Genomic DNA, 144,179 nt, shown 5'->3' on the forward strand with positions numbered 1-144,179 from the left:
ACTCGACCATTCTCTTACACCATACACAAAGATAAACTCAAAATGGATAAAAGACCTCCACTTGAGACAGGAATCCATCAGAGTCCTAGAGGAGAACATAGGCAGTAACCTCTTCGATATCAGCCACAGAAACTTCTTTCAAGATATGTCTCCAAAGGCAAAGGAAACAAAAGCGAAAATGAACTGTTGGGACTTCATCAAGATTGAAAGCTTCTGCTCAGCAAAGGAAACAGTCAACAAAACAAAGAGGCAAGCCACGGAATGGGAGAAGATATTTGCAAATGACAGTACAGACAAAAGGCTGATATCCAGGATCTATAAAGAACTTTTTAAACTCAACACACACAAAACAAATACTCATATCAAAAAATGGGCAGAAGAGATGAACAGACACTTCTCCAATGAAGACATACAAATGGCTATCAGACACATGAAAAAAATGTTCATCATCACTAGCCCTCAGGGAGATTCAAATTTAAAACCACATTGAGATACCACCTTACGCCAGTTAGAATGGCCAAAATTAGCAAGAGAGGAAACAACGTGTGTTGGAGAGGATGTGGAGAAAGGGGAACCCTCTTACACTGTTGATGGGAATGCAAGTTGGTGCAGCTACTTTGGAAAACAGTAGGAGAGTCCTTCAGAAATTAGGATTAGAGCTTCCCTATGACCCTGCCATTGCACTACTGGGTATTTACCCCAAAGATACAGATGTAGTGAAAAGAAGGGCCATCTGTACCCCAATGTTTATAGCAGCAATGGCCACGGTTGCCAAACTGTGGAAAGAACAAAGATGTCCTTCAACAAACAAATGGATAAGGAAGATGTGGTCAATCTGCACTATGGAGTATTATGCCTCCATCAGAAAGGATGAATACCCAACTTTTGTCTCAACATGAATGGGATTAGAGATTATGTTGAGTGAAATAAGTCAAGCAGAGAGAGTCAATTATTATATGGTTTCACTTATTTGTGGAACATAAGGAATAACACGGAGGACATGGGGAGATGGAGAGGAGAAGGGAGTTGAGGGAAATTGGAGGGGGAGATGAACCATGAGAGACTATGGATTCTGAAAAACAGTCTGAGGGTTATGAAGAGGCAGGGGGTGGGAGGTTGGGTGAGCCTGGTGGTGGGTATTATGGAGGGCACATATTGCATGGAGCACTGGGTGTGGTGCATAAACAATGAATTCTGTTACACCGAAAAGAAATAAAATTAAAAAAAAAAAAGAAAAATGTTTATTCTTCTGATCCAAGAGCATGGAATGGTCTTCCATCTTTTTGTGTCTTCTTCAATTTTTTTCATGAGTGTTCTGTAGTTCCTTGAGTCAAGGTCCTTTACCTCTTTGGTTAGGTTTATTCCCAGGTATCTTATGGTTCTTGGTACTATAGTAAATGGAATCGATTCTCTAATTTCCCTTTCTGTATTTTTATTGTTAGTGTATAAGAAAGCCACTGATTTCTGTACATTGACTTTGTATCCTGCCACGTTACTCAATTGCTGTATGAGTTCTAGTAGTTTGGGGGTGGAGTCTTTTGGGTTTTCCATATAAAGAATCATGTCATCTGCGAAGAGAGAGAGTTTGACTTCTTCACTGCCAATTTGGATACCTTTTATTTCTCTTTGTTGTCTGATTGCTGTTGCTAGGACTTCTAATACTATGTTGAACAAGAGTGGTGAGAGTGGGCATCCTTGTCATCTTCTTGAACTCAATGGGAAGGCTGCAAGCTTTTTCCCATTGAGGATGATATTTGCTGTGGTTCTTTCATAGATAGATTTTATGAAGTTCAGGAATGTTCCCTCTATCCCTGTACTTTGAAGCATTTTAATCAGGAACGGATGCTGGATTTTGTCAAATACTTTTTCTGCATCAATTGAGAGGACCAAGAATAAACATTGTTAAAACGTCTATACTGCCTAGAGCAATCTATACTTTTAATGCCATTCCGATCAAAATTCCACCGATATTTTTCAAAGAGCTGGAGCAAATAATCCAAAAATTTGTAGGGAATCAGAAGAGACTCCAAATCGCTAAGGAAATGTTGAAAAACAAAAATAAAACTGGGGGCATCACGTTACCTGATTTCAAGCTTTACTACAAAGCTGTGATCACCAAGACAGCATGGTACTGGCATAAAAACAGACACATAGACCATGGAACAGAGTAGAGAGCCCAGATATGGACCCTGAACTCTATGGCCAAATAATCTTTGACAAAACAGGAAAAAATATACAGTGGAAAAAAGACAGTCTCTTCAATAAATGGTTATGGGAAAATTGGAGAGCTATATGTAGAAGAATGAAACTCGACCATTCTCTTACACTGTACACAAAGATGAACTCAAAATGGATAAAAGACCTCAGTGTGAGACAGGAATCCATCAGAATCCTAGAGGAGAACATAGGCAGTAACCTCTCCGATATCAGCCACAGCAACTTCTTTCAAGATATGTCTCCAAAGGCAAAGGAAACAAAAGCGAAGATGAACTGTTGGGACTTCATCAAGATCAAAAGCTTCTGCACAGCAAAGGAAACAGTCAAGAAAACAAAGAGGCAACCCATGGAATGGGAGAAGATATTTGCAAATGACAGTACAGACAACAGATTGATATCCAGGATCTATAAAGAACTCCTCAAGCTCAACACACACAAAACAGACAATCATATCAAAAAATGGGCAGAAGATATGAACAGACACTTCTCCAATGAAGACATACAAATGGCTATCAGACACGTGAAAAAATGTTCATCATCACTAGCCATCAGGGAGATTCAAATTAAAACCACATTGAGATATCACCTTACACCAGTTAGAATGGCCAAAATTAGCAAGACAGGAAACAACATGTGTTGGAGGGGATGTGGAGAAAGGGGAACCCTCTTACACCGTTGATGGGAATGCAAGTTGGTGCAGCCACTTTGGAGAACAGTGTGGAGAGTCCTCAAGAAATTAAAAATAGAACTTCCCTATGACCCTGCCATTGCACTACTGGGTATTTACCCCAAAGATACAGATGTAGTGAAAAGAAGTACCCCAATGTTTATAGCAGCAATGGCCATGGTCGCCAAACTGTGGAAAGAACCAAGATGCCCTTCAACAGACGAATGGATAAGGAAGATGTGGTCCATATACACTATGGAGTATTATGCCTCCATCAGAAAGGATGAATACCCAACTTTTGTAGCAACATGGACAGGACTGGAAGAGATTATGCTGAGTGAAATAAGTCAATCAGAGAGAGCCAATTATCATATGGTTTCACTTATTTGTGGAGCATAACAAATAGCATGGAGGACAAAGGGAGTTAGAGAGGAGAAGGGAGTTGGGGGAAATTGGAAGGGGAGGTGAACCATGAGAGACTATGGATTCTGAAAAACAATCTTAGGGGTTTGAAATGGTGGGGGGTGGGAGTTTGGGGGAACCAGGTGGTGGGTATTAGAGAGGGCACGAATTGCATGGAGCACTGGGTTTGGTGCAAAAACAATGAATACTGTTATGCTGAAAAAAAAAAAGTTTGGAAGCTTCTCTCTCTCTTGCCACCTCCCTTCCCCCAGTACTCACAAAGCCAAGTGGCATCTTCATTGGTGTGAGTCTGTTTATCCTAGAAGGGGTCTTCATCACCTCACAGATTTGTTACCTCAGGCTAGCCCTAGATCTCCTCCTTGTCTCCCATTCTCAAACCAATTAATGTTTTACAACATGAGTATTTTTACTTAAAAACTTGCAATGTTTTCTCTAATAGGAAGTCTGATCTCCTAGCCTGGTTTTACAGACTTTTTCCAAAATCACTCAGCCTTTCCTTTCAGGTTACTTACTTGATTCAGTCCTGTATTCTTTTCTCCAATCAAGCTGGCCTACTCACTGACCCTGAAGTCCTTGCTTATTCCTGTCTCGAATGCTTTATTCTAGCCATTCCCCCTTCCTAGAATACGATTTTTCTCCATCTTCCTTACACTACTTATTCCTTGAATGGGGTCCAAAGCATCAGGCCTTCCTGGACTATTCTAATTCAGAATGGACTCTCTCCCTTTGAATTCCTGTTTGTAAAACCCCATCATATTGTTGACTTATGTAATTGAATTTTTCCTGAGAGCCTCGCTAGTTACTAGATTGCATACTTCTTAAGGGGTGATGAAATGATCTGTTAAATTATCAGAAAGGAAAAAAAAGTAAGAAAATGAAGGAAGGAGGGAGAGAATGGGAATTCAGGTGGGGTCTGGGGAGAATGGTGAACATTGTTTACAGCACTCACTTGAATATGGAATTTCTATGCTCTGCTTCCTCTAGGACAACAAGTAGTGCTGATATATGTGACCTACTAATGTCCATGGTCTCATTGAAGAACAGATCACCCCCCTCAGTTGGTGATTTATGGTGTATAAGATGGTGATGTTGGATGCTGTTGTGCGAACGGCTGGGTTGAGTGGGGGAGAGTTGGTTGCACTTCATGATCTGTGAAGAGCGAAGAAGCCACATTTGTTAGATTATGGGGTTTGTATTATAGGAGTAAAAATCTCTGTTATTGGCAACTTATCCAAAAAACCCCACATTTTAAATTATTTTTTATTATTTTCAGTTAGCCAACATATAGCCAACATATAGTACCTCATTAGTTTTTGAAGTCATGTTAACAATTCTTTAGTTGTGTATAAAACCTAGTGCTCATCACAACACATGCCCTCTAACATGGCTACCCCATCCACCTATCCCCCTCCCTTCTGTAACCCTCATTTTTTTCTCTGAAGTCCAGAGTCTCTCATGGTTTGTCTCCTTCTCTGATTTCTTCCCATTCAGGTTCCCTTCTCTTCTCCTATGGTCCCCTGCCCTAATCCTTATGTTCCACATATGAGTGAAACTATATGGTAATTGTCTTTTTCTGCTTGAATTATTTTACTTAGCATAATACCCTCCGTTTCCATCCATGTTGATCAAAATGAGAGGTATTCATCCTTTCCGATGGCTGAGTAATATTCCAGTGTATATATGAACCACATCTTCTTTATACCAGTCATCTCTTTTTTTTTAAATTTTCTTTTTTTAAAATTTTATTTATTTATTTGTCAGAGAGAGAGAGAGTGCACAAGTAGGCGAAGTGGTAGGGAGAGGCAGAGAGAGAAGCAGGCTCCCTGCTGAGCAAGGAGCCTGATGTGGGACTCGATCCTAGGACACTAGGATCATGACCTGAGCCGAAGGCAGCGACTTAACCCACTGAGCCACCCAGGTGCCCTATACCAGTCATCTCTTGAAGGACATGTCAGCTCCTTCCACAGTTTGGCTATTGTGGACATTGCCTCTATGAACATTGGGGTGCACATGCCCCTTCTTTTCACTACATCTGTATCCTTGCAGTAAATATCCAGTAGTGCAATTGCTGGGTCATAGGTAGCTCTATTTTTAACATCTTGAGGAACTTCCATACTGTTCCAGGGTAGTTGTACCAGCATGCATTCCCATCAACAGTGTAAGAGGGTTCCCCTTTCTCTACATCCTTGCCAACATTTGTTATTCCCTATCTTATTAATTATGGCCATCCTAACTGGTGTAAGGTGGTATTTCATTGTAGTTTTGACCTGCACTTCCCTGATGTCAAGTGATGTGGAGCATTTTCTCATGTGTCTGTTAGCCATTTGTATATCTTCTTTGGAGAAGTGTCTGTTCATGTCTTCTGCCCATTTATTGACTGGATTATTTGTGGTTTTTTTTGGTGTTCAGTTTGAGAAGATCTTTATAGATCTTGGATACCAGCCTTTATCTGTAATGTCATTTGCAAATATCTTCTCCCATTCCAAGTGTTGCCTTTAGTTTAGTTGAGTATATCCTTTGCTGTGAAGAAGCTTTTTGTCTTGATAAAGTCCTAAAAGTTAACTTTTGCTTTTGTTTCCCTTGACTTTGGGACTTATCTTGCGAAAAGTTGCTGTGACTAATTTCAAAGAGGTTACTGCCTATATTCTCCTCTAGGATTTTGATGGATCCCTGTCACATTGAGGTCTTTCATCCATTTTGAGTTTTCTTTGAGTACGGTGTGAGAGAATGGTCCAATCTCATTCTTCTGCATGTGGCTGTCCAACTTTCCCAACACCATTTGTTGAACAGACTGTCTTTTTTCCTTTGGATATTTTTTCCTGCTTTGTCAAAGATTAGTTGACCATAGAGTCAAAGGTCCATTTCTGGGCTCTCTCTTCTGTTCCAATGATCTATGTGATTGTGTCTGTGGTAGTGCCATGTTGTCTTGATGATCACAGCTTTGTAATATAGCTGGAGGTCAGGCGTTGTGATGCCCCCAGCTTTAGTTTTCTTTTTAAACGTTCCCTTGGCAATTCAGGGTCTTTCCTGGTTCCATACAAACTTTAAGATTGTTTGTTCCAGCATTGTGAAAAATGTCAATAGTATTTTGGTAGGGATTTCATGAATGTTTAGATTGCTGTGGACAGGATAAACATTTTAACAATATTTATTCCTCCAGTCCTTGAGCATGGAATGCTTTTCCATCTCATTGTGTCTTCCTTCATTTCTTTCATAAGTGTTCTGTAGTTTCTAGAGTAGAGATCCTTTACCTCTTTGGTTAGGATTATTCCTATTATCTTTTTTTTATAGTTTCTTTTTTTAAAATCATTTTTAAAATTTATTTTCAGCATAACAGTATTCATTGTTTTTGTACCACACCCAGTGCTCCATGCAATTTGTGCCCTCTCTAATACCCACCACCTGGTTCCCCCAACCTCCCACCCCCCCACCTCTTCAAACCCTTCAGATTGTTTTTCAGAGTCCATAGTCTCTCATTGTTCACCTCCCCTTCCAATTTCCCTCAGCTTCCTTCTCCTAACTCCCCATGTCCTCCATGCTATTTGTTATGCTCCACAAATAGTGAAACCATATGATAATTGACTCTCTCTGCTTGACTTATTTCACTCAGCATAATCTCTTCCAGTCCCGTCCATGTTGCTACAAAAGTTGGGTATTCATCCTTTCTGATGGAGGCATAATACTCCATAGTGTATATGGACCACATCTTCCTTATCCATTCGTCTGTTGAAGGGCATCTTGGTTCTTTCCACAGTTTGGCGACCATGGCCATTGCTGCTATAAACATTGGGGTACTTCTTTTCACTACATCTGTATCTTTGGGGTAAATACCCAGTAGTGCAATGGCAGGGTCATAGGGAAGTTCTATTTTTAATTTCTTGAGGACTCTCCACACTGTTCTCCAAAGTGGCTGCACCAACTTGCATTCCCATCAACAGTGTAAGAGGGTTCCCCTTTCTCCACATCCCCTCCAACACATGTTGTTTCCTGTCTTGCTAATTTTGGCCATTCTAACTGGTGTAAGGTGATATCTCAATGTGGTTTTAATTTGAATCTCCCTGATGGCTAGTGATGATGAACATTTTTTCCTGTGTCTGATAGCCATTTGTATGTCTTCACTGGAGAAGTGTCTGTTCATATCTTCTGCCCATTTTTTGATATGATTGTCTGTTTTGTGTGTGTTGAGTTTGAGGAGTTCTTTATAGATCCTGGATATCAATCTGTTGTCTGTACTGTCATTTGCAAATATCTTCTCCCATTCCATGGGTTGCCTCTTTGTTTTCTTGACTGTTTCCTTTGCTGTGCAGAAGCTTTTGATCTTGATGAAGTCCCAACAGTTCATCTTCGCTTTTGTTTCCTTTGCCTTTGGAGACATATCTTGAAAGAAGTTGCTGTGGCTGATATCGGAGCGGTTACTGCCTATGTTTTCCTCTAGGATTCTGATGGATTCCTGTCTCACGTTGAGGTCTTTTATCCATTTTGAGTTCATCTTTGTGTACGGTGTGAGAGAATGGTCGAGTTTCATTCTTCTACATATAGCTCTCCAATTTTCCCAGCACCATTTATTGAAGAGACTGTCTTTTTTCCACTGTATATTTTCCTATTATCTTATGGGTTTTTTGTGCAAACATAAATGGAACAGATTCCTTAATTTCTCTTTCTTCGGTTACATTGTTAGTGTATAGAAATGCAACTGACTTATCAGAGAAAGACAACTATCATATGATCTCCCTGATATGAGGAAGTTGAGATGCAACATGGGGGGTTAAGCAGCTAGGAGAAGAATAAATGAAACAAGATGGGATTGGGAGGGAGACAAACCATAAATGACTCTTAATCTCACAAAGCAAACTGAGGTTTGCTGGGGGGAGAGGGGTTGGGGGGGTGGGGATATGGACATTGGGGAAGGTATGTGCTATGGTGAGTGCTGTGAAGTGTGTAAACCTGGCAATTCACAGACCTTTACACCTGGGGATAAAAATATATGTTTATAAAAAAAAAAAAGAAGTGCAACTGACTTATTGGCATTGATTTTTGTACCCTGCCACATTGCTGAATTTCTATATGAGTTCAAGCAATTTTGGGATGGAGTCTTTTGAGTTTGCCACATAAAGTATGTTGTTTTCTGCAAAGAGAGAGAGTTTGACTTCTTCATTACCAATTTGAATGCCTTTTATTTCTTTTTGTTGTCTTATTGCTGAGGCTAGGAATTCTAGTACTATGTTGAACAATATGGTGAGAGTGAGCATCCCTGTCATGTTCCTCACCTTAAGGGAAAAGCTTTCAAGTTTTTTCCATTGAGAATGATATTCACTGTGGGCTTTTCATAGTTGGCTTTTATGACATTAAGGTCTGTTCCCTCTGTCCCTGTACTTTGAAGAGTTTTAATCAGGAAAGGATGCTGTATCATGTCAAATGCTTTTTCTGCATCAACTGAGAGAATCATATGGTTTTTGTCTTTTATTAATGTGCTCTATCACATTGATTGATTTCTGAATGTTGAACCATTCTTGCATTCCAGGAAGAAATCCTGCCTGGTCATGGTGGATAATCCTTTTAATGTACTGTTGGATCCTATTGGCTGGGATATTGGTGAGTATTTTGGCACCCATGTTCATCAGGGATATTGGTCTGTAATTCTTCTTTTTGATGGGGTCTTTGTCTGGTTTTGGGATCAGGGTAATGGTGGCCTCATAGAATGAGTTTGGAAGTACCCTCCCATTTCTATTTTTTGAAACAGTAGAGTAGGTATTATTTCTTCTTTAAATGATCGGTAGAATTCCCCTGGGAAGCCATCTGGCCCTGGACTCTTATTTTTGGGGAGGTTTTTGATAGCTGCTTCAATTTCCTTGCTAGTTATTATTTTGTTCACATTGCCTACATCTTCCTTTTTCCATTTTGGTAGTTTATAAGTTTCCAGGAATACATCCATTTCTTCCAGATTGCCTAATTTGTTGACATATAGTTGCTCATAATATGTTCTAAAAATTGTCTGTATTTCTTTGATATTGGCCATGATCGCTCCCCTTTCATTCATAATTTTATTAAATTGGGTCCTTTCCCTTTTTTTCGGATAAGTCTGGTGAGAGGTTTATTGATCTTATTAGTTCTTTCAAAGAATCAGCATCTAGTTTCATTGATTTGTTCTACAATTCTTTTCCTTTCTATTTCATTGATTTCTGCTCTAATCTTCAGGCTTTTTTTTTTTTTTTTTTTTTTTTTTTTTTTTTTTTTTTTTTTTTTGCTGATTTTTTTCCAGATCCCTTAAGTGTAAGGTTAGCTTGTGCATTTGGGACTTTTCAAATTTTTTGAGAGAGGATTGGATGGCTCTATGTATGCTTCCTTTGCAGTACCTCAAAGATTTTGAACCAAAAATATTTTATTTTTAAGTAATCTCTATACCCACTGTCAGACTCAAGCTCCCAACTTGGAGATCAAGGGCCACATGTTCCCTCCACTGAGCCAGCTAGATGCCCCTAAATAGTTTTATTTATTTATTTATTTATTTATTTATTTATTTATTTTTTATTTATTTGACAGAGAGAGATCACAAGTAGGCAGAGAGGTGGGCAGAGAGAGAGGGAAGCAGGCTCCCTGCTGAGCAGAGAGCCTGATGCAGGGCTTGATCCCAGGACCCCGAGATCATGACCTGAGCTGAAGGCAGAGGATTAACCCACGGAGCCACCCAGGCACCCCGCCCCTAAATAGTTTTTTATCTTCTTTTTTCTTCTTCTTTTTTTTAAGATTTTACTTAATTTTTTTGACACAGAGAGAGAGAGACAGTGAGAGAAGAAATACAAGTAGGAGGAGTGAGAGAGGGAGAAGCAGGCTTCCCGCTGAGCAGGGCCTGTTGCGGGGCTCAGTCCACGGACCCTGTATCATGACCTGAGCCAAAGGCAGACACTTAATGACTGAGCCACCCAGGTATCCCTTGATCTTGTTTTTCTTAAAGAAAGAACTGTGAAAAAATGCTCAAGGAGTATTTAATCGGATGACCACTATGTGACTTGACAACTTCATCAGGAATCTCTGGTATCTCTCTAGATAAGCAGCATGGGCACCCATACAAATTCATAACTGCAAATAATTTTTCTGTGACCTGTTCAAGGTTTCAGAGTTAATAAATGGTGGAATCAGAGCTGCAAGCCTCCTCTTTTTACATCTGGCCTAGAGCTTATTCTTCTTTCCTATCTAACTCTGCAAATGCTCTGATTTCATACACCTTTCTTTGTAGGTACATAGGGAAAGGTGTTTGGGTGATTCAGGGACAATCACAGGTGGCATTGGGGTAGAGGGTATGTGAAGTTGGGATCTGGAGCTGGAGAATCAGGGAGCATATGGAGAGGCTGCGACTTCTCACCTGCGGTTTCACTGGCCATGAGCTTGTCATTCAGGAGCTTCTGGGCCTCCACGTTATAGGCTTTGGCCAGGTTCATGGCAATCAGGATGCTGGGATTTGGGTGGGTTGAACTGGTCACAGACTTTTCCATGAGCACTTGTATGCCATTAACCAAGGGCTGCTGTGCCGGGGGAATAGTTGAGAGGAGAAAAACCATTTACTAAACCCTTAATCCTCTCTCTCATCTCAGAAACATGTTTCCTGAGTGTCCCTCTGTTAGAAGACAGGATTAGTTATCATTAGTATTCTCAGGGACACCTTCTGTGGGGGTGATTATTTTTGGGGGGGTGATTATTAAAAAGAAATGGAGAAAACATTGAGATTTTCTTTTGATGCCAATTAGACCCAACATCTCAAACAACCCTTATATTTTACAAAGTGATTTCTCATTTAGGAAGTTCAAGTAATATGGCTCATGGCCATTACATATTATTTTTAGCAGATTCCTAGAGATCATTGATTTGCTTGGATTTTTTTCTCACTCTTTTTTAATTTAAATTCAATTAGCCAGTATAGAGTACAAAATTAATTTCAGATGTAAGGTTCAATAATTAATTAGTTGTATATAACACCCAGTGGTTATCACACTCTTTATTATTTTTTATTTTTGTTTTTGTTTTTTTAAAGATTTATTTATTTATTTATTTGAAAAAGAGAGAATGAGAGGGAGGGAGAGAGAGTATGAGAAGGGAAGGGTTGGAAGGAGAAGCAGACTCCCCACCGAGCAAGGAGCCTGATGTGGGACTTGATCTCAGAACTCCAGGATCATGACCTGACCTGAAGGCAGTCGCTTAACCAACTGAGCCACCAGGCGTCCTTATTTTTTATTTTTAATTAATTAATATATATATTTGTATATATGTGTATATATACATATATATATATATATATATATATATATATATATATATATATAGTATATTTTAGAATTACAGGCTTTACAGAGAGAAAGTCTGAGTCTCCCATTTGGTTCTCTGTTCCATATGCTATTTTGATTAAAGAGTATGTAGAAAACCTAGTTTCTCACAAGTATGTAGTTGGAAAAGAGAGGGATATTATAATAGCCTTTCAGTATTCTCTGATACTACACCAAAAGTTGAAAGGTATTGTTTGTTTGTTTGTTTTTAAGTTGCAACATGGATCTAAAACTATAACACAATTTTGTTACATTAAAATTAATTGGTGTATCTTGCACTTTGGATGGATTTTTTTTGTCCATGACTAATTTTGTAATATCCTAGATTAGTAATTTGAAAATAATTTGAATCAGGCCGATTTCCCAAATATTGATTCTTTTTTTAAATTAATTTTTAAAAAATATTTTATTTATTTATTTGACAGAGAGAGACAGATAGTGAGAGGGGGAACACAAGAGGGGGAGTGGGAGCGAGAGGAGCAGGCTTCCTGCTGAGCAGGGCCTGATGCGGGGCTCAATCCCAGGACCCTAGATCATGACCTGAGCCAAAGGTAGATGACTAACAGACTGAGCCACCCAGGTGCCCTATCTTTTTTATTTTTTAAGTTATTGTTTTCTGGGTTGCCTGGGTGGTATAGTTGGTTAAACTTTGGACTCTTGGTTTTGGCTCAGGTCATGATCTCAGGGTCTTGGGATTGAGCCCTACGTCCAGCTCTGTGCTCAGCATGGAGTCCATTTGTGATTCTCTCTCTCTCTCTCCCTCTGCCCTTTCCCCACTCTTTCTCCCTAAAATACATAAGTCTTAAAAAAAAAGCTATTTCTTTTTTGTGTTTTAGGATTTTATCTATTTATTAGAGAGAGAGAATGTGCATGAGTAGGGAGAACAGCAGAGGGACAGGGACAAGCAGACTCCCTGCTGAGTAGAGAGCCCTATATGGGGCTCTATCCATAACACTGAGATCGTGACCTGAGCTGAAATCAAGAGTCAGACATTAAACCCACTGAGCCACTGAGGTACCAACTACTTTTTTTTTTTTTTTAAGATTTTATTTATTTATTTGACAGACAGAGATCACAAGCAGGCAGAGAGGCAGGCAGAGAGAGAGAGAGAGAGGAGGAAGCAGGCTCCCTGCGGAGCAGAGAGCCCGATGCGGGGCTTGATCCCAGGACCCTGGGATCATGACCTGAGCCGAAGGCAGAGGCTTTAACCCACTGAGCCACCCAGGCGCCCCCCAACTACTTTTTTAAAGATTTTATTTTGGGGGCGCCTGGGTGTCTCAGTGGGTTAAAGCCTCTGCCTTCAGGTCTGATCCCAGGGTCCTGGGATCAAGTCCCGCATAGCGCTCTCTGCTCAGTGGGGAGCCTGCTTCCTCCTCTCTCTCTGCCTGCCTCTCTGCCAGCTTGTGATCTCTGTCTGTCAAATAAATAAATAAAATCTTTTAAAAAAATGATTTTATTTTTATGTCATCTCTATACCCTGCATGGGCTCAAACTCACAACCTTGAGATCAAGAGTTGCATGCTTCTCAACTAAGCCAGCCCGGCACCTCCTTTTTTTCTCAGTCTTACATGGAAAGTATGGAGGACTTGGGATACCAGCTGTCCTCAGTGAGTTCCAACATCCCCCAGCAGTGGCACTTGGTCAGAACAGCTCTGAGCATCTCTCTCTGTGCCACCAGCCATTGTTCCTGCACCACGATTTCAACCTCTTCTAAGGTAAAATGTAAAACTTGCCTCTCCAAGCACTTATAGGGTTCAGTCAGGAAAGATGCAGCACACACTCATCCTGACTCGCCCACTTGGAACTCCTACAGTGATTGCTGTTTTCAATCACTTTCTCCTCAGCAGACCTCTGTGTATGAGGTTTCCCCCTGTGCCCAAGGGGAACTGCTCCCCTGATCTCTCTGGAAAAACCACCATACTCACAGCATGAACTTCGGATCCAGGTGCTGGTCCCAGCTGCAGCCCAGAGAAGGTTCAGGAGGGGGAGGGTGAACCAGGTCATCCCACTCTCTCTTGTTTAGTTTACGGGTCCCGTGCACAGATCCCCATGTTTGAAAGCAGGGTGTTTCTCTATTTTCTCTTATATGTGCTTCTTTTTGTCAAACAGTCTGGCGTCCTCCCCGTTCTGGCTACTCCTAACCATTTAAGCTGACCCCTCCTTCTCTGATAGAACTAATTTCCACATGCTTATCTAAGTTCCCGCCTATCCATCCTCCCAGGTGTGTGGAGGTGACTTCTAGGTGGCACAGTCGTAGGAGGCACTTGGGGCTGAGTGTGCAGTGATGGCCATGACAGAGTGTCCTTCCCCACAATTCTGGGTCATCACATCAGGAGTGTGGCTGGTGTGTGAGTGAGTGTAAACCCGCCTTCCTCCTGGGCCTTTACACACCTGCCCAGACAACCTCCTGGGTGTTGGCCAGCAGCCACTTCACCAAAGGTTAGGCAGTTCTTAAGGCACCACCTTGCTTTTGGTTCGAGGCACTTGCTTTGTGAAGTTGGCCTTTATGCAGTTAATAAGTTGCTGTGACCTGAGTCCCAGCCTAGGCCCTTTAAGGTTGTTTAGCTTCAGGCGAGCAATGGACCCAAGCTTCCCAGAATTTTTTTTTTTTTTTAAGTGAAGTTGCACCTGGGCTGTGCATGGAGCCCAATGCAAGGCTCTAACTCGGGACCCTGAGATCAAGACCTGAGCTAAGATCAAGAGTGGATGATTAATGGACCTGAACCACCCAGGCACCCTGCCCAGAAATTGTTTCGTTTGATTTTTATCTGGGGACAAAGCTATTTCAAACACCCAGGGCTTTCAGATACTATCACTTAAAGTAAATAACTAGAAAATGTGTATCAATGAACTGTATTAAATATTAAGTATATATATATTTTTTTTTCAGAAATACAACGATATTAGCGCAAAGTATACTCCCTATAACATACAACTAGACATAATATTTGAGATTAGGATGAGAGGAGCTAATTTTTTTCGTAATTACTGGAATTTAAGCAGCTTCTTTTGGGGGGGCCATTCTTTTTTTTTGTTTCTTTTTTTTTTTTTTTTTTAGATTGTATTTATTTATTTGAGACAGAGAGAGATCACAAGTAGGCAGAGAGGCAGACAGAGAGGGGGAAACAGGCTCCCTGTTGAGCAGAGAGCCCAACACAGGGCTCGGACCCTGAGATCATGACCTGACCCGAAGGCAGAGGTTTTAACCCACTGAGCCACTCAGGCACCCCTGGGGGAGCCATTCTTTAGTGGCTCTCATCTTAGAATAAAATTCAAAGTCATTTTTAATGACAGGACCCTGTCAATTCTGGCTCCTGGTTGCCTTTGGATATCCCCTGTGACTGCCTTCTCCCTAACTCCTCTGCTCCAGCGGCACTGAGCTTCTTCTTGTTCCCTGAACCCATCACCAGCTTTTGGATTTGCTGTCCACACTGCCCGGGACACTCCTCCTCCAAATATTCTCACTGTGGCTCTCACACTTCCTTCATGTCTTTGCTCAAAGGCCGGTTCTCAAAGAGGTCTTCCCAGACCATCTCTCTTATGTAGAAGACAGTGTTACCCCCATGAACACCCACTATGCCTCTTCTCCGTTATGACTCCTCACCCTCTGTCACACTGTGTGTGTGGTTTGTTTACTGTCTGTCTCCCTTTCCACTGGAATGTCCACTCCAAGGGGGAAGGGACCTTATCTCTTGTTCACTGTTCTATCTCCAGCCCTTGAGCTACTGTACCACCTAGTTCACGGTCGGAACAGAATAAAGAATTTTTGGATGAGGAAATTAATGAACAAATACAGGACTTTTTTCTTTCTTTCTTAGGGGGTGTTGGTGGTTTTGTGAGATGAAAGCACAGGATATATATTGGAGTGCATTCGACAGCTTCTAACATGGCCCCGTGTTCCCACATCCTGATATCCATGCCCTTATGAAATCCCCTTTTCCAGAGTGTGGGCTGGCCTCACTTCTCGTGAATATAATGCAGGAAAAGTTATATGATGAGGAGACAAAGGTTCAACTTCCCTCTTGCTTGCAGTCTCTCTCTGGCTCTTCTTGCTTCTTGCTCTGAGAAAGCCAGCTGCCATGTTCTGAGCTGCCTGATAGAGAAGCCTCTATGGAAGGAACTGGGGGTAGCTTCCAGTCAACAGCCAGGGAAGCAGAAATCCTGCCAACAACCATGTGAATGATCTTGAAAGCTGATTCTTCCCCAGTTGAGCTTTCAGATGAAGCTTCATTCGACATCTTGATTGTAGCCTCATTGAGAGACCCTGACCCACAGAAACTGTGAGATAATACAAATTGTTGTTTTAAGGCATTAAATTTTGGGGTGACTTGTATTATTAATGAATGCATGGTGTATGGTGGGAGATGAGGCCAGAAAGACAGTTTAAGGGCTTTGCATGTCATGTGAAGGAGTGATAGGCATAATAATGCCCTCTCTGCTTCCCACCCCCAACATGGCCACCTCCTAATCCCTAGAACTTGTGACTATGTTTGGTCACATGGCAGGGGGAGACTAAGTTTGCTAATGAGCTGACTTTAACATAGGAAGATTATTTTGGATTATTGGGGTGGACCCACTGTGATCAGAGGTCCATATATGTAGAAGAGGGAGGCAGGAGAGTGAATCAGAGAAGGGGATGTGGTTATGGGAACAGAGGTCAGAATGACACAACTCTTGGTTTTGAAGGTGGAGATTAGTGGGCCTCCCCCAGAAGCTGGAAAAGGCAAGGAAATGATTCTCCCCTAGAACCTCTAGAAGGAACTCAGCGCTTTCAACACCTTGATTTGATCCCAATGAGATCCCTCTCTGACTTCTGACCTCCAGAATCATACAATATGTTTGTCTTAGGCCGGTAAATTAGTGGTAATTTGTTGCAGCAACAATTATAATTTTTTTTCTAATACAGGATTAGGATTCCAGTACACCACTAAGGTTGGGTTCCAGAACCTGCTAGTGACCATCCTGAGATCACCGACACCCCCTTAGTGTGCCTGCTCTTTATTTTTTTATTTTTTATATTTTTATGATTCATCATTGTTTTATTTGTTCTTCTTAACACAATCTTGAAATGTTTCTTTAACTCATTTGTATTTTAGAATCAACCATATTATTTCTATAGCCCAGAATGAAAAACAATAAATATCTTGATAAAGTTTAATGTTCTTGATAAAGATTAATATTCAAAGAATTTACATAAATTTTCCTCTTTTTTCTTTTTTTATATATTATATTAGTTACCATACAGTACACTAGTTTTTGATATATTGTTCCATGATTCATTATTTGTGTATAATACCCAGTGCCTGCTCTTTAAACATACACTTTCTTATAAATTGCCACTTACAGCCATGGTTGCTGCAAGACCAATTATGATACAGTTGTCTCAGCTAGCAAATAACTTCCAGAACAGAAGCCACACAGGCCATACATATTTTAACTCATGTATTTTGATAGTCATTGGCTATTGACTGATTTTTTTTTTTTTTTTTTGAGAAATAGTGGGGGGTGAGGACAAGGAGAGACAGAGGGAGAGAGAGAGAGAGAGAATATTAAGCAGGCTCCACACTCAGCACAGAACCCATCCTGGGGATCAATATCAGGACTCTGAGATAGTGACTTGAACATAAATCTAGAGTCATGTGCTCAACCAACTGAGTCACCCAGGCACCCCTTGACTGAAACTTATTTTTTTTTTAAGATTTTATTTATTTATTTGACAGAGAGAGATCACAAGCAGGCAGAGAGGCAGGCAAAGAGAGAGGAGGAAGCAGGCTTCCCGCTGAGCAGAGAGCCCGATGCGGAGCTCGATCCCAGGACTCCAAGATCAGGACCTGAGCCGAAGACAGCGGCTTAACCCACTGAGCCACCCAGGCGCCCCCTGAAACTTATTTTTTATTTGCCTATTTTTTCCAGTGCCTCATTTTCTGGCATCCAAGCACCCAGACTCTCAATGGACATCTGAGAGGTTTATTTGTGTTGATTATTCTCTGCTGTGGCAGCAGAGGGAAGTTTCTCCCCTCAGACTCTCTCGGTTCTATCGTAGTGTTAAGCCTTAGAGCTTCTCATAAGGCAAGTGTGGCTGAGATAGGATTCCATGGGCAATGTCTGTAGAATGCAAAGGGAATGTTACTCCATTTCTCTCCATGTCTGTCTCTGTGATTAAAGGCATTCCTATCAGATAGCAATGTTACTATATTCTACTATGGGACCAATGGTTGGGAGAAACTGAGCTCTGTCTGCTAAGAGTGGAGGCTCATGGTGCTACAGGGAAGTGTTAGAAACACAGTGGCATAAACAGATTTTATGTTTGATCCAATGAGAGGAATTAAATGAGAATTGCCAAGGAAATGATTTTTTCATGCTGTGATTACATGTCATTTGATTCCGTGTCAGTATGCCAATTAGAATATCCTTATACCACATTTGGGAGAATACGTCTAATATAAATTGTGTGCTTTACTGATGTTGAGTGGTTATTATTGAAAGTGACCTAGAATCTTTGTGCGAGAGTCTGCAATCTCAAAAGGACCTATTCCAATTTCGTTATCTTGAGATTCAGTTTCATTGGTCCATTGCAGGGTCAGTACTTCCTGTTATTTTTTCCTTGAGCATCATTATTTTTCCTGATGGACAAAACCAACCGTATGTACTGTCCCCCTCCGCCCCCCGGCCAGGATATTACCAGTTTCTAATCTGTCTTTTTGAGTGTAATTGTTAACAGTGTTTGCTTTCACTCTTTACAGTGTTGTGGTTGGATGATAAATTGTACGGTCACACTGTGTATCATAGTCAGGAATAGCAATTATATAATATTTTGCATATTTATCACCATAAGACATTACCCCTCAATTTCACATAACTCGTAGAGTTTAGAAACAGATCTGACAGCTGTGGCACCATGTGAACAGCACCACGGAGGTCTGATGTCTCTAAATGAGCTTTCAAGATGAGACCCAGACTCAAGGGGATAGAATCCATTGCTGTCTAGTTATGAGGTCATCTGTCATATCAAGTTAATGAAGAATAGGTGGAGTTGATCCTGAGGGTTGAGGATCAGTACCAGAAAACAATGTTCAAATCCTAACTATGAAGCAGGGCTGCTGGTGGAGGGGAGGAAGCTAAGAGTATCATGAAGGGAACACAGGAGGAAAGAGGGAGACATTGATAATATAATTCTGTCTGAAGATATCTTTCTTTTGGGGTCTGCTTTATATAAAGATTTTATTTGTTTATTTATTTGAAAGAGAGAGAGAGAAGTACGGAGCAGAGGGAGAGGGAAGAGGGGAAGAATCTCAAGCAGTGTTGGTGCTCAGCATGAAGCTCATTGCAGGGCTCAATCTCACTGAAATCATGACCTGAGCTGAAATCAAGAGTGGGATATTCAACTGACTGAGCCACCCAGTCATCCCTGATTTATTTTTATTTTTAGATTTATTAATTTATTTTAGAGAATCAGAGAAGGAGAGAGATAGTGGTAGCTGGGGGAGGGGCAGTGGGAGAGAGAGAAAGAGAATCTCCAAACAGACTGCCCTCTGAGCAGTGAGCCTAACACTGCTGATGCAAGAATACTAAGATCAATGGCCTGAGCCAAAACCAAGAGTCAGCCACTTAATTGACTGAGCCACCCAGGCACCCCTTGGTGCCCCTGATTTTTTTTAAATGTGAATTCTACTGAAATGAACATCAAAGGTGATTTTTTTACATGTGTATTTTGATGATATGACTATCAGAGTGATTTTTATGGGGCAATAAAAGGAAAATACATGTGGGAGAATAAATGGGACCTGAGGGGGATAGCTGGTGGAGGGGATAATATTATTCCTGAGACTTTATGGACTGGTCTTTTATGTAGAAGTCTCACCTTTCCCTCTTTCTTCAGAGCAGTATTTTTCTCTCTACTTACTGCCTTTCCGAGGTCAATATGTCCACTCGGTTTGTCCCTTAAATCTGGGTTTTGGAGAGCTATCTCTGTATGGATTTTCTACCTGATCTCATTGGCTGCTGTTTCAACTTTAGATCTAGAACCTTGTCTCCATTCCCACCCACTGTCCAAACTCACTGACACAGTTAGCAGTGGGACCTTGAGTAGAATTCAATTTAGAGATGTGGTCTAATCTCTTTTCCCTTTCCTCTTCCTGTGGTAGTCTTACCTCGATCAATAATCCCCCTTTAAAATGAAATGATTAGAAAATGCTCTTTTTGTATTGCTGTTGACCTTTAATTGGACACACAAATAGAAGGAGGTTACTGACCCTCCTATTGAAATTGAGATGAGTGAAAAGGAAGGCATGAGGCCAGTGTCTGTGGGCAAGTCTAGTGCAAAAGGATTCAATCCAGCTAAAGAAGGTTTGAATTTATTAGTAGGTGCTCCAACGAACCTCCAAATCATCTCCTGCATGAACAATGTAACTACCAGGTCCTAAAAGGAAGAATAAGAAGTGGATCAAATGATTTTATGTATTTATGTATTTATTTATTTAAGTTCAATTAACCAACATATACTACATCATTAGTTTTTGATATAGTGTTCAGTGATTCATTAGTTGCATATAACACTCAGTACTTATCATACCATGTGTGCTCCTTAATACATATCACCTGTTGTTTTTTTTTTTAAGTTTATTTATTTTAGAGAGAAAGATAGCACAAGCAGGGGGAGGGGCAGAAGGAGAGGACAAGAATCTCAAACAGACTCCCCACTGAGTATGGAGCCCTACTCAGGGCTTGATCTCACAACCCTGAGATCATGGTCTGAACTTAAAACAAGAGATGGACACATAACTGACTGAGTCATCCAGGTGCCCAATGGCTCAAATGATTTAATGACCAAATCACCAAATAATGGATCTTACTTTCCCAACACCTCAGCACATTCCCCACCAAAGCTTACACACTCACATCGGGGTGTTTGGGGCATTGTCACTCTGTGGGGCTTTTTAGCACTCTCTCCCTTACCTTGGCTCAGGGGTTCACCATTGCTCAGGAGCTCCCAGTAGGTCCTGTCATTAGGGTCGGCCTTTATGCCCCGAACACTGATGATGTAGGGGCCCCATGAGGTCTCCTCTGATTTGAACCTTTGGGGACAATAAATGGGTTTCAGGAACTTAGAACTTTCAAGGGCAACCTTAATGAGCATTTCTCAAACTTCAGTTGACCTAAGAATCATATGAAGCCATTATCAAGAAAAGCAAATTTCCCGGCTCTATCCTCAGATACTTTGATTCTGTAGGTAAATAGGTGGTGACTAGGAATCTGCATGTGTCATAAATACTCCAGGTGGTTTGGATGCAGGCATCATACAATCTCTGCTGAATTAGAGGAATGAAGCCTGTTTCTGCCTCTGCCTCCTTTCATGGTGGACACTAGGGACTAGTGTCTACACTAATAGACAGTTGTTGTTGACAACTGCTAATCTTCTGCCCCAAGGAATAAAGGTTGAAGAGACAAAAGCAGCAGAAGAAAATGTTAACCTCACATCCTAGAGGCATCATAAGTAAGTAGGTTTTCTCTTAGGAAAGAAGAACAGGAAAGAGCAACTTAATATTTCATGTTCTGTTTATTAAAAAGTGACTTGGCCAGTATCTGTTTCACATTACCTGGCCATATTTCTCTGACTTCTTGGGAGCCCTTGAAAGCAACCTTTATAATAGTTACATTCCATATATATAATATTTACATTACTTACTAAATATATGTATAAATATAATTTTCTCTATGGCATCTTACCTCATGTGACTAGAAAGTAAATGCTGATTAGATTTAGGGAGTCAAGTGAACCATACCTTTCAGAGGCAAAGTCAATATTTTGAATATTTTGAATATTTTGAAATATTTGACCTTCTTAGGCCAGGGAACCTTACTCTAGGGGTCCATGAATCTGAAAGTTGGGGAGCATGGAGAGACCCAGGGTATTTGTGAAACCTCTGATTTAAAGGGCAAGTTTTGTGTGTATGTTTATTTGTCTGGGATCAGCAGCCACTGCACTCATCTGATTTTTATTTATTTATTAATTTTATTTTTAAATTTTTTATTATGTTCAGTTAGCCAGCATATAGTACATCATAAGTTTTTGTTGTAGTGCTCAATAATGAATTGTTGAACAGTCATCTGATTTTTAAAGGGGTCAATGATTCAAAAATAATGACCCAGTGTTCTAAACACAGAATGACTGAGCTAAGGTTCTATTTGTTGAAGGAATTTTGCTGAGAGAAGAGAGATCCCTGGGCCTTATTTACCCATTAAGTGAACATTAATTTAATATCTACGATGTGCTAGAAGATGGAAAGTCTCACCTTTTTTTTTTTTTTAAATCCCTGCCATGAGATATAGATGGCCAGCAAGGTACAGATAAAGAAGTATTTTGAATGTAGTTTGTATTCAGGTGCTTATGTGTTCTTACTGAGTCTTTCAAAATCACCAAATAGCTTCACCTTAGGTTGCATAAAGACATACCAAAATAGAGTTGGATTTTTCTTCTCAGCTTGTTCCATCACATCTAGGAAGACAGAACCATTTGCCACAGAGACAGTGATGTTATCTGCTTGGTTATCGATTACCACAGAGTAATTTACTTGGATTTGTGAGGGTGAGACAGAAGGTGTCACTGGTGTAGATTCCTGAGTGGTGATGTTGAAGGGATCTGGCAAAGGGAAAAGAAAGAGAAGAATTAGTATTCAGAATAATAAAAAAAGGTGTTAGAATTTACATACCTGTCCACTACCTCCCGCAGGACTCCTTTCCTTTAGGGACATAGAGGAGGATTTGCTACAAGGAGCAAGAATCATCAACCAAGGGGCAGATCTCTTCTATGATTAAACCAGATAGGCACCAGTTTGTCAGTGCATGTGTTTGGCCCCACTCCCAGCTGTTTTAGCAATTCAGTTGCCCTATTTTCTCCTGTTTCTCACAGAGGCTCCTGAGTTTTAGGGATTTTGTTGCTGCTTGTTTTTGTTTTGCTTTGGTACAGCATACAATAATGCTTCCCTCCCTTTTTGGATGCTTTTTTATCTCTTAATGTTTATTAAAAACATATTAAACGCCAGTTGCTGTACTGATGATTTTACTTGGTTTATCTTATTCAGTCCTTACAAAACCCCACATTAGATACGTTATCATTGCATTTTTTATATTAGTAAACTGAAGTTTGATATTAAACATTTTGTCTGAGGTCCCTAAACCTACCTATAAATGTCTGACCCAGAAGTGGTCAGAGATAAGGTCAAGTCTTTTATCCTTTGTTGAACAATCTGTTGTTTGAATATATAATTCATGCTGTAATTTTCTTATACTACTGCCATATTCCCCCCATATTCCTCTGAGCTCCCTGAGGGCTCACTCATTGTGCATAACAGAGAGTCAGACAGCATTCTTTGTTTAGAATGGGAATGATGCTCAGAATATCTCTCTAACCATCAGAAAATATCTCTTGGGAGATAGACATCATTGAATCAAATCTACCTTGTTTATCAGTATTAGAACCAAGAACAACATCTACTACACTGTTAAGAACAAATCCTTAGTGGGTGCCTGGGGGGCTCAGTGGGTTAAAGCCTCTGTCTTCAGCTCAGGTCATGATCCCAGGGTCCTGGGATCGAGCCCCATATCAGCTCTCTGCTCAGCAGGGAGCCTGCTTCTCCCTCTCTTTCTGCCTGCCTCTCTGCCTACTTGTGATCTCTCTCTGTCAAATAAATAAATAAAATCTTTGAAAAAAAAAAGAACAAATGCTCAGGTGGTTATAATCACTGGTGACACATGGAGGACCACATTCTATCTGGGAACTGTTATGCTTTAGTGGTTTATCTGGTCACTTTTGGTCCCTAAGGACATCTTAGTCTCACATTCTTTGGGTATTCTGCTCTTTAGTACTCTACCTGAGCCATAGACACAAGAAGAGTCTTTGTTAACATCCAAGTAGGTCTTTCCCATCAGGGCCGGTAAGATTTGAGCTGCAGCAGTTGACATACGGAATGCTCCTCGAGAAATTTCTGTGAGCACTGTGTCCCGTGTTTTTTGACAAACCCATTGACTTTCATTGTAATAGTTGGATGAAACAAAGAGAGCCTAATGTATGAGAGAAAGAATGAGAGGGAATGAGAATGAATGAGAGAAACGTCAAATAAGGGGAAAGCCTACATCTAATGAATTCAGTAAATATTTACTGGACATTGACCACAAGGGGAAGCACCTTGGACAACTAGGATACCTTTCCTGACACCAAGAAATTTAAAAACTAGTTGGAGGGGAGGTGGGGAATTGCTTAATAACACAACCTGTAATGGCATCAATAAGAACAGACTTTCTCTAATGGTAGAGAAATACTCAATCCTGTATTAATATTCACTCTTTAGCCTTGATATGGAACAATCAATACCTGTCACATAGGAGATACTTGATAAATGCTGTTAACAGACTAATCATGAAGGAGTTCCTAAGGTGAATGCCTTAAGAGAATCATCTAGTGCCAGGGCTTTTCAGAAGAAGAAGGGCACATAAACATTTTGTGACCCCGAGGAAAGGCTTGGTGGAGAAGGCAGTACTTGAGGTAGACCTTGATGGTATGAAAGCATTTCAGTAGGAGATAGGAGAGGAGCACTATACCCAGAGGGAATAGCATGATCAAGGATGCTAGAGTAGGGGAGGCCAGGGCATGGCCTGTCTCTGATGACACTGTCTGCAAAACCCCCAGGGAATTCCTCATGGCCTGGGAGGACTGGTGTACAGGGGAGACTCAGGGTGATTGTGGAAGAACAGGCTAGAGAATGAGGTTGGGGCCACATTGGTGGATCCCGGAGCTTCAGAGTGAGGTGTCTGACATTATTTTCCTTAACAGTGTGGAGTCAAGTAGATTCTTGAATAGAAACTATAGAAGCAGCAAATGTAAACTGGAGGGGACAGCATGATGGGGTAGGAAAATTTAGGAAGGTATCAGAGTGAGTAAGACAAGGACAAAACAGGTTGGTCCTGCAGACGTCACTCTGTAGTTTCTAAGGGAAGGACGGTTCCTCTTTCCATTTTCTCCTGAAGACCCTTTAAGTTATCCAAGAAGTCAACAAGCATTTGTGGGATATTTTTAAAAAAGGATTATATTTCATTTCATCTTCAAAACTGTCTTGTAGGCAAGCAGCTCTCAAGTCTGCTGTGAATAAACATCACCTGTAGGATTTTAAAACCAGACCAATGCACATGCTCCATCTCCAAGTTTCTGTGTTAACTGGCTGGTGTGGAGCCTAAATATTAGTGTTTTCTGAAAGCTCTTTCAGGTGATTCAAATGTGCAGCCAGAATGGGCAACCACTGTTTTATGAAGTGCAAACTCAGCAAGATAGACAACAGCCTCAACAGCACCAAAAACCTGTGTGATTGGACCCCTGTTACACCCCTAGCTTCTTCTTGTGTTTTTTTCCCAAGGACCCTCACTGGCCATACTGAACACCTTGATCTTCCCAAAATACCTTATGTTCTTCTGTGCCTCTGATCTTTGTCCTTGCTGATCTCTCTCCCTTGGAAAGCCCTCTCATCCTGGGGTGGCCTGGCAGACCCCTACTCATACTACTGGGTGAAATTTTTTTTTTTGTAAATCTCCCTTCATCTCTTCTTGTATCTACTGCTTAGAGTCATGTAAATCAGTGAGTGAAGCCTCAGACTTCAAGAAACATATACAGGGCAGAGTAGGTGCCGAGTATGAGTTTTGAAACCAACTGTTTAGGTTCCCTCTCCATGTGAATCACTTTTTGGCCTTGTAATGTTAGGCAAGTTACTGATATTCCATGACTCATGCTCTTATTCTGGGAAGTGGAACTAATAATATTTTCCTCACTGGGCTGTTGTGTGCATTAATGAGCATGCCAATAAGTACTAGCTGGTATTACTGGCACTGCCTCTTATCACTTGGACAACCATAATCTAATTTGGGAGAGAAGAGGCAAGCACCAAACACTGGTATATGGCATATGGTGAAATTGCATTTGATAGAACAACATAGGAGGTTGGAGTAGACTCTAAAATTAGAAAAAAGTTGTAGTCAGGAAAAGCTTCATGGAAGCACTGGACATGGAAATGTAAGGATCTAAGGTGAGGAGAATACATTTCCATCAGGGGAGAAGAATCACATAAAATCTGTCCATATAGGAAACAGAGTGGATAATATCTTCTGAGACCAGGAAGAAAGGATACAGATATTTCTTTCCTTCATGACTCTCTTCTCTGTGTCCTATTTTACCCTCTGACTTACCTGCATAGCTTCTCCTGTACTATATATGTTTCCAAGAAGACCATTTTCTGTTTTCTGAGACAGAATCTTGTTTACCAGTGACTCTGTATGTTTATCAATATTCTCTATATCCTTTCTATCTATTTGTTTCTGCCCTCTTGTTATTTTCCCCTTCACACAGGTCAGAGCCAGGACAGCCATCGCACCAGTATCTGCCAGGAAACAAAACATTGGTGATAAGGTGACCAATCATTCTAGTTTGCCTTGGACTGAGGGGTCTCCTGGTATGTAGGATTTTCATTGCTCAAAGAGGCACAGATCTGGGCAAACAGGGAAGATTGGTCATGCTAATTGATGATGGGCGAGGAGGATTTGAAGAGATAGCAATCATCCCTCCAGCACTAAACACTTAAATATTTCAAGATCCCTTCCTTATGTTGAGTAACTCTGTACCTTTTACTCAATAACTCACCTGTTGGTCATAGAAACATATATGGATTTGCAGGTTCATACACATGAACAGACTCACTTCTATATCTCGGTTGTTCTTTTTTTTTTTTTTTTTTCACCTCAGCCATATTGGTAAAGGAATTGAGAGAACTCAGGATGAAATCCCAAGTAAAACATGTCTTTGTAATGTTCCAATGTTTCCATTAGGCTGATTAGAAAATAGAACTTAAGAGAATTGTTTTCTATTAAATCTTAAATGGGCCAAGAGTTTGCAAGCAAGGGGGAAAATGTCTTCTTCTGGCTTGTTATTTAGTTCCCCCTGTACATTCCCTCTCCCATAGAAAAGAGAATATGAAAAATTTCACATTCTCCTTATTATCTAGAGATATTGAGTGGTGATTTTCTTTGGGTTCCCTGGAGAAAGATAAGCTGTGTTTGGATCCATAAGGGCTGAGCAACAATACTAGCTATTTTTGAATGTGTAAATTGACCCAGGGGAAAATTTCTGGTCCTTCTCTGTTAGGGATACAGAATTTATTGATCAAAATATTGGACCTTGTCCCTGGAGAGGTTGTGTTGTACAAGAAAGTGCACACATCCAAATGGTCCCAGTAAATTACAGAGGTAAATTTAAGATAAGTGAATTCTACTATTCTCTTTTCTCTAATACTTATACTTCCTAAAATGTCTTATATAAAGATTCTTGCAATATATCCTTATTTTACAGATGGGAAAATTAAGATCAAGAGTTAATATCCATTGGTTATATAATTCAAAGAAGGGGTAGGCTAGGAACTGGATCTTTCTACTATAGTACACATCTGGAAAGATGCTTAAATGCACCTCCCACCCCAATGTCCATTCATCTCAAAAAGAAAATTCTCTCCCCTGATCAGCAGGGCAAAGAGGATTAAAGAAAATCCAGGTACTTACTGGTAGAAAAACTCAAAGGAAAAGACTTACCAGTGATTGTGTCCTCCATCCCAGGGGAAATGGGTGTAATGACTCACCTACTGAGAACTGTCCATGAAAATAGTAATTTTTATTTTCAGGATTGAAGAGTTTAGCAACTTCTCTGACTGAGTAATTCCCACTGAACAGACACAAGGCCAAAATGTCCAGGCTGAGCTGGTAGTAGTTAGTCAGTGGATTACCACTATGATCTTCTGTCGGAGAGGAAAGAAATACCTTACTCATGGCAATAATACTGGAGTAATACATTTTTAATCTATTCCTACTGGCCTTATTAGAATTTCTTTATATTTAAGAAAAGGTGAGTAATAGAGGGAGAAAGATCACTCATAGAATCAGCAAACCTGAGAAATGTAAAGGCTGTTAAGAGCCACCAAATTCAACTCAATTCCTTTCCTTTGTAACTGAGGAGACTCAGCACTTAATAGATGAAAATACCATCCTGATACTTAGGTGGTTACAGAAGTAGGACTAGAATATAGATTTCCCACCACTAAGCTTCTTGCACTTTGAATGGAAATGTGTCCAAACTATAAGTAGAAGAAGCAGAGGCCATCTCACAAGAAGATGGGACCAGAGTGAGGCTTAATGAGTAATAGGATAAATACTGGGTGGGTGTTGAAATAAAATCAATGCACTTCACTAACAGCTGTCATGGTCGGCCTATTCTTCCCAGTGATAAAGCACTTTTGGCCATCTTTATCTCTTCTACTAATATCAGATGCTTGGGTACTTCTGACATAGTGTCCTATGTTGCTCAGCTATTATTGGTGTATTTCATTATTTGTCTAAAAGCCAAGCTTCTGGAGAACAAGAGAACTGTGTTCTATAAGAGTGTGTGTGTGTGTTCATCATATGTAAGGTTGATGTAGAGTCAATACTCATTTGAAACTATTTGAAAAGAAAAGTTAAGATGCATGTTGAAAGAGGGAAGAAGGGAAAGTGATTTGCAGACGGATGTGGGATGAATAGAATGAAGAGAAGAAAGAAAGACTGAGGGGAAACTGTTCAGTTCTGAACCAGTGAAGGAGAAGACAAGGTTGTCCAGAGTCTCTGAACATTTGATTCTCACCCATATTTTTAATTTCTGCTCGGAATTTATTTTCTAGATCTTTGACCAGTTCAGAATAATTTATAGACATTCCAGTAGGTCCTTTACATGCTCCTAAAGCCAGTATAGCCAAGGCAAGCTGTCCTGAGGTTAAAGATGGCTCTGAAAAGAAAAGTATTCGAGTTTAACAAGGTACATGCTTGTGATTTTTTTTTTTTTGGCATCCTGTCTTTCTTGACTTACATCACCTGTCAATTCTCTCTTTTTTTCCACTCTATATAAATACTTTAATGTTGTCTTATTTATTCCCAAAGCAGAGACTTTTCTAGCAGTGCTGTATAAATGCCAACTAGATCATAGTCTTCCCCATGAAATCATGAGGTGTTTTGGGAATGCTGCAATCTTTATACAAATTTTAAAAGGAAAAGAATAGATAATAAAACTTTGGGATTTACTCTCTTTGTGGGTGCCATCTTGCCAAGATAGTAATAATTGACTTGGATGTTCTGCCTTGTAGAGTATCAAAATTCTCAGGTTTCTTGTAATTCTTAGAATAATATTGTGAGGTAGGTAGGGGTGGCTTCATTTCTCCCTTATCTCAATTAGAAAGCTAAGGCTCTGTATTGACATGAAGGGCTCAGCATCTAGCCTGCATTCAACCCCAGTCCTCATCTGGGGTGCCTGGGTGGTTCAGTTGGTTAAGCATCTGACTCTTGATTTTGGCTCAGTTCATGGTCTCAGGGTTGTGGGATTGAGCTCAGTGCTGAGCATGGAGTCTGCTTAAGATTCTCTTTCTTCCCTCTCTCTCTGTACCTCCCCCCTCTCTCTAAACAAGATGAATCAAAAACAAAACAAAGCAAAAAAACAAATAACAAAACCCAAAAAAACAAAAACCCAAAAGACCCAGTCCTCATCTCTATTTCCCTGCGGTTTCCTTGCTATTGTCCGGTTTCTTACCTGTGGGCCATATCCCTCCTGGTTGTGAACTCAGGTAACTTATAGAACAGTATTAGTGGATAAGAGCCTTTAATTTATTTTGCTTTTCCTTGTGACTCTTTGAAGGAAAATGTTTTATAGCACACAAACAAGTAAGGCCTAGCTGTAAATAGCAGAGGATTGGTGTTTTGAGGTACCCTTCTGCCGCCTCAACTTTTATATAGCTAGGAAAGATGTAGCAGGGAGACTTTGGACACACAATTTTGTTAAAAGATCTGTTGCTGGACATAATCTTTATGGATATGTAAGTCTTCTCCTAAATCTTCCAGGAATATAGGTACTCACCTGTACTTCTTGTAGTGAGATTGATTTTTTCAACCAGCTGTTGTTCTTGGATTTGGTTCAGGATCCCAGAAAGTCTGAGGGATAGCAGTACATTGGCAGCTTGGATTCCTTTGCTATATTTTGAATCAATCATTGTGCTTATCAGAGGGTTTATAGCAGTGTAGTTTTCTTTGCTTACCTCTGTGGCAGAGGAGGGAGGAAATAAGAATACACACTAAGAAAATATTAAGGAATGGGAATCCTAAGAAGAGGGTTGGTGTCAAAATGTTTAGTAACAGATATGACACAGATAGTACAATCCAGTGGTCACTAGCTATGTTGCTGGAAAAGTATAAAATTGGGTCTGGAGTCTCTGCTACATCAGGTATTACTTCCTTGCTAACCAGCGTCAAAGTGTTACCATGTTTTAACAGCTGTTTCAGCCTTACTATTGACTGGCAGAATATCAGTCCTGCCTGGGACATCTGGTATCATTCCCTAATTTTGAGGATGAGACCTGACCAGGATGGTCAGGGAGACTAGAATACATGTCTTCTGACTCCCAAACTGTAGTTCTGTCTGCTTGCCAGATTGAATTCTTTCCCATATCCATTTCTTGTAACTCTGGTTAATATAGAGGGAAAAAAGGCAACACTTCTATGTTATGGTGATGATTGACCCCAGAGCTGAATTGTCTGGTTACCCATCTGACCTAACATCAAGATCATTATTCAGCAGCATGTACCTTGCAGAAAACCCTCTAGTTTCAGCCCGCAACATGCCAAATCTCAGGTGGAAGGTAGAGGGCAGTAAAAAGAGAGTCCAGAGATCCCAAGAACGAAAGGAAAATTAGAAGAGTTAGTTACTACTTAAAACATTTTTAGATGTACTTTGTTCAGGGGTGCCTGGTGGCTCAGTTGGTTAAGTGGCTGACTCTTGAATTCAGCTCAGATCATGATCTTAGGGTGGTGGGATCGAGCCCCAGGGCAGGCTCTGCACTCAGCATGGAGTCTACTTGCAATTCTCTCTCTCCTTCTCCTTCTGCCCCTCCACCTCATGGACTATTTCTCTCTCTCTTTAAAATAAATAAATTAAAATTTAAAAAAATGAACTTTGTTGATACTCCCAAGAAAAATCATACCCATCTCCCAGTTACCTCTTGGGTTAGTGGGATGCTGAGCTCTTTTTTCAGCTAGACTTTGGCTGGATTCTCTGACCCTTAACTTGTAACTATGGGTGACTTATATAACTTCCTTGACCTTCAGTTCCTCATTTTAAAATTATGGATATTAACCTTTATTTTATAGATATTGGACAAAAAATCACTTAATAAACTGTAAAATACACACATGTTATCACTTTTAGCTCAACTGTAGTTTCTATCACTATATTTAGAGAACCAAGGCAATGTGAGTTCTCTACACTCAATGTGGGGATCAGAATCTCCACCCCGAGATCAAGAATCATATGCTCTACTGACTGAGCCAGCCAGGCACCCCTCCATATTTCTTCTCTCTAAAAGAGAGTCAGGGAGATCTGGTCCAGTGGTTGTAGAAAAGTACCTCTTTGTTAGAAGAATAATTGGACAGTTGTTGAGTCATGGCTGAGATTATATGGAAACATCCAGTTCAGCAGATTTTCTGGCACTGAAACAGACTTTTCAGTTCCTGAAACTGGTTCAGGTTCCTTGACCACTTAAGACAGTTAATTATTCTGTACAATAGATTGAACTTTTAAAACCTCCACAGAGACCCCCTATTCTTAGAATACAACAAAAGAAATGACAGGCCAGGAAGAAAAACTAGAGTTGGCAGCATTTCTGCTTTAGCTTGTGTGAACACAAGTCTCTCTGCTGTGGTGTTGACCTCTTCTTGTAGGCTCCAGAACACCAGGAGCATGTAGCCACTGATGGCACCACATAGTCATCTTTGGACTGGGTTTAAGCACAATTCCAGGGTAAAGACTTACAAAAAAGAAACCATGCAGCTGAGAGCTATACCAAGCTTCATAACATCACTTGTTCCAACCCTTTCCCCAATTATCCTCAATTTATGGATGAAACTAAAAATATTCAGAAACATTGGATCATTCAGCTAGTAAGGGGTCAGACTATACCTGAACCAGTTTTTCTTTTTCCTACTTAGTAGTTTTTAATAGAATCACACAATCTTGGGATCCTATACCCAAAGGTACATACATGGGCTTGTACCCATGTCCTGTGGGGGTGAGTAGGAGGGAGGGGGATGTGTACCTTGGAACATCTAAACTCAATAATGACAAGAGAGAAGTCTTTGTTATTTGAAAGGGATGATTAACATTACTTTTTTCTGTGTAGTTATAACCCAAAACCCTTGAGTTGAACTTCAAAAAAATAGACTGCATCTCAAATTCAGAATAAAACTTTCTACAATCTTGAAAAATTTCTGGTATCCTGAATAGTCTATCCTTGAATATGAAGAAGAATAGACAGTTTCTTGGTAGGGTTGCTATGGTGAGAAAATCTGAATATACGAAGAACAGTTAGTCAAGTTAGCATTGAATCTACAACCCCTCTTTTTAAAAAAATTATTTATATTAACATATTATGTACTATTTGCCCCAGAGGTACAGGTCTGTGAATCATCAGTCTTACACATTTCACAGCACTCACCATAGCCTATACCCTCCCCAACATCCATAATCCAACCACCCTATCCCTACCCTCCCACCCCCCATACCCTCTCAGTTTGTTTTGTGAGATTTAGAGTCTCTTATGGTTTGTCTTCCTCCCTCTACAACCCTTCTTAAAACAACATACATTATGGCAATTTCCTCACCTTGTCCTGCCACTTTTTACATTACTCAGAGTACCATCACATATAGAGGTGGAATAGGGTCTTCTCTCAAGTCACTCTAAACAAGTCTCCTGCCAGTGGAATTTAGAAAACTATCACACAAGGAGTAATTTTAGCTCAATGAATACTCACCACAGATCTCACATTGTTGTCTTGGAATAAGAGAAAACAATAAGAGCCCCAGTAGGGGCAGCTGGTGAGATTGTCTCATCTTTCCAAGTGTTCAGGAATGGTGAGGGCTTGTCTGGCTATTTATTGGGTGATGGCAGAGGGTAACGAGAGCTCCTCCTTTAGCTTGCCTCAGCCTCTTTCACTTAAGCAAATATTGAGCAATGTCAGGGGGGTGTGGTGTGGTGAAGTGTATTTTTCCAAGAATTGTGATAAACCAGGAAGAAGACTTGAAAGGTATGGTCAGGGAGGAAGAGGAAATAGTGTTCTTTGTTTCCTATCCCAAACTTCAGGATTCACATTCCTTACTTTCCTTCAGCCCAATGAGAATAAATTAAAATTCCCTCTTTTCCACTCCACTTTGGTTGTGTTTTATTCATGTCTCTTGAAACATTAGATTTGTTGGGGGCAAAGGCTTAACACATAAAAATGGAAGTAGAAGTTGTAAGACTGAAATTGACCAGGCAAGTTGTGGGAGCCTGGCCCTTGAGGATCTTTGGCATAGGGGTTTCTGATGCACGATTTTCTTCTATGATAGATGCCCTGTGAGTTTCATAGCCCAGGAGGAACACCACAGAGATACACATCAAATGTGGATTTTTACTGTGCCAAGAAAGATGCTACAAGCTCCATGTAAGATGTGTTGTCTATCATAGGTCTTCCAAGAATTATTAGAGAATACTATCAGTTTGGCCTTAAAATGTTTGTTATGGGTCAGCAAGATGGTGGAATAGGGGGTCCTCCGCTCATATCCTCCCACAGCAACAATCATTTTAGCAGCCATCCATGGACACAAGTTTCTATGTGGGAGCTTTGTGTTCCAAGTAAGAGGTCCAGAAACGTTATTGGAGCCGCTGAGGAGAGTTGTATTGAAAGGACATACCGAAGAAGAAAGACTTGCTTTCACAAAGATAAAGCACAGAATTTGCCTGCTCTAATTTTTCTTCCAGGCCTGTCTTTTTCCCTGTTGCACTCTGAAGAGCCAGGCTCACTGACCATGGTCCTGGATACTAACCAGAAAACAGCCTCATCCCCTTGGATGAGGGGACTTGGCTCTGTCACTATTTGGCACTGGTTCTGTGAATAACACCATCAGCCAAGGGACCTGGAAGGAATCATGCCCACCTGAGCCTTGGGTGATAGGACTGCTGACCTTGGTTAGGGCTGAAGAGCCTGAAGCGCTGTGACCTGGGTACAGCATGAGCCATGGTCTGGGAGCACTCTTGCCCACCCAGGGGCCTAGCAGAAGACACACCCTTCAGTGCCTAGGAGGCAGACTGGCTGACTATGGTTCAGCTATGGATCCTGAATGGACCCTGTGACCTGGCTCAATCCCCTCTCAGCTGTGGTTCAGGGATAGTCCTGCCCATATAGGAACCTGCCCAGTGACCCAGCAGGAGCCAGGACTGTCATGTACCTGATAATAGACTTGTGGTGTGCAGACCCAACTGAGGAGTCAGCAGCAGCAAGGTGACCCAGTTTCATCCAGCCTTGGAGACTATGATTCCAGAGATAATCCCATCAGCCCAGGGGCCTGACAGGAGAAAGTCTTCACCTGTCAAAAACAGGCTGTAAAGATGGAGAGGTGTTTGCTCCTTCAAACACACAGACACAAATGTAAGGCCAGACAGATCACAAAGCAGGCGAATATGATGCCACTAAAGAAATAATAAGTAGACCTAACAGACATGTTGGAAAAAAAACAAAGCAACAAGGCCCCTTGACATTGTTCTTGGCAATGGTTTTTTTTTTTATCTGGCTCCAAAAGGACAAACAATAAAAGCAAAAATTAACAAATAGGACTACTTCAAACTGGAAAGCTTTTGCGTAGCAAAGAAACAATAAACAGCATCAAGAGGCAACCTATAGAATGTCAAAAATTATTTATCAGATACCATATATTTAATAAGGTATTCATATTGAAAATATATAAGGAGCTCCTACAACTTAACCATAACCCCCCCCCACCACCAAAATAATCCCAATGGGTTTATTGATCCCTTGCAATGGGCAAAGGACCTGAATAGACATTTTTCCATAGAAGACAGACCAATGGCCAACAGATACATTAAAAGTTGCTCAACACCACTAATCATCAGGCAAATGCAAAGCAAAACCACAGTGAGATATCACCACCCCACCTGTTGGAATGGGTGGTATTAAAGAAATGACAAACGTTGGCATGGATATGGAGAGAAGGGAAAACTTGTGCAATGTTGGTGGGAATATAAATTGATATGGTCATTATGGAAAACAGTATGGAGGTTCCTCAAAAATTAAAAATGGAACTAGGATCCAGTAATCCTGCATATATACCCAAATAGATAAATGCACTCTCATGTTCTCTACAGTTCTTTTCACAATAGACAAGATAAAGAATCAACCTAAGTATTTGTCAGCTGATGAATGGATAAGGAAAATGTGATATATATATATATGGTGCAGTATTATTCAGCCATGAGAAAGAAGGAAATCCTATCATTTTCCACAACATGGATGGACTTCGAACATCTTATGCTAAATGAAATAAATCAGACAAAGACAAATACCATATGATATCACTTGTATGTGGCATCTTAAAAAAAGTCAGTCAATAGAAGCAGATGGTAGAATGGTGGTTGCAAGGGGATATGGACTGGAGGAATCGGGGAGATGTTGGCTAAAGAACAAACTCTGAGCTATGGTGTGAACAAATTCTGGGGATCTAATATACAGCATCATAGTTATGTTTTATTTGTCTTCTGACAATTAGATTTGATGGAGCAAAACCTTAAAAGGCATAAAAATGGGGTCAGTGGCTCAGTGGGTTAAAGCCTCTGCCTTTGCCTCAGGTCTTGGTCCCAGGGTCCTGGGATCGAGCCCTGCATCGGGCTCTCCCAGCGAGGAGCCTGCTTCCTCCTCTCTCTGCCTGCCTCTCTGCCTACTTGTGATCTCTGCTTGTTAAATAAATAAAAATAATAAAAAAAGACATAAAAATGGAAATAGAAGTTGTAAGTCTGAAATTGGACTCCTCCACTAAAACTGATCTTATCAGGATCACAAGTCACTTCCACACTGCTGCTTTCTATGTTGTTTTAAAATTCACATTTATCTCACCTGATATTGACTACTCTTTTCTCCTTACTTACTTTACGTAGCTAGAACTTCATCCTTCTGTGGAGTTTTTTCCTCTTTCTTTCTACTGTCCTGATGGATTCTTTTTGATGTTCTCTTTTTTTTTTTTAAGATTTTATTTATTTATTTGACAGAGAGATCACAAGTAGGCAGAGAGTCAGGCAGAGAGAGAGGGAGAAGCAGGCTCTCCGCTCAGCAGGGATGCTGAGGCGGATGTGGGGCTCGATCCCAGGACCCTGAGACCATGACCCGAGCCGAAGGCAGAGGCTTAATCCACTGAGCCACCCAGGTGCCCCTTTTTGATGTTCTCTTGATGGTTCTTCCTAATGCACCTAAATTTTCTAAAACTTGTAATAATGTAAGATTCAATTTCTAAAACTCTTCTCTCTCAAGGCTTTAAATGATACCAACATGGTAATGTTTTTAAAATTTATATCTCCATACAGGATACAGCTTTTAGACTTGAATTTGGCTTTGGTCATGTGACTTACTTGGGCCAATAGAAGTTAGTAAATATGATGGAAGAGGAAGTTGGAAAATTGTTTTTTCATTGAATTCTGTGGTTTGAAACCTGAGACCTATGTAATGTGTGAACAAGAGCTAGCCAGCAGGAAATGCCACATAAGAGAACTGAAGCATTCCATATTCAGCCTGCCAACTGCCTGATGTGTGAGGAGATTTTCAGATCTTTTAGCATTGATTGAGCCACCAGATGAGTAAAATAATGTGAATAACTCTGGTCAAGGTTAATGGAGTATCTGGCTAAACCTAGCTCAAATTGCTGATCTGTTGGTTGTGAGAAAATGATTATGTAAAGATACTAGGTTTCAGAGTGGTGAGTTTTGCAGCATTAGATAAATGATATGTGATATTTAAAATTTTTTCCAGTTATATAGCTCAAGCAATACTTTAGTAAGCTGACCATCTATTTCATTCCTAGGTACCTCCTGATTCATTAGCTGATGTCATGGATATCTCTGTGAGTTAAAATATTCCTATTGTTAATCTTGTTCTGTTGCCTATTACAGTAATTGTTCCAACCTTGTGTTGGATGATTATTACTTGGGTTATACTGGGTCACGCTTGGGTCACACTGGGTTCTGACAATAGTGATAGTTCTCCAGGAAATGAGTGGTCATATGCACAGGCTTTAAGGATGATTATTACTGTCATCTAATCTGGCTAATTTAGGATGACATTATACCAGCTGAGATCATTGGAATGGACAAATCTCTCACTATTATTCCCAAACATATCCTCTTGCTAATTCATTCCATAATGTCATCATGAAGAGAGTATTCTCTGGACTCTCCGCCAAGGAAGAGTCGAGGTGAATGGGTTGCCCATCATAATATCCTCTTCAATATTGCCATCTCTTTAAGCTTTTGATGGTGCATTTTAGGCATCACATTCTTACTAATGAAGGTCATTATTGTGTCCAGCTTCCATACTAACAATCAAGAAAAATGGTGGAGCCACTTGCTGTTGTTCAAGTGCTGACACTTCATATTCTCTGGTAACTGCATCTATATTGGTAAGTTTGGCATTATCCAACATTATATTCTGTTTTCTTTGGTCTAACACATCAAGAGTCCAATTCCACACATTTTTTTAAAGTTTATGCAAATGTTAATAGGAAGATCTTGTAATTAGTTTTGTGTTTAAACTATCTTCTCTTGGGTATAACTTTGCCGCTGTCTTCCTGGGTCACACTGGGATCTGACAATAGTGATGGCTCTCCAGGCAATGAATAATCACAGGTACAGGCTTTAAGGAGAACAGGCATGTCCTTGCAAGAAAAACTGCATCAAACAAGATTATTATAGGGCCTCCAAGCAAAAGAAGGCTAATTATTTCAGTTGTGATAGGAAAAGCTAATTCTGTGAAAAAGGAAGTTTCAAAGTAATTGGGTGATTGAAGATTCTCAGATTCTTTGAAATATATTCAAAACACTCACTTTGAGTCTCAGAGTCCCACTCCTCCCTAGTCAGTGTCCAAATATTTTCATGGAGACTTTGATGGGCAATATGCTTAACTTTCATTCTGTAAGCTGTACATTTAGATTGTGGCTTTAATTCTCCAAGTCCTCTCTCCTGTGGGTATAATAAATAAATCTTGTCAGTCTCCCATGGAAGTTGTCTGGCTTTCTAACCGTACATTGAATAGAGAGGTTAAGATACTGAATTTATAATTTCGTTCCTGTAAGCGGACTCATGATGTCAGAAGCATCATCTCACCACATAGCCCCTTAATCATGATTACTGAAATCACAGGCAACTGCTTCTCCAAAAATCTAGCCTTCAACAATAGGCCCATCACCCTAAGAAACACTAGGTGACCGATAAACCAGTGTGATGCCACCATATGACACAGGTTATTTTTTAAAATATTTAATTTATTTATTTGAGAGAGGGAGAGCATGAGTTGGGGGGCAGAGGGAGAGTGAGAAGCAGACGCCCCACTGAGCATAGGCTGGATCCCAAGACACCAGGGTCATGACCTGAGTGGAGAGCAGATGCTTAACTAACTGACCCACACAGGCACCCCTCCCACGGGTTTTAAAATGTCATTTTCTACTAACAATGAGGTGATACTGCATTCCTACCAAAATAAATAAGCGTTCAATCCCCAAATTGTAACTTAAGGCTGTATTTTGTAAGACCGCTCCTGCTTTGAACTATTCTGTTCAGGGTCTGGTTAGGAAAGCAGAAAACACACCAGGTAGTTCAATAGAGTACTTTAATATGGGGGTTATATATTTGAGGTTTGTGAGAGCTGAAAGAGGAAATAGGAGAACATGAGGCAACTCAATCTAACAACTACAGAGAGACACCATCCCAGCCCTGGAGGGGCTGATGGATGCAAGGGACCCATGGAAAGGAGGGCTGCCTGGCAGGAGGTAGACCCACTATAGATGTCTCAGGATTAAGAGATTCAGGGGAGAAACACCATAGACCCTCCTCTTCTCTCACCCTCTAGTCTCCTGGCACTGCCTTGGCACTGTCTCCTCTGTTCTTCCAGCAGAAGTGAGGTTAGATGCAAATTCACAATCCAACTCATGAGGCACAATAGGCTTCACCCTGGCTCAAGTTTGCTTAGCTATAAGGAAAGCTTCAAGACATGAAACTACTCTGCATGCTCAGTATCAACACGGAGGAGATGTTATGCTCCCAGGCACAGCTTCTGATGTTCTAGTCAGTCTACTCTTGAGATGGGCATGGCCTTGAGACACGAGGCTTGAGCGTAGGTGGACAACCTTAGCCTAAGGGAACCATCAGTGCTGGGGTCTCTTCAACTTTTATACCTACCTATTTAGTTACACAGGCCCTCAGGTATCTGTGACTAGCTTCCATTCTCTGGGGGTAGCAGCAATGAAACAGTAAATAGTCTTCTTTTAGATTGTCACTTATTGTGCATCTCCTGTAAGTATTCATAACAATTATCTGAGTTAATGTTAGGAGAGTTAACCAAGGGTCAAACACCCAGGCATCCTTGGAGGGTAGACAGCAGCCCTGGAACCAGCTGTAAATCCCTACCGTCCAGCCTCCTGTCGATTACTTCTAAAAAGGAGACAGTTAGTAGAGGGATCTGGGGAAGAAGTTTGCTGGGATTGGTCCTCTGACTCAGAGCTGAGCAGAGGAAGGTAGGGTTAAAGGGTTAAAGGGTTGGCAGACACCTGAAATGTCTTCAGTTGTCCTCTGCCTCCACCATTGTATCAAACTCCTCAGATGATGTTGCCAACAAGCTGTTCCCAAAAGTAATAGACAGCTCACCTTCACTTTTAAAGAAACAGCTTTTGTGAGTAATAATTCACATCCTATATAATTTAGCTGTAGAAGGTGGTTTCTGTTTCCATGGACTTTTGTGTGTTCACAGATATGTCCAACCATCACCACAGTCAGTTATGGCACATTTTCATCACTCCAGAAAGTTGATTTGCCAGTTTTTAAACTGGGTTATTTCTTTTTTATTATTGAGTTGTAAGAGCTCTTTTTATATTCTGGAGACAAGTCCCTTATTAGAGAGGTGATTTGCAAATATATTCTCCATTCTATGGTTTGTCTTTTCTACCTGAATTCTTAAGAGCACTGAATGTAGTAGATTCTCTAATTTGAGATACATTTTCCCCTTTTATGACAGTGACCTCAAATTTCTCCCCTGATTGTCTTCCCAGATTTTTTGACTGCTCCTTTGTATTCACTACCAATATTTTGTTTAAACTTTGATTGTTATTATGTCTTCAGGACTTTGTATTAATCTGTTCTTGTTTCTCATGCTACACACTCAGAGGCTCTCACATCTAGTTTGAAGCCTACAAATATACTAACATTTCCCACATTTTAATTTCTATTTTGGATTCCCTTCTGAGTCCAAGCTATGGCCAAAGACTTTCTCTGCATTTCTACTTGGATGTCTCATAGGAATCTCAAAGCTAGCATATCCTAAATTCAAAGCTTTTTCATCATTGCTAACTTGCTTTTTCATTGGTGATTCTTTGCTTTTTAAGAGCCATGTGACCTTAGGTAAGTCTCTTAGGTAACCTCTCCAAAGCTTAGTTTATCAGTAAAATGTAGACATTAGTTTCGTGAGAGTTTGATGAGTACCACAGAATTGCTGAGAATATTACCTAGTCCGTAACAGGCAGTACATAATTTTTAGCTCTTATTATCTCACTAATAACCATCAATTCAGTTGATTGCACCTAAAGTCTGGTTGTCAAGCATGATACCTCTGTCTCCCCATAAAATGATCTAATCAATCACCAGGGTCAAACGTTCTACCTTCTGGAACTGCCACTTCCCTGATGGCCCAGGGGAGAAGAATGAGGCACAAACAAGTCAGCTTCAAGAGAATGGGAGCAAGGGTTGGCCGCTAAAAGGACTATTGTCTTGAACAACTCCTCAGTCCCTTATTTATTAGATACAAGATAATGATCAACAAAGGAGTCAAAGGAGATTATAGATAAGCAAGAAGAAAAGTAAGATATGCCTGATCAAGCAGTATAGGATTTTGTGGTTGAGTAAACACATTTAAAGGGATCTAATTTGTTGTTGATTCTCCAGTTCTTTAAGGTGTAAAGACAGCTGGTGTATTCTGGATTTTTCCATTTTTTTTTGAGGGAGGCTTGAATGGCTATGTATTTCCTCCTTAGGACCGCCTTTGCTGTATCTCATAGGTTTTGGACCAAAGTGTCTTCGTTCTCATTGCTTTCCATGAATTGTTCGACATAGTGTTAGAAGTCCTAGCAACAGCAATTAGAAAACAAAGAGAAATAAAAGGTATTCAAACTGGCAAAGAAGAAGTCAAACTCTCTCATTTTGCAGATGACATGATACTTTATATGGAAAACCCAAAAGACTCCACCCCAAAACTACTAGAACTCATACAGCAATTCAGCAACGTGGCAGGATACAAAGTCAACGTACAGAAATCAATTGCTTTCTTATACACTAACAATGAAAATACAGAAAGGGAAATTAGAGAATTGATTCCATTTACTATAGCATCAAGAACCATAAGATACCTGGGAATAAACCTAACCAAAGAGGTAAAAGATCTATACTCAAGGAACTACAGAACACTCATGAAAGAAATTGAAGAAGACATGAAAAGATAGAAGACCATTCCATGCTCATGGATCAGAAGAATAAACATTGTTAAAATGTCTATACTGCCTAGAGCAATCTATACTTTCAAGGCCATTCTTCATTTTTCAAAGAGCTGGAGCAAACAATCCTAAAATTTGTATGAAATCAGAAGAGACCCCAAATTGCTAAGGAAATGTTGAAAAAGAAAAACAAAACTGGGCTCATCATGTTGCCTGATTTCAAGCTTTACTACAAAGCTGTGATCACCAAGACAGCATGGTACACAGGTACATAGACCAGTGGAACAGAGTAGAGAGCCCAGATATGGACCCTCAACTTTACAGTCAAATAATTTTTGACAAAGCAGGAAAAAATATGCAGTGGAAAAAAGACAGTCTCTTCAATAAATGGTGCTGGTAAAATTGGACAGCTATGTGTAGAAGAATGAAACTCAACCATTTTTTTACAACATACACAAAGGTAAAGTTGGATAAAAGACCTCAACGTGAGGCAGGAATCCATCAAGATCCTAGAGAACATTGGCAGTAACCTCTTCGACATCAGCCACAGCAACTTCTTTCAAGATATGTCTCCAAAGGCAAAGGAAACAAAAGCGAAAATGAACTGTTGGTACTTCATCAAGATCAAAAGCTTCTGCACAGCAAAGGAAACAGTCAAGAAAACAAAGAGGCAACCCACAGAATGGGAGAAGATATTTGCAAATGACAGTACAGACAAAAGGCTGATATCCAGGATCTATGGAGAACTCCTGAAACTCAACACACACAAAACAGACAATCATATAAAAAAATGGGCAGAAGATATGAACAGACACTTCTCCAGTGAAGACATACAAATGGCTATCAGACACAGGAAAAAATGTTCATCATCACTAGCCATCAGGGAGATTCAAATTAAAACCACATTGAGATATCACCTTACACCAGTTAGAATGGCCAAAATTAGCAAGAGAGGAAACAACGTGTGTTGGAGAGGATGTGGAGAAAGGGTAACCCTCTTACACTGTTGGTGGGAATGCAAGTTGGTGCAGCCACTTTGGAGAACAGTGTGGAGAGTCCTCAAGAAATTAAAAATAGAGCTTCCCTATGACCCTGCCATTGCACTACTGGGTATTTACCCCAAAGATACAGATGTAGTGAAAAGAAGGGCCATCTGTACCCCAATGTTTATAGCAGCAATGGCCACAGTCACCAAACTGTGGAAAGAACCAAGATGCCCTTCAACAGATGAATGGATAAAGAAGATGTTGTCCATACATACTATGGAGTATTATACCTTCATCAGAAAGGATGAATACCCAACTTTTGTAGCAACATGGATGGGACTGGAAGAGATTATGCTAAGTTAAATAAGTCAAGCAGAGAGAGTCAATTATCATATGGTTTCGCTTATTTGTGGAGCATAAGGAATAACATGGAGGATATGGGGAGATGGAGAGAAGGGAGTTGGGGGGAATTGGCAGGGGAGATGAACCATGAGAGACTGTGGACTCTAAGGAACTAACTGAGGATTTTGTTGGTGGGGGGAGTGGGAGGTTGGGTGAGCCTGGTGGTGGGTATTGTGGAGGGCACATATTGCATGGAGCACTGGGTGTGATGCATAAACAATGAATTCTGGAACACTGAAAAGAAATTAAAAATAAATAAAAATTTTAAAAAAATAAAGGGATCATCTAATTAATTACAGGCGATCTCTAGAGAAGGGGAGATAACAGCAAAAAGAGGCAGGCAGCATCCCACCCTGAGCGGGCCGGGCATTCCCAGCTGCTCAGCTTTAGGGATGTATATCATCCTCTCCCCCAGAGACCTATTGCCAGTACATGTTTAAGCATGTTTGGTGACTAGTATAATCAAGAAGTACATTGTTGTGAGGGACAGTTACATGGAACCAATCTGCTTTTTTTCTGCCTCTATTGCTACTACTCTGGTCTAGATTACCAGGGGTTCTGTACCTCAGCCATAACTTCCAAAATTTTGTCTTAGCTGCTTGTACTTCTTCCATGACATTCTCCATGCAACTCCTAGAGTGGCATATCTCAAATGTGGTTAATACATAATCCCTATTTAAAGAAAAGAAATTCTCCAGCAACACAGTTTGACTACCTATGACTACCCTAGGACTTTTAATCTATTAAAATGTCAGTTTGCATTTTTCTTGCAGATAAGGTATTTTACTGTTACCCTGGCAATGTTTGTCAAAAGCTATTGAAATCATCACAGAATTGAAGATATGTCTGTGACTCTTTGGGCTCTGAGTATTCACTTTCACTCTTATAATGATCTTCAAAAACACACTTCTGATTATTTGCTTCCTAGTCAAAAACCTTGAAAACTTCCATTGCACTTTGAGGGAGACTCCATATTTTAATGTACTTTTTTTTTCAAAGGTTTTTTTTTTTTAATTTCACAGACAGAGATCACAAGTAGGCAGAGAGGCAGGCAGAGAGAGAGGGGGAATCAGGCTCCCCGCTGAGCAGAGAGCCCAGTGCGGGGCTCAATCCCAGAACCCTGGGATCATGACCCGAGTGGAAGGCAGAGGCTTTAACCCACTGAGCCACCCAGGTGCCCCGAGACTCCATATTTTAAATGTGAATCTTTCAGAACCTATGCCTTTTGACCATACCTCTGTGTCCAGCATCAACCTCATTATCTTGTCGGCTATGCTATAGCCTCACTCATTCCTGTTCTTCCATTGTGCCAGGTGAATTCCCTCCTCAAGTCTCATTTGCCCTTATGGTTTTCCTCTTGAAGTCTTGCTTTTAGGTGGTGCTGCTTCATGTCCCTCAGCTTAAGTACTACTTCCTCAGGGACGCTCTGTCTGCACCCCGAGACCAGGTTCTATTCCCTGTTATCTACTCTCTCGGCACTCCATACTTTCCCTTGTAACACTTGTGAAAATTCCCATCAGTCTCTTGCAGAATTATTTCTTATCTGTGTTTGTTTAATGTGCTTGTCCTTGCCAGCTTGTGAGTTCCTCAAAGGTAAAGATAACTCTTTCAAGTTCACTGTTGTATTTCCAGCTGTATCCTGGGGTCATCAAATATTTGCTGAAAGGAAACACCTATGATCTCCAAGGCAAATGATAAGTTAGGAATATGTGTTGGTAGATAATCTCAGAATAAATATTAGACATTTATACAGGAGAAAACTAGAAAATAAAAGTAAATGATTGGTGTGGCTTCCATCAGGATTGAGAATGAATCCAAGCCTCCCTCAAAAAAACTGAAAAATCCAGAATACACCAGCTGTCTCTACACCTTAAAGAACTAGAGAATTAACAAATTGTAACAAATTAACAAATCACACCAACTCCACACATAAGAAGGGAAATCATCAAGATTAGAGCAGAGATCAATGAGGTAGAAACCAGAGATACAGTAGAACTTATCAATGAAACTAGAAGCTGGTTTTTTGAAAGAACCAATAAGATCGATAAAACATTGGCCACACTAATCCAAAAGAAAAGAGAGAAAGCCCAAATTCATAAAATTATGAATGAAAAGGGACATGTCACAACTAACACCAAGGAAGTAGAAACAATCATCAGAAGTTATTATCAACAGTTATATGCCAATAAGCTAAGCAACCTAGATGAAATGGATGCATTCCTGGAAAACTATAAACTCCCAAAATTGAACCAGGAAGAAATTGACAACCTGAATAGATCGATATTTAGTAACGAGATTGAAACAGTGATCAAAAACATCCCAAACAACAATAGCCCAAGACCTGATGGATTCCCTGGGGAATTCTACCAAACTTTCAAAGAAGAAATAACACCTATTCTCCTGAAGGTGTTTCAAAAAATTGAAGCAGAAGGAAAACTTCCAGACTCTTTCTATAAAGCCAGCATTACCCTGATCCTCAAACCAGGCAAAGACCCTACCAGAAAGGAGAATTTCAGACTAATATCACTGATGAATATGGATGCTAAGATTCTCAACAAGATCCTAGCATTCAGGATCCAACAGCACATTAAAAAGGTTATCCACCATGACCAGGTGTGATTCATCCCTTGTCTACAAGGATGATTAAACATTCGCAAATCAATCGATGTGATAGAACAAATAAATGAGAAGAGAGAAGAACCACATGGTCCTCTCAATTGATGCAGAAAAAGCATTTGACAAAATCCAGCATCCGTTCCTGATTAAAACGCTTCAAAGTATAGGGATAGAGGGAACATTCCTGAACGTCATAAAATCTATCTATGAAAGACCCACAGCAAATATCATCCTCAATGGGAAAAAGCTCGCAGCCTTCCCATTGAGACCAGGAACACGACAAGGATGCCCACTCTCACCACTCTTGTTCAACATAGTATTAGAAGTCCTAGCAACAGCAATCAGACAACAAAGAGAAATAAAAGGTATCCAAATTGGCAATGAAGAAGTCAAACTCTCTCTCTTCACAGATGACATGATTCTTTATATGGAAAACCCAAAAGACTCCACCCCCAAACTACTAGAACTCATACAGCAATTCAGCAACGTGGCAGGATACAAAGTCAACGTACAGATATCAGTGGCTTTCTTATACACTAACAATGAAAATACAGAAAGGGAGATTAGAGAATTGATTCCATTTTCTATAGCACCAAGAACCATAAGATACCTGGGAATAAACCTAACCAAAGAGGTAAAGGATCTGTACTCGAGGAACTACAGAACACTCATGAAAGAAATTGAAGAAGACACAAAAAGATGGAAGACCATCCATGCTCTTGGATCGGAATAATAAACATTGTTAAAATGTCTATACTGCCTAGAGCAATCTATACTTTTAATGCCATTCTGATCAAAGTTCCACTGGTATTTTTCAAAGAGCTGGAGCAAATAATCCAAAAATTTGTATGGAATCAGAAGAGACCCTGAATTGCTAAGGAAATGTTGAAAAAGAAAAATAAAACTGGCGGCATCATGTTACCTGATTTCAAGCTTTACTACAAAGCTGTGATCACCAAGACAGCATGGTACTGGCATAAAAACAGACACATAGACCAGTGGAACAGAGTAGAGAGTCCAGATATGGACCCTCAACTCTATGGTCAAATAATCTTCGACAAAACAGGAAAAAATATACAGTGGAAAAAAGACAGTCTCTTCAATAAATGGTGCTGAGAAAACTGGACAGCTATATGTAGAAGAATGAAACTCGACCATTCTCTTACACCGTACACAAAGATAAACTCAAAATGGATAAAAGACCTCCACTTGAGACAGGAATCCATCAGAGTCCTAGAGGAGAACATAGGCAGTAACTTCTTCGATATCATCCACAGCAACTTCTTTCAAGATATGTCTCCAAGGGCAAAGGAAACAAAAGCGAAGATGAACTTTTGGGACTTCATCAAGATCAAAAGCTTCTGCACAGCAAAGGAAATAGTCAAGAAAACAAAGAGGCAACCCACGGACTGGGAGAAGATATTTGCAAATGACAGTACAGACAAAAGGTTGATATCCAGGATCTATGGAGAACTCCTGAAACTCAACACACACAAAACAGACAATCATATCAAAAAATGGGCAGAAGATATGAACAGACACTTCTCCAATGAAGACATACAAATGGCTATCAGACACAGGAAAAAATGTTCATCATCACTAGCCATCAGGGAGATTCAAATTAAAACCACATTGAGATACCACCTTATACCAGTTAGAATGGCCAAAATCAGCAAGAGAGGAAACAACATGTGTTAGAGAGGATGTGGAGAAAGGGGAACTCTCTTACACTGTTGGTGGGAATGCAAGTTGGTGCAGCCACTTTGGAGAACAGTGTGGAGAGTCTTCAAGAAATTAAAAATAGAGCTTCCCTATGACCCTGCCATTGCACTACTGGGTATTAAAAGATACAGATGTATTGAAAAGAAGGGCCATCTGTACCCCAATGTTTATAGCAGCAATGGCCACAGTCGCCAAACTGTTGAAAGATTCAAGATGCCCTTCAACTGACGAATGGATAAGGAAGATGTGGTCCATACACTATGGAGTATTATGCCTCCATCAGAAAGGCTGAATACCCAACTTTTGTAGCAACATGGACAGGACTGGAAGAGATTATGCTGAGCGAAATAAGTCAAGCAGAGAGAGTCAGTTATCATATGGTTTCACTTATTTGTGGAGCATAACAAATAGCATGGAGAACAAGGGGAGATGGAGAGGAGAAGGGAGTTGAGGGAAATTGGAAGGGGAGGTGAACCATGAGAGACTGTGGACTCTGAAAAGCAGTCTGAGGATTTTGAGGGGGTGGGGGGTGGGAGGTGGGGAGAGCCAGGTGGTGGGTGTTAGGGCACCAGTTGCATGGAGCACTGGGTGTGATGCATAAACAACGAATACTGTTATGCTGAAAAGAAAAAAAAAAAAGATCACAGGGACTTCAGGCCTTTAATCCCAAGAAATGAACTGAATTCAGCCAACAATCTGAGTGAACTTGGAATCAGTTTCTTCTCTAGAGCCTGCAGGTAAGGGCCCAGCCTGGCTGACATCTTGATGTTGGCCTGATGGGACCCTCAGCAGACAACCCAGTTGAGTTTGTGTGAACTTCTGATGTACAGAACTGTAACATAATAAGTAGTATTGCTTTAAGTGACCAAATCTGTAGTGATTTGTTATGCAGCAATAGAAAACCATACAAATAATGTTTGGAGTGATTGAGAAAATTAGGTCAGAGTTGCTGGAGCCTAGTGAGGCAGGAAAGAACAGTACAGAACACAATCCAAGTGAAGAGGAGTAAATTAGATTTCACTTAGAAACATGGAGTTAGCTCAAACACAGAAAGGTGAATGAACAATGCAAGGAAAAAACCTAGAATGTATAGCACCAAACTATTTATAAACACGCATTAATATAGATTTTTCACATTTGTACATATATGTAACACAACACTGGGAAAATAGTGTGGAAGGATATACATTAAATACCTTTTAAAAAAAATAATAGCAATGCCAGAATTTTATTTATTTATATGAGAGAAAGACAGTGAGAACTGGAGGAGGGGGGAGGGGGGAAAAGGGAGAGGGAGATGGAGATTCCCTGCCAAGAACAGAGCCAGATAGATGTGGGGCTCAGTCCCAGGACCCTGAGATCATGACCCAAACCAAAGTCAGATGGTTAACCAACTGAGCCAATCATGCATCCCAACTTTAAAAACTTTAAAGTGTAGCCATTTAAGAGCAGGACGTGGACTTAAGGAAAAAATAAAACAAGTCTTTCCATAGATCAGTAATGCTAGCTAGCTAACTATGCTAGCATATGATCAAACAAGCTCTGGCTCCTGAGAGTCACAATTACAAAACATCCTAAGACAAAATAATAAGCAAGAAAAAAAAAACAGGAATAATTTCAGTTATGATTGTGGCTAACATTTGTTAAGAATTTACCATGTGCCAAGCACTTCTCAAAACATGTAGTTGTATTAACACATTTAGTTCTCCCAGTGGGCCTGTGGGGTTGTACTATTATATTTCCATTTTACAGATAAAGACACTGACATTCAGGCAGTTTAGGGAGCCTACATAAATATCATGTAGATATTAAGAGTCCATAAAAATGAAAATCCAATCAGTCTGTCTCCAGAATCTATTTTCTCATATCTGTGCTAAGGTAGGTCATAAAGTTTTATTTCCATCGACAGATTTCATCTAGGCCAGTGGTCTTCATATTGGAATATTTATACTCTTGAAAGTACACAAAGACTTTCCAGAGGGAGTTCATGCATTGATAATTTAATGCATTTAACTTCCAGAGACTCAGCTTCCGTGGGTACACTTTCTAAATACCGATCTGCCAGAGATTAAACATGAGTGCCCAGTGTCCTTTATTTATTTTATTTTTTTTTTAAAGATTTTATTTATTTATTTGACAGACAGAGATCACAAGCAGGCAGAGAGGCAGGCAGAGAGAGAGAGAGGAGGAAGCAGACTCCCTGCTGAGGAGAAAGCCTGATGCGGGGCTCGATCCCAGGACCCTGGGATCATGACCTGAGCTGAAGGCAGAGGCTTTAACCCACTGAGCCACCCAGGCGCCCCCCCCAGTGTCCTTTAAAAAAAAAAATTTCAATTCAATTAATTAACATATAGTGTATTATTAGTTTCAGAGGTAGAGTTTAGTGATTCATCAGTTGAAAACTATAAAACACTTATGAAAGAAATTGAGGAAGACACAAAGAAATGGAAAAATCTTCCATGCTCATGGTTAGAAGAAAAGATAGTGTTAAAATGTCTATGCTACCTAGACCAATCTGCACACCCAGTGTCCTTTTATTTTACAAAAATGTAGGCATATTTCTCCCCATCCCAAGTGAGACTAGATGATGCCATGGGTAATAAAAACCAAAATGTCAAATAAAATAATACCTTGAAATACTGGTTTAGCAGTGCTTCCTTAATGAAGACCAAGGGTCAGCCAACTTTCAAGAAAGAGCCAGCTAGTAAATATTTTGTGCCTTGTGGTTTCTTTTGCAGCTCAAGTGTGCTATTACACACAAAAGCATAAGGAAACGAATGGGCAGGGCTGTGTTTGATAAAACTTTACTTATGGGCTGTAGTTTGCCAACCCCTGATTTCTGTCTTTCTTTATTGTATGCATATTTCTGTTAAGGATGAAGCTTGGCATCTCAAAGGGAGAAATTAGGCCAAGATAGAATGCTCTGGATTCAGAAGTCAAAGAAGTATTGGTTCCTAGTGCTGATTATTTTTATTTAATGTTTAAACTGCAAATCTCTAAAAAATGTTTTAGAGAATTAAATTCTCAAGACACACATATTTTTATATAAAATCCAATGAATTATGGCCTTGTTGATGCTGTGGGACTAGTAGTCGACAACCTAGCCAATACCTCCTGCATTGGTAGTGTAGGGCTAAACCTCTCTCCATGTCGGCCACCAGTAGTGCCATTAGTAAAATGAGAACTTTTACAAGTGTCTTTCCTCTTTGGAACTGAGTCATGTGACCTGAAATAAGCAACTTAAAACACACAACGCTAACTTCATTTGTTTCCTGCAGTTTTTCAATTTCCTCTGGCCAGTTCCAAACAGATTGGCTGAAATTCTAGGCTGTATTATTCAGCATAACCAGCCTTAACCTTTGACTATAGGCACTGAACAACCAATGAAAACATAAGCTTGCATATAACAGGTTTTACATATGATGAAGTACCATAGCACTGCAACTTAAGAAATCATACATAACCCATTAAAAGAGAACACATTTTATAATTCCTTATGAACTTAATAAAACAGAGGCAGACCCTTCTAAATAAGGGATCATGAAAAAACAATGGGCCATTCCATAAAAAAACAGGCTTCTAAAACATTTAAAAATGTAAGGTAACACACAGGATCCTCTGACAGTATTCCCACTACCAACATCCAGTTCACCTATCACAACTATAGGGGTTTATATCCACCTTCCAAATTCTCAGGTGGAGAAAGATGAGCCATGTGATTTCTTAAGTAACAAAACTATGCATTAACATAGTTGTTCTCCAAAGAGAGAAGGAACCAGAATCCGCTCCAGAGCTGTTCTCTACTGTTTGCCTCCGAAAGCCTACTATTCCCCAAGTCACAGGGAGGGACAGTGAGGATGGAAAGAAAAGAGGTAATGTTCTGGGTCATGTCCAGAAAAATTAATATAGGAGTTATATATGTCTAAGGGTATAAGTATTTTTGCTTCTTTTAACCTTGACTATTTCAGAGATATGTAATATGTATCTTTTTAAAAATAGCATCTGTCACATATCTCAAATTTTAAAAAGTGCTTACCGTCTCCAGCTTACAGCTCTTTCTGTTCAGGGAGAGTAATATCCCAGTGTGTAACACATATAATTGTGTATACTCAGAATTTCCTTCTTAGCTACCTGGGAAGGGAAATCCATATAATTTAGGATATGTACTCCCTGACAGGCATTTAATCCTCTCAAGACTGAGTCTGAGTTTAAGATATTTCTGAGTGCACATTCTCATTATTATATACCTTATCAAAGTCTACATTCTGTGATCTTAGTATTAATTTTAACACATTTATATTTAATATTCTATTGATATTGATTTTGGTAAGAATATGCCACCTAGTGCCTCATCCTCCAGGGTTCCTGAAGGACAATCCGAGTCATGTGGTTAATATGCCAGTTCACGCAGGACAGACACAGGGCTACCAGAAAGATTGACATCTCTAGTAAGAGAGCATTAACCAGCCTTTCCTGAATTAGAAGTGATGAAGTTTTAGAATATAAGTGAGGTTTTGTGGGGTGAGGTCTGGAGCCAATGACCAAGAAAGAATTCTTGAGACATCTTTGGTGCAAAATGGTGGTTTAGTAAAGTATGGGGACAGGATCTGTGGGCAGAAAGAGCTGCTGCCCCGGGGTTGTGAGGAGTGGTCCATTATATACTTGCAAGATGAGAGGGGGTTAGAATTAGTGTAAGTCTCTAAGGAATTTTGGAAGCAAGGTTTCCAGGACCTTGAGGTGCTAGTTGTTGTTGGGAAAAGGTCATTTATTACTGTCTAATAAAACCTTAGTCATGAGACCCTTCAGATATATATCGGTGGGCCATATACTTGGGGATGATTGCCAACACATATCTTGAAGGGTTTAGAGATAAAGGAAGTTTCTAAAGGAATTTTTATATGTTAAAGTAGACCCACAGGATCCTGGGTTGGGTGGGGAGGTGGTGGTCTGGCTAAGATTGCCTTTTGCCCTTAGCAGAGCTTTAAGGTGGAGGCAGTTGAGTCCCTAGAGTAATGTCACTCTGCCTATTTCAAGGGCTTATCAGTGAGTAAGGAAATTTAATAACTTTTCTTCTGCCTCTGTTTCCCACATCATTAGCACAGGCATTTATATAATTTCCCTGTAAAAATCTTATTGTTTGCCATTACAAAATATCCATGAATGGCATTAACCTATGTACTTTCAGTGATGTCACCTTCTCTTTCATGTTGACAGTTTTTCCAATGTATTTGCTATTCCTGGGCTTCTCTTGAGGCCACCTTGTTTATTTTCATCATTTCCTGTGGTTACTCTTATAAGAGCTGGATGCCTACAGAAGGGAGAATCAGATAAAGAGAGAGGAATGGAATTAAGATCCATGTGAGTCGTGATGATTGAGGTTCAGAACCTGAAATCAAGCCCTTGACCCTTACTTTTCCCGCTTTGGCATCAGTGGTTTACACTGGTGGGAGAAACAGTATGAAATATTGTCATCCTGTCCTCCTTTTAAAAAATGGGTTGTTAGTTTAAGAACTGGACCTTGTAAATGTTATGCAAAAGAAGGCCCTCCCAAGTATACCACCAGATTTGCTATTAATTAGTGAGAAGTCAGTATGACCTTAGATCATCTGTAAAAAGTAGACTCTAAACAAGCTAATGGGAGTCCTATCCCATGGGTAAAAGACAGTTAAAATATTTAACATTAAACTGTTTAAAACTAGGATTCTACTAAGCTTCTCTTTTCTCCCCAACCCACAAATTCACAGTAGTGTAGTCTGTGCACAGTACTCCCATCCCCTGTAGGTGAATCAGGACCTCTAATATTTTCAGTTGGTCTTGGCTAAGAGTCAGGTGGACAGTAAGTATAATTAGAACAAACAAATTTCTCAGTCTAAGAGCTTCTGGGTAGGTGGTGTAGTCAGACTTGTCATCCTATATGCAGCTCTATACACATTTAAGAGAATGGACTGCAGCAGTGCTGACAGTAGCCACTTGTAAGCAAGAGCTGTTTCAATCTCTTGATGTACACCATCTCATTTAATTCTCACTACAAATCTGTGAAATTCACACTATTATCTTCACTTTTAAGTTGGGCAGGCTGAGGCACAGAATTATGAAGTAACTTCCCCAATGTCACAGTGGTAGTAAGTAGCAGAGCTGTGAGACCAAGAACACAGAACAATAGGGCATCAAGGAGGTAAGAGTCTCAGGAGGGTCTGGTCTACCCTGTCTTAATCATGTAGCCTCCTGGCCTCAGTGCTCCCCACCTCCCGAAATCAGTTAAAGGCAGTTGAGAGAACATGAAACTGCTTGAGTGTTCTAGACTCACCAGGGCACAACACAGGCTACAGATATGGAAGCTTCAAGATCTGAGAATTTTGAGATAAAGATAATTTCACATACAAAAAGGAAGACATGAGGAAACAGAGAGTGTAAGTTGGCTTAAGGATTTTGTTAGGAATTAGTGGTTCAGTCAACAGTTCTCAAAAGCAGGCACATGTTCACTGAAATCTGTCTTCCCACTGAAATCTGTCTTCCCCAAAGAGGGCCTTTTTCCAGTGGCCAGAAGAGGTAACACCTGTATAGGGTTTGGCTCATAGGAGGTGGGAGCACCTGCCACTTGAATTTGAACCATATTTCCTCAAAGCTATTACTTATCATTATCAAGAAAGGGTTTATATCCTTTTTTTAAAAAAGATTTTATTTATTTATTTGATTGAGAGAAAGAGATCACAAGTAGGCAGAACAGCAGACAGAGAGAGGGAAGCAGGCTCCCTGCTGAGCAGAGAGCCTGATGTGGGGCTCGATGCCAGGACGCTGAGATCATGACCTGAGCAGAAGACAGAGGTTTAACCCACTGAGCCACCCAGGTGCTCCAGGGTTTATAACCTTTTCTTGAGAAAATTTTCTCTGGATTCTAGGAGGCTTTGAGTTGCTGAACATGACCTTTGAATAGTAGATGAGTAAGAGATACATGTAGTTATAAAGAATACTTCAAATAGGTTTATATGTTTTTGAGAAATAAATTCTTCTTTTTAAAAGTATTTATTTATTTATTTATTTATTTATTTATTTATTTATCAGAGAGAGAGAGCGGGAGCACAGAGAGCACAGGCAGAAATGGCAGAGCAGGCAAAGGGAGAAGCAGTCTCCCTGCTGAGCAAGGAGCACAATGTGGGACTTGATCCCAAGACCCTGGGATCATGACCTGAACCAAAGGCAGATGCTTCCAAAGGTAGATGCTTAAACAACTGAGCCACCCAGGTGTCCTGAGAAATAACTTTTTCTTAAAAGAACATGTGAAAAATGCAGTACGAATAATATGAAGATTTAATCTCATCATTTGGGGACTGCCACAGTGAGTATTTGTGCATTTAAAAAAATATATTCTCAATATTCACTTAACATAATTGAAACTCCGCCATTAGCTTACCTCCTGCCCTCACTCTGATCGGCATCCTTATATTTTTTAGGAGAATGAACATAATGTCTAAGCATGCTTTAAAAAGATACTAAGTCTTTGTTTCTTGGTTTTTGAATGGAGAAAAAAAAGGAAAGGACCTTCCCTCAGATTTTCTTATGGAGGTTGGGTGGAATGAGATGGGTTATGTGGGAAGGCAAGGTATCAAAGCTTCCTGTGAGAGTTTCCAACCATCTACAACTCTCCTCATACTGATGCCCTTATTCTACCATCTACCACCTCCCCAACTCAGGGAGGGGCACCAGATTCATTGGGAGGAGCTGAGAGGTCAGGAGGTGGTTTGGGCAGTCATTTTAAGGTTAAAGGTGTCAATCACTCACACTCTTCCTGTTTGCCTAAGCCAGGAAGGACTGTCTGCTTCTTCAGGCTATAAAAATTTAGAGGGATATGAGTCTTTTTTTAAAAAAAATTATGTTATATTATCATTATACAGTACATCATTAGTTTTTGATGTAGTGTTCCAAGATTCATTGTTTGCGTATAACACCCAGTCCTCCATGCAATACATGCCCTCTTCAATACCTAACACTGAGCTAACCCATCCCCCCACCCCCTCCCCTCTAAAATCCTCAGTTTGTTTCCCGGAGTCTATAGTCTATATATATTTCAAGCTATATTACAATGCTGTGATCACCAAGATATCATGGTTCTGGTGCAAAAGCAGACACATAGACCAGTGGAACAGAATAGAGAGCCCAAATATGGACCCTCAACTTTATGGTCAAATAACCTTCAACAAAGCATGAAAAAATATCCAATAGAGAAAAGACAGTCCTTCAATAAATGGTGCTGGGAAAATTGAACAGCTATATACAGAAGAATGAAACGTGACCATTCACTTATACCATACACAAAGATAAACTCTAAATGGATGAAAGACCTCAGTGTGAGACAGGAATCCATCAAAATCCTAGAGGAGAACATAGCCAGTAACCTCTTCAAAGTCAGCACGCAACCTCTTGCAAGACACGTCTCCTAAGGCATGGGAAACAAAAGTGAAAATGAGGGGCACCTGGGTGGCTCAGTGGTTAGGACTCTGCCTTCGGCTCAGGTCATGATCTCAGGGTCCTGGGATCGAGTCCCATATCGGGCTTTCCCCTCTGCAGGGAGCCTGCTTCCTCCTCTCTCTCTCTGCTTGCCTCTCTGCCTGCTTGTGATCTCTCTCTGTCGAATAAATAAAATCTTTAAAAAAAAAAAAAAAGTGAAAATGAACTTTGGGGACTTCATCAAGATAAAAAGCTTCTGCACAGCAAAGAAACAATCAACAAAACAAAGAGGCAACCCACAGAATGGGAGAAGATATTTGCAAATGACACTACAGATAAAGGGCTTGTATCCAAGACATGGATAAGAACTTCTCAGACTCAACACCCCCCTACCAAAGAAAGTGAAAAAATGGGCAGAAGACACAGACACTTCTACAAAGAAGACATATGAATGGTTAACAGACACATGAAAAAATGTTCAACATCATTAGCCACCAGGGGAATTCAAATCAAAACCCCATTGAGATACCACCTTATGCCATTTAGAATGGCAAAAATTGACAAGGCAACAAATAACAAATGTTGGAGAGGCTGTGGAGAAAGGGAACCCTCTTATACTGCTTGTGGGAATGCAAGTTGGTACAGCCACTTTGGAAAACAGCATGGAGATTCCTCGAAAAAGTAGAAATAGAGCTACCTATGACCCAGCAATTGCACTACTGGGTATTTACCCCAAAGATACAGATGTAGTGAAAAGAAGGACCACATATACCCCAATGTTCATAACAGCAAAGCCCACAATGACCAAACTGTGGAAGGAGCCGAGATGCCCTTCAACAGATGAATGGATAAAGATGTGGTTCATATATACAATAAAGAAAAATCTTACAAAATAGCTTTAGAAATAGATTTTCTACAAAGAAAGCTGTTGTGTGGGGGAAATATCAGAATAATACCTATTGCTCAATCTCTCCCACAGGTATGGAAAAAACCCAGAGGACAATGTTCAAATCACACAGTATATATGATCTACTTAATATTTACAGCAAAAAGCAAGGGTCATGGTCAAAACAGCCCTTATAGTGGCTCCCGCATTCCTTTCTCAAAGTGTTCTGAGCTGTATTCCTTTCTCAAGGTGTCCCATCTTTGACATGAGTGAGTTGACTTTCAGGAAGGCATTTTACTCCTGTGATGTTAGGTTCCAGCTACAGAAATGGGTCCAGATTAATAAGGTTGGGATACTTTTGGTACCAAAAACATCCATGGTTAGAGAAATGTCTGTTTGTGGTATTCAGTGGTATAGCAATTGGATGCATATTTGTGGGATTGAAGAGTAGGTGATATATCTAATAGTTTATCAAATTCAGGGAAGTAGCAGCTTCCCAAGACTGGCATACTATTGACATCAGCAAGGCAAGAGTCACATGGCCTACCCTGCAGGAGAGAGAAGACAGGTTAGATCCCTGCCCCCTCTCATCCCTGAAGCCATGTTCTCAGACCCAAAGGAGGTCATGTCTTATCCATTGAGGGAATTCCTCCCCATTGACTGAAAAAGATAGTTTATCCTGTACCACAGTCAAGGATAATGCTCTTGATCCCACACTCAGAGTGGTGAACGCAAATTTTCTGGGTTGGATACTTTTGTGGCTTAATAGAGATTTCTATTTACTATATTGATATCCAGATTATGGGGATACAAAGGCAAAGTGGCAGGGCTATATTAACGAAAATATGGAACTTCAGACCTTCAACTGATGGCCACTATTTTTGAGGTCCTTGTAGGCAAAAATGCATGATCTGTACCAGGACGATAAATGGAAAATAAGGTAGTGTCTCCTTGCCCACTGTTGTTTAATAGGCATCCTGATCTGCCACTGATTTGAATTTTCAGGAAAGGATTAGAAGAGATGGAAGTGCCTTGTGCACTCCCCACCCTCCCCATGCCAGACTGAGGTGTAAATGATTGTAAACAGTGGTTTACAATTGAAGGAAGGAGATGAATAGCCTAGTCAAACATGTAGTACAAATGAATACTACCCTTTTTGGGAATTGCTGTATCAAGACCCCACACTACTTACCTGAGACTGTAGTAGAGACTTATCTTGTGTCTTCCCATCAGCCACTTAAGCCTGTTTTTACACTGCCAGTTAAAATGCTCAACCATCCCTGGGCCTTAGAGGTCATATGGAATATGGAGAGCCCATCAGATGCTCTGTTACTGGGTCTATTGATGTTTAGCTTGGAGTACAAATTTGGACTGCATCCGTTATCAGATGCAATATGCTTGGGGAAATAAATAGCAAACAAATGTTGACTCGCAGGGCCTGGATAGTGTGGCCAAAGTCAATGCAATGTATAGGGATGATTAGGCCAAATGTGGAGAAAATGTCAATGTAGTCAGGATCCAGCCAAATGCTCTGGGCGGGACTAGAGGCCCAGCAGGGTCTATTTGTTAAGAACATCCTGGCCATTGGCTGCAGGCATTTGTCCCTGAACAGTATTTTTAGCTTTGGTTGGAATCTTGCAGGCAGAACTGCTTTTCCATGTCCTTTTGGCAACTTCCATGAGAGTGGCAGTCCATGCATGTAGTTCCAGTCCACAATGGTGTCTGAATTTTCATAAGCCACCCTCTTGTGGATCCAGGAATCACTTGGTTGCACATCTACTTGCTCTGAAATAGAGAATAATTTGGTCTCTGCATTTACTTATTGATTGTGTTCCCTTTTGCTAATGTAGAGACCTTTTAGTGAGCATCTACATGGATAACAAAAAGCATACTAGCAGCAGAGTCCATTTTTATCTGACTATCTCATCCCCAGAGGAGGGCTTATTTTATACACCAGTCTGAGCCTTGCTACTGGCCTGACCAAGCAACCAGGCCATTAGCCACAGCCCATTAGTTGGTGAAAATACAGCATGTCTCATTGGCTGAGGTTGCCCTGATAGCCATCCATATTGCAGGAAGCTCTGCCCATTGTGCCACACATGTTCTTTACCAGAGTAGGTAAGGGAGAGGTCCCTTTTAGGTTGGAATGTAGCCTCTCTCCTGTGCATCCTTATAGAAGGTAACTAGAGGAGTCATCCGTGAACCAGGCCCATGCATCATCTAGGAGGTCTCTTTATCTGGGTCCTCATTAGGCCAGTAGAGTCAATGGCTCTAACAGTGATATGTCTGGGAGACAGAGAGGCACTTCTGAGATATTTTCAAGTTGGAAGACCTGTATTTACCATTTTTGTTTCACTACAGAGGATTTCTGAGCCACCCGAACTTGGTAACTTGGGGCCTCTGTTCAGATCCATAACATGATTGGGACTTCTGGTCCTAAGACTATTTTATAGCCATAGGTCACATGCTCAGTGTCTGCCAAGAACCTAATATGGGCTAATATTTTTCTACTAAATGTTTAAGAAGAAAATAATTCAATCTTGAATAAATTATTTGAGAGAATTGATAAATTGGTAATAATTTCCACCTCATTTTATGAAACTAAAATAATCTTGGAAGAAAACCTGACAAGGGTAATAAAATGAGAAAATAATAGGTCATCACTCTTGCTGATATTACACAAGTATAAAAATTCTAAAAAAAAGTTAGAAAAACCAAGTCCAGAATTACACAAATAAAGACACTGCTAATTGAGTTTGCATCAATAATGAAATCTAGACTTATGTTCTAGAAAATTATCCATGTGTTTTACCACAATAGCAGATTAATGGACGATATAGTCATCTCAATAGATGAGTAAAAATATTTGGTAGAATCAATCAACTATAGGTGATTAAAGAGCAAAATACTAATATGAAAAACTTTAGTTTGATTAAATTTATTAATTTTATTAAATTTGACCACATATATCAAATTAAAGAACTTTAATTAATAAATTTAAGACCTTTAATTTGATAAAGTTTGACTCAAATATCCTACATCAAATATCACATTTTGTAATGAAATATGGTAACTTTTCTTCTGAGATCAAGAATCAGGTGAAGGTACCCACTATGACCACTTTTGTCAGCTCTTTGTTGGAGGTTCTGGGTAGAGTACATGGTAGCATTAAGGAATGAAAGATAAAACAGCTTTCAAGAAAAAAGAAAACTGCCATTGTCCCCAGGTGAATAGTTGCATATGTGAAAAATACCAAGAATCTATAGATAAATTATTACAGTATTATATGAAAAGCAACTAAAATTTAGTATACCAGCACAGGTAAGAGAAATAATATAATTCCAATAGCATGAAAATATCAAATACTTATGAATAAACCTGAAAAAAATATGCAAGGACTCCAAAAAGAAAATTATCAAGCTTCCTGCTTAAACCTAAAAAGACCTAAAAAAAGATGAGATATTATATTCATGAACTAAAGCCATGCATTATAGATTCATTCCAATACTGGTCAAATCACACTTTCTTTAAGGTAGGCTCCACGGACCCAGCATGGAGCCCAACACAGGCCTTGAACTTACAACCCCATGATCAAGACCTGAGCTGAGGTCAAGAGTCAAATGCCCAAGTGACTGAGCCACGCTGGCACCCCCACATCAGATTTTCTCTTTTAAACTTAAACTTGGAAAGCAGTTTTTGGAAATAAAGGAACAGTAGATGAAAAAGTTCTAGAGATTTATTGTAAAACATGCTTATAGTTAACCACCCCATACTGTACACTTAAAATGTTGTTTAAAAGCATAAATAAAATACAGAAAAATATAAGGAAGTGCAAATTTCAAGAAATTATGGGCAGGCAATTGACCAAATATAGTCAAAGCATTCTCAGAGTATATGTGGGACTTACTATACCTAATATCAAGACAAACTGTAAATTGATTATCATCAAGATAGTGTGATATTGGTGTAGGAGTAGATAAGATACCAACTCAAAACTACAAAACACTGCTGAAAGGAACTAAAGACCAAATAAGTTCTGTGTTCATGGATTGGAAAATTTATATTATTGAGAAGACAGTACTCCCCCCGCTCCCAAGCAATCTATAGATTGAATACAATCCTTATTAGGATCTCAGTGGCATTTTAAAAAAAGAGAAATGGGAAAACTGGTCCTAAAACTCATATGGAAATCCCAAATAGCCAAAACATCCTGAAAAAGAATAAACTGAGATGATATACACGTCCCAATTTCAAAACACACTACAAAGGTATAGTAATCAAAACTATGTTACTGGCATAGGGATAAACATATAGATGAATGGAATAGAATTGAGAATCCAAAAATAAATCCATTACATCTGTGATCAACTGATTTGCAGCAAGGATGCCAAGATCACTAAATAAAGAAAGAATAATCTCTTGGCAAATGGTGCTGGGCAACAGGATGTCTATATGCATAAGAATGAAGCTGGAATCCTACTGCTTATCATACATAAAATTTAGCTCCACATGTACCAAAGACCTAAATGTGGGAGCTAAAATTATAAAATCCTTCAAAGAAAACATAGTGGTAAGTTTTCATAGCCTTGGATATGACAAGGAGTTTCTATTTTATTCTGTTAATTGGTATTGGAAATGAGATTATTTTCTTGATTTTCTTTCCAGATGGCTTGCTAGTATATGGAAATGTCAATGATTTTTGTATGTTGGCTTTATATTATACCACTTTATTAAATTATTCCTGGTGTGTCCATAGAACAGGTTTAATTTCCAGCCTCATTCATTGCTAGGTGTAAAAGTCCTTGGTAAAACTATTAACCAAATTATTTGATTGTATGCGTTAGAAAATTGGAGCCTGAAGAGAGTACACAAAGTCAAACAGCTCATTTTTGTTAAAACAAGGGCAAAAATTTGAAGCTCCCAACTCAAGGGTTCCTTCAATCCACCGTATCATTCTCTCTGGGCTGGGCTCATAGTGTAGCAGGCTGTGGATTTCATGCAAAGAATTGTGGCTCACGACTGCAGTGAGGGGTATATAAATGCAATGAGATGGCCTGAAGCTTTTGGAGGAGAGCAGTATCACAATAAACTCTTTGCTAGTGAAAAGAGCTGGCACTGGAGTCTGTGACGGGATGAATGGGGATAGTCCCAAGACTAGAAAAACAGGCAAGAAGTTATCACAGTGGTCCATGTGGGGGAAAAAAGCTTCCAACTAGGACAATAACAAGAGTTGTACACGTTTAGCTAGTTGTACATGTTTAGTTGTACACGTTTTTGGAGTACATACAATGTGCCAGATATGGAGCATAATCTTATCTAATCCTCACACTACCCTCAGAGCCGTTATTGTCACCATGTTATGGATGAGGAACTCAGAGTTTGGAGTTAAATAACCAGCCCAAGATTATAGAGCTAGTAAGGGGCACATTCAGCATTCAAACCCCAGTCTGATGCTCTTACCCATTCACTGTTCCGTTGCTTCTCAAACTTCAAAATGCATGCCCGTCAGCTGGGGATATTGTTAAAATTCAGATCCTTTTTTCCCCCCAGGTTTTAAAAGAGAAGGATTTTTCCCACTATATTGAAATATAATTCACAAATAGGAATTGCATATTTAATCTGCTGAAAGGCTCTCATGCCCAAATATAACTTAAGCAATGACACCTAAAATAAATTCCTGTTGACTTTAAAGAACTTAAAATGCAGTAAAAATATTTTGTAGAACAGACTTAGCCTTGAGGCTTCTTATGATGACAGGTGTACTGTTTTGGTGTCCTTTGTTATATCAATTCATAATCCTGGAGATTCCTATACCTAAATTTGACAATGCTCACCAACAATTATCCTGCCTTTTTTTTTTTTTAAGGTTTTATTTATTTATCAGCAAGAGAAAGCATGCACAAGCAGGCAGAGGAAGAGAGAGAAGCAGGCTCCCTGAGAGGAAGGAGCCTGATGTGGGACTCAATCCCCAGACTCTGGAATCATGACTTGAGCTGAAGGCAGCAGCTTAACTGACTGAGCCACCCAGGCATCCCTATCCTGCCTTTAGAAGCTGAGGCAATCCATGTGACACATATATAATTTCTAATGGTTAATTTATTAAGCTTTTACTTCTGAGATGGAGCTTCTTAAAGGTTGGTTTTTGCCAAAATAACAGAACCAGGTTGTTATCCCTATCCACAATCCCTTTGTCTCAAGATTTTGCACTAGTTTTAATTGGACAAAAGTGCTCTATGAGTACCTTTTGTCAGCCCTCCCAAGAATGTACATTCATAATAAGACGCCTTTTGGTAGAGGAAGATTAAATCAGAAAGCAGTGTTTTTCCAAACTTAGACCACGATTCTGTGAGTTTGTCAGAATCTCGTGGAGCTGGTTACAAGTATAGATTAGCACATCTTGTCCCAGTTTAGTGGGTCTGAATCATTGGCTGGGAGGCAGGGACATTGGCTTCTTTACATGAGAATCCAGAGTAAATATAAATTGCAGTATTTTCAATGAATTCATAAGGGATATTTCTGTATCACCCACGAGGATCCCTCAAAGCATCTTGCAAAGCCCTACTTTAACAGTCCAATCAAACGTATCAAATATTAGGTGAGACACAGTCTCAGACACATCCGTGTGTTTGGGGAAGACATGACGGGTGTGTGGGGCTATAGTCTAGAATCACTTCTCACATTCTCCCTCCTGACTTTTTTTCTTACTTAGAATTATAAAAACTACAAGATGGGGTCGGGAGGGAGACAAACCATAAGACACTCTTCATCTCTCAAAACAAACTGAAGGTGGCTGGGGGGTGGAGGATAGGGATAGGGCGGCTGGGTTATGGACATTGGGGAGGGTGTGTGCTATGGTGAGTGCTGTGAAATGTGTAAGCCTGATGATTCATAGGCCTGTACCCCTGGGGCAAGTAATACATTATATGTTAATAAAAATAATTTAAAAAATAGAATTATAAAAACTTCAGCTATAAGAAGGAAAAGCCAAAACTGTGCCGAGGGTACTTTCTAGAATGCTAGGTCACCACCCACAGCTGAAGAGGCAAGAGATTTACAAACACTTGAAGAGGCTCACCTCCTTGATTTCTTTTTCCTGTGGTACCTTGGTTTGAGATCTGAAGCAAGGAAGGTTTCTGGCATGTTAAGAGGGCTCCTCGTGCTTTCTGTGTTGATTTATAGTCTTAATTATTGTAAGAGAAACAGGGAATTTTGGATGGTGATAATTTCGAGCAGTGGGGGTGATTTTTTAAAACATATTAATATAGCCGTTGACTTTGGGGATTTGTTTTTTAATAACCTGGTATGAAAATTCATGCAAGGAACTCTCACTAAAATGGAGCTGGGAGCTTCAGAAGGGAGGGGGCGGTCTCACGCCCTACCACTCCTTGTCAATTGGGAATCCAACAGGAAGAGAGAGACCTTGCAACCTTGCATTAGATACTTTAGCTACTAGGCATTACTGTCCCCAGCAGGGGTCAGAAAGTCGTTTGGCTTCCTCCAGCAACAGTCCTGACAGTGAGACAGTCACAACTCAGCCAATGGAAACTCACTGTACTTGGAGTCCCAGGTTGCTCCAAAGGTCTTGTTTTATAGCAGCCTGCCCAACCGCCCTTCTTCGTCTATGAAAGAGTGTTCCTCTCCATTGTTCTCCAGACTTGCCTATAGTTCTGTATTCTTTCTTGTTCTGCTATTCCTGAGTAAACCCATCTTTTGCTGGTAAAGTAACCGGCAGTTTTAATTTTAACCTTAACACTGCTGATCGGTAACCTGCTAACAGCTAACAAATGTCAGGTTCATTCTTCTTTGTTCCACTGCATTTTCTGTTTATTCTGTCCATCCTCACCATGATTCTGTGCTGCACCCCCCCAAACCCCGTCCCTCCTGCAGACTCTAAGCCAAAGGTGGGTGACGATCAGGTGAGGGTGAAGAGAAGATCTGAAAACAGAGACCAAGACATAGGTTTATTGGGTGAACTTACATTCAAGGTTCCAGGAGGTGGACTGGACAAAGGATCTGCTGCTGGGATCTGTGTAGCAACTTAGCCTAGCAACTCTTTATAGGCTTTCCCGTCCTCGTACGGCCAGCCTTCCAAGGAGGCCACATCCTGCCATCTGAACACTTCCTTACAAGGGAGATGTTCTGGCTTGGCCACGCTGGGAGTCCCTGACCTTGAATACTGAACATGAATTTCTGCACATTCTGCTTGATTGAATATAGAGGGAAGACGGGATCTCTACATTCTCAAGATAGTGATTAACAAGGGTATTCAGGATGTGTTTGTACAAACCAGCCTTCCAGCACATATACCATACAACCTCTGGTTAGGTAATTAATTCTCTATTAATTAATTAATTAATTAATTCCCATTAATTCCCACTATGTTTCACAAACTTCTTGCTTGCTCATGTCTTAGGAATTTTAATCCTTTCTTGTTTTCTTGCATTTATAGACAAACTGAGTATTCTCAAATTTGCAGCAAACCACACATTATAAAATGTTGTTAAATTGTATCAGAATTTTCTGCAATTTTGGGTGCTACAGCTGTATGGAATAATAGTATTAAAATTCTGACAAAATTTTATTTAGATCATTTCCCTCCTATGTTCAGGCTAATTAGAGTTCATCTATGAAGGGCAAAAAAGAAGATTAAGATAAATATATAATCTTACAGTATTTTTAACCTTAGACACCCCCTAAACATGTAAGAATGAGCAACAACAAAACAAAATAAGGGTTACAGTAAATAACATACAGATCCCCTCTAAAAAATTATTAAAATATGTGCTCAAAAAGGGTAAATGCAAATAAATGTTAGAAGGTGAATATATCAGCCAAATTTATTCTTTGGCCTAAATTTCATATTGGAATATAAAATCTAGAAATAAAATCTGAAATTATCACAAAACATTGGAAAAATGTAGTCTATTCCTTGTAAGAGAATACAGACTGTGTATTAGTTTATTGCTGTTGTTGTAACTAATTACCATGAATTTAGCACCTGAAGATCGCACCCATTTATTATCCCATACTTTGTACGGTTGGAGTGTAGGCACTACGTGGTTCATTTGGGTTCTCTGCTTGGAGTCTCACCAAGTTCAAATCAGGTTTTCTGCAGGGCTGTTTCTTCTGGAGAATCTTGGGGAGACCTTGTCTGCAGGCTGATCTAGGATGTTGGCATCATTTGATTTCATGTAGTCATAGGACTAAAGTCTGTTTCCTTTGCTGGCTGTCAGCTGGAGGTCACTAGAGACCTCCCACATTCCTTCTCTTGTGGACCCTCTCAAAGACAATGATAGCAGGCTGAGTTCTTCACAGTCTTCAGATCTTACTGACATCCCCTTCGGAGGTGACCTCTCTTTTGCTTCTAGCCAGAGAAAGTTCTCTGCTTTAAGGATTTATGTAATTAGATGGGGTCACTCAGAAAAATCCAGGTTAATCTCACTACTTTAAAGTCCTTGATCTTAATTATATCTGTAAAGTCCCTTACAGCAATACCTAGATTAATGTTTGATTGAATCAATTACAGAAAGCATCATTAGAATTCTGCCTACGACAGATAGAAATTAGCTCCAGATGGTAGAAAAACACAATTCACAGGTACCCAGAGTAGATTGAAATATAGCAGACTTGAGATGGCTCTACTAAGAAAGTCCAGCTTGCAAGGGAATTTTGCACTGGGGAATTTGGATTTGGGGTGAGTTCCTGCCACTCTGATGACAGAGGCTCCTTGTGCCTCAATTATTTGTGCAAATTATGTGTTTGACACTTGTTTTCCTTCCAGAATGTTAAATTTTGGTATGTGCTAGGCAGAGGATGGTGATGTGATTGGTCCCTGATAAACACCCTGAGTGCTGAATACTCAGTATATAATATACTCAGTATATAATGACCTTCCTTGGTAGACAACATTTCGCACGTCGCCACAACTCACTGCAGGAGGAATTAAGCACATCTCGTGTGCCTCCACTGGGAGAGAACCCTTGGAAGCTTGCACCTGTTTCATTTGGACTCTGGATCATGCACCTTTCCTTCGCTCTGTATCCTTTTGCTGTACTAAGTCATGGTGTGATATGACTATGCTATGATATATGCCAAGTCCTCCTAGCAAATCATCAAAACAGGGGATGGTTTTGGAGACCCTGACACAGAGGTAATCTTGTGAACTTTAAAACAAATAAAAATAAAACTTCCAAAGAATTAAATATATAGGAACTTCCCCCTTGCTAGAGAAGTAACTGCATAGAAAAAAAGAAACAAATCAATTAAATGGAACTCAGGTTTTACAAAGAAAAAGAAACTATGATAAATAAGAACATAAATTAATATAGAGGAAATTAAAAATTCTTTTTTTGAGGTTTCAATGATTACTTTTTATGTAAAATGTTGGTAGCTGCATTCAAAAGACAGAAAGTTTAAAGAGACAGAGAACTTAGAACTCATCACATATCTATCAGTAAAATGGTGTTGGAATAGGATATATTCAAGCAAGTTTTTCTAAATGTAAACAAAGGAAAATTCTCACATTTCATACACAATCTTAAACTCTTAAAAAAAAAAAGGCATCAGATATCTTCTCAATTCATAGTAACTGGCCACAATAGCAGATTCCAAAAACTGTTGTCCCATGTATGAATATAAATGTATAGAAAAATATTGTTTATGGAACAAATTCATGTGTCTATTAGCCATTTGTATGTCTTCTTTGGAGACATGTCTGTTCATGCCTTCTGCCCATTTTTTGACATGTATCTGTTTTTTGAGTGTTGAATTTGAGGAGTTCTTTATAGATCTTGGATATCAGCCCTTTGTCTGTAGTGTCATTTATGAATATCTTCTCCCATTCCGTGGGTTGCCTCTTGGTTTTGTTGACTGCTTCTTTTGCTGTGCAGAAGCTTTTTATCTTGATGAAGTCCCAACAGTTCATTTTCGCTTTTGTTTCCTTTGCCTTTGGAGACATGTCTTGAAAGAAGCTGCCGTGGCCGATGTCGAAGAGGTTACTGCCTATGTTCTTCTCTAGGATTTTGATAGATTCAGATCAAAAGCTTTTGCACAGCAAAGGAAACAGTTAAAAAAACAAAAGACAACTGACAGAATGGGAGAAGATATTTGCAAATGACATAGCAGATAAAGGGCTAGTGTCCAAAATCTATAAAGAACTTAGCAAACTCAACACCCAAAGAACAAATAATCCAATCAAGAAATGGGCAGAGGACATGAACAGACATTTCTGCAAAGAAGACATCCAGATGGCAAACAGACGCATGAAAAAGTGCTCCACATCACTCGGCATCAGGGAAATACAAATCAAAACCGCAATGAGATACCACCTCACACCAGTCAGAATGGCTAAAATTAACAAGTCAGGAAATGACAGATGCTGGTGAGGATGCAGAGAAAGGGGAACCCTCCTACACTGTTGGTGGGAATGCAAGCTGGTGCAACCACTCTGGAAAACAGCATGGAGGTTCCTCAAAAAGTTGAAAATAGAACTACCCTATGACCCGGCAATTGCACTACTGGGTATTTACCCTAAAGATACAAATGTAGTGATCCAAAGGGGCACGTGCACCCAAATGTTTATAGCAGCAATGTCCACAATAGCCAAGTTATGGAAAGAACCTAGATGTCCATCAGCAGATGAATGGATAAAGAAGATGTGGTATATATACATGGTGGAATACTATGTAGCCATCAAAAGAAATGAAATCTTGCCATTTGCGATGACATGGATGGAACTAGAGGGTATCATGCTTAGTGAAATAAGTCAATCAGAGAAAGACAACTATCATATGATCTCCCTGATATGAGGAAATGGAGATGCAACATGGGGGGCTTGGGGGTTAGGAAAAGAATAAATGAAACAAGATGGGATCAGGAGGGAGACAAATCCTCAGTGACTCTTAATCTCACAAAACAAACTGAGGGTTGCTGGGGGGAGGGCAGAAGGAGAGGGTGGTGGGGTTATGGACATTGGGGAGGGTATGTGCTATGGTGAGTGCTGTGAAGTGTATAAACCTGGCGATTCACAGACCTGTACCCCTGGGGATAAAAATACATTATATGTTTATAAAAAATAAAAAAAAACACAAAAAAAGAAATCTATAGTATTGGAACACTATGGTATTGAATCCAGCATCTTTAAAAATTATAATTCAGCATAATAATTTGAGAAGTCCTTTGGGAGTAACAAATACAGCAAACCTTCAGTTTTTGTCTTTCAGCACTTTGAATAGATCATCCCACTCTCTTCCAGTCTGTAATGTTTCCTTGGGAAACCTGAACTCACTGTGCTTAAGTTTGAGGCGAACATATGTACTTTTGTACACTATTTATGTTAGGTTTGTGTGTGTGTGTGTGTGTGTGTGTGTTTTGAGAGAGGGAGAGAGAGAGAGAGAGAGAGCATGAGCTGGAGGGGGAGGGGAAGAGGGAGGGAGAAAGAATCTTAGTTCTCAAGAACTGAGCCAGGCTCAATCCCACAACCTGAGCCAAAATTGAGACTAGGATGCTCAAGAGACTGAGCCACTCAGGCGCCTCTACTTTGTTTTTATATGTATTTCTTGTACACTATTAACTTTGGCTAGACTGCTTACATTTGTTATCCCTTTTAATATTCACAATAAACTTACAAGGGAAATAATATTATTATACCTCCTTTTTACAGAGTGTGAATGTGAGCCTTAGCTTGTTTAACTTTCCCAAACTTGAATAAACAGAGAGTAGAGAAACTGATCTATGCTTCCAGAGGTTAAGCTCTTCACCAGTGGACTCTGATGCCTTCTGGAACAATATTAAATGCTTGCATTGGAATGATTAAAATTACTTTTTAAAAAGATTTCATTTATTTATTTGAGAGATAGAGAGAAAAAAACATAAGCAGGGGGAAGGGCAGAGGGAGAAGCAAATTCCATGCTGAGCAGGGAGCCCAAGGCTCCATCCCAGGACCCTGAAATCATGACCCGAGTAGAAGGCAGATACTTAACCGACTGAGCCACCCAGGCATCCCTGGAATGATTTAAAAGATAACTTAAAGCTTATGAATTTTAGATCATAGAAATGTTAACATCAGGAGAAAGTAAAAAAAAATGAAAAGAAAATGAAAGACAAAAAAACAACATGTGGACTTGTCTCTGTCTTTCTTCAACACTCTTCCTTTTTGTAATTGGTGTCTGGGTTCTCCCCACTTTCCAGATGCAGACAGAACACCATGTGGGTCTCAGCTTGAGAGATTTCCGTGTCCCTGAAAGAAGGGGATGTTGGGAACAAAAGTCCTTTTCATGACACATAAAGAAGCCCTGTGCATGTACTTATTTGATAGCAGATTGAGAATCTAATTCAGTTGTCAAAAAAATCAATAATAGGCCTTCAGTTCAGATGCTTGGAATTTTATTTATTGTGAGCCTTGATCTCCAAGTTCACTTTAAAATTACAAGTCACATTCTTGTCACAACTGACATTTTTAGAAAATACAATAAAAACGCTTAGCTGGAACTTTTATTCCAACTGAGTACTGAAATGAATATATCTATTATATACATAAATAATCATATACATGTGCATACACACACATACAAATGTATATATATTTATATACATATGTACATATGCAAATAATTATATATACATATGCATATATATGTATACGTGTGTGTGTATACATACACACAAGGGTGAAAAATATATGACTGTATATATATATATATTTCTCTCTTCTGAGAAATCTTCCCTTGTTCTCTTATAAGCATATACTTTTAAGGCTTGGCCTCACTAAAGTAACTAAAACATTAATTTATGGAAGAATCAACAAAGATGGATTTGTGGGTTTACTTGATGCCAAGAAAGCTGGTTTTCTTTAGGTCCTTGTCTCCTCCTGGGGATGTTTATTTCTGGGCAAGTCACTTGGGTATCTCTGCTGCTGATTTCTTCCAGCTAAACCTGGAGAAAAAAAGGAAAGAAATATCTTTTGATTTCACATATATATGATTTAGGCTATTCTGCTTATTAGAAGGACACCTGAAAAAAAATCACCTAGCAGAAACAGGTTCCTACAATTTAGCATTTATTGGAAGTGTTGTGGGCCATACCAGCCTCCCAGGCCATCTCAACAGGCCTCAGGCAGACACCCTCATCAAACAGCACTTTTTGCCTGATATGCTTCCTGGAGATTCAGTGTTTGGAGAGTCTGGAGAATTGTAGATTTTAGGTGGTTGACACTGTGAGAGTGCCCCAGGGGCTCTCTAAATCAGTAGGAAAATGAAGGCAGCTGAGAGTGGGATGCCACACATATTCACTTAAGGCCGGCCCCTCTTCCTGTTTCCTGAGAAGTGCTGGCTGGGGGTCTGCTCAGATGAAGTTCTCTGTGGCTTTAGGGGTCTGGACGCTCCTTGCTGCCTTGACTTGGCCTTGCGCTGAGAGTATCTGTGGTAAATGGCCAGCTCTGGAGAACACTTCCTTGGAAGGGTTGTGGTCACTTTCCCTTCAGGGACGCTTCTCTCAAAGAGATCGGACCTTACAATTAGATACAAGAGAAATACTTTCGGCAAAGAAGACTGGAGTCTATATACTGAGGCCATCTGCAGTGGAGGGGGCAGAGCAGAGCACTGGGACCATCTGTAGAGGGGGACTCAAGGCATTGGGACCATCTGGGGTTAGGGGGAGCAGGGCATCAGGGCCATCTGGGGTCAGGGTAAGAGGGCATTGATACCTGGCTGTGATCCATGATCCTGGGGTTCAAGGAAGATTCTGTTTCACCCAATTTGTGTAGCAGCTACTCGTGCTCCTCAGGCTTTCCCTCAAATAATTTCTCAGTCACTTGAGACATGACCTCATGATGTCAGACTGAAATGACCCTAATATAGTGTGAAAAAAAAAAAAATGAAGCCGGAGGCCCAGCCTTCCTGTATGTCCATGTCTACTTACCTTTCAAATCCATCTTTAATCAACTGTTGGAACTCTTTTCTTCCTTTGGGAAGGATCTTCCTGATAATCTTATCTAGGTGACGCTAGGATAATATTTCAAACACATGGAGCCATTTGGAGCTTACTACCACTAATGTAGATCATCTGCCTTCTCCAATGCTACTTTTCCCCTCAAAACATCTCCCTGAATTTTCTTACTTTCTTGATGATTTATCTGTAAAGACCAAGAACTTACAGGCTTAAATAATGTTGGAATCTCTTGCTTGTGACATAGGAATGTTTTTTCATGCTGGGAAGATTTAGATCCTAAAAGCATTTAAGAATATCCTGGATGTGTTCCAAGGTCTCCTATTACTCTTTTAGGAGCTTTCCTAGTCAAGGTTTGAACCTCTAGCCACTCTTTTCTTTGTGAATTCTGGCTTTTTATTATTAATTTGTAATGGACATGTAAGTGAGCACCAATCCTATAGGAAAGAAGATATTAGACAATTAGTCCCTCTGACACTGAATGGCTTGCTCAGTGTCATGTTAGAAACTGTGGTTAATGTTCATCTGTCATACTTGGTCAGAATCCAGCACAATTTTACTTCCACAGGATACATTAATCCATTAGAAATAGTGATTATTCTTAAAGGACTGATTTTCTCTCTTCAGTGGACTTTCTTCAGAGTCTTTCCTCTATGGCTCTGATTGTCTCTGGTTCTGGTTTCTCCAGATATGGATCATACTCTCCCACTCTTTTTCTTCTTCCTCTCCAAAAAGCATTCCTGGGAATATGTCTCTTCTATTCGAATGCATTGCATTTTACTTCTGTCCCTATGTTTAGCCCTAGGTAGACCACTCTCTTTGGAATCTAATTTTTTTAAGAGGAGGCAGGGGGCTAGAAGATTGTCATTTTCTTATTCTTATGTGTCGATTTTCTTCCCTGTGAAATAACTGAAGTCTAGTTAGTTGAGGATATAATGATGCAGATATTTTGGAAACTAATGGTGATGTGAAGACTTTTATATGTTCTTTAAGCCTTGATTATGTCAGAGAAAGAAATACCTTTTAGTTAATCACAGAGGGCATAGCTGAATATTCTTTGAATTCTTCCCTGAGATAAATACGTATCTGACATTTTCTCTTATGATTCTTTCTGCAGTGAAAGTAAGTTGTTCTATGGACTGGTTGATGATCTCGGTTAGCCCATGTGGGTATAGCAGCAATCTGTATATATTTGCTGATGAATTATATCTGGGATCAGGTTGCCCTGTGACTCGGATACAAACATATGCATATGATTTTATATACCCTGTATATGACTGTGGGATCAGGATAAAGGTGAGGCTTGTGATTATTTATAAAAATAACTTCTAAATAGTTTTTTAGATCTTTATACCTCACACTAAAATTATTGTCTTTCTTGTTTTGTTTTAAAGAGCAAATTTTGCTTCTAATTATCATAATTTATGGGTGACAAAACCACAGTTCCTTACTTATCATTCACTGGACACTGGGACATCTGTGTGCATAGGACCTGATGACACGCAATTCTAGACTGGTTAGGAAACCGATTTTAAGTTGTCCCTAGGCTATGCTTGTATTTTACTAAAGCTTAGCAGACAATTTTAAATTCCTTTTGATGCTCCTAATGGGAAAGGTCACAGTTCCTGGAAAGGTATATCCTATTCGTTGGATCATTTGAGTTGCCTGTGCTTTGAGGATGTGTGTAGATTTTCACTGGGATAAAGTCTCTTACGTATTCTTCTAGGCATAAATCTTCAACTGTATTATTATCCTGGAATATTATCTTTTCATAGATTCCCTTATTCAAACAGGTTATATTCATACTACAGAGATATTTTGTCCAGTGACTAACTGTAATAGTCACCTACAAATAAGGTGTTGGCTCTATTAGAAATGAGAGAATGGAATGAAGCTTTAGAAGGCGCTTTTACCATGTTTCCAGGGTGCAAAGCTGGTTAATGGTAGTATAGACACCAAACCAGGATGATTACCGTTCAAAGCTTATACTTTAAACCACTCTGTTATTTGACCTCCAAGTCCTCCTTTTTGAGAGAACTGTTGGAAATCTTTCCATTAATGAGTCATAAAGATGGCTCTCATTGGCAGTTTAGGTTTGCTCCTATGTACTATTAAGATTTCCCCCCACCAGGCACTTTAAATACGCTCTTACAGATAATACTCCTCTTCTGTCCCAGTGGGTTGTCAGACCATCGTGACAGTAGCCAACTTTGAGATTGTAAATGTTTTCTACCTCTTACTCAAATGTGTGTATGCCTCCCCTGTTACTAGAAGTACCTTCTATTTAACCTTTGTGCTCCCCTAGGTTGTTGCGGAGGATACTCTCCTTTTCCAAACTGAGATGTACTTTAACCCTCGGAATCTACATTGTGACCCTCAGAAGATCCCTTTGGAGTGTTCTGCCTCTAGGTGAGTCCAATAGACCAGCCTACTTTGAGATGTATCTGCTTCCCCTTTACTTAAGATACTTCTGCAGAAGCATGAACTTTAGACTTGATTCACCCATAACCATACGTCCAAATGTGAAAATAGCCTCCCTAAAAATACTTAATACTTTTATTTTTTATATACATTCTAGTATAATGAGGTTATTTTGCAACAACTGAACCACAAAGAAGACTCATTACTCAGTTGCCTTAATAAATGGAAGAATCAAGCCTGATACTATTTTTCAGTGTCTCCTCCGTCCTAATACTTTAATACATCTCATGGTTTAATTCCATGTTAATAGAAGGGAACATAAGTTCTTCATTTTAATACTAACTCATGGAATACATGAAAGGAAAGGTTTATCAACCTAATCATTAAAAGCATTTTGCTTGTAGTTCTGTGGAACTGAGACATTGAATACCAGAGGGACCCCACGTGAACTTTGAGACCAAGTAAAATGGTGTGTGGTGAAACACTTTAGTATTTACATTGAATGTCACAAGTTACAAATCTTGTCACTGTAATATTTACATTGAGTGTTATTAGTTATAAATCTTGGAAAAAATTTTTCCTTGTTTAATATGTGAAAATAGTTGACATAAAAAAGAAGGTAGAACTCAGCAAATGTGCAGTATTTTTTTGCAGGGGAGAATTTTTTTAAGTAGGCTCCATGCCCAATGTGGAGCCCAGTGCAGGGCTTGAACTCACAACCCTGAGATCAAGACCCGAGCTAAAATCAAGAGTAGGATGCTCAAAAGACTGAGCCACCCAGGCACCCCTGGTATTTTATTTTTTTACTGTGGTAAAATATATGTAAGCTGAAATTTATCATTTTAACCATTTTCAAATGTACAGCTCAGTGACATTATATAATGACATTATATATACTCATATTGTTACATCCTCTTGATACTCTTTTAACTTATTTCCATAAGGCATGTGTAAGGCTGAGGAACTTAGTGACACTCTGGGAAGTAGCTGACACTAACATTTGATTCTGTAGAGAAATACACATGCACACAAGTGTTTTCCTTCCTATATATTAGCCAATGCTTAGAGTAATATGAAATGTTGTGAAATAATGCTCTGGAGCTATTGCTTCTCCATAGGCTACCTGATCAGTAATGATAACACCGGCATTTCTGCTTCAACAGTGATTTTTGTGGTGTTTGCAGCTCATCTTCCTTTGGAAAAAAATGAAAACTAGGCCAAAAAAGATATACAGTTAGCTTACTGGTGTTATGGCATACTTTTTTACTGCTATACACACACACACACACACACACACACACACAACCTGTGCCACTACTACACTAGTTCAGATTAAATTCCGGCTGCTTTTACTTACTATTCTTAGGATCTACTTGTCTGAATCCATTTTCCTGGGCATTTTGGGACTTGACTAAAGCAAGCATTTCAAATAAATCACTATACTGAAAATGGCCACAGGGGTAAAAATAACTTAATAACTTGGACCCAAGTATAGACTCAGGGAGACCAGGTGCCAAGTATGCCAACAATATCTGCTCCTGTTTTTTTATTTTTTTATTTTTATTTTTTATTTTTTAGGAAATCAGTGTGGCTTACACCAGTTTCTACAGAAAATGAAATAAAATTGGACCCCAGTCCCTTTATTGCTGACTTTGAGACAACACCGGAAGAGCTAGGCTTACTAAGTCTTTAAGGAGGAATGGAGCATTGGAACTGACATCATGAATTTTGTTGGAAAAACCTGTCTTTTTGTATTAAAAAAAGTTGGTATAAATCTTTTCTTAGATATCTTCTCCCTAAAAATCCCTGATTCAGAGAAGATATATATATATATATAGCATCAGGGGTATAGCTTATTAATTTAATGTTAATTATTGGTAATTTATACCACCCATTTAAATTTTATTTTCTATTCCATACAGTAGAACAAAATGTCCCCAATGACAATAATTTGATCCAGTTGATATGAACCTTCGAGAAATATGTTCTAAATGTTTTTTAGTAAAAGTAAAGAATGGAGATAGGTATCTAAATATGCCAGAGACTAACCTGGTGCAGAGTTTAAAATTTAATGTACTAACTCTCAGGACAAAGTGCTTTTGTGTGAAGACACTTTAACTCGTGTGGCTTTCCTAATTAATTGGTAAAATCGATTCCTAAAAATAATTCAATGTATGTCATATTTGATTGTTGCAGAAGGAAATTAGATTCATATTCTAGAATTGAAATAGCCACTTTCTTTCTTTAAAAAGATTTGTATTTATTTATTTGACAGAGAGAGACACAGCGAGAGAAGGAACACAAGCAGGGGGAGTGGGAGAGGGAGAAGCAGGCTCCCTGCTGAGCAGGGAGCCGGATGCGGGGCTCTATCCCAGGACCCCCTGGGATTATGCCCTGAGCCAAAGAAAGATGCTTAATGACTGAGCCACCCAGTGCCCCTAAATAACCACTTTTTTTTTTTATTTATTTGACAGAGAGATCACAAGTAGGCAGAGAGGCAGGCAGAGAGAGAGAGGAGGAAGCAGGCTCCCTGCTGAGCAGAGATCCATCCTGGGTTTGATCCCAGGATCCCGGGATCATGACCTGAGCCAAAGGCAGAGGCTTTAACCCACTGAGCCACCCAGGCGCCCCTAAATAACCACTTTCTTAACTGAAATTTGATGTCAGGTTTTCTGTTCTTTCCCTGATGTGATTTTTCCACACTTGAAATAATCAATGGATTGAGGTGGTCAAGGGTATTATCTTCCCACCATGCTATCATCTTCATATAATCATGAATTTATATTCATCATTTATATATAAATGATATATTCATCATGATATATTCATCATGTAGCTGGTGATAAATAGAAAAAAGTGACTTTTTTGTATATTGCATGGGAAGACTCCTTCTTTAGACATCTTTTCCCTAAAAAGGGAGTCTTCCCATGTAAACAAAAAGGTCACTCTTGACTTTTGGGATATTTCTTATATCAATTAGGAGAATGAAGTTGTGCCATTTGTTATTCAATCGCTTTGTAAATATATATTTTGGTGTCACATGAGCCTGGAGTCTGATTTTTGCCAAGGTATTTTTCATTAAAATATTTTCATTAAATTTTTTAAAAATTTAAGGTGCTACTATTATATCATTTTCAATAAAATGCTGCTTAGAGTTGTTTACTCACCAGAGAATTTAAACATTGTCACAATGGGCATCTACCTTTTACAGTCAATATAAAACTAAGAGGTAACCCTTCTGTAAGGCCTAACATGTGTCAGGTGATATTACCAGCATCTAATGACAACTTACTTGATTCTAATAACCCCAAAGTTATGTGTGAATATTACACCAATTTTACAGAGAAGGAAAAAAGAAACATAAGTTAAATCATTTCCCAGCTGCTTTTAAAATTGGTGATTTTCTCCTACTCTTAGAGGAAAAGCTTTCAGCTTTTCACCATCAGGTGTGGTGTTCACTAAGGGCTTGCTTGTTTTATGCAGGCTTTACTATGTGAAGGTGTATTCTATCTCTGTGTAATTGGTTGACAGTTTATCATGAAAAGATGCTGAATTATTTTGGTGAAGGTGTCCCTTAAATAATCGCCAGTCCTTTTTTGGAAATCAAAACTAGAAAGAAAATCACAAGAATGTCTCTGTTGTTAGATGTTCCTCTTTTAAGTTGTAGCAGGTAGCCTGCCTTGACTCTGAAGAGCCTTGTAAGTTTTGGGGTATATGCTCATTTTGTTTCATTCTATGTAAGTGACTGAAGGGTGGACTCATCCAGAACATTTACAAAGACGATATAGTGATAGATACTTCATTTCTCAGTTTTAAGGGAAGCGAAGCTGGACTTGGGTGTAATCACAACTCATCAAAGACAAGGTATTGATCAGTTCACATGCTTAAACGCCACCTGTTTTCTTTTTGAAAATACATTCCTGTTTTCCTTGGGAAGTGCAGAAAGATGCAAGTGATAGTAGGAATCTTTTCCTTGAGAAGTGGTTTTCAGCGACACGATGGAGTTCCAAGTCAGCTGTAGGTGAGAAGAAAAGTTCGACGTGCTAAGAATTAGATGCGCAGCTGTTTTAGCTTTATTTATGGTAGAGTTTATACTTTAATGGATGTTGGCTAAATGTATAGGACTTTACACCTGACAAAGGAAACTGATTGTTATAAATTATATTTCAGAGAGCCTGACGTAAAAAAATTATGCTAGCCTGATTACAAGGCACAATAGCTCATCCCATATGAACCTAACGGCATGGAAATACATTTAATAGTACATCAGTTAGACTTTTCAACTGGAATTTATTGTTCTATTAGAAAATGAAAGTTGTTCTATGAAATATATGCTCTTAAAAAGAAAAGTATTGAGAGGCCAATAGTGATTTTGGTGGAGAGATGGAAAGGAGATGGAATCATGAAGCAGGGGGAGTGTGGAGGTGGGAAGCAGTAAGGATCTAAAGACATTTGGGCTGAGGCACCCAGGCAAGTTCTACTTGAGTAGCTCAACCACAGCCCAACTAGTAGTGAGTAACCCCCCCCAATAGCCCATTAAAAGGCCCCAAAACTCCCTGCTAAAAACCTGTAGGCTGACTCTGAAAAGGAGGCAAGAGTGACTTGGTGGCTCCCTCAGGGAATGACTTACCAAGAAGCCACTGGAAATGCTTGAAAGGTTCACTTGGTCAAAGTTGGGGCAGGTCCATCGGGGCAGGATCCCTGTAGATGTACTTCCCCTATGGCTTGCTGCAAGCTCTGTCACTCTTTCCTGATGAGCCCCATGGCCACTTAGAAATCAGAAGTCTAATACCTTGGTGGGCTGAGGGGTGGAGTGGTAGCCCAGAGCTGACAACATGTTTGGCAATGGTCAGGAAATGATCCAAGGGAATAGAATGGACTTTGTGCCCCAAGTAAGGTTGATGAGATTTGGCAGATCAAAATACAAGATGCCCAGTTAAAATTGGATTTCTCATAGTATTATTTTTGTTGTATTTCATGCAATATTCAGGACTTTATTTAAATAATCAAATATCATATGTGGCATACTTAAATATTTTTTAAGTTGTTGTTTTCCTGAAATTCAAATTTAACTGGAACTTCTGAATTTTGTCTGGCAACCTTAGTCCCAATCCAGCCAGAGCAAAGCAGTGTTCTAGCAGCAGAGGCTAGAGGGGAGAGACAGTCTGGAAGGAAGATGCTCACCAAGGCTGTATCTACTCTAGGTCATTCTCACTGTAGAAAAAGAGCACTGGAGATGAATTTAAGAACTTGTTCAAGGGCCAGAGGATTGGCTTGAACAACGTCCAGGGTAGCCTTACAGAACATGTGCTGCTGCCTGAGGGACCAAAGTGATCCCACTGATTTAGCCCCGGTAGGTGCCCAGTGTGAAGTCGGGAGCTTCCCAAGTGTTATATCCCCATGTGGACACTAGAGGGAGCAGCCTGGTCAGAAGGAGCCCAGATTGCTCTATTTCGGGTTCCAAGAAAGAGTAAAAGTCTAATTTCCATGCCAGTTGAATAGAGAGGGAACCCTAGGAGATACAAATGAAGGGGGCATTGAAGATAAGATGATGGTTTATGAGCCTCCTAAGCCAGAGGGAAGAGCTACCTTTGCCCAGACCAGGGGGTTAGCAGAAGACCATGTGAGCAAGAACCCCTAGTCATGTAACATAAGAGAGAGTTTCTCCTGAGAAATACAGTGGATAAAAGATGAAGTGCTTTATACAGTGGCTTTATCCAAGGGAAGAAGATCTGTTGCAAAAATCCAAGCGAGCTTCAGTCCATGCAGAGAAACCAGGCACACTGGAAACCAGCCCTGTCTTCAAGGGCAGTGGAGACACTGAGATGCGGGTGGGCATGCCGGCTGTGAGCCTTGTCTTGAACAAGAGCCTGGGTCTTCAAGGTGGACCTCTTACATGAGCAAAAAGTACCAAAAGGTTCCTATCCAGGTCTGGGTAGGAACCACGAGTGAGAGACTACAAGGGCTTTGGTCCACCGTACTATATCAGCAGACACATGTTCGATCAATGTTCAGGACTAATTAGAATACGTATAGGTGCCCACTTCTATTTCTAATCAGGACATAAATTTAGTAAGATGTAGTGCTAGCAAGGGGATCACATGAAAAAAGAACCCATTTTGATTATAGAGCCTGTATTCCTCCTGTTCTTCTAAAATAGGAGCCAAAATATCAAAAGATCACACTGAATGAAACAGAATGACAAACAGTGATATTTATAAGTTTTCTGCATAAACAAGGAGTGACCCTAAACCACCTACAATTAAGAGGATTCTGTACTGTATATTGTTGGGTCCATGGTCAAAGGAGCGAGACTGATACAAAGCGAAGGTCAAGCAAAGCTTTATTTCCCGCCAAGCATCGAGAATCAAACTGACTGGCCGGGGCCATCTCTTGCAAAGGGGTGACCCCTCCCAGCCTCACAGACTAACTTTTATAGAGTAAAGGCCATGTGGTTGAGCCTGGCCACAAACAGGTGGCCAACTGAATTACAATTCACCCTAGAGTAGCTATTTGAACTAGCCTATCACTCTGGTCAGAAATGGCGCCCAAAAGGCAGGGCCCACGTTCTTGGGCAGTTAGGGAGGTGCTTTCCTGATTGGATGTCTCCACCTGGCTTGGCTCATCCTTGTATTCTGGGCTCTGTTATCTCCCCCTGACCTGACACGTCCTGGTATATGGGCTCTGTTATCAGGGGCTGGTCAGTCATATTTTTCTGGTTTTCCAGACTTGTTTCTAAGTAAGTTCCTCTGTGGGGGGGGCAGGGTCAATCTAAGTTTACTGCATAAACAACAAAATGGCTTGCTCTGGCTAAGCAGGCCCTTACATATATAAACATTAGAGTTCCCCGGGGTTTACTGCTTTTCTTCTTTGGAGAAGAGTGAAAAGGCATTTTAGGATTGAAAGCTATTTCTGGAGGAAACAGACTCTATGCTATTCTAATCAGATAATTCTCCTGACAGCTCATAGGAAAGAAAGTCCAAAGCTAATAGAGAAATGAGAACCGAAAGAGTAGTGATATATCACTCAGACCTTATGACCAGGTTCAATTAGGGGAACAGAACCAATATGCATGGTATTGATAACATATTTGTCATAAAGAACAATACATTTTGGGAACTGGGGTAGAAGTGCATGGAAGGTTATTGTCCTTGCATCTGGTGGTAAGCCCAGTGCTGCTGAAGGTCAGCAGGGTTGGGAACATACTGGAACTTGCCTCTTTCTCTCATTGTCTCCAACCTTGACCATGTGGATGACCTGCAGAAGCTGGCACCGTCACCATGGAGTTGCACGAACACATGGTCCAGGACTCAAAGAGGCTGGATGAGGAGACCTGGTGTGAGTAGGAGAAGTTGAGCACCAGTCTGGTCCTGTGCCCAGTGACCCAGCAGATCCATGACAGTGGGGGCATGCCACAGGGGCACTGGCACTCCACAGCCACTGGAATCAGAGGATATGACACACCTGTGGAGGACATTTCTGTGAGTCTTCTCTCGAGAGCAGTTCCCATAATCATTCTCTCCCTAAATAATTGAAGAGGCTTCCCATTTTTATTCATTTATTTTGAATGCATGTAAAGACCTTAGTTGCTAAGATGTCTAGATGCATTCTGTCATTTGCTTTTTACAGGCACTGTTCTCTAAGGTGGGCACTAGCTCTTATATTTACAAATGAGATAAATGAAGTCTTAGAGTTTAAGTAACTTCCTTTCAGAGCTCTTTCCATCCCCCCTACAGTTCTACATTTAAAACAAGTACGTTAAAGGAACTACTTTTTTTTTTCATTTACTCATATTTCTTCCTCTCCTTCCCTGAAGACACTTTCTTGTCCTTCTCTTCTTCTTCCTCCTCCTCCACCTCCTCCTCCTCTTCCTCCTCCTTCTCTTCTTTGTCCTCTTCTTCCTACTCCTCCCCTTCCTGCCCCTGTCTCCACCTCCTTTTCCTCCCTCCCCCCTCCTCTTTCTCTCCCCTTCCTCTACTTCTCCTCCTCCTCCCCTTCCCTCCCTTTTTTCCCTCACTTTTCCTCCTCCTCCCTTTCCCTCCCCTTGTTGCCCCTCCTTTTCTCCGTTCCCTTCTTCCTCCTCCCTTCACTCTGCCCTTCTCCTCTTCTCCTAAGCCTCCCCCGCCTCTCCTCACTTCCTTTTCTTTGTCATCATCTTCTTTTTCTTCCTCTCCCCATCCTCTTCCTCTTCTTCTCCTCCTCCCCTTCCCTACCCCACTCTTTTTCCTCCTCCTCCTCTCTGTTCTTCTCTCTCTTCCTCCTCCCCTTCCCTTCCCCACTCCCCCTCCTATTCCTGTTTCTTCTTCAGTATTCCATTTGCAATGGCTCTGGTTAAAGTGAAACAGGAGAAATATATTTTTGTTGCCATCCTGTTAGCTATTTCCTCATGATTTACGGTTAGAATTTCTCTGTCATCCCCCGCTCCCCAGCATCTGTCCCAGGCTCAGGTGCCAGCCGTGATCTCAGAGCTCCTGCATATTGTTACTGGCTGTGGGACCTTTGCTCACTTTATATCCAGTGCCCAAGTTCACAGTCTCCCAGAGCTCTCCTTGGGTCATCATATCGGTCCCTCTTTTTCTCTTTTCTGTGACCAAGTTCCCACTTCTCCTCCAGTTTCTAGAATTAGAAACTCACCCAATTTGTTAGGAACATTCTCCTCTTCCTCACAGACTTCCCTTTCCAGCCTTTCCTCACCAGCCCTGCCCTGTGACTGTCCTAAAGATGGCAGTGCGAATCCTCACGTTACTTATTTCCTTACTGTCTCTTGGCTCTGATAGTTCCACCACCTACTTAAGGACACTTATCTATTGAGGATGATTATGTCATGTTAACCTTAAAAATGAAACTACCAGTCATTTTACCAGCAGAAAGGGGTTTATTTGGGAATGGTAGAGAATTACAACTTGAGAAAAGCAAGCTACAACAAACCACAGCCAAGGCAGACCAACGGAGGGAAGACCGCTCTTTTATAGAGGAAGCTGAGGGGGAGCTGGGGGAGAGCTGCCATAAGCACAAAGTCCATTGGACTAAAGAAGGAGTTCCAAGTATAGGGCCTCCTTATTGGCTGAGTTGTGACTGTCTCTCGTTGGCTGGGCCGCTGTTAGGGACACACCTTTCTTCCTCGAACTGGGTAGTAAAGTAGGTAAAGTAGCTTGAGAAGGTAGGTCTCTTCTTGTGGGGTCTGCAATCCTGAGAAGTGGTAGGGTGTGAGAGCTCCCTGCTTTGACCTCCCAACACCATTTTATTTTAAATATTTGTTTGTTCGTTTCTTTATTTGAGGGAGAGAGCATGAGAAAGTGAGCACAAGCAGAGAGAAAAAGAAGAGGGACAGGGAGAAGCAGGATTCCCACTGAGCAGGGAGCCTGAATTGGGGCTCCATCCCAGGACCCTGAGATCATGACCTGAGCTGAAGGCAGGTGCTTGACCAATGGAGCCACCCAGGTGCCCCTTTCCAAATACCATTTTATTTATTTTTTTTTAAGATTTTTTTTTTATTTATTTGACAGAGAGAGAGAGAGACATCACAAGTAGGCAGAGAGGCAGGCAGAGAGAGAGGGGGGAGGAAGCAGGCTTCCTGCAGAGCAGAGAGCCCGACATGGGGCTCGATCCCAGGACCCTGGGATCACGACCTGAGCCAAAGGCAGAGGCTTTAACCCACTGAGCCACCCAGGCGCCCCATTTTTTAAGATTTTATTTATTTGTCAGAGAGAGAGAGCAAGAGTGAGCACAGGCAGATAGAATGGCAGGCAGAGGCAGAGGGAGAAGCAGGCTCCCTGCTGAGCAAGGAGCCCAATGTGGGACTCGATCCCAGGATGCTGGGATCATGACCTGAGCCGAAGGCAGCCGCTTAACCAACTGAGCCACCCAGGCGTCCCCAAATACCATTTTAAACGAGGTTTCTTTTTATTAATTTTCACAATAATTCATCTTCTAAGCTGGGACACCTCTGAAAATGAAGGGAGGTGTTATTAAAATCGCACTGGGAGTAACAGGCACTGCTGGGCACCTCATGGTACCCAGAGCCTGAAGTTTGCACACAGCCTGGCCAAGTATGGACTGATGTTAGGAAAGCTGGTTAACATTTCCCTGTGATAGCAGGAAGCCTGCCTCCTCCTCCTCTCTCTCTCTGCCTGCCTCTCTGCCTACTCATGATCTGTCTGTCAAATTAAAAAAAAAAAAAAAACAAAAAAACAAAAAAAAACAAAACATTTCCCTGTGATAGTCTTCTTTTCTATGAAATTGGGCTAACAGTTGTTCCTTGGTCTGGAGTTAGCACAGGAGGAGGTGGGTCAATGCATGTAGAACATGTAGAGTGATGACCCCTCCACGGCAATCATTCAATGTATTTAAACTACAGTTTGTATACTTTTTGTACCTATAATGTTGGCAACTTAACTAGCCTTTCAAAGCCTGTAAGACCTGAATGTGAGGCATGGGACCACTCTCCCTCATCTAGACACTGCTCTTACTGACTTTGTTTTTTGACATAATTCTTCGATGCCCATCCCCAGTGCTTTCCCACCCATCTCCCTGTATGTCCTGCTTGTATTTCTTGTTCCAACAATGCGTTGGGCAATGTCTCAAAGCCAGAAGACAGTTACTCCTGCTGCCAGTTTCCTAATCAACGGTAAGCCTTCAGGAAGCACAGTGAACTCAGAGTGGTCTTAGCACGCTCTCCAGCCAACACGTTTCCACTGACTCCTCTACACCGTTGCACAAGGCAAAGGCACGTTAAGTTGGAGTCAGAAGAGGCTGCAGTTTTCCAGAAAAGACATTCTAGCCATCATTATCAAGTATCTCCTACTTGACTTCAGAGGCAAGACGTCTTCCAAGGCCTGAAGCCTCCAAGGTAAACCCTATAAATTCCCTCTTCAGAGAAAGCCTCCTTTTTAATTACCTGCTTGGGGTGCCCCCCAGTGGGCCATGAGGATGTCTGCAGAGTTTTCTGTATGGTTGCTATGTAGAGATTTGGAATTTCAGCGAAGAGCATGGCTTCCCTTTAGAATTTGATTGTTCCCTGGTGCCAAAATGTTAGATATAATTATATAGTTATTTCTTTGGAAAGACACGGGCATGGACATGCATAGCCATGTGCACGCACACACACAGGCATGCACACACACACCCCTGAGATGTATTAAATCCAAGGGGCTGCCTCCAAGTTTGGCTGCCAGCTCTGGGAATGGGATGGTTTGGACACACTTGAAGCCTGGGATTTAGTGAGTGGGTTTCTGCATAAGCTCAGAGGGATCATAATGACACCCTAGAGCAGGGTTACCATAAGGTTCTGATTCCTCTCTCCTCAGTTGTTGGCTGTGTGTTTTTTGGGAAGTGACGTAACTCTTTCCTGCCTGTAAAATGGAAAGGATCGCAAGAGTAGTACTTATTTATGTGGATATGTGAGGGATAAATGGGTTGAATGAGTAAAACACTTAGAACAATGCCTGACACAAAATAAAAGCCAGATGGGTGAACTTAACTGGGGTTCTCAGAAAATCTACACTTCTCTCACTAAAACAAACAAACAAACAAACAAAAATAAATTGAGCAAATTATTGAACATAATTTATTTTGCCTAAAGGCTGAAAATTCTCCCTGGTAATTATAATTATTCAAAAAAATCATTATTAAATGATGTGGTTAGACTCGATTTCCCCCCCCTCTAGAAGTACTCTGGAGTTTCTCCGTAGGAGAGGCTCCAATCCTTGAAAACAGATTTTCAGTACAGCATAGCTCCACTGAGCTGGACCAAAAATTTATTTATTTGTTAAGCATGTATTCCCTGAGTGTCCAGCATGTGACAGACACGGACATAGGCACTGACTTCTTATGTTGGGAAGACAGCAGATACAGCTGAGCTTGCAGTCACTGGAGGCTTAGAAGGGTAAGTTTATAAAAGGGGAAGCAGAAGACATTCTTAATAACAGGGAGCTTCCTCCAGACTTGGGCAGGACTGGAGAGGGCTTCCTGCATGAAAAGTGTGGATGTGGGCAAAGGGTCAGTCTGGAAAAAGACCAGACATTATCTAGGTGGAGCCTGAGGGACAACGTGTTCAAGAAGAGAGGAATAATACTGAGAAGGAGGGTTTGAGACTTTTGAGAGCTTGATGCTTGGGGAATTAAAAGAAAGAAACCATGGCTGGATGGAGCTATGAGATAGGGAGGGGGAGGCATGAAGCTGGAGTAACAGGCAATCAGCTTCTGATCATGAAGGAGCACTGCTCCCCACATTACATACATTTTAAAGCAGTAGATATCTTATCTAAAATATATGCATATTTCCCAGGGTGTCTGGTTGGCTCAGTCAGTGGAGCATGTGACTCCTGATCTTTGGGTTGTGAGTTTGAGCCCTACATTGGGTGTAGAGATCACTTAAAAAAATAAAATCTTTAAATATGTACACACACACACTTTTCTCAATGGAGAAATTTTATTTTATTTTATTATTTTTAAAGATTTTATTTATTTTTTTTTAAAGATTTTATTTATTTATTTGACAGAGAGAGAGATCACAAGCAGGCAGAGAGGCAGGCAGAGAGAGAGGAGGAAGCAGGCTCCCTGCTGAGCAGAGAGCCCGATTCGGGGCTTGATTCCAGGACCCTGAGATCATGACCTGAGCCAAAGGCAGTGGCTTAACCCACTGAGCCACCCAGGCGCCCCAGATTTTATTTGTTTTTTGAAAAAGAAAGACAGCACAAGCAGGGAGAGCGGCAGGCAGAGGGGAGAGGGAGAAACAGACTCCTCTCTGAGCAGAGAGCCAGATGCAGGGCTTGATCCCAGGACTCTGGGATCATGACCTGAGCTGAAGGCAGAAGCTTTAACCCACTGAGCCACCCAGGTGCCCCATCAGTTTTTATACTATGAAGTTATACTGTCCAAGATTGAACATACTGTGTACATTTTAGTGATAATGTATTTTTTAGTTGCAATGATTGTGGTGGTTGTTTGGTGATCTTTATATATGATACTTTAAGTCTTTTTGACACAAGGTAGAGTGTAAGTTAAAGTCAATATTTAGCAACTGTTTGTTAGGTTAGGGACTTCATTACCTTATCAAAGTTGCCCCTTGTAAAGTTAATATGAAATTAAAATTATTTCCATTTACATATGTGAACACTGAGGTTCCCATTCCTAGATCACTCAACTAGTAAATGGCCAAATTCTGACTCCGACTTGGCTCTTCCATGGTGAGTAAACTATCCACAGCTATATGGCTGCCCAGAAGGCTATCTTCCCCTATAGTACTATGCAACATAATGATTTAAAAAAAAATGTTGGGGGGCCCCTGGGTGGCTCAGTGGGTTAAAGCCTCTGCTTTCGGCTCAGGTCATGATCCCAGGGTCCTGGGATCGAGCCCCGCATTGGGCTCTCTGCTCAGCAAGGAGCCTGCTTTCCTTCCTCTCTCTCTGCCTGCCTCTCTGCCTACCTGTGATCTCTGTCAAATAAATTAAAAAAAAAATTTAAAAAAAAATGTTGGAACTTAAAGTAGAATGTCTCTAGTAGAGTTGAATTCATTTATGAAAGATGTAAGTTTGGGTATGTGGTTTAACCTCTCTATGCTTCCATTTTCTCATCTTTAAAGTGGGAATAATATTCCAACATAGACTGTCAGGAGTATTAAATATGTTCACTCATTTGCAGGAACTAGATGACGTTTGGGTAGCAGTAAGTACTCGATAAATTATACCTATTGTTATTATAGGAATATGACCAAAGGCATCTTCCTCACCTAAGAGTTCACTGCTCAGTGAAGCCATCTGTCTGGTTGTCTAGGACAGATTTGCAGAGAGAGGGGCCTATGTAATAATGTATACCTGTATATAAAAAAGAGAAGGGAATCACTCTTCACTGTTTCAAGGTTAAATGAGACACCCAGACTTACTACAATAGTCTAATGATTACTACTCCAAGACAAAATGAAACTCAACGATGTAAATTGTTGCGCCATTTTGAAGTCATTTTGAATCAAACATTTCTGTTACGCTCAAAAATTTTTAGCTAACAGTAAAGGGGAAAACGTCAATCCTTTGGACTTCTTTTTTTGTGACAGCCATCAATAACCCCAGATGGCCTCCCAAGGAGTTGGTAATGAAGAACCTGGGATAGCCTCAGCAGGTGGTCCCCCAGCAAGCCAGGCGGAACCAGAGGTGATAAATAATTCTGTCTACCAGCCCATCGATCAATTGCAAAATCACCTGAAGGAGAAACTACAAGCCTTTGGGGTAGGTCAACCTTAGTTTAAAAAAAGGCTTAAGATAGAAGAAAATACCTATCATATGGAAAACCTTGTTTATTCCCATCAGGGGGAATGTAAGTTATTCAACACTGAGTCAATAATGTACTTTTTAAAGAAAAGACCAGGATCTACTTTAGACTTGGAGAGTAGGAAACATTGGAGAATGGACTCTAGTCTGAGCAGCACATCAGGAGGCTGAGTTCTTATGAACTCATACTCCGCATCTTAAATTTAAAAATTGTGTTGAGGAAAGGCTTAATGAACTGTTGTTTAATGTCTGGGTGCCTTCCCCATCATATTATGGCCCTAAAGTATGCCAGGAAGATGATTGACCTTATCTATGAGGTCAGCCACGTTGCCTCTACTCTTCTGCGACTTTGTGGAAGGGGTTTGTGAGAATAAACAGGAGCAGGGGGAGAGGTGGAGATGAAGGGCTGCCCCTGGGATCCATGGTGATAGCATGGGGTGAAAACCTCCAAATGTAAGCCCTAGCCCAGTTAAATTAGTTGACTTTATAATCATTTCAAGCAATGATACCTGCTTTCTGAAGGAAATGAAAATGGCCTCTTCTCCATGTACATTAGTATATGACCATTATGCCTTTCCCCCCGCTTCTTACAGGCCGTCCAGATCCTGAGTGGAGCAATTTTTCTGGTTCTAGGTGTTTTTCTAGGTTCCTTAAGAAACATATCCCATTTCTTCAGTCTGTTTTTCTTTATCTTCTACACAGCCTATCCACTGTGGGGCCCTATATTTGTGAGAATTCATATTCCCCTGACCAGAGATCACTGCATAGATACCACTGCTAGAAATGTGTTGGATTATTATAGTGTCGTTCTTAGGTGATTTGAAGATTGCCTGCTATGGGTTTGATTTGTAATCTTTACACATGTTTTATTTTATTTTTTTTTAATTTTTTTTAAAGATTTTATTTATTTATTTGACAGAGAGAGATCACAAGTAGACAGAGAGGCAGGCAGAGAGAGAGAGGGAAGCAGGCTTCTTGCTGAGCAGAGAGCCCGATGCGGGACTCGATCCCAGGACCCTGAGATCATGACCTGAGCCGAAGGCAGCGGCTTAACCCACTGAGCCACCCAGGCGCCCCTTTACACATGTTTTAAAAACAAAGTGCCTTTCTGACTAAGAGAAATCCCATTTTCTGACTACAACTTAAGTCCCAAACATAAAGTTAATGTGTTCATGTATTAAACCCAGGTGTTATGGATACTAAGAAAATCAAATGAAAACTGAGTATTGGTGAATTGTCTTGTGTAGCCAAGAGAGTCCTGGTTTGAGACATAAGAGATTTGCCTGCTGGTCACAGTCTGGAAATCAGAAGATTGATTTCCCCTATCTAGGTCAAAATGTAATCAATAAAATAGGCTTTGGTCCTAGGTGATCTTAAAATTTATTTATTTAGCTTTGTTATTTGACCATCACCTACCTGATGGTTCATTTTTTTAAAAGGTGATTAGTAGGAAGTATTTGTTAATTAGGTAGGGCTTGTTTTGTTTGTAGATTCTGGTATTAGAACTTTGAGAATTTATATGTGTTTGGTCTCAAACAAAGGTGCTACCATGACATATCAAAGATGGGAAGGGTTAGCTGAAAATGGTAAATGGAACGTGTAATTGGCAAATGAAGAAGAAAAAATTTATAGCAAATTTTGGGCTCTGATTTATTCATACTTTTTTTTTTTTTTTCCAAAATCATTGACCTTCAGATGTCCTGTAAAACAAAATTGCTCATCATCTGGTCAAAATTTCTTGACCCAAATCAGATCTCATGTTCTGACAAAAGATTATATTCAGTTTCTGGATATAGTCTAACACATGTAATTTGGATTTAACATTTCTGAAATGTTTAAGTAGTTAATATGATCATTTAGATGACCTAGGTAGAATCTGGATTTTTTTTTTCCAGAAAATCAGGAGTACACATTTTCTCTGCATCATGAATCCTATCTAAATGGGAAATTTCCATATTGTAGAAAAGAGAATAATAAAGAGTCTCAATTATTCAACTGGAAAGGAATAGTCTTTTCTCAGAAAGCTGAGGTCAGTTTGTTGAAAAAAAGTGGTCAGGGAACTAGAGCTCACTCTTTTAAGGCATCCTCAAGACTAAGATTCAAATCTGACTGTTGGATTCCCATTGCCAGAAGCTTTTCTCTGGCTCTGTATCACCAGCGGAGCAAAGTCTAAGATCCATGACATGGAACAAAGCATTTCTTATCTGGCCTTACTATATCCTTGTCTCCCTCTCCTTTCTTCTGTATACAGACCCTGCTATCTACACACACTGATGTGTGATTCCTTCTATTTACCGATCTTCCTCTTACTAATCCTTATTAAACCATGTGCCTTTGGAAAAGATATTTCAGCTCTTGCCCTCCAGTTTCCTAGGATAGTAGAAATAATACAAGGACATTCTCATTGGGTCACTAGGAAATTAAGTGGAAAAAATATATAAAAACCTTAGCTGTTTTTAATAGGTGCTTTATGTATGCTGGGCTCATATCTAGTACCTTACCATGTGTTATTTCATTTTATCCCCATATAACTATAAGATCAGTGACATGGCACTATGAACATCTCTATCTTACAGAAAAAGAAATGCAGGCAAAGAGGGGTGTGACAGTTTGCCTCAGGAAACAGAATGAATACAAGTTAAGATGGAAGACACAGAGCATATGCTCTTGACCATGAGGCTCTAATGAGCCTGGAGTTTCTTGTGATAACCACTTTGTTATCTGAAGTGGAATTCAAAACCCGTTCCTTCATGTTCAGTCAGAATTCAAGAATTGAATTTATGTAGCAAGCTTTAGCTCTCCATGATTTTGACGTTTGCCTTCAAACCCTAGGAGTGGTTTGATAAACGGTTGTAAGATACATGAGACATAAAACAGAATGAAGTTTTAAGAAAACCATGAACTTGTAGAGAATTCAATTATTTTTAAGATTTTATTTATTTATTTGACAGACAGAGATCACAAGAAGGCAGAGAGGCAAGCAGAGAGAGAGAGAGAGAGGAGGAAGCAGGCTCCCCGCTGAGCAGAGAGCCCGATGCGGGGCTCGATCCCAGGACCCTGGGATCATGACCTGAGCCGAAGGCAGAGGCTTTAACCCACTGAGCCACCCAGGCGCCCCTAGAGAATTCTATTTATCAAATCAGAGTCATGAAAACAATAGCTTATCAAAAATAATCATTTAAAAAATTAGTGGACATTTCAATATAGACAGATTTGCAAAAGTTCTTTAAGAATATCTAATCTAGGGGCGCCTGGGTGGCTCAGTGGGTTAAGCCGCTGCCTTCTGCTCAGGTCATGGTCTCAGGGTCCTGGGATCGAGCCCCGCATCGGGCTCTCTGCTCAGCAGGGAGCCTGCTTCCTCCTCTCTCTCTCTGCCTGCCTCTCTGCCTGCTTGTGATCTCTCTGTCAAATAAATAAATAAATAAAATCTTAAAAAAAAAAAAAGAATATCTAATCTAAGGGCACATGAGTGGCTCAGTGGTTTAAGGCCTCTGTCTTTGGCTCAGGTCTCATGACCTCATGATCCCAGGGTTCTGGGATCAAGCCCTGCATCAGGCTCTCTGCTCAGCGGGGAGCCTGCTTCCTCCTCTCTCTGCCTGCCTCTCTGCTTACTTGTGATCTCTTTCTCTGTCAAATAAATAAATAAAATCTTAAAAAAAAAAAGAACATCTAATCCATGAATCAAACCCTTATCTGAAGCCTGGGTAAGAACATGAGAATAATGTTACATATGAATGTGCATATAAATAAATGTTATCTACATTTACTATAAATATAAATTATGTTACATTAAATATATGTATTTATTATATTTTTAAAGTATGCACACTCATGTAACCTATAAAAAACCAGACATAAAACATAATGGTAATATATATTTGCTCAAAATTTTAATGAATTTAAAATTTCATTGCTATAAAATGAACAACATCAAGTATAATTCCATGTGGTAGAATGTTAATTTAAAAAAGAATCTTTGGGGGCGCCTGGGTGGCTCAGTGGGTTAAGCCTCTGACTTCGGCTCAGGTCATGATCCCAGGGTCCTGGGATCGAGCCCCGCATTGGGCTCTCTGCTCAGCGGGAAGCCTGCTTCCTCCTCTCTCTCTCTCTGCCTGCCTCTCTGCCTACTTGTGATCTCTCTGTCAAGTAAATAAATAAAATCTTTAGAAAAAAAAAAAAAGAATCTTTGTACAACCATTGCTAAATAGCTACTAATCCAAAGAGTACTAAGAAAAAATAGCTGAGACTTAGTATTCTCTAATCTGCTTTGTTTCCTGTGTTCAAGCAGTTCATTGTTTCAGGATCCTTATCTGTTGCAGCTGGGAGAAAACCCACAAGAGCGCTGGTAAGTGGCAGTTCTTCTTGTCTTCCTATGATCATAGGACTTGAAATAAATTATCTATTAATAGCAGGAGAGTAGAGGTTGGTGAATCCAACTGAGACACCAAGTCTCATGTAACGCACAAGAAAATCAATTCTCTTTTCTTAAGGCACTCAGATGGTAAATTATCAGAAAGTCATAGAGATTCGAGTGATTATTGGGTTGGTTACCTTTAATAGTTGATGAATCTGAAGCTCAGAAAAAGGCTTCTTGATTTTTGTGTGTTGTGAAACTTGATGAATTCTAATTACTTAGAGCGTACACTTTCAACCACTGATTCCACAACTGAAAGCAAAAAGTTCTATTCCTTCAGTGATTCATTAAACACTTACTATGCCCCTATTATGTGTTCTCTCTAAATCATCTGCCCAGCTACACAGCTTCTCTAGCTCATTCTCTGCCCCCTCCCTGGACGGCCACCTCGAACACCAATCCCTTTTCTCTTACCGTTATTCTCTGTTGATGACCTTGCTTCCTATTCTGAGAAACGCAAGCCACTGGAGAAGAACGTTCAGGCCCCCACTCTAATATCCACTTTGTGGACCAGATCTGTACCATTTCTCTTTTCATTCTAACCTCTTACAGCAGGTGACCTCTCTACTATTTTCTTCAAAGCAGGTATCCCTCCTTGAATACTAGATTTGGTTCTTTTTTTTTTTTTCCATCCAAGTGCACCACTCCAAATGTCTTTCTGCTAGATCTTTTTAATCAGCCTATAAGCATCCAGTTACTGCTCTAAATAGAAAAAATATATACAGTTTCAATTAAACTCATTCCAAAAGGCTTTATTTTCTTCTCTATCCCATCTCCATAACTATTCTCCTTAAGATTACTGAAGACTTCTGAGCACCTGGGTGGCTTAGTTGGTTAAGCAACTGCCTTTGGCTTGGGTCATGATCCTGGAGTTCCAGGATCCCGTCCTGTATTGGGCTCCTCACTGCTTCTTCCTGGGCCGCATTCCTATTAACACTACCACTTCTGCTTCTCTCTGGATGTCCAGGTCCTCCTCTCTCCACTCCATTAGCCGTAATACTTATTCCCCTTCAAAAATACTACGTAGTTTACCAATTTGTATGCTTAATTGTTCTCTTTGTCTTTGCGGCTAGAATGTAAGCTCCATGAGGGTATGGATCTTTGTTCTGTGATGTGTGCCCAGCATCTAAGATGATTCTGGGTGTGTAAAGAACCTTAAATCGATATTTATTTAAATGAACCACCACCAAAGGAAGGAAGGATGTGCTTCCTATATTAAATGAAAATTCCTATTCTTTTTTTTTAGGTGCAAAACACTTTTGGAATGAATATTGCCAGCGCTACTGTGGCTCTAGTTGGGTTTGTTTTTCTCTCAGTAAATTTAGCAGTTAATAAGCAGTCTTTCAAGAACTGTGAGTCTTCACAGTCACAGAACTTATGCATTTATGTGGGCATCTTTTCAAACGTATGTTTTCCAAAATTATGTTTAATTATAAAATATTTCAAACAACCCAAAATGTACAGAAGAATAATGTATCAGGTATCATGTAACCTTGACTTGAATCTGGGCTTGGCCATGTATTAGCTCTGTAATGAAGGTCAAATTAGACAACCTTTCTGTGCTTCAATTTGCTCATCTTTCAAAAGAGGATGATAATAGTTTCATTCTTACAGAGTTGGTGTAAGAATTAAACAAGTTAATATTTGATGAACTGTTGAGACCATGCATATTGTGTTATACTATTAATATTGATTACTACTACTATTACACTCTCCATAGCAGTTAAATTGAAAAAAAATTATTTCACATCTTCCTTAATAAAACTGACTTGGGAGAAATGCAGTGTTCTTTGTAGTTTGGGATTTTCAAATCAAGACTGACTTCTGAATTTTGGCGGTTGTCTTCCTTTTAGAGGGAAGTTCCTTAACCTTTTTAAATGACTTTATTGTTTGTGTTAGAAATTCTCCTTCTGAGGTCCAATTAGAATTAAGATTTTCCTTCAAATTTACCTATTTTCTCCATGATGACCTTTTTTATGATCTATTTTTACTGACTAACTCCTGTGTGCTGGCATAGAAGTTTGTGCATCATTTTTTCCTAAGTTGTATTTTTTTTAATTTTTGTATTTTTTTAAATTAATTTATTTTTTTTAAATTTCAGCGTAACAGTATTCCTTGTTTTTGCACCACACCCAGTGCTCCATGCAATCCGTGCCCTCTCCAATACCCACCACCTGGTTCCCCCAACCTCCCACCCCCTGCCCCTTCAAAACCCTCAGATTGTTTTTCAGAGTCCATAGTATCTCATGGTTCACCTCCCCTTCCAATTTCCCTCAACTCCCTTCTCCTCTCCATCTCCCCTTGTCTTCCATGCTATTTGTTAGGCTCCACAAATAAGTGAAACCATATGATAATTGACTCTCTCTGCTTGACTTACTTCACTCAGCATAATCTCTCCCAGTCCCGTCCACGTTGCTACAAAAATTGGGTGTTCATCCTTTCTGATGGAGGCGTACTAAGTTGTATTTTTAATTATATAAGTTTATATTTATATTGGTCTGATTTTTTATTCCTGTGGATTTCACAGTATTTTCCTTCTGGAGCAATTTTATATTTGCTTCTTCAAGGTGCCTCAGTGATAACAGAGGAATTGCTAGTCTAGTGATTTTGTGTTTAATATTTCCATTTAGTGTTTGGTTGCTAGCGATGGTGTTTGCATAAAACCGCTAATGAAATTCCATTAATGAAATGGTGGAGAGGTCATTTTTGTCTATTTTCCTTAACTGCCTACTTGTCTGCCTAGTTTGCTATGATTTAAATTAGTAGATGTTAATGAGAGTATCAGCATTTAGCCTCTACATTTTCTTTACCCATGACTACCTCACGTGCGTTGATAAATGCAAAGTATCTCTCTTTAGGGAAAGTATTTCCATGTTTTTAGGTTGCCAAATTGTCTCTTGTAGAGTGTTTGTGTATGTCTATGTCTTAAACCTAATCTGTGGCTCACTTTGTTCTAAGGGCAGGAGACATTATATTTGGTTTCCTGATGACACTTTTTTCCCTCTGAATGTTTTTGCTGGGTTTGATATGAGACATCATATCCCCTAGGGCCTGATGTCCCTAATGCTGATCCTTACCTTGTTGGAATTGTGCATAAGCATCTCTGTCTCAGCCATGTGGTGCATAGAAAGCTCACGTAATTCGACTGAGGTGGGTTTGTTTCCATAACTAATAATTCACATGGACTGCTAGGGTTTGAGGTTCTCACTGAGTCCCAGAATTGGAAAGACACAATTATGCAGTAATGATTTGTGGGGTTCCTGGAGTTAGAGATGGTGTGAATATGTGGGATGGAATCAAGGCTGGAAAAATGAGGAAACAGTGTATTTAATATAATATTCAATACATGTATAAAATCATAGTATCATGTTATAGTAATATAATTAGTATAATAATCAATAAATTAAAATATCAATAATAATACAATTAGTACAAAATAATAAATATTATAATAACATTTAGTACATTTTTATTCAGATATAATTAGGTTCAATTATTTACTCATAACTTATCAGTTTTTAGTTGTATAGCCAGGAAAAAATTATGAATTCTTTCCAGATTTTAAGTAACTCAAGTATAAGATGAAAACATTTTCATGCTCCTCTAATGTTTGTTGTGAGGATCATGTACATAAAACTTCAGCACAGTAATGATCAGCAATCACATGTTATTGGTGATGATCATGATGATTGAGGAAGGGTTGAAAGGAGAGGGAGGTGATGATCCTATTCTTGGACATTGATATTATTTTCCAGGTGATTTCCACTCCTTCCAATTCTGTACAAGCAGGAATGCCTCCTGATGAAAATAAGTCTGAGAGCAAGGAAATTCAAGCTTAAATCTCCAGTGAGTCAGAGCTTCACCCAAGAACTCGGGAGGATGGGAGCCTGCAAAACGCAATCCTGCTCTCTTAGGGCACCAATCATGAGAAACTTGAATATTTGACTCAATTTTCTTCTGTTCCAATTATAAACCCCATTAGTATGTTTGGATATGGAAGGAAAAATATACTTCTTTAGACATTCTTGGTTTTGTAACGTCTGTGATCATCGCTCCAAAGTTGTTCGCAAAATCAGTGTCTTTCTTCTTACCTACCTATTCCACTGCCTAATAAGGCTTAAAGAAGGCAAATAGAAAAATTCCTGTTTTATGAATTTTCTCTAAACCCAACTCCCAATCACCCACTGAAAAAGAAAATGAGTCATATATTTTTTTCATTACAGAAAAACACTTCCTGACTTTAGCTGACATCAGCATTGTAAAAACTCAAATAAAAATCCATCATTATCTTCAAGATACATTTTTACTACATTTGAGGTGGGGAGGGTCAAGCCTCAGATATTTTGTTTCAGTCAGCTGCTGAGATTCCAATATGCCCTGATACATAAGGGATGGTGTAGACCGGGGACTTTGAGAGCAGTATCAACATTTGTTCTTCAAAGGATGGTGAGAAACTGCAAAACAGAGAAGTAAAAAATAAGGCTTTGGAATCTCACAGATCTGGCTTTAAATTTTGATAACTGTCACTTATTACCTGTGTGAATTTGAGCAAGTTACTTAATCTCCCTGATCTGTTTCTCCTCATCTATAAAAGACGTGGGATAATATCAATGACCTTCAGGTACCTGGGTGGCTCACTCGGTTAAGAAACCTACTCTTGATTTCAGCTCAGGTCAAGATCTCAGGGTCCTGGGACTGAATCCCACATTGAGCTCCATGTTCAGCTCAGAGTCTGCTTGAGGTTCTCTCACTCCCTTTCCCTTTGCCCCTCCCACTGCTTGTGCTCTCTCTCTAAATAAATACATAAATAAAATAAAATAAAATCTTAAAAAAATATCAATGACCTTATCAGTTGTAATGAGGCAAAATAGACCTACAAGTACTAAATAATGCTGGTGTTGTTATTGGTGCTGCTGCTGCTGCTAAGGCTGAGGTGGGGTGATGGTGAGATGTGCACAGAAGATGGCAGAAATCCTCACTTCTGTGTGGCTCCTCCTATCCCCTAGGGATATTAATGGTTATCTTTTCAAGGTGGCATTTTGATGTTAAACCTCCTTCTGATATATGTGAATCCTGATTTATCTACTGCTAAAGTGCTTATGTTTCACATTTATAAATGAATTCCCTTCTCTTGATACTAAACTGTGTCATTCATAGTGTCCATAAGTTCATACCCATAGGCTACTCTTAGCTCCTTGTTTACCATGTATGCAAAAATTCTTCTACACTCTTTTCTACTAGTTGTTGCCTCGCCAGAGCATGCACACACATACACACTCATTTTATATATATGTGTGTGTGTGTGTGTGTGTGTGTGTGTGTGTGTGTGTGTATGTATTCTAATCTGATTTTTAATCCATTCAACAATATCTGGAGAATGTCAACTATGTGCATGTGCTGTGGTAGAAGTTTAATGTATGATAGAGAATGACGGAGGTTTTTGCTCTCAAGTTGCTCATAGTAAGAGATATAGACCTATGGAAATATGTGATTACAACATGGAGTGATAAAGGCTATGACAGGAAAAGTATAGTATTCTGGGAAGATGTAGGAAGAGTTTCTAACTCAGGCAAGAGGGGATAACATTTTTTTCTTAGAAGACTTCTAAACCGAACTCTTAAAGATGACTAGAGTTGGCATGATGAAGGGGGATGCATGCAAAAGTCTTTAAGCTGGGGAGAATTGGGGATATTCAGGGAAGTAACAAAAGAGTTTAGTGTATCTATGATGTGTGAGGGGCAGATGGCAAGATAAAACTTTAGAGAGAGAGGGAAAGTATACACATCACAGGAGATCATAAGACAGACAACTCTATGAGTCTTCAGAAGCAATTGAAAATTTTATGTAGTGGTGTTGAGCTGGGTTATATAGACTTGTGAGAGCTGATTTTAAATTTTCAGGGTGGCTTGAAATTGGCTGTGGTTATACCTCAGAGACTGGTAAGCCACAAGTCACGTTCCCACTCCCACACTCCAACTCTGGAAAGCCAGTTGTTAAAATTTACCGCACACCACTGGGAAAATATGGACAGGGCATACACTTGCTTGAAATTTATAGATATCCTTTTGGTTGCGATGTAGAGTGTATTGCAAGGAGTTTGTGAAGAAGAGGTTGATTAAGGAGTCTGATACAGTACACAAAGCAAATGGTAGGTGCCTATAGACTTCTCCAGAAAAAAAGTGATTTATAGTAACATTTGTATTATCCTTTTTCATTATTTCTACTTTTCTCCTCTAATATGTTATAAATAAACAAATCTTTTTTTTTGTATTTTTCCAAAGATATTTGATCAAATTTTGATCAAAACATATTGACATCCTATAGTGGACATTGGGATTGCCTATCTGGAAGCCATTCTAGCTATCTCTGGCTTGATGGCAACCTTGAGATTTTGGTGGAGACTGGAGGGCTCACTATGGTAAATCTGAACCCATAAGAATACTTCCATTCCTGATTGTATCAGCCCATGAATTGTCCCTTAACCAGGGCTTGATTCATGTGTGGAACCATCAACATTAAGTTAGAGGCTCTTTTATGAATGTAAAATATGACCTTCCCTTTCATTATATTTGTGAACTAAGCTACAGCTAGAATTAGTAGCTATAGTGGCCATGGCAAAAACCAACCTCAGTACTAAGCTGAAGGCAATGTAAGAGAATTTCAGAAAACAGAAATCAAAACCTAACCTACCCACATCTGAAATTTAACCCATATCTGGAATTAGAAGTTTCATGAACACATACATTCTGTTTTTATTGTTAAACCTTTGTTGCAAATATCTTTTCCCATTCTGATTTTGTTTTGTTTTATTTTGGTGTTTCAGTTACCTCTTGTTTTGCTTCCACCCTGAATTGTTGTAGTTTTATTTACTCACTTTTCATCATGATTTATGCTTTTTGTGTTTTGGACAAGAAACCCTTCTTTACCTCAAGTCCTTGGAGATTTTCTTTTATATTAAGATTTTTAATATATCCGTAATTTACTTTTTCAATAGTGACATCATCATCATCACCATCATTATCATCGTTCTCCTTTTGGAAAGCTAATAATTCTAGAATATTTTGGTTGAATATCTCCTTATTTGCCATACTGAAGTTCACATACATTCATGCACATACCCAGAGCCTCCTATTTCAGAGACTTTGTTGTTGTTACAAAAATAACACATTGTTTTAGTTGCATAACACAATTATTTTTGGGTAGTATGGACATTTAACAGTATCAGTTCTTCTAATCCATGAACATGGAATATATTTGTATTTATTTGTGTCATGTTCAGTTTCTTTCACTGATGTTTTATGGTTTTTAGTTGTTCTCTTTAACTATAGGATTTTTCCTTTCAAGATCTTGCTCATCTTTTATTATATTTACATCTACAAATGGGGGCAACTTTCTTTTTTTTTAAAGATCAATATATATCTCTAGTCTTTTCTCATCTGAGACACTTTCTCAGATTATCCTTGTTTTTCATGACTTTGACATTTTTGAAAAGCACTGTTCTGGTATTTTGTGGAATGTCTTCTCAGTGTGATAATATTATGCCATGATTCAAATAGATTTATGGTTTGGGAGGAAGACTTTCATACAGTTGAAGTACCTTTCTCATCACATCATGTAAGGACACCCAGTATACTCATGATATCAACATGGCGTCATTGGTGTAGTAAACCATGATTACTTGGTTAAAGTCTCCCCAAGATGTGCCTCTCTAGTTTGTAGACTGTTTTGAGCTGAAGGCAATCAAGACTCTGTGGGCTCAAGAGAAACTTTCCCCTCCCTTAACTACCTAGGGGGATCTAAATTGGAGATCTTTCCCAGAATAAGAGTTATTGCCAGAGACAAAAATTTTTAAAAGACTTATCTATTTATTTGAAAAAGAGAGAGAGAGCATGCACAAGCAGGGGGAGGGACAGAAAGAGATGGAAAGAGAGAATCTCAAGCAGACTCCCCACTAAGTGTGGAGCCTGACATGGGGCTCCATCTTATGACTCTGAGATCATGACCAGAGCTGAAATCAAGAGTCACACATTCAGCCAACTGAGCTACCCAGGCACTCCACCAAAGATAAATTTTATATGCGTGACCCATCTGTGTGGCAGGATAAACATCCAGTTACCAAACATGTACCTTTCTTCTTATTGCCCTGTGATTTTCCCTCCCCCTCTTTGAAGGCCCAGATCCCTTCCCATTCCTTAACTCAGGATGACTTATAGACTTCATTTTACCTTTTTTGTCTTTGTGCCTCTCGTATATGTGGAACTCTCATACATATGAAATTAAATTTTATTTTCTCCGGTTAATCTGTCTCATGTCAATTTAATTCTTGGACCAGCTGAAGGAAACTTTGAAGGGAAGAATAAAATTTTTCCTCCCCAACATCTTTTAGATGTCTTCACTGAAAAGTTGCTATTTTTTCTCTTCCATCCTCCATTCATTAGAAGTGAATTAATGTCTAGTTTACATTCAAGGGGAAGAGAAATGAGCTCCACCTCCCAGAGAAAGGACTATCAAAACAAAGGCAGGCATTCGTTAAAACCACCGCTATAATAAATATTTTAGAAAAGACATTTTGAAGCTATGTAAATATCCTATTTCTCCTTAAAGTTTCACTCACTAATTTTATCATCCACATATAGAATTTTCTTGCAGCAATCACTTCTGTGTCATTCAAAAGGTGATTTTCTATATCCCTCATTTCTTCTTCATTTATTATTTAAATTCTGCAAAGGAGATTTATCCTTTTTCTCTCATTTCTTTCTTCATTAAATCATTTATTTATATCCGTCTGGACTAATACATATTTATATTACTCTTTGGGTTATGACACATATTTTTTTAATTGGTCCAATTGTTCCAGTTTTTGCTGTTGAGAGCTGAGCTGACATCTGTGTAGTTTTGACATGCTCCCAATGTTCCCTTTCTTTTTTAGCACTTTGCTGTTTTCTAGAACCAGAAGATACTCCAGGTTCATTTCCCCGTTGCAGACATAGAATTTCCACTTCTAGAGGAGACCTGGTTTCTTTTTAGAGGGAAATTATATTTTAAAAAACCTAATATGGGGTTAGGTATGCTTATTGCTATGAAAGTCACTGTTTTAGACCCCCTCAGTGGACAAGTTGAAGAAATACACATAAAACACTAACCCGTGTGCACACATGTTTATATTTATTGCTGTACCTGTTATCTGCACATATGTTAAAGGATACATGAGTTCATACTCATCTCTTCTACTCAAATCCAGCCCCACAGGGCTCATTCTAGCAGCAGCCTTGCCCTGCTTGTTAATAACCTGTTTATATATAAACCTTGTTTATAACATCTAGGAAATCTGGCAATGATTATCCAACATTTATTTGTGTGTTTGTTTAACCTTAGCATACTTGTAAAGTTGTTTCAGAATCGCTCACCGGTATTATGTAATACTAAATTTACCAACACAAGTACAGCACTGATGTACAGCTCCCTTTATCTTTTGTCTGTGGTCTGCAGTCAGAGAAGCTGTTTGTCAGCCTCTTAGGTCAGCTTCATTTAACTCCCTCCTCTTCCAGTGAGGTTTCCGTGTGTTTCTAATAAGGTTTAATTCATTTTTTACAGTCTGCATTACATCCTGAGTTCCATAGTTATCCTGGTTGACTTTTTTCTTTTTTCCTCTTCCTTCCCTTCCCTCTTTCCTTTCCTTTCCTTTCCACTTTCCTTTCCTTTCCCTCCTTCTTTTTAACTTTGAGGGAAAATAAAGGGTATGGGGGAATTATTCTCTTGCAGGAAGTCACATTCCATCTTTGACTTGCTGTAAGATCATTTATATGGTCCTTAGTTTAGACTCTGCCTGACTCAGGCTTTCCTCCTATCTCCCCACAGAAGCCCTCTGACCTGGAGAAAGTAGCACAGCTTTGCAATAATAAAACCTCAGCTCAGGAAAATATTTTATTTATTTGAGAGAGAGAGACAGAGACAGAGACAGAGAGCATGAGCAGGAGTGAGAGGGAGAAGCAGGTTCCCATCATGGGGGTTGATCCCAGGGTCCTGGGATCATGACCTGAGCCAAGGGCAGATACTTAACCAGGCACCCCAAAACTCAAAAATTTTAAATGATTTCTCTATAGGTTGTAAAGTACTTCTGCTAATCTTTTCTCCACTGTGTCTTGCGAAATTCCTTCAGTTAAGCCTGGGTTTTATTTTGGGTAGGCTGGGGTCAGGGCAGTGGTTCACTGTTGGGTTTAAATTAGTGGGAATTATAGGGGTCCAGAGGGTGTTGGGCCATCATGTGCCATTTTGGCATGCAGATGTTTTAAGCTGAAAAAAACCAAGACCCAAAAGACCCAGAAGAAACTTTGACCTTTCTGCTAACTGCCTAAAAGAATTTCAATAGAGAACATCCTCTGGAAGGAGAGCTACCATCATAAAGAACTACAGTATGATGTGAACCAGGTGCAGGAGGCTCGGAGAGACCTAGCAAAGTCAGTTAAAACTCCTATGCTCCATTGTTTCTGCATGTCCCAACAAACACTTGCTTACCAAACATTTTCTCTCTATCATCTTTCTGTGAATTGCTTCCCGTCCCTTTGAAGTCCCAGACACTTACCCCTTCTCCTTAGTTTAGGTTGACATACATGCCCAGTTTTATTTGCCTTTGGAATTTCACGTGTTTGTGTGGATTCCACATAGTAGATAACAAAATTAATTTTTCTCCCATAATTCACTTTAATTATTGGACCAGCCCAAAGAACTAAGAGTAAAGGGGGAAATGTTCCCCTCCCTCCCTAATGAATGATTCATCCATTCATTCATTCACTCCTTCAATATTGAGTTTCTACCACATGCTTTGTCCTTCTGTTAAAAATTCAGAGATAAAAGTGCAACTTGTGGAATCATTTTGTCCCTATTTTCATGGAACAATAATAAATGAAGTGAAATGTGTAAAATAAAACCCCAACCAGACAAAGGGTTACATAAAAAGTCACGATTCTGATTAATGGTTAAAGACGAATTTGAGTCATCTATACAAGCATTCCCCTCTGGATGAATTGTCTCACCCATATCTGATGCGGGTGATACTTAGATGAAACTCAGAACTTAGACTTTGGGCTGATGCTGGAATCAATTAGGGGCACTGGGTTGGAATGAGTGTATTGCATATGTGAGAAGGACATGAAAATAGAGACAAATTTTGGATGTCTGCCATCTCCCTAGTAAGAGGTCCTAGTAAGTTTTTTTTAATATGAGGAAGTTATCATAAAGAATACATGGACAATTTTTTTAGAACATAGTACACGGGTGGGTCTCTAGTTTGAAAATGCTACTGACTATCCAGTAGAATTAATGCATAAAATTTACATTAAATCTAAACATCATGCATTTTAACCTTTATGGATTAGGAGAAATTATAAAGACATCTAGAGAGAAAATACATGACACATGCAAATATTTGTAATTTTGTAAATAATTGTAAAATTACAGTGGAATTGCCAAAATGAACTCTAGATGCTAGAAGAAAAGAGAGTGAATGATTCTGAGTAAAAGAATATTTTCCAGTTCAAATGCCATACTTCTCTAGAATTCAATCAAATACAGGTGGTGTAAAAAGAAAATGTTCAGGCCAGCAAAACCACAAAAACTCTATCTCCCAGATACCCTTTCTCAGCATGTAACTGGAGAGTGTGTTCTACCCCTCTCACGAGTAAATCGAAATGGAACTAGGGAGCCCTACAGGGGACTCTTTTGCACACATACCATTCCCAGCAGCGGGCATTGCCGCAGGAAGAAGGAAGATGATGAACTTAGCAAGGGAGGGTATTTTCGATCAAGAATTTTTTTTTAAGATTTTATTTATTTATTTGACAGAGAGAGATCACAAGTAGGCAGAGAGAGAGGCAGAGAGAGGGGAAGGGAAACAGGCTCCCTCCCTAACAGAGAGCCCATCACCCAAGAATTTTTATCTCCTGCTTTTAAGAAAAGGACTAAAGATCTCTCCCAGTTCCTGCAACCAGGCGCTAACCACTGCTTGCAGCCAGTGAAAAATTGCCACAACCTCACACTAAGCAGAAGTTTTTGGTCACAAGAGAACAAATATATTATACACATAATGTTCCCTCTGTAATTGCCATTTTGGGAGCTAGAAGGGGTGGGAGCCGATAGAGAACAGACACGTGCAGGACCTGGGCAGTTGAGTGGCCCAGAAGCAGCAATGGCAGGCAGATCCGCTCCAATTTCAGGAAAGGTTTGAAGCACCTGGGTTGTCTGTGTAAATCTTTCTCTTTGCATTTCTTAAGTCATGTAAATGAAGAGACAAAGGCTTTCGCTTTTAGATCCACCAGTTCTGTCCTCTGAACAATGTTTTCTTATTTCCTTCCTTTTTATAACCCAACTTCCCATGGAACCTTGGTGTTTGGTGTCCATTTCGGCCTTTCTGGGCTTCTTTTTTTTTTTTTTTTTTAAAGATTTTATTTATTTATTTATTTGACAGACAGAGATCACAAGCAGGCAGAGAGGCAGGCAGAGAGAGAGGAGGAAGCAGGCTCCCTGCTGAGCAGAGAGCCCGATGCGGGGCTCGATTCCAGGACCCTGAGATCATGACCTGAGCCGAAGGCAGCGGCTTAACCCACTGAGCCACCCAGGTGCCCCATTTCTGGGCTTCTTAAAGAGAGAAACAAAAGGACACACAGAGAGAGAGAGAGAGACAGAGAGAACAAAGCTGTAATGATTCCTTTGGGAGTATCAGAAAATATGAGGAATATCATCTTCCCATTTGTAAAACGAAAATTGGTGCATATTTATTTTAAGTAAATTGAGCATTCAGTTGGAGAATACAATTGTTGAGCTGGGATCTGAAAGGACATCTCTTCTGAGTATGGAAGAGTAACTCCAGTGTGTACTGAGAAAAAAATGCTCGTTGAAAGCATGTGCAAATGTTCTGCTGGGATGTTACACACACCCTGCGGTGCAGGAAATGATCTCTCTATTATCTCTTTCTTTCAGACAGAGGCATAATTAAACCTCATCTTGATAATCTCGCTTCCACCAAAAAAAAAAGTCATATTGGCATATGTTTCAATGTTCACAATCTCAAAAGACAACACTGCATATTCTAAGGACTCAGATGTGGGGACAGGATTGGGTAAGCATCTCCAGAGGGGTAGAAGAACGTGCTGGTGAAACCAGGGTATGAAGCAAGTAGGGGGCCAGAAGATAGGTCTCAGTTTCTGGTTTGCATTTTGCAAGTCTCTATTGAAAATTCTCACAAAACAGTATCATTATGCCTCCATCAGAAAGGATGAATACCCAACCTTTGTATCAACATGGACGGGACTGGAAGAGATTATGCTGAGTGAAATAAGTCAAGCAGAGAGAGTCAATGATCATATGGTTTCACTTATTTGTGGAGCATAAAGAATAACACAGAGGACATGAGGAGATGGAGAGGAGAAGGGAGTTGGGGGAAATTGTACAGGGAGACAAAACATGAGAGACTGTGGACTCTAAAAAACAATCTGAGTGTTTTGGAAGGGTGGAGGGTGGGAGGTTGGGTGAGCCTGGTGGTGGATATTATGGAGGGCACGTATTGCATGGAGCACTGGGTGTGGTGCATAAACAATGAATTGTGGAACACTGAAAAGAAATTAAAAAAACAAATTAAAAAAACAAAACAAAAAACCAGTATCATGTCCAAATACCAAAGACCGTCCACAATTTGTTTCCTGTCTAAACCTTAAGCCTGACTTCTAATTATTTGCTGCACACATAATGCACTCTTACATGCTCCCAGAAAACACCACCAACAGGCATTTCTTTAGGACTTTTGCCAGCAGATGTGGTCTCATTCTGCAGATGAAAACTCCTGAGGGCATGATTTTTAAGTCCTGGCTCCCACGGTATTTTCTTAGGGAAAGGTTTTCCTTGAATTCTGCACATCCCTTGGCAGGTAGAATTGTTTCATCCTCCTGTGTGTTCCAGCAACATCTGGCATACTAGTAACATGAACTCATTTATCTGTGACCTACTCTTACAGCCTGTGAGAGCACTCAGGACAAGGGCTGATACCATGGTATCCACCTCTGTGTGGTGGTGACATAGTGACATCAGTGACAGAGCAATGCCTGACCTAGAGCCCAAACTCCTTTTTGGATGAATGTGTACATAAAGAAGTTTTATTCCTTAATTTCAGTAACACATTGGTTCAGTCCACAAGTTCCCAAAGATACCGTGGGAAGATGGTGCATGGCTTCATCTATTTTTGTCATGAAAGGTATGTTCATATATCTTTTAATGTCCTCTATTCACACGCATACCTTAGTTTCCTGGAGAATGAGAAGAAGTTTCATCACATCCCAGAGAGACAATACAGGTGACTAGAGGGGCAATCTGGAGTATCTTACAGTTTAAGGAAGAGCCACTTAGGGTTATGTCAATAATTAATCTGAAATAAAAGAATCCCACATCTGTGATTCATTTTACCACGTATTTATTTGTTTAGCTAGTTAGCTATTAAGATGAACACATCAGTTAAGCTCTGACCCTAATTTAGATACATTGCTCCGTCCAATGCTGCTTAGATCTACTTGTGGAATACTTATCAAGTTCATGCTCCTCAGGGCTTCATGGCTGCATCCTTGCCCTCAAAAAAAACCAAAATAGCAGAGAGTCAGTCTAATGTTTAGCAACCCAGACAGTCTTTTGGGTGAACACTTAGCTCCCACATCCTATCAGGAGTGGCCCAGAGCATTCTTCCTGTCCAGTCTCAGAGCCCATCTGCTGCACAGAGCTATATGAGTCATGCCCAAAAGACAGGAAGAGAGAGAAAGACAACAAATACCGGATTCAGAGGCAAATCCAGAGATTCAAAGGCTAAGACACACTCGTGAGCATGCGTCAGCCTTAGATTATGTGTGAAGCCACCTATGCCTTAAACAGGGAAGACAGGCTTTTCAGAGGTACCTTGAGGAAAGTTCTGGCACAGAAATGGCCAAGTAGAGAAAGCTCCAGAAGGGAAGAACATCTCTTTCTGTTTTGCAATTCTCTCTCACCTTCTCAGTCTCTACTAAACTCTTCCCTTGGTTGGTTCTGTAAATGGTGCTGGTCTCAGGCAGATTCATTCTCCAGGACTCTCAAATGTCCTCATTTCACACTACTCTCTGTTCAGTCCCTTAATTTTGTTCTTCGTTCTAACAAACAAATGAAAAACCCTATTGCTCTTAATCAGCTGGGAAACTTATCTGACAAATGTCTTAAGTATAAAGATAGTCATCAGTGTCATGAGCCAACCCATGCTAACTGTCCATCTGGAGTACACTGTAGGAGGAAGGCCCCTGAGGCTCATTGTAACCACGTTCTTCACCAGTGGACAGCTCAGCTGATGAAAAATGGACCCAGAAAATAGTGGCAGGGCAGGTCTTGCTCTCCCAAACCCACAAGGGCCCTCCAGGTAAGTACAAGCTACTCTTTTTTCCTATTCCCAGTGGGCCAGAGACAGTCACAGTGCTGGGGAGATGCCAGTTCATGGATGTAGGCACAGACCCAGCTGGTTGAATTAACATATGGATTATAAGGAAACACATTGCTATACTTTGCCAGTAGTTCTCTCGGGGTGATAAGGAAATTTAAACTTAGCTTGTGAACTGGAAATAAGTTTTCTTACAGCAGGGGCTCATTTTCTGGGATTGAGGTAGGAGAGTTTATACTATCAGTTGAGATTTCTTGCCTCAGCAACTGATGTATGTTAAGGGAAACTTTTCAACATGACCTGGGACTCCTTACTGGTTACTCTTTGTGAACTGCAGGCTGAGGGGATCCTGCCCCACTGTTTAGAGGGAAACATTCATGAGTGAGGCTGGTAGAGGAGCATGATTCCATTTTCCTTTGCATACTGAAGACGAACATGTTATTAAGGCTTTCCTTTTAAAGTTTTTAAGAGAAGCTGATGACAGAGCTTTGAGAATCAATATTGGATTGATTATCACTGCAAAATATTAAGTATATTCCAAAGTTTTAGAAGGGACAGTATTTGCAATTAGCCTCATCTGAGGATGAAAGAGGGAATAGAGATTGAACTAACCTGTCAGAGCCGTTCCTGTGCACAGGAAGTTGAGTGTGAATGTGTCTTTGACAAAATATATTCAGGTACATTTCTGTGTTAAAAAGACTGAGAGACACATGGGTAAACGTGCCTGTTTTTATTTTTACTCATTAGCATAGATCACTGGGAAAGAACTTGGTGTAGTAACCCTGGATTAGGACTTGATTCATTTTCTGTTCCATTTTGTTCATCTCGTCACTGGCTAGACAGTGATCTTGGCCACCAACTTGGACCCCCTGAGCCTCAGCTTCTTACACATTTCAATGAAGATTTTTTTTTAAAAGATTTTATTTATTTATTTGACAGAGAGAGATCACAAGTAGGCAGAGAGGCAGGCAGAGAGAGGAGGAAGCAGGCTTCCTGCTGAGCAGAGAGCCCGATGCAGGGCTCGATCCCAGGACTCTGAGATCATGACCTGAACCGAAGGCAGAGGCTTTAACCCACTGAGCCACCCAGGTGCCCCTCAATGAAGATTTTAATTACAAGATTGTTTTTGAAAAAAATATACAATCAAAATCTTCTTTTTCTGTCAGTTGATAACTTTTCACAGAGAGAGAGAATTTTCTCATGGCTGAATTTCTGTTTAAACTTCACAGTGTACCTGAAATTGAACTTTCAGAAGTATCTCTCCATGAAAACCCCTTACTGCAGAAGGCTGCCTCATCCCCACCATGCCACACATGGCTGATATTTTTGAAGAGGGAACTGGAGTTTCTGGGGGTGAGTGAGCATCTTCCAACCTTAACCAGAGTAGGACTGGCTCTAGGAAAGAGTAGTTGCATGCATGAACATGGTTTCCCTACTTGGATTCATGAGGCATGAGAAACCTGGTAGATGAAGAGGTGGCACTGGGCCCAGTTGAGTAGAGAGAAGCATTTCTTCATGAAGAGTAGGATAAGAATGGCAAATAGGATCTGCCAACTCTGGTCAGTTGCTGGTAGATTAGTATAATTAATATCCAATTAATAATTTTTGTCTACACTTCAATGGAAAGAACAATTATTGATGTCCACCATGACTATGTAAATAAAGGTACATGAGAAATGATTGGCCATGTCTGCATTAGGTCATGCCTGAATCCACTCTTAGAGCAACCTGATGGTACTGGAAAATATTGCATTTGAATTCTGTCTCAGGATTGCCTGAAACACCAAAGCAATTTCTCATGTTTGGGTTTCAATCATAAGGAATGTGAATGTGTTAAGGGAGTCTTGGAGAAATCCTTCTTAGTCTACAAAACATATGCATTTTTTACAGGTAACACAAATTCTGGTTGGCTTGATATGTCTTTGTTTTGGAACAATTGTCTGCTCCGTGATCAATATTTCAGAACTTAAGGAAGATGTTTTTTCATCATTTAAAGCAGGCTACCCATTCTGGGGAGCAGTGTTTGTGAGTAAATATCTACATTTGCTTCTGAAATAACACTGCACATAGCTTTTCTCTTGTCTAGGTCAGGTCCAGCCAACGACTTATCCCAGTATTTAAAGTGTATAAACATATAGTAGTTTGCAAAGCGCTTGGGTTAAACATGTTAGCACACTTTTGTCAGATGAGAAACCTGAGATTGATAAAAGTTAAATGAATTACCCAAGGGACATTTAGCTAATAAAAAATGAATCTAAACTTTCAGAATCCAATTCCAGAAAAATATCCCTAACACTACTTATCCATCAAGTTATCTTCATGAAGGCAGGGGGAAGAGACTGAGAGGTGGGGAGAACAAGGTCAAACAAGGTCAAAGGCATCTGATGAACTGCTACTACGTCCTAGCAACTCATTTAGGTGCTTTCTCATTGTATCTCCTTTAATCATTGTACTGTTTCTAAACTAGGTGATTCAATGAGATCACAAAAATATACAGCTTTATTGATGTATAAATGACATGCAATCAATAGCACATATTTAAAGTCTACAGTTGGATACATTTGGATACCTGTGTACACATGTGATAATATTACCACATCAATATAATGAACATATCCATCACCTCCAAAAGCTTCCTCACACCCCTTAGTAATCCCTCCCTCTATTTCTTGACTTTCCATCCTTAAGCAAACACTGATCTGCTTTCTGTCACTTTAGATTAGTTTGGATTTTCTAGGATTTTATATAAAGAGAATTACACAGCGTATTCTCTCTACACTCTGGCTTCCTTCACTCAGCATAATTATTTTTAATTAGTCCATGCTGGTTTTTGTATCAACATCTCATTCACAAGGACATACTTTAACTCTAAGAAATATTGCATTCGCTTGGCACTCTGCTAAATACTTAGGAATTATCAGATCACCTACCTGTTCACAACTCTCCTTGAACTTCTGCCGTATTTTTTTTTTACTTTTTATTTTTTTAAAAGATTTTATTTATTTATTTGACACAGAGAAAGAGAGATCATAAGTAGGAATAGAGGCAGGCAGAGAGAGAGGGGGGAGTAGACTCCCTGCTGAGCAGAGAGCCCGATGCGGGGCTCGATCCCAGGACCCCGAGATCATGACCTGAGCTGAAGGCAGAGACTTAACCCACTGAGCCACCCAGGCACCCCTGCCATATTTTATTTAACCCTTCTCTCTACTGTCCTTCATTCTGTATGCTTAGCTTATTAGGTGTCTCTCAACCCATCGTACATGAAATTTTGAAATTTAAGCTTTGAAATTGTTTTGAATTTGTGCTGTTGATTTACATTTTCAATGAATCTTCTCCCATGTACATTTTGTAATTACTATATGTCTATATGACATATGTCAGACTTGAGATCTACATGCCACAAACACACGTTTCTTGCCCAAAGGAGCTGACACTCTAACACACAGGATGCTCAGACAAACAAATAATTACAACAAATTAGAGTCATTCCGTAATAGTCATGTACCAGGTCTGCAGGACCTTGCTACTCTGAAAGTAACGATGGATTGTCAGGGTCAGCATCACCTGGGAAGCTGGTAGAAATGAAGAAACTCAAGAAACCTCCAGGACCAATTAAGTAAAAGTCTGCCTTTTGAAAAAGACCCATAATACAGAGAACAAGCTGGTGGTTGCCAATAGGGAAGAGATTGGGGGGATGGGTAAAATGGGTGAGAGGAGTGGGAGGTACAGGCTTTCCATCATACAATAAGTAAGTTACAATGATAAAAGGCACAGTCCAGGGAATATAGTCAGTGGTGTTCTAAGAGTGTTATATGGTGACAGTTGGTAGCTACACTTGTGGTGAGCATGGCATAGTGGATGGAGCTGTGGAATCACTATGTGATACACCTGAAACTAATGTAACATTGTGTGTCAACTACACTTCAATTAAAAAAAACAGAATCTGTATTTTAACAAGGCCATCCCATGATTCACGTGCACATTTAATATTGAGAAGCGCTCTATAGGAAACAAGAATAAGAATATAATGAGCTTCTGGGGAATATTAATACATAGCTTTATAGAGTACCCACATGGGGCGCCTGGGTGGCTCAGTTGGTTAAGCAGCTGCCTTTGGCTCAGGTCATGATTCCAGGGTCCTGGGATTGAGCCCTGCATCGGGCTCTCTGCTCAGTGGAGAGCTTGCTTCTCTCTTTCTCTCTGCCTGCCGCTCTGCTTACTTGTGCTCTCTCTCTATTTCTCTGTCAAATAAATAAATAAAATCTTTTTAAAAAAGTTATTATAGAGTACCCACAACTTTACATCATATTTGGAGGATGGGGCTGTAGGGGAAATAAATGTCTAAGACTCACTGGGCTTTCCCCCCTTCCCTTTTGTACAGTTTGCTATTTCTGGATTTTTGCCAATTATGTCTGAAAAAAAACACACTACCTGTCTGGTGAGTTGCCATTCTGTCTTTATCCATCCTTGAGAAGATAGGAAAGATGGAATTTTAGGAGTCTTGAGGGAGACGTGTCATCATCTCCTATATTATGAGTGAACGTGGATATGTGGGCTTTTTTCTCCCTGATCTTTGTGTTGGATATAATCATTAAAAATGTAATCATTAAAATATCAGTTGTCTTATTTAGAAGACAATAGAGTATAATTACCTTGGTATTTGATTAGAAAATATCCTTACACTGGGCCTTGTCCTTGTAAGTACAATCATCTGATCAGATATGTGACTTGTTTCTGATTAAGGAGATTGTTTGAGGAGAGATGATGTGTGTCCATGTGGTCTTTTCTAAACACAGTCTTGGGAAGAAGGTTACAGATCCTTATTAAACAATGAGTATATTTCCAAGATTTTCTTTTTTAATTTACATTTTGATCCAACGCAAGGTTTTAATTGTGGGCAACCCAGCTCTAAAAATGCAGACAGGCCTACTGAATGCACGGGTAGGTGGAGGCTCAGGTCTGAGTGCTGTCCTTCACCGTCAGGTGTGGGGAACCCTGTGGGCCAACACTGTCAGCAGCATAGCTGCCGGAATAGGAATCTTCATCCTGACAGTCAACCTGAAGAAGAGCTCTGCTTTTATCTACAACTGCCAGGAAGTTTACGGAGAGGACTTCTGCTTTATGGCTTCTTTTTCCACTGTATGTATTACTTGTGGGGGAGCTAAGATCTGGGTCCCACTCTAAGTGAGATCCCTCTTTCCCTTTTCTGTGAACATTGTCCTTTGCTATAACCTCTCTCCCATAATGTGCTGTTCTGGATGTTCATGCACAGAGATGCTGACTGCCGCCCCCTCTCCTGCTGAATCCTGTGACATTGGAGTCACCTGCATTGAACCATTTTGTGGCTTTCCCATGTGTGTGTCACTTCACTGGGACTGATCACGTCGGGGGGTGGTGGTTTGTGATGAAATGGTGATGAAATCAGGGGCTACTATAAAGGAGCCCACTTTCAGGGTACCTATCTTGTGACTCTACTTGTCTTGGCTATTGTTCAACAGGAAATTGTGGCAATGATCCTGTTTCTCACCATTCTGGGATTTTGTAGTGCTGTCTCCCTCATAATCTATGGGGTTGGAGAAGTAGTCCAAGGGAACAAGGTAGGTAGAGGCCTGATTACTCAATCCTGAATGACAAGCTGAAGAATTTAAGCTTCATCACTTAAAAATATGGCTTGGATTTCCTACAACATTTCTTCTAGAAAATTTTTTGTCCATGTTTCAGTATTTTGATTTCCAGATCTCTTATTTTAAATCACATTTTCCACTAGTAAGAGCATAAATCTCATGGTATAGCCCCGTGACTGAGGATTAGGAAAGTGGAATCTTCATAATTTTAGAAATTGCAGATACGCTTCTAAGTATGTTGAGCATGAGAGACGAATATGCGGTAGCATATGATGGAAACATTCAGGTATCTGGGCTTATTTTCTCTTCCAGAATAGCTCCCTTATATTTGTTCTTGCTCTCTTCTTTTTCTTGGCTTTCATATTCCTACATGCTCTGAAGCCTCAATTTTCTTTCCTTCCTTATTCACAGTTATCAGCTGCATTTTCACTTGCCTTACCCATCCATTATACCTTTGATATACAAAAAAGAATCACCAATGCTTGACGTGCATACACTTACTCAAATCTTCAGATGATACACACTCTCTCCATCTGTCCACTTGCCTGAAGCATTCAAGTCTGGTGGCCTTTATTGATTGCTTTCCTCCAGAAATAAATAAGACAGCAGGTATACCCAAGTTCAGACACATAATAACCTTGCCAACTTGTTTTTGACAGATGTTAATTTCTTCTGGGCCCACTTGGCCAGCCAGTCTGGCTTGATTTGTTGGAGATGGAGGGTATAATTATGGTGTAATGAGGGAGAGTATGAGACTCAGAAAGGCAAGAAGAAATGAGTTAGGTTGCACAAATTTTTCGTCTAGTGGTGGAAAATTCCTGGTGACTGATATTAAATAATTTTTCCCTCATCAGATTACAGAAGATCGTCTTTATGAAGAATTAAATATATATTCACCGATTTACAGTGAGTTGGAAGACAAAGTGGAGGCCTCTTCTCCCGCTGATTCATAAGAATTGTGTCTTCAGACCATCCTGACTCACAGCAAAAGTCTAGAATAAGCCAAGATCTTTGTTTAAGGGGCTACCGGCAAAATTTCAGTTCTGTCTATGGTCTGCCAGGTTTACATTAAGACTTATTCTCCAGATGGTAATATTCTGTCTGATGTTTCTGTTCACCTGAACTTCCTCCTACCCCGTCCATTTGTGGATATGTGATAGACTTCTACTTTTCTTGTTTCCTATTGCTGTCTCATAAAGGAACTTTTGTGGGAAGTCAACATGTAATCAGCAAGTATTTGCTATGTGCCTGTAACATCCACTAAACAAGCAGAAGGCTGGTTGAGAGCTGAGTCAAACTTTGTCAGTTTTGGAACACCTGGGTGACTCAGTCAGTTAAGTGTCAGACTCTTGATTTTGGCTCAGGTCATGATCTCATGGGGTTGCGAGATTGAGTCCCATGTCAGGCTCCTCACTCAGTGGGGAGTCTGCTTGTGATTCTGTCTCTCCCTCTTCCCCTGTCCCTTCTCCCACTCCTTCTCTTTCGATCTAATAAATAAATAAAATCTTTAAAAGAAAGAGTTTGACAGTTTGATCATATTTGGCTCTTAGCCCTTTTCAGAGTTCACAAGAGCTACACATGTGGTTGATAAATGTCCCCCTACTATGAATTTGGAGGTGAGAAGGAGAGCAACTTAGCAGATAATTAGCATTAGGAGGATAGTCAGATGGAGATTTGAATAGAATCCTGTATGCTTGTATTAATCATTTTGACGAATATTTATCATATCAGCTTAACAATGGATGCTTCCTGCTTACTTATGTGTGATCTTCTATGGAGAAACCAACATGGAATGCTGAAGGACCATCCATCTTATAAAATGCTTTGGAATCCCAGGACTATAGCTTATTAGAGTGTGCAGAGGCAAGTTATTTAATTTTTTTGCTTGTTCTGGCTTTTCTCATCTGTAAGATTAAGACATTAGGAGTAATTTACCTGCCAGGATATTGGAAATAATTTACCTGCCAGGATCTGTTGTGGGAACACACACACACACACACACCTTACCATATATGTAACTTTTCACATGCAAGTATTTTGACATCCCCTTAATGATATCATATTTTTTCACAGACACAAAGTCTCATAAAAATCTGTATTATTTCCTGAATCACCAGCACATTCACTGACACAATTTGTTCAATAATGTTTGCAGATTGATGAGTGGGCAGTGGGGAGTTTCACTAAGTTACTCAATATCTGATGAGGTGGGTGGCTGAAAGCAGGAAAATCATAAATGGAAAGATCATTTAATGAAGAATGTGAAATGAAAATAAATTAATGAAGACCTGAGCTGAAATGGAGTCAGTGGGAGTGGAGAGAAATGGTCATACCTAAAACACAGAGTGAAAGAGAAATTGGTAGATCTTGTTAACAAGTTGAATTAAAGGATAAAGTTAGACAAGCAACCAGTTGATGAACACATTCTGTCATTGGGTCTCAGGTCAAAGGAGGCCACCTGCCAAAGTCAAAAGAACTGATAGGAAGCCAGAAATATGAACTGACGAGGGAGGAACACAGATAGACCTAAATTAAGCTCAGTCTCAGACTTTCATTTTTAGGAGACCAAAGAGAAATGCCATGGAGTGAGCCTGATTGTCCAATACAGAGTTTGGGGAAAGATGAAATTTGGTGTCATTATGAGAGAGATCATCGTTAAATGAAGCCATTTAACACTCTGAGGAAATTATTTTGAGATAAAAGTGAAGCCAAGTTAACCTTCGAATATGGATAATCACAGGGAAAAGAAGAAGGAAAAACAAATCTAGGCTAGAAGTTACAATAATTAGTCAGAAAAGTGCACTGTGAAACAGCAGGCAGCAGGCAGCTCAAAGTAAAGAGAGGCCCAGTAAAGGTAGAATAACTCACCATCAGTGACAGTACCTGCTGGTTTGGGCAAGAGAGACGTCTGTAGGAGAAATCTTGCCCCCCGGCATGGTTGAGAGAGAAGTCTGCCTCCAGGTGAGGCACAAAGATAGGGCAGAGCCGATAGCAATGGTGAATGGATGCCAGAGTCACAGAGAAATTCAAACTACGGCATGGTAAGTAAGTGAATAAGACTTTTGCAGAGACGTTTATAAAGGGCGTATGTGATATGAGAAGTACGAAAATGAGCAGCAAGACATGGAGAAAAGTAAGCTAAATATTTATGTTGCTGCTGCTGTCTTTGTTATTAAGAGGAGGAAAAAGGAGCTCACAGCTTAGGCTAAGCAGATGAGTCCTGAAAAATCATTTTGTGGTAATATTCACAAGTCATTAATAAAATAATTATGCTTTATGTACTTAGAGTGCCAAAATTAGAAAGTGACAGGAAGATATTAGCTTCCCCAGACTAAAGAAGTGATCGCATGACCACACGCTTGGTTTGCTTACCCAATCCAGTCCCTCAGGTTTTCTACTTTCATTTATCTTTTCCTTCCTTCCTTTCCTTTTTTTTTTTTAAAGATTTTATTTATTTATTTGACAGAGAGAGATCACAAGTAGGCAGAGAGGCAGGCAGAGAGAGAGAAGGAAGCAGGCTCTCCGCCGAGCAAAAAGCCCGATGTGGGGCTCGATCCCAGGATCCAGAGATCATGACCTGAGCTGAAGGCAGAGGCTTAACCTACTGAGCCACCCAGGGGCCCCCTTTCCTTTTTTTTTTAAAGATTTTTAAAAATTTATTTATTTGATAGGGACAGAGAGGGAGAAGAGAGAGCACATGTAGGGGGAGTGGCAGACAGAGGGAGAGGGAGAAACAGGCTCCCTGCTTAGCAGAAAACTCAACACCCAGGACCCTGGGATCATGACCTGAGCCGAAGGCAGATGCTTAACTGACTGAGCCACCTTGGAGCCCCTCTACTTTCATTTTTCTGAAATAAAGTTATGTTTCTCAAAATTTGATAGCAGCGTAAAAGCACAACCTTTCACTGTGCTGCTTGCTAAGTGGTATTCCCATTCTGGATCACATCACTCCTGTGACATGTACATGCCCATCCAAATTCATACGGCTGGTCTATCAGGACCTCTAGAAATGCATCCAGTTTATCTTTACAACAGTACCATACAGTAGCACTCTTTCCCCCACTCAACTCCTATTTTAGCCAAATTGTTGACTATATCTTTCCTGGGTACACAACACAATCTTTGTCTTACTCGGAGAGCCTCTTGTCACGAGCCCACTTCAGGCAGACACGGAGCACACAGCTGGCCTGTTCTTCATACATGCGCTGCTTCAAATTATCTTTAAAAGTTTCCACGTAAAGGTCATTTTCTCCATGAAGGCAATGGTACCACACCTGTTCATCCAGCCTCCATTTCTTGCTCCCTAACCACTCTACCCCATGACGTAGTATATGATCATTTATTTTAGTGTACTTGTGATCTTCCTGGTGCATTCTCAGTTACTAGTATTTGTGCAATAAACTGGAATACTTTAAGTTGATTTTTTGTCTGTGTTTGTATTTGTGTATGAGGATAAGGGTCTGACCAACAGTAACAGAGAATCAATACATCTGGTTAGTGATGCCCCGGACCAAGGAACATTTATGCAGTCCTCCTTTTTGACCAGCATTTTATCCAATGGAGCAATAACCCTCTAGACAGAAAACAGCTGTATGAGCACTTGTCTGCCAAGAAATGGTGGGATAAAGTGTAAAAGAAACTGTGATCATGAATCTCATTTTACAAGTAAGTTCTGACTCTAATTTATTTGCTGTTTTACATGAACTTGGAACAATCTTCTCCCTTTGTGGACCTTGGGTTCTGTGTCTGAAAATGAGCAGAAAGTTTTTGAAAATTCAATGGAAGATTTCCAACAGATGTTTCTGTTTTCATATTCTGTGCTTTTGGTAATCACAATGATTAAGTTTGTGGCTGGCTGGGGTAGCAACAGCGATCCAAATTATTTGATACAAGTTGATGTATGGCCTAAAAAGGCACCTGGGATGATAATATTTGTTCTAAACTCCTCTTACAAAAGCTAACCAAGGGTTTCTTTCTGAAAATTGTCTTAGAGATAAAATTTCCCAAATAATTCCTATTCTATGAAGTTTGGGTCCACCTACAAAAAACAGTGATAAAATAGGATACTGCATTCATCATTTCAGCTTGATGTAGAGTGTTGAAGTGAATTTATATATGTAAGATTGTGTAAATCCATTGGTAGTTGCTGTGTTTCATGAGTATTTTCCTCTCCTGGAAAACCTCTACTCGCTGTGCTGTTAGTGGGCTCAATTAATGTCTCCCAAACAGCTTCTCCCTGGGATGCCTGCACAGGGTTTTGATGAATGACACTGAAGAAAAGGGATTGTTTTGAATGTGAACTTGGGAATATAATATACTCAGAAGCAAATTGTAGTAGCTATATTAAATGCCAGCTCCCTCATCTTGGGCAATTTTATCTTCGTTAATTTTTATGATTTCTTGAATGGATGTATTAAACACAACTATTTCAAATTCATTGTGTATTTTCAAAGATCCTAGTGCCAAGTGCATGGAATGGTGCATGGGACCTATTTTTGCGTTCATGAATATTGATGCATAATCAAGGAAATTAGGAAAAGAGACACTGTCCCAACTTTTCAGAAGCCTTTCACAAAATTCACCTATACCTTGTCATTTCTAATTGGAGAGAGTGGGTGTGGGACCCTGGAATGGACGAGGGAAGATAATTATTAGCAGCCTTCACATAGAATAGTTCTAGGTAAATTGAAATGCATGAAATACACATTAGAAGATGGCACTGTCTCTGCCCTAAACAGGTAGAGAAGTAGATGGGGAGAGGCCCTAGAGGAACAAGCTACCAGATGAGATTTGGGAAACGTCTAAAAACATTTGGGTGATGAGAAATTCTTAACACATACTATCAGCCTATTTAGAGCAAACTGCTAGGAAAATACAGTCCAAGAGCCTCAGTGTGAAACAAACACAAGGAACAGAGGAATGGATAATCAAGGGAGATTCTGGGCTCTAATGTTAGGCTGTGCCACAGAGGTAACTGGATGGAATAGCTCATTTTCTGTTCTTGTTCTCTGGTGGCCCCAGATAACATTTTTGGGTTGGATTCTGACCTGTGCTTCTGTGAGGACTTGGTCCCTGGGATAGTTTTAGGGCAGGCAGAAGGAGGGCTGGCCATTAGTCTGTGCGAGAAAGTTCTGAATGGCTTTCTACATAGTGTAACAGTTTTCAGTACTTTCTTCTCCAGAGACAAGTATCCTAGGATAGACAACGGTCACTTTCAGCCTCTAGCCACATTTTTGCCACTTGTAAATGAACTGATATTTCATCTCACAGGATTCTATGCATATGGCAGTGGAACAGAATAAGGGATGATCCCCTGTGGGATCCCAGACATTTTACTGCTTCACAGAACAGAAGATGGGAAATGTGTTGTGAATCCTGCCTTTCAGAAGTTCATATTCAAATGGGAGGAGAGAGAAAAAAAGAAAGATTCACTTGGGTGAACAGAAGATGCTGTTAGAACACAGAGGAATAGTATCGCTCACAAGGAAGGTAATACAGGAAACTGACCGTTAAATTTTAAAATGCTGAGCTGGAATTCAAACTCTTGCGGGGGAATAAGAAAGAGAATAAAGTTCAAGTTAGTTGAATTCCCACTAGGTCTCTAGTGGAAGGTCTTCTGCTGGAAGCCTACCTTGTCTTAGTTCATTTTAATCCATAAAACAAACTTTGAGATAAGGAATATCTCTCTTTAAAATCTGTTTCTTTATACAACAAGAATAAAAACAATTCACCCAAGGTCACTTAGCTAGAGCTGGAATTTAAACCAACTCCAGCTGCATTTAATATTTATGTTATTTCCATTTGGCTCTACTACCTCTTTTGGTTATGAGGGGTGTGGAATTAATGAGTCCTGTCATCTTCCAAGTGACTGGTCATTTGTTCGTCATGTGGAAAACTTGGAGCATTGGAGTGACATCGGCATGATCAAGCATAAGACATCAACCCTCTTTGTCCCATTTATTTATATATGTATATATGCATGTATGTAAGCTCCATGCCCAGCATGGAACCCAGTGTGGGGCCCAAACTCACAACCATGAGATCAAGACCTGAGCTGAGATCAAGAGTTGGAGGCTTAACCCACTGAGCTACCCAGGTCCCCTGATCCCCCCATTTCCCCCTTTAAAGCAAATAATCCTGCATTTGTCCCTGAGCACAAGTATGTCTGCAGGAGCTGTGGGGTTCAGACCGTACACCGAGGGACCCAGGAGGAGTCTTGCTGACCTGTGCATCTGGTGTCAGGCAGACAGATCTGGGTAGGGGCTGCTTGCTAACTGACCACAATGTCCCTTGGCCTCAGTAGGGGGAAAACCAAGAGAGGGCTCATCTGGGCATTCATAGGTAAGAGACACTCAATAGAAGTCCAGCCTCACTGAGGAGAGATACTAGCACTCTGTTTGTGCAAAACCAAACCAAGATAAATGCCAAGTTTTAATACACTGGAGAGGTAAAGAGGAGCTTCCAGTGACGCCCCTTCCTTGAGAAGACAGAGCATGGGGCTGAAGTAGTTGGTGGACTTCTCTCTCTGTCTCTTGGAAAAGCGAGAACAATGAGTGAGTTCCAAGCTACCACAGCTGTGCGGGTCACTGCTGGAGAAAACTGTTTCTTTCCTGTACCACCCTGAGTATGAAGGAGATCAAGAAAGAGACAGATAAGAGTATCAAAGGGTGTGAAAGGGACTTAGTTCCTGCTGACTGCTCTTAGGACTCCAGCAGGAAGCCCACGCTACAAAAAACCCACCGTTAGACTAATAACAGATTCCTCAGCAGAAACCCTACAGACTAAGAGAGAGTGGAATGACATATTCAAAGTTTTGAAAGGAGGAGGGGGGGGCAAGATGGCGGAGAAGTAGGAGACACTGTTTCAGCTGGTCCCCTGAACTGGAAGAAAAAACTTGCCTGCCAAGAATACTGTATGCGGCAAAGTCGTCTTTCAGATATGCAGATACGAAGTTGAAATACAGATTATTTTCCAGAAAAACAAAAGCTGACGGAGTTCATCACCACTAGGTCTGCCTGGCAAGATTTGCTGAAAGCAGCATCCAGGCTGGAATAAGAAGTTAATTAAGGACATAAAAGTATACAACACATGTTGATAAGGGTCATTATACCGTCAGTTTTGGAATCTCTTGATTTTGTAACAGAATAGTATGTTAACAGCTAACAATAGCATAAAGGTTAAGGAAAATGATGTTAAAAATAACTATAGCCACTATAATTTGTTAACAAATAAACCATCTAAAGGAGGGAAATTTTGGCATCAAAAATATAAAGGGGAGAAAGTGGATGGAGCTTTTGTTTGTTATTGAAGTTAAGTTGCTGCCAGCTTTAAATGACCCATTTTACCTATAGGATGTTTTAGGTAAACTTCATTGTTAACCTCAAAGCAAAAACCTATAGTAGATTATGATCAGAGACAAACCATGAGAGACTCTTGACTCCAGGAAAAAAACTAAGGGTTGCTGGAGGGGAGGTGGGAGAAGAGATGGTGTACCTGGGCATTAAGGAGGGCATGTGATGTGATAAGCACTGGGTGTTATATGCAACTAATGAATCATTGAACATTATATCAAAAACTAATGATGTACTCTATGTTGGATAATTGAATTTACATTAAAAAAAAGGATGGCCACTTCCAAAAAAAAAAAAAAAAACCAAAATAAATAGTAAGTGTTGGTAATGATGTGGAACAAAGGTCACCCTTTTACATTGTTGGTGGGACTGTAAACTGGTGCAGCCACTGTGGAAAACAGTATGGACATTACTCAAAAAAAAAAAAAAAAGTAGAACTACCGTTTGAACCAGCAATTCCACTCCTGGGTATATACTGAAAGCAGGATCTGGAAGAAATATTTGCAAGCCCATACTTGTTGCAGCATTATTCACAAGAGCCAAGAGGAAGAAACAATCCAAATGTTCATCAATAGACAAATGAATAAATAAAATATGATATATATGATATATATATATATATCATATCTATATAATGGAAAATTATTAAGCCTTAAAAAAGAAGGAAATCCTGTCAAATGTACAACATGGATGAACCTTGGGGACATTATGTTAAGTAACATAAACCAAGGACAAATGCTGTATGATTCCACACTAATGAGGTTCTAAAGAAGTTGAATTAGTAGAAACAGAAAGTAGAATGTTGGCTGCCAGGGGCTAGGGGTAGGAAATGAAGAGTTGTTCAGTGGGAATAGAATTTCAGTTTTGCAACAAGAAATAGTTCTAAGTGCTGTTGCACATCCATGGGAATATATGTAACTGTGCCAAAACTATACTTACGAATGGTTAAAGTAGTAAATTTTATGTTATATTTTTTGTACTATGATTAAAAATTAAAAAATAATTTTTGGACCCTGTGGGGGAACCAGATTCAGGAAGCACTGCCATTTCCTATCAGTCACAGCTGTTTTCAGTAAATCAAGATGTGATTGCTGCTGCTCATGATAGGAAGTTGCAGAAACCCTCACTGGAGGCCACACAACTCCCTTCAAACACTGAGACAAGTGACCAGTGGGAAAAGTAATGTTGCCATTAACCCTCATGCTTGCTGAAGCACGTGTCTATGTCTCTTCCTCTCAATGTAGAAAAGCATATATAACTTATTTATATGGCTCTTCCCTCCACTAGGTCTTCTAGCACATATCATTGGTAGAGTATAAATTGCTTCTAGAACATTAGCTAAGGGATCTGGAAAGTATTGGTCCCAGTCTTCTAGCCCCTTTCACACAAAGTGGGATATGGAATGAGAACCCCTCTGGTTTCCATGAAAAAATCCAACATGCATATTGAAGATAATTTTACTAAGTGCTTGGTGTAGACCTCTATGTATATTGCATTTCCTCTATGGATGAATTTATATTCTTTTCTACCAGGAGCAGGGAAGTTTAGGATGGAACAGAATGCCAGGATGGAAGCAGATGTCTATTGCCACTGATGACCCTCTATTACTAACTTTGAAATTTTGAGGGTTTTCGCATGTATAGAAGTGGGAACTGTAGGCTATAGGTTCAAGATAGTCTTTCTTGAAATGTTCAACTGTGTTTGTGGGTCTATAGTACTGAGCGTAATGTGTGGTACAAACTTTGGCTCTTGGAGAGTAGATTCATTCACTAACTATAAAATCTTTCCTTGTGGTTTGTTACACATTGGTTCTAAATGTTCCCAGAGATGGTGTTGAAGATAATTCTGTTTCCTGTGTGGGAAAAGGTGACCTAGTAGATTATTCCAGAAAGAGGAACCTTTCTGCAAAACAACATTATCTTTCTCGCCTCTCTTCCTTTCAGATTAAGATGCTAATCTCTTTTGACAACTATGTGCTCTTTTTGTTGGGCTTCTTTCACTTAGAAAACTTATATTGAAGGTCATCCATGTTTTTGCATGTATTGAATACTATCACAATGTATGGATTTACTATAATGTGTTTATCAATTTGCCTACTGATGGGCATTTGGACTGTATCCAGGTTTGGTCTTTGACAAATTAAGCTACTACGAACTTCATGTTCAAGACTTTATATGGACACAAGCTTTAATTTCTCTTAGGTAAGTACCTAGAAGGGAAAGGGTCAGTCCTATGAAACATGCTTTATGTTTAAGAGACTGCCAAGTAGCTTCCAAAGTGATTGTACCATTTTACATTCCTCCCAGTAGTATATGAAAGACATGGTTTCCCCACCTTGATGCCAGCACTTGGTATAGTCAGTCTTTTTCATTTTACCACGCTAATAGATGTGAAGTAGACTCATTGTAATTTTAAATTGTATTTTGAGCTCTTTTCATGCCATTACTTGTTTATTTGGTCAAGTGTTTATTCAAATCTTTTGCTTCTTTTTAAACTGAATTGCCTGTTTTCTAATTTTTGAGTTGTGAGGTCTTTGTATAGTCTTCAATCAAGTCCTTTATTGGAAATATGATTTGAAACTATTTACTCCTAGTGTTTTCTTTTTATTTTACATCAACATCTTTCAAAGAACAGATGTTTTAATTTTCAGTCCAATTTGCACTTTTTAAAGTGAATCATGCTTGCACTTCTCCAAGCTCATCAGCAAAAACAAGAGAGAGATTTTTCTCTGGGAGATAAGAAAGCTTCTGCCGGTTTACAGAATACAGGAAATTTGGGGAATTCAAGTTTTGTGGGCATTTTCATGACCATATCTCCATCCCAAGTCTCACCATCCCATTGTTTTTTTTACTAAGGTCTCTAAAAATACAATAAAAGACTTATTATAATGCATATCTAGTGTCCCCTGCATTTGTACTACCTTCAAACTTTAAAATTTGTTCTTGATTTTCAACATAGTCTGCAGAATGTATGTGTTTATAAGTGTTTTACGGGAAGCCTTGTGACCTCCGTGGTGTACATCGGGTTGATATTTAACTAATCTAAGAGTTTTATCCATTTTCTTTAAGGTTTCTAATATGGTTACAGCCAAGACGACAATCATTGTTATCGTCTTCCCATATTGGTCTAAGAGTTAAAACTGCTTAACTCAAAAGTTTCTCTTCTACATAGGCCTCATTCCTACCCACTGCTGGCTGGAGTCTCAGTAGTGACATTATAGCATGTTAGAGATCATGGTCATAATTTCCACTAATCTGGAATCTTTATAATTATCTGATTGTGTAGACAGTCACTTCCAAAATCTGATAAAGAAGGTCTACTTTGTAGAGCTGGTCTCCTCACTTCCCCTAAAAGCAGCATGTGAGATAAGGATTTGAGTGCAGATGGTTATTGGGTGGTCAGCTTAGAAAGCTGTGAGAAGGACCATGGAGAATAGACGGGAAAGAAGGAAAGCCACAACAAGATGTTTAAATCCACCATTTTGGGTAATTGAGATTCGATTACCCAAGTACTTTCAAGAAGTGTGTAAAACACCTCCCAGAACTGTCAACTTAAAGGGCAAGAGGCTGAGACATTTAACTGTCTTTCTTTGAGTGCATACGAACATTCAGTCTGCAGCATATGCTAACCTTGTGCAATTTTTAAATTATTTTAAAAATTTTTTTATAAACATAACCTTGTGCAATTTATAGACCTTGCAAATATTACCTCCAAGCTGATGACCTTTATTTTCCATCTGCATGGTTCTTTTTAAGGTACTAAATGCTGTTTTTAGAAAAAAAAACAAATACGTATTTATTTATTTATTTATTTAAATTTGAGAAAAGAAAGGTGCACCACACTTGGGTTGTTTCCACCTGTTGGCTATTGTGAATAGTACTGTTATGAATCTGTGCATACAAGTATTTGTTTGAATATTTGTTTGTAGTTCTTAAGGTCACATATTATGTGATTCCATTTATAGGAAACTTCTAAAATAGACACACCTTTACATGCAGAAAGCATATTAGTGGTTTCCAGGGACAGTGGGTAGGGGAGCAATGGACACAGGGTTTCCATTAGGGGTGATGAAGAGTTTCTGGAACAGGCAGAAGTAATGGCTGGACAACACTGTGAATGGATTAAATGCCTCTGAATCATACATTTTAAATATGGTTAATGACTACTTTTGGAATTGAGATTCTCACTGGGCATTTAGGGTTTCAGATACAAGTGCAAAATGATGAGTAAGCATTTCAGTGTAGAGTCTGCATCCTGAAGTAGGTGTCTAGAGTTGGGGATAAAACAGTAGAAGCCACGTGGGCCTAAATGCTACTTACACTTATGTAATTGGATGTGATCTATGTAAGGAAGAGCTTAAGAGAAAAGAGAAGATACTTCATTTGCAAGTTTTGATTACATGAAATTTTAAAGTGGAATAGAGGAGGAGTCAGTCCAGAAAATGAGAGCTCGTGGCCCCCAATCTAAACCAAAATCTAGGTGACATACAAAAGGTATTCTTAAGTTTTTTACTTAAAACATCTGCCTAAAAATCTGAGTTAGAAAATGTCATTTCTCTAGCTTAAAGATTCTCTTTGTTCGGAGGCAGCCAGAGAATAAAGACCTGGCAATGGGCTGTGCCTAACAGGGCCCTTTCCAATGCTGCAGGTGTCATACCTAGGGAGCCTCCTTGAGTTTTGAAACTTCTCTGTGTTTGTCACAATCTGAGTATCTGGGTCAAAAAATCTTTAGAAGGAGCTCCTGTGGGGTTTTCCCTTATCTTTGTTTTAGGCCATTGTGCTCTCTGATAAACAGGTGCGATGTGTCCAGACTTCTAGTACAGTAGATAATTACTCAACTCTGTTGCCTAGAATTAGACTCTGATAGCTTTATTCCACTCTGTCTTTCCCTTTTCACTCCTGTTTTCCTGGCTGAGATGCCACTTATTCTAGAAGTTTGTTTTTTTCCATTGAAATGGGTAGATACTGAGAATAGTGCATTTCTTCTCTGCCTCTTCTTTATGTCTTTGTTTTAGATCTTTCTTAATTATATCCTAGAGTAAAACCAAAGTATGGATGGATATTCTCAGAGTTAATAAAAGTGGAGAATATATCTCTTTCCCTTGTGTTCATTGCCAGTTTTACAGAACAAACATTTATAATCAAATTTTATGAGCTCAAAAGGAAAAAAACACTCTGTCAATAATTTTATATAGATATAATATATAATATAATATTTAAATAAAATATAATTATACAAATATAGTAGTCATATATAATTATATATGTAATCTATAATTTATCTATCTATACCTATCTATCTATATGTAATCTCCTCAATGGTCTCCTCAAATTCAAAACAAAAACTAAGTAAAATACCACTGGCTTTCATTTTTTTTTTTGGCATAAAAATATACTTCAGACTTATCTTGTGTATTTCTTACCCAATATCTAAAATCTGCCACTTACCCAAGGTTTGGTTTCTTTTATTGGAGAACAATATTTGAAGCAAAGATCTGTGAGTTAAGTGTGCTTGTTGTTACTGGGTTTTTTTTTAAGGTTCTCTCAATGGAAAGAGCAAGGAAATACGTGTGCATGTTGACCCCTGTAAACACATGTATCTATGTTAACTGAAATATGAGCTCATACTGATTTCTCCATCTCTAATAGGTTGTCATATGGATCATTCTAGACTTCTCTCCTTGCTTGTCTATGATCTCTCATTTCAACAACAAGAAACATGGCTCCCACCATCTACCATCTACTTAGTGCTTCAACTCCAGTATATGTGCATAGTATGTTCAGATTTGACTGACAAGATTAATGCATGCTATAGATTAAATGTTTATGTCCCCTCAAAATTCATAAGTTGAAAACCTAATCTGCAATGTGGTGGTATTTGGAGATGTGGTCTGTCGGTAGGAGGTGATTAGACCATGAGGGCAGAATCCTCATGAATAAAGTGAGTGCCTTTTATAAAAGAGACCCCAGAGGGCCACCTTACCAACTTGAGCCATCTGAGGGCTGGCTGTCTATAAACCAGGAATTGGACCCCTGCCAAATCTGCCTACACCCTGATCTTAGATTTCCAAGGCTCTCAAACTGGAGAAATAAATTTCTGTTGTGCATAAGCAACTCAGTGTGTGGTACTCTGTTATATAGAGTGGTCCAAACAGACTAACACAGCACAGAATTTCTTAAAGAAGATTTTAAAACCAGTACAACAAATTCAAACCAACCAACCAAAGAGTAGAAGACACCAACATTCAATTCCTATAAGACCTGATAGAAATAGCAATAAACATATGAAAAAATGCTTACAACCATTTTAAGCCCTTTAAATGGGTACAAACTGATCTCTTGTATACTACTGGTTTTTAGTATCTTATAAAACAAAGACCTGGACAGGATATGATGCAATACTAACAACATTTGTCACCTATTTCTTAGGGTAAGATAATTGGAAATATGACTTTAGAGAATAATTTAACAATATCCTATAGTAAGAGGTGAGCACAATTTAAGACATAGACCTTGCAAATTTTTTCCCAGTATACAAAGAGATGTTTACCAGACTGTTCTGAGTTGGGTTTCTTCTAAAAAATATTGCAGGAACTGTAGGTTTTATCAACATGCAAGAAAGAAAATGTTTGTATTTACATAGCTTTATATGGTAAGATAATGGAACTGAATGAATAAAAGCCACACATTTTGACAGTGGGTGGAAAATACTCTTTGAAGAAGTTAAAGTAAACATGATATATTTTTAAAGCACAATCATAATATATTAGTGAACTTGATTAAGGATAACTCTCCTTTTGTCTGCCCATATCTTAACAAAATGTTCTCTCTTTCACAGACTTCCAAAACCAGTGAAAAATGTAAAGAGCAGAGCATTGAAAATCAATGTGGGAAAAATTCTATTTTTATTTAATGTTATATTTTGCAGAAAATAAGTGGGTTCAGTAAAAAATACCAAAAAACATATGTTTGGATCTGATTTCTCTCTCTAGATCTTCTGAAGCAACTGGTTCTCTGCTATAAAAAATTAAGTAGTTACATTCGAAGCAAAATTATAATCATAATCAATAAAGGTAGTGGTTGAAGAGCTCTCCAATGTAACCAAGAGAAAAGAGCTAGCAAAATCATTGGTTAATATCTTTTTTTTTTTTTTGTAGGCTCCATGCCCAGCGTGGAGCCCAATGCAGGGCTTAAACTCATGACCTTGAGATCAATACCTGGGCTGAGATCAAGAGGAGGACGCTTAACCTCCTGAGCCACACCGCCACCCCACTAACTTTTTTAGTATACCCAGTTGTAGTGGTTAGTGATTTTTGTCATGATGTTTGTTAACAAAATGTTAACTTGTAAGAATTCAAATTTATTCTTAGCTGCTGTTTGGTCTTTGGGATAAAAGTGAGAATGACTTGTCCTCGTGTGACTGAGGTTTTGATATGAAAAGCCTTAAATACCATACTTATGAGAACAGCCTGGAAGTGCAACCAAGATCTAAAAACAAGTTTCTGTTATTGGGTCCTTGGCTTCCCTATCTCATGCGAGCAGTAGTTTACTCATTGAAGTTTCACTTGCAGCTGCCCTGTGGTAGGCAGGGTAAGATGACCCACAGGAAGTCATGGTGACTACACAGAGCTGAAAGTGATTGTCCCACTACTCTTCAGATCAGGTCAGACTCTTTGGTGGACATGGTTTTAAGGAATGATGGTGAGAAGGAGCTCTCACCTCCCATTTGGTGCAGTTCTAAAGGGATGCAAAGGTAGGAAGACTTCATTTTCTATTCTCAGCTTCTAGGAAGAATTCTGGGTTGAGCTTTTGGTGGGTGATGTGTAGGAACATGGATCAAATGTGTCTAGTAAAGGCTGAGGTAAGAATGAAATTTGGGATGAGTTAGCTTGCTTTTGAAGGATGGGTTCTCATGTGCGTGGGAGTAAATGTTCAAGCTGTGGAATCGTGCCCCCTTCAACATTTTTTTCAATGGGAAGACATTAACTAACCTCCAGAATATATGGAATGTGAACCAAAGAAATTGAAGGAAAGGAGAGGGAAGAAGTGGCTGGCTAAAGGTACCTGATACAGACCTCTTTTCCTGGAAATGGCCCTGTTGTGTATATTCACATGCAGAAAGCAGCTCAACACACCTTGGTTTTATTCTTGACCTGATTTGAGAGGGAAACTATGGAACTTGATCATGTAAGGAAAATTTTCTGGTCCCTCCTTTGTTTCCTGTCTTATGATAGAAATATTACTCTTTCAGGGTCCCTGGGGACCTCACTCAATTAAGCATCTGACTCTTGATCTAAGATCAGGTCTTGATTTCAGGGTAGTGAGTTCAAGCCCTGTGGCAATCCATGCTGGGGGTGGAGTGTACTTAAAAAAAAAAAGAAGGGAAAAGAAATATTACTCTTTCTTGAGACACATAAAATTATACACAAACATGTTTTGACATTGTCCCATATCTATGTGTCTTAAACACACACAAAAATTATCTGAGACTCAATGTAACCCAAGGTCACAAGTTTAGGTTTTATCTTCAGGATGTTTTGCTTAGACCTGGATCCTGGTCACGGAACAGATGGTTGTCGTAATTCTGTCAGTGTTGTTTTTCCCAGACAGAAGTAGTGATGCTATTGTTTGAGTCCATTTGTAATTATCTCTGTGTGGGCAAATATGCAAGAATGACCACTTGTTTTCCCTTTAGGAATAAAGAATGAGGGGCGCCTGGGTGGCTCAGTGGGTTAAGCCTCTGCCTTTGGCTCAGGTCATGATCTCAGGGTCCTGGGATCAAGCCTTGCATCGGGCTCTCTGCTCAGCAGGGAGCCTGCTTCCCCCTCTCTGCTTGCCTCTGTTCTTACTTGTGATCTCTCTCTCTGTGTCAAATAAATAAAAATAAAAAATATTTAAAGAAAAAGGCATAAAGAATGAGACAGAAACTAGGAAATATAGACAAACCAGACTTATTATAGGTCACATTACAACCAAAGCAGACATATCAGGCAGAATGAACAAGGGTGTGTCAGTGATTTTTTTGTCACAGTAATGGTGCATAACAAATAACCCCCTGAAACTTAATGGCTTAAAGCAATAAACATGCATAGGCTGACAAGTCTGCACTTGGGTGTGCATGGCCCTTCTGAAATTCCCTGGGATCACTCACATGTATGAAGGTCAATAATTGCTATCTGGTTAGGGATGACTTCAGCTGGGATGAATGCTACTACTTTTCTCATTTCTGGTATCTTTTATCCTCAAACAAGGTGGCCCAGCTATGTTTTCTCAGCCATGACATGAGCTCAAGAGCCTATGCTTTTAAAACATTTGCTTATATCCCATTGGACAAAGTGAGTCACAAGGCTGAAATCAAAATTGAAGAGGAAAGGAAATATATTCCATCTTTTAACGGGGGCAGCAGCGTGTCATGTAGCACTGGTGTGAATGCAAAGAAGGGTAAAGAAGAAAAGCTGTCGATGCAACAAATCTATTTGCAAGGGTAGTATACAGCAATTAAAGAGATCTCTGAAAACCATTTTGAGTTGGCCTGGCACATCAGAGATTTTAATAAATCATCACTATGCTTATGATGTAGGGCAACATTAACAGAGGTAAATTTGCTACAGAAATTGAATTCTCATTTGGTCCAAACACAGAAATGCTGACTGACATTGAAGAAGTGATAGAATCCCTTGAAAACTAAGTTCTCTTACAAGGAAACTGAAGGTTCTCATTTTATGTAGTTTCTACTCTCACACGCTTATGAATTCATGATATAAATTAAAAATTTATTTTCTTTTATTGTATTGTAGGCTTCCAGCTGACAGGAATTGTGCATGTTTTGTTCATTGCTATATTCCTAGCCTCAAAACTTATAACAGGGCCTAGCACATAGTAGACATTTAATCAATATTTGTTGACTGAATGAATGAATGAATGGATAATACTCTTGTGAACCAGAGCCATAACACATGGCTCTTACAGGACTCACTAGAATGATTTGTTCTTTTTCCAACCTTTTTTCCCTAGAAGATGTAAATTCTTCATGCATTCTTCATTCATATTCATCATATTAAATTTTAATAATAATATAATAAAATAATAATGATGTGTTATCTATTAATATTTCAATTATACCAAGCACTTAGTTCCAAGTTTTATATGTACAAAGCTGTTGAAATCATGCAGGCATATGATAAGTAACAGGAGGCGAGTACCACAAGCACCCCATTTTGTAATTTTGTTATTTATTAAAAGAGTTTATTTATTTATTTTAGAGAAAGAGAGAGAGTGTGGGGGGAGGGGCAGAGGGAGAAAATCTCAAGCAGATTCTTCACTAAGCATGGAGTCAGACACGGAGCTCCATTTCCTGACCCTGAGATCATGACTTGAGCTGGAACCAGGAGTGGGATACTCACCAGACTGAGCCACCCAGGCCCTCCCACTCCAGTTTTTATAATTTTCAAAATTAAGGCATGGAAATGGTAACAAAGATATACCCATGTTTACACAGTGTGTGACTGGAATTATAACTCAGGCAATTTCATTTACCATCATACTCATGATACCATTCTTCCAAAGGCCATTTTTCATGTCTACAAGAAAGGGGTTGAAGAATGAATCTGTTCTCTGTAAAATATTTACATTCACAGCACTAAAGATTGTGTTAATACACCAGAAGGAGCAACTGCATGGTTTGGCCCGAATCCTCCACAGAAAAACATCATCCAACTAGACCAAACAGACAATCTGAAGACCTTCCTGAAGGGGGAGCCCCAAATACTGGGGGTAAGTGAGCTTGACCTCCAAACATAGTATTTGGGAAGATAACTGTTTCCAGAGAGGAGAAGAGTTGTCCTTTGTGGCTCCTGAGGTATGATTAACTCTGTCATAAACTGACCTCCATAAACCTCACTGTGGCAGGAAATAGATTTTTCAAAAATCAGAGGTCCTGTAATCTGAAAGGAAAATGCATTTCTCTAGTGAGAAGGGAAAAAGAAAGTTATCATAAAACCTTTCTAAACAACCTTGAACTTGAGAAAAGGCCATAGACTTCTAGGGGTTTCATCCTGGGAGCCTTTTCAAAACCAGGAGATGGGAAATAGCTCTGTGTAGAGACCACAAAACCACTTCTTAGAAACCTGTGTGCTTCCTACTCTGAGCATCTTCTTTTTCACTCCCCAGGTGGCTCAGATCCTGATTGGTTTGATGAAAGTGTGCCTATTTGCTATAGGTCTGCGTTTTCATTCTTCTGACTTTTCCCATTGGTGTTATTCCCTAGCCATGGACTCAGGATATCTCATATGGGGATCCTTATTTGTGAGTATGTTGGAATATCTCAACTTCCTCAGTGGTAGAATTCTGGGAATATTTCTTCCAGCCTTCTCTTTCAAAAACCAATGACTCGATCTGGGATTTTACATCTTAGAGCAAAATATGTGACCTAAATGCTTTGGGGTTCTGTTGAACTTTGGTTTGGGGGAAGTACAAGTGCGGGCTCACAAGGTTGAGTAGATGCTTCCATTTTTAGTTCTTTGTGTCTGGAGCTGTGTCTATTGCTGCTGGAAGAAACATGACATTAAACCTGGTAAGTATTTCCCTGGGCCCAAAGCAACAGCAGAATCAGAAGTGCTCTATATCAAGACAAAGGAAATAATCTCCAATTCTCTGAATTATCTGGGCTCTATGGGGGTCATGGCAAATTCTTCCATGAGGAAACTAAGGTTTGACTTACTTTTTCAGCCCTACTGTCTGATACTCCATCCCTAGGATTGATTTGTGAATACAGAATCCAATGCTTCAGCCCATCTTTCTTAGACTTAGGAAAATTATTTGAGAATGTGTCTTCAAACCCTTCAAAATAAGTGAATGTTTTTGTGTTTCCCAAAGGGAGGAAGAGCATGGAACAGAAGGATGTAGGTGACACTGATTATTCTCTTCCAGATCAAAGGCAGCCTGGGAGTGAACATACTCAGTGCTGTGGTTGGGGGAGTAGGGATAATCTTGTCAACAGTAGAACTGACTGTGGTACATGGATTGGAAAAAAGTTGTCTTATTCTTGTAAGTGTTTTTGAGCTAGTTTTATTTTCTGAAGTTATCTTTCTATTATCCTAAATATACATTAGTCTGAGATGACTGTCTCTCAGTTGATCCCGGCTTATCATCACAAGCAGTAAGACCTGGGACTTTGATCTCACAGGGAGAATTTTCAGCCCCTTTTTGGCTGGGACCTACAAGGATTTTTTCTCGCATTCTTCACTGAACACAGTGATGTTAGAAGATTGATCATGAGGATCTTTCTTCAAAGCCTCCAGATTCGAGTTCAGAGCTGACTCAGAAAGCTCTGTGTCATATGCGGGTGGGGCGGGGAGAGTCAGGGCCTCCAAACCAAGATGCTCAGAGCCTCGGGGGTGTATGTGGTGTAAGGAAAGAACAACGATATCACTTTCATAGACTTGGAGGTTCTCTGCTCTTTAGATGAGAAAAAAGTACAAATTCACACAGGGAGTTATTATAAGAAAATAACTTGAAGTGGGCAACAGAGAGAATTTCTAAGCCAAGAAAACTAAGGAAACACATCTGATTTAATCTAAATTTGTCCTGCATTTATGACGGTCTAGAGCAGACTCCTCTCAGCCGTTTTAGGATTTTCTTTTTAATTTTTCTTCTTTTGGTTTGTTATGGGACAGAACGTACCTGTTTCTTTAATGGAGAATGAGAAGATTGGAATCAGAGAATCCAGGGCCAAGGGAAGTATTCATCTATTAATTATATTCCTTTTCTTTCCCCCCTTCTCTCCCCTTGTGGAAACGGCTTCTTTTTAGAGGGCACTTGAGATTGGGCTACTAGTCCTCTCCCTGCTGGAAGTCAGCATTGCTATCTCTCTCTCTGTGTTTGGGTGCAAGGTGACCTGCTTTGTCACACAGGTAAGCGTTCAGGACCTGAGGGAGTCTTCACGTTTGTCATGTGATGCTGAGTCTGTGTTCCTGTTTCTCTCACTATGTCTCTTCTCTCTGAACCAATGAGAAGGATAAAGAAGCAGAGTGCAGGAAAGATTGTTGTGTATGTGACTTCTTCCTGAAATTGGAAGAGACAATAGAACACAGAGATAGACCTATGGCAGATGTTTCTGGGAGCCTCATAGATCTTGCTAGATATTGATTTTTATCTAGTGGGGGTATAAGGCCCTGAAAAAGGAATATTGAACTCTCAGGTCCCAGGATACAGAAAAGAATTAGGGGTCCCCAGGATGAATTGAATCCCTCTAGCTGGAAGAGTATGTGAATAACACTATATATTTTTCTCAATCTCCACAGGTGGTGGTTATTCAGCCAAACAATGACAAGGTGCCCTCAGTAATGGCCCCTTATGAACATATTTATGAGGACCTGAAGTTTTAACAAGATAGTTCCTGCTTTTAGAAAAATTATTCATTGAGTATCACTAGGTCAATAATAACCTGCCTGCCAGAAAGCAGTCACATTTGTGCATGGGAACATAGTTATTACAAAACCAAATAAAATACATTTTTCCCTCTATTGATGCTGATTGTGGTTTTTGGATCCCATCCTCCCACATCATCCCATAATCAATCATATGGCAGGGATGCACAGTATCATTTCTCATGATAACTTTTTTTTTAAAGATTTTATTTATTTATTTGACAGAGATCACAAGTAGGCAGAGAGGAAGGCAGAGAGAGAGGAGGAAGCAGTCTCCCCACGGAGCAGAGAGCCCGATGTGGGGCTCGATCCCAGGACCCTGGGATCATGACCTGAGCCGAAGGCAGAGGCTTAACCCACTGAGCCTCCCATGAGCCCCACTTCTCATGATAACTTTTAATCGAACTATACCACACATACAGAAAAGAGTATAGATCATTGTAACAGCTGGTCAATTTTTTTTAATTTTTGTTTTTAAATAATCTCTACACCTAACATAGGCCCCAAACTTACAACCCAGAGATCAAGAGTCGCATGCTCTACCAATTGAGCTAGCCTGGCATCTCCAATGTTTAGATGGATAGAAAGTAAACATCCTTATGTAACCAGCACTTGTATCAATGAGTAAACATTACCAAAATTTTGGAAGACTGTGAATGCCCCCTTTCATTCACTAAGATTCCCCAGGGTAAGTGCAATCTTGACTTTTACTACTCATATGGGTTTTATCTGTCTTTGAATTTTATAGAATGGAATCTTGCAATACGTGTAACTGAGTATATATCCAGGATATGGCTCCTTTTTTCTAACATGTTTGTGAACTTCATTCATGCTATTGCCAGTGACAAAATGTCTTTACTTCTACTGCTGCAAGATAGTGTATTGTAAGATTTATAGAACAATCTATTATCTATTTAAGTATTGATGAATATTTGGGATGCTTCTCTTTGGGATGAATAGTGTTGTGCATGAAAAATGTATCTATATACTTTGGTACAGGTATGTGTAAAATTCTATTGTGTATAGACATAGCAATAGAATTTCTAGGTCATATCCAAAAAGCATATAATACATATAGGCCTTCTAGAAGTGCCTGAAGTCCAGTCATTGAACATTTTCACCTTGATAAATGTGATTTTCATTTTAATCATTTTGATGTAGTTGTATCACATTGTAATAATTTTAATACTATTTATTCTATAACAGCTTTAGATTTATTTTTTATTTATAATTTTTTTTATTAACATATAATGTTTTACTAGCCCCAGGGGTACAAGTCTGTGAATCTCTGGGTTTACACACTTCACAGCACACACCATAGCACATACCTTCCCCAATGTCCACAACACAACCACATTCTCCCTACCCCCCACCCTGGCAACCCTCAGTTTGTTTTGTGAGATTAAGAGTCTCTTATGGTTTGTCTCCCTCCCAATCCCATCTTGTTTCATTTTTTCCTTCCCTACCCCCAAACATCCCAAGTTGCCTCTCAAATTCCTCATATCAGGGAGATCATATGATAAAATTGTCTTTCTCTGATTGACTTATTTCGCTCAGCATAGTACCCTATAGTTCCATCCACGTCGTTGCAAATCGCAAAATTTCGTTTCTTTTGATGGCTGCATTGTATTCCATTGTATTATATACCACATTTTCTTTATCCATTCATCTGTTGATGGACATCTAGGTTCTTTCCATAGTTTGGCTATTGTGGACATTGCTGCTATAAACATTCAAGTGCCCGTGCCCCTTTGGATCATTACTTTTGTATCTTTAGGGTAAATACCCAGTAGTGCAATTGCTGGGTCATAGGGTAACTCTATTTGCAACTTTTTGAGGAATCTCCATGCTATTTTCCAGAGTGGTTGCACCAGCTTGCATTCCCACCAATAGTGTAGGAGGGTACCTCTTTCTCTGCATCCTCGCCAGCATCTGTCATTTCCTGACTTGTTAATTTTAGCCTTTCTGACTGGTGTGAGGTGGTATCTCATTGTGGTTTTGATTTGTATTTCCCTGATGCCAAGTGATGTGGAGCACTTTTTTTGTGTCTTTTGGCCATCTGGATGTCTTCTTTGCAGAAATGTCTGTTCATGTCCTCTGCCCATTTCTTGATTGAATTATTTGTTCTTTGGGTGTTGAGTTTGCTAAGCTCTTTATAGATTTTGGATACTAGCCCTTTATCTGCTATGTCATTTGCAAATATCTTCTCCCATTCTGTCAGTTGTCTTTTGTTTTGTTAACTGTTTCCTTTGCTGTGCAAAAGCTTTTGATCTTGATGAAGTCCCAATAGTTCATTTTTGCCCTTGCTTCCCTTGCATTTGGCAATGTTTCTAGGAAGAAGCTGCTGTGGCTGAGGTCGAAGAGGTTGCTGCCTGTGTTCTCCTCAAGGATTTTGATGGATTCCTTTCTCACATTGAGTCTTTCATCCATTTTGAGCCTATTTTCTTTTTTTTTTTTTAAGATTTTTATTTATTTATTTGACAGACAGAGCTCACAAGTAGGCAGAGAGGCAGGCAGAGAGATAGGTGGAGGCAGGCTCCCTGTGGAGCAGAGAGCCCGATGCGGGGCTCGATCCTAGGACCCTGGGATCATGACCTGAGCTGAAGGCAGAGGCTTTAACCCACTGAGCCACCCAGGCACCCCTTGAGCCTATTTTCATGTGTGGTGTAAGGAAATGGCCCAGTTTCATTTTTCTGCATGTGGCTGTCAAATTTTCCCAACACCATTTGTTGAAGAGACTGTCTTTTTTCCATTGGACATTCTTTCCTACTTTGTCAAAGATTAGTTGACCATAGAGTTGAGGGTCTATTTCTGGGCTTTCTATTCTATTCCATTGATCTATGTGTCTGTTTTTGTGCCAGTACCATGCTGCCTTGATGATGACAGTTTTGTAATAGAGCTTGAAGTCTGGAATTGTGATGCCACCAACTTTGGCTTTCTTTTTCAACATTCCTCTGGCTATTTGAGGTCTTTTCTGGTTCCAACAGCTTTAGATTTATTAAAAAAAAATCAAGAAGATAGTAAAGAGAGTTCCCATACATCCCAAATCAGTTGACTTCTTATATTAATATAGAATGAACCATATTGATTCATTATCATTAAATTAATGATACATTATCATTACCTTAAGCATTATTATTATTCAGATTTCTTTAGTTTTTGGCCAGTGCCCTTTTCCTGTTCTATGATCCCACCCAGGACACCACATTTATTAGCTGTCATGTTTCCTTAGGCTCCTCTTGGCTGTGGCTATTCATGAGACTTCGTTTTCAATAGCCTTGAGAGTTCTGTGGAATACTGGTCAAGTATTTTGTAGAATGTCCCTTAACTGGAATTTATCTGATATTTTTCTCAGGATTACACTAGAGTTTTGAGTTTTGGGGAGGAAACACTCAGAAGCAAAATATCATTCTTATAACCAATCAAGGGTACATACTATCAACATGACTCACACTGTTGATGTTGACTTTAATCACCTGAGTACAGCTTTTCAGTTTTTTCCACCTAAAGTTAGCTTTTTCCTGAATTTTATTCTGTACTCTTTGGAAGGATACATACAACCACTGTGTGCAGCCCAAACTCAAGGAGTCAAGAGTTATGACCTACTGCTTTGAATGTCAGTAACTACATAAGTTATTAGATATTCTGCACTGAGGTTTTGTCCATTTTCTCCCACTTCCTTGTGCATTCAATGATTCATTTGTATGAATTCATGAATACATACATATACTTTGGGTTATAATCAAATACTACTTTATTTTATTGCTCAAATTGCTTCTGTTTTCACCACAGTGGCTCCTGAGTCCCTTAGGTGTACCCCATCTTTGGGTCTCATTTTAAGCATTTCCTTGTTTTATGGCACTACCATATTCTCAGGGTCATCTCATGTAGTTCCTGCTCCAGTCTTGGAATCAGCCATTTCATCAGACAGCCCTGTTTCTTTTTAGTGGAGAATGGTATCAGAAATCCAGATCTGGGCTCTAGGTGTGCTTGTTGCTATTGGGATGTCATTTCTTTTAGGTTGTCTCAGCTAACAGAGCAAAGAAATATATGTACGTCTACTAACTCATGTGTCTTAGTTGAGCTGCTATAACAAAATAGTATAGATTGGGTAGCTTAAACGTATTTATTTCTCACAGTACTGGAGGCTGGATGTCTGAGATCAGGATACCAGCATGGTCAGGTTTTTTCCTGGCTTCCAGATAGCCATTTTCTGATTGTATGTTCAAATAGTAGAGAGCAAAGAGAGGAAGCAAGCTCCATTGTGTCTTTTCTTAAGGTACTAATTCCATCATGACAGATCCTCCCTTTTTACCTCATTCCCTCACTAAGGGCCCCCAACTCCAAAAACCATCATGTTGGTGATTAGAGTTTCAACATATGAATTTGGGATGGGGAGGACACAGATACCCAGTCCATAGCACCATGTTCATATACTTTCATAAAAGTTTCTATCTGCTACAGATGGCTACAGATAGAAACAGATATTATACAGATATTATATGTTACATCTGACTTTGGAAAAAAAATCCCAAGAAGTGCTAAAAAAGGGTAAAAGAAACCCCACAAATTTTTAGTAGTTTTAATTTATTTTTTTTCACTGTTCCAAGATTCATTGTTTATGCACCACACCCAGTGCTCTATGCAATACGTGCCCTCCTTAATACCCACCACCAGGCTCACCCCCACCTTTTTCTTCTTTTCCAAAGAAACCTCACAATTTTTACACATTTTAAAAACTATTCTGTGACCCTGTGGACTATTTAGAAGTATGTTGTTTAATTTCCAAATTTTTGAATTTCCACTTACCACAATTCTGTTATTATCTGGGAACATTTATATTCTTTTAAATTTGTTGAGTTGTGTTTCAACACATGAAGTAACCAACTGGTAAACATTCCTTGTAATTTTGAGAGAAATGTGCTGTTGTTGGATGGAAAAGTCTGTAACTGTCAGTTAGATCAACCTGATTGATACTGCTGCTCAGGTTATCCATACCCTTACTGCTTCTCTGACTGGTTGATATATTAGTTGCTGTAGAAGAAGTGCTGAGGTCTCCAAATATAATAGTGTATTTGTCCATTTTTCTTCTTAGTTTTCTCCATCTTTCTCCTCAAATATTTTGGACCAGCCACAAATTACCATTGAGCACATAGAATATGGTTACTAAAACTAAGAAAATAGACTTGAGATTTTTTTTTTATTTTAAATAGTTTAAACTTAAATTGCCATATGTGTCTAGTGGCTATTGTATTGTGTAGAAGAGAAACGGAATTGTTTGATCTCATGAGACATAGTATTAATTTTACTGGACTTTGAAAACTTTTGGTTCCTTTATTCAGGAGGAATGGGGTAACACTTTGTCAGTGGGCCAATTAAACAACACAAGCTTTTATATATGAGCTTATTTATGTAAAATACCATCAGAAAAGCTTGATGTACTTAGAGTGCTGCAGTATGGTTAATTAACCTAACACTATATTAATGAAATACTATAATTTATAGTATTTCATATAGTCAAAAGTATTTTTGACCATATTTACTGTTTTCTTTGATGGATATCCCAGTCTAAACTGAGTCAGCTCAAGCTAGACCATTTGAGAGATAAAGAAACTGATGTTTACTCATGGAAGATACAGACCCAAAGCCACAGAGTGTAAAAGTGAGGGACCAAACGTGCAAAGTATTTTCACAATTAGTTCAGGAAACTCTACATTTCCTTCATTGTTTTCATCAAACATTAAACTTCAGAACTTTACATCACCCTACATTTCCTGTCTCCCATACAATGCTGGGAAGACGACCATTTAATGGGCTATGGCAAAAAGTGACACATGCTTCTTCCAGACCAAAGTATCTAATTGCCAAAGGTCTGATTTATAACTTTTTCTTTCCCTACCTTGGCAAAATTAAAAAAAAAAGTCTTTTTGAGATATTATTCTATTTGGTAGAACCCATATTAGTGTGGGTCTAAAGTAAATAGCCAAATAACAATGAACATGTAAAATAGGAAGTAGATGAACTTCTGATGTGTTAAGCTATCAATATTTCTAGGTTAAGTTATTTTTTTTCTTTCTTTTTTTTTTCTTTTTTCAGCATAACAGTATTCATTATTTTTGCACCACACCCAGTGCTCCATGCAATACGTGCCCTCTACAATACCCACCACCTGGTGCCCCCAACCTCCCACCCCCCACCCCTTCAAAATTCTCAGATCGTTTTTCAGAGTCCATAGTCTCTCATGGTTCACCTCCCCTTCCAATTTCCATCAACTCCCTTCTCCTCTCCATCTCCCCTTGTCCTCCATGTTATTTGTTATGCTCTACAAATAAGTGAAACCATATGATAATTGACTCTCTCTGCTTGACTTATTTCACTCAGCATAATCTCTTCCAGTCCCGTCCATGTTGCTACAAAACTTGGGTATTCATCCTTTTTTTTTTTACAGCTTTATAAACATATATTTTTATCCCCAGGGGTACAGGTCTGCGAATCGCCAGGTTTACACACTTCACAGCACTCACCATAGCACATACCCTCACCAATATCCATAACCCCACCCCCCTCTCCCAACCCCCTCCCCCCATCAACCCTCAGTTTGTTTTGTGAGATTAAGAGTCACTTATGGTTTGTCTCCCTCCCAATCCCATCTTGTTTCATTTACTCTTCTCCTACGCCCTCAACCCCCCATGTTGCATCTCCTCTCCCTCATATCAGGGAGATCATATGATAGTTGTCTTTCTCCGATTGACTTATTTCGCTAAGCATGATACCCTCTAGTTCCATCCACGTCGTTGCAAATGGCAAGATTTCATTTCTTTTGATGGCTGATTAGTATTCCATTGTGTATATATACCACATCTTCTTTATCCATTCGTCTGTAGATGGACATCTAGGTTCTTTCCATAGTTTGGCTATTGTAGACATTGCTGCTATAAACATTCGGGTGCACGTGCCCCTTCGGATCACTACGTTTGTATCTTTAGGGTAAATACCCAGCAGTGCAATTGCAGGGTCATAGGGTCGTTCTATTTTCAACATTTTGAGGAACCTCCATGCTGTTTTCCAGAGTGGTTGCACCAGCTTGCATTCCCACCAACAGTGTAGGAGGGTTCCCCTTTCTCCACATCCTCGCCAGCATCTGTCATTTCCTGACTTGTTAATTTTAGCCATTCTGACTGGTGTGAGGTGATATCTCATGGTGGTTTTGATTTGTATTTCCCTGATGCCGAGTGATATGGAGCACTTTTTCATGTGTCTGTTGGCCATCTGGCTGTCTTCTTTGCAGAAATGTCTGTTCATGTCCTCTGCCCATTTCTTGATTGGATTATTTGTTCTTTGGGTGTTGAGTTTGCTAAGTTCTTTATAGATTTTGGACACTAGCCCTTTATCTGATATGTCATTTGCAAATATCTTCTCCCATTCTGTCAGTTGTCTTTTGGTTTTGTTCACTGTTTCCTTTGCTGTGCAAAAGCTTTTGATCTTGATAAAATCCCAAAAGTTCATTTTTGCCCTTGCTTCCCTTGCCTTTGGTGATGTTCCTAGGAAGATGTTGCTGCGGCTGACGTCGAAGAGGTTGCTGCCTGTGTTCTCCTCGAGGATTTTGATGGATTCCTTTCTCACATTGAGATCCTTCATCCATTTTGAGTCTATTTTCGTGTGTGGTGTAAGGAAATGATCCAATTTCATTTTTCTGCATGTGGCTGTCCAATTTTCCCAACACCATTTATTGAAGAGGCTGTCTTTGTTCCATTGGACATTCTTTCCTGCTTTGTCGAAGATGAGTTGACCATAGAGTTGAGGGTCCATTTCTGGGCTCTCTATTCTGTTCCATTGATCTATGTGTCTGTTTTTGTGCCAGTACCATGCTGTCTTGATGATGACAGCTTTGTAATAGAGCTTGAAGTCCGGAATTGTGATGCCACCAACTTTGGCTTTCTTTTTCAATATTCCTTTGGCTATTCGAGGTCTTTTCTGGTTCCATATAAATTTTAGGATTATTTGTTCCATTTCTTTGAAAAAAATGGATGGTACTTTGATAGGAATTGCATTAAATGTGTAGATTGCTTTAGGTAGCATAGACATTTTCACAATATTTATTCTTCCAATCCAGGAGCATGGAACATTTTTCCATTTCTTTGTGTCTTCCTCAATTTCTTTCATGAGTACTTTATAGTTTTCTGAGTATAGATTCTTAGTCTCTTTGGTTAGGTTTATTCCTAGGTATCTTATAGTTTTGGGTGCAATTGTAAATGGGATGGACTACTTAATTTCTCTTTCTTCTGTCTTGTTGTTGGTGTAGAGAAATGCAACTGATTTCTGTGCGTTGATTTTATATCCTGACACTTTACTGAATTCCTGTACAAGTTCTAGCAGTTTTGGAGTGGAGTCTTTTGGGTTTTCCACATAGAGTATCATATCATCTGCAAAGAGTGATAGTTTGACTTCTTCTTTGCCGATTTGGATGCCTTTAATTTCCTTTTGTTGTCTGATTGCTGAGGCTAGGACTTCTAGTACTATGTTGAATAGCAGTGGTGATAACGGACATCCCTGCCGTGTTCCTGACCTTAGCGGAAAAGCTTTCAGTTTTTCTCCATTGAGAATGATATTTGCGGTGGGTTTTTCATAGATGGCTTTGATAATATTGAGGTATGTGCCGTCTATCCCTACACTTTGAAGAGTTTTGATCAGGAAGGGATGCTGTACTTTGTCAAATGCTTTTTCAGCATCTATGGAGAGTATCATATGGTTCTTGTTCTTTCTTTTATTAATGTGTTGTGTCACATTGATTGATTTGCAGATGTTGAACCAGCCTTGCAGCCCTGGAATAAATCCCAGTTGGTCGTGGTGAATAATCCTTTTAATGTACTGTTGAATCCTATTGGCTAGTATTTTGGCGAGAATTTTTGCATCTGTGTTCATCAAGGATATTGGTCTGTAGTTCTCTTTTTTGTTGG

The 144,179-nt window shown here is 39.7% G+C and overlaps 5 protein-coding genes across 8 annotated transcripts; 4 read left to right on the plus strand and 1 right to left on the minus strand.

Annotated features, from left to right (window-relative positions):
* The first annotated feature begins 13,191 nt into the window (after positions 1 to 13,191).
* OOSP2 (oocyte secreted protein 2) lies at positions 13,192 to 76,050 on the plus strand. The gene is made up of 4 exons (XM_047693380.1): positions 13,192 to 13,337; positions 36,620 to 36,658; positions 73,593 to 73,696; positions 75,287 to 76,050. The coding sequence occupies exons 1-4, from the start codon at positions 13,200 to 13,202 to the stop codon at positions 75,399 to 75,401; spliced, it is 396 nt and encodes a 131-aa protein (XP_047549336.1). The 5' UTR covers positions 13,192 to 13,199; the 3' UTR covers positions 75,402 to 76,050.
* Positions 19,819 to 32,646, minus strand: LOC125079605 (transcobalamin-1-like). Its single transcript, XM_047693376.1, has 9 exons — positions 32,530 to 32,646; positions 29,585 to 29,764; positions 28,325 to 28,465; positions 27,291 to 27,443; positions 25,852 to 26,042; positions 23,493 to 23,682; positions 22,075 to 22,261; positions 20,578 to 20,696; positions 19,819 to 20,041 (listed from the first exon to the last, which is right to left on the minus strand). Exons 1-9 carry the CDS (start codon positions 32,606 to 32,608, stop codon positions 19,980 to 19,982), a joined length of 1,302 nt encoding a protein of 433 aa, XP_047549332.1. The 5' UTR covers positions 32,609 to 32,646; the 3' UTR covers positions 19,819 to 19,979.
* LOC125079607 (membrane-spanning 4-domains subfamily A member 3-like) lies at positions 75,364 to 96,433 on the plus strand. Its single transcript, XM_047693378.1, has 6 exons — positions 75,364 to 75,471; positions 87,758 to 87,929; positions 92,260 to 92,316; positions 93,632 to 93,790; positions 95,434 to 95,535; positions 96,141 to 96,433. Exons 2-6 carry the CDS (start codon positions 87,774 to 87,776, stop codon positions 96,222 to 96,224), a joined length of 558 nt encoding a protein of 185 aa, XP_047549334.1. The 5' UTR covers positions 75,364 to 75,471; positions 87,758 to 87,773; the 3' UTR covers positions 96,225 to 96,433.
* A 10,177-nt stretch (positions 96,434 to 106,610) lies between these two features.
* Positions 106,611 to 116,922, plus strand: MS4A2 (membrane spanning 4-domains A2). The gene is made up of 8 exons (XM_047693377.1): positions 106,611 to 106,627; positions 107,667 to 107,803; positions 109,051 to 109,174; positions 109,712 to 109,846; positions 112,203 to 112,259; positions 112,805 to 112,960; positions 113,320 to 113,418; positions 114,300 to 116,922. The coding sequence occupies exons 2-8, from the start codon at positions 107,742 to 107,744 to the stop codon at positions 114,396 to 114,398; spliced, it is 732 nt and encodes a 243-aa protein (XP_047549333.1). The 5' UTR covers positions 106,611 to 106,627; positions 107,667 to 107,741; the 3' UTR covers positions 114,399 to 116,922.
* Positions 116,923 to 129,384: 12,462 nt separating this feature from the next.
* LOC125079126 (membrane-spanning 4-domains subfamily A member 4A-like) lies at positions 129,385 to 135,307 on the plus strand. Of its 4 annotated transcripts, none has more exons than XM_047692545.1 (7): positions 129,385 to 129,548; positions 132,433 to 132,568; positions 132,965 to 133,099; positions 133,311 to 133,367; positions 133,724 to 133,840; positions 134,605 to 134,706; positions 135,097 to 135,307. In XM_047692545.1, exons 1-7 carry the CDS (start codon positions 129,478 to 129,480, stop codon positions 135,178 to 135,180), a joined length of 702 nt encoding a protein of 233 aa, XP_047548501.1. In that variant the 5' UTR covers positions 129,385 to 129,477; the 3' UTR covers positions 135,181 to 135,307. The 4 variants fall into 4 exon arrangements, with proteins under 4 accessions (XP_047548501.1, XP_047548502.1, XP_047548504.1 ...); XM_047692546.1 differs by having other exon boundaries at positions 132,459 to 132,568; XM_047692548.1 differs by lacking the exon at positions 133,724 to 133,840.
* The last annotated feature ends 8,872 nt before the right edge of the window (positions 135,308 to 144,179 follow it).

This window comes from Lutra lutra, chromosome 10 (genome assembly GCF_902655055.1).
Source record: "Lutra lutra chromosome 10, mLutLut1.2, whole genome shotgun sequence".
NCBI classification, from domain to species: Eukaryota; Metazoa; Chordata; class Mammalia; order Carnivora; family Mustelidae; genus Lutra; species Lutra lutra.

Coding starts and splice junctions, on each gene's coding strand:
- OOSP2 (XM_047693380.1), top strand. CDS start 13,200: ATGGAGGACTTGGGATACCAGCTGTCCTCAGTGAGTTCCAACATCCCC. Junction 13,338..36,619: donor CGATTTCAACCTCTTCTAAG/GTAAAATGTAAA, acceptor TTTCATTCCTAG/GTACCTCCTGATTCATTAGC. Junction 36,659..73,592: donor CTGATGTCATGGATATCTCT/GTGAGTTAAAAT, acceptor GTGCTCCCCTAG/GTTGTTGCGGAGGATACTCT.
- LOC125079607 (XM_047693378.1), top strand. CDS start 87,774: ATGGCCTCCCAAGGAGTTGGTAATGAAGAACCTGGGATAGCCTCAGCA. Junction 92,317..93,631: donor GAAAACCCACAAGAGCGCTG/GTAAGTGGCAGT, acceptor CTTTTTTTTTAG/GTGCAAAACACTTTTGGAAT. Junction 93,791..95,433: donor ATGTGGGCATCTTTTCAAAC/GTATGTTTTCCA, acceptor CATATCCCCTAG/GGCCTGATGTCCCTAATGCT.
- LOC125079126 (XM_047692545.1), top strand. CDS start 129,478: ATGGTTTTAAGGAATGATGGTGAGAAGGAGCTCTCACCTCCCATTTGG. Junction 133,100..133,310: donor TCATATGGGGATCCTTATTT/GTGAGTATGTTG, acceptor TTCCATTTTTAG/TTCTTTGTGTCTGGAGCTGT. Junction 133,368..133,723: donor GAAACATGACATTAAACCTG/GTAAGTATTTCC, acceptor ATTCTCTTCCAG/ATCAAAGGCAGCCTGGGAGT.
- MS4A2 (XM_047693377.1), top strand. CDS start 107,742: ATGGACCCAGAAAATAGTGGCAGGGCAGGTCTTGCTCTCCCAAACCCA. Junction 109,175..109,711: donor GGGAACTGGAGTTTCTGGGG/GTGAGTGAGCAT, acceptor CATTTTTTACAG/GTAACACAAATTCTGGTTGG. Junction 109,847..112,202: donor CATTCTGGGGAGCAGTGTTT/GTGAGTAAATAT, acceptor CCTTTTGTACAG/TTTGCTATTTCTGGATTTTT.
- LOC125079605 (XM_047693376.1), bottom strand. CDS start 32,608: ATGAGACAATCTCACCAGCTGCCCCTACTGGGGCTCTTATTGTTTTCT. Junction 28,466..29,584: donor TCTCACTACAAGAAGTACAG/GTGAGTACCTAT, acceptor TTTTCTTTTCAG/AGCCATCTTTAACCTCAGGA. Junction 23,683..25,851: donor GTACAGGAGAAGCTATGCAG/GTAAGTCAGAGG, acceptor CTCATACATTAG/GCTCTCTTTGTTTCATCCAA.